Below are 144179 nucleotides of genomic sequence, written 5' to 3' on the forward strand. Positions count from 1 at the left end.
TTTACTTATTGTTTGTCCAGAATGTTGAAAAGTATTCTGAGTTGCACGATTGCGTTCATTATGTCCAATGGTCAATAAAAATATAGCTACTTGTTCTTCTAGACTAATCTCACGAGCATCCTCCAATAAATTCCTAGTTCTGAGAGTGGTACACAATGTCATATATGTGTGCCGATCCATGCGAAGTAAGTCCATACAATTTCTAGGATGACCTTCAAGCATGAGTTGAACAAAAGAAGAACCAGCTTCTCGAAAGGGATGAACAATCCTCCTAGTACGAGGTAGTTGTCTTAACCAAAAAAAGATGAAGACGAACACTATCCGAATCAAATAACACTCTAGTTCTTCGTCATCATAGAACATGTCGATGTCAGCCATTTCAACTAAACTGCATGAATCATAATAACAAAAAATATTGAAGAACATGTCATGAAAAAAAGTGTACAAACAACCATTGCAAACATCATCCAAAAACAATGCATTTGCTAATACAGTCAACATGAATACTTAAAGAACATGAATACATAAAAAACAACCATTGCAAACTTCATCCAATAACACATAAGACACAAAATAATAGATGGAACATATAAAATGAGCAATGTGCAACTAATGTACCGTTGAACATATAATTAACAATGAGTTCTTACCTACGACCCATTCAGTTTACGTGTCAACCATGGCACCCGTTGTGAAGGTGGAATATTGACGAAGATCATGGGGTTCGTGCCCTTAGCCAACAAATCAAAACTCTTCACATGTGTTTCAGAATCAATTTGTCCTGTCTCAACCAATTCTTGAAGTATTTCGCAACATTGGACAAATTGAACCCCTTTACTTCCATTTGTCAAGGTATGCACATCGTCAGCAATACGGTGCAACAAATTATAATATTCTTCATCATAGTCTGACCTGTTCCTTTTAGACCTATTTGTAGTCCTGTTGGTTGTCATGGTGGGATGTTGAGGTGTAGGAGTTGCAGATGTTGGCGATTGTATTGGAGGACTATCTTCATGAAGCATCTATGTGAATGATTGTGTATTTTTAGGTTCCATGTGAAATGGAGTCGATTGGGAAGCAGGTGTTGTTGGGAATGGTTCAATAATATCCTCTAATAACATGCTGTTGCACGTGTCTGCTGTGTTCCCAGTTGCGTGAGAATCACCAAATATCTCAAGAAACTCATCATAGTACCTCCAAAACTTTGGTCCTTTGTACTTTTTTCTATTTGGGTATTTCTGAAAAAATTTTAATAGGTTCAACATTTACAGAAAAAAATACACGTAAGACAAAACCTAAAATTACGATTTCTATAACATACCTCAATGTACTCACTCCAAACCTGGGGGTCAACTTCAATGCATTTGTTAGTAGGGTCATATCCAAACCCGCTTGTGTTCATCATTTCCTTCAACACTGTCAAGTTTGGTTTTGCATATTTCAGTTTATTTTTTATTTTGTCCTTAGTGAAGTCCCTTCCGAAGCGGTCTATCATGCTTCTTTCTATTGATGTGTATGCTTTTGCCTTCAAACCTCCACCCGACTTCATACCAGGAATGCGTGATTGCTCCAAAAGAAGCTGGACTAAGTAGTCCATTTGTGCTTCAGTCCATGTAAGATTCTCCCTTGATGTACCACTATCCTCCATGTTAATGATTTGCACAATATTCCTTCACAACTACAACATTGAATATGAAAACGAATGTGTAAACAAAATTGACAATACTAACTTGCATTTCAATTGTAAGAATAATGACTGGCCAATAATAAACAGTTTTTTTATCACACATGCACGTGCATTAATAAACCAATACATGAAAATGTGAATTTTCATCAAAAATATTTAAAATATACCAGTTCTGCTCAAATGAATTTTCATCAAAATTTTTAATATCAAACAACTATACTACTATGGGTACACATGTTGGTGGTAAGAAGAATATGTAAAATGTATTGCTCCAAGGAAAGCCAGTTTTCAATAGCTAGAAAGTTCAGATATTTTAAAGAAGAAAGCACTGGCTCAGACATTATTCTGCTTTGATAAAATGTATTGCTCCAAGGAAAGCCAGTTTTCAATATACTTCCAACATAAGCAGATTTAGGTGAATGTTCAAAGTCTGCGTGCAACATAAGATTCTAGGAATTCATTACCAGGTTGGAGAAAGGGAGGTCGCAGTGATTGGTAACGGGCGTCAACTTCATGAATGTATAAAAGTTATTCAATCTCCTGTTGCACTGCTATGGGCAATACCCCAATCATCTCTGCCTGGCTTCTTCTCCCTCCTCCCTCTCTCAACCAGTTTATAGGACAAGATGAACGTCTAATGGGTCCCCTTCCATGTCAATGAAAACAGGACAAGGTGGGACTGCAGGTCCCATTCCACTAACTCTCAAAGAGATGTCCCAAGGTTGAAGTTAATAGGTTTGGTAATGAGGTCCTATGGGGCCTAGAAGAATGTGAATGAGACAATCAGATCTAAATCTACCAGCTGTTCTGAAGCATTGAGATCTTAAGAAATCAGATAGAAAACCAAATCCAGGAGAGCTGACTTTTATATATGATTCAATTCCTAAATTATGTTGAAAAGTCTTCTTAAAACAAGAACAGATATCAGCAGAAAAACATTCTCGAGTACCCTGCAACAACATCTTACAGCCTATAATGAAACTGAACTGTGGGAGTTAGCAGGATTAGAATTCTAACAAGGTACTTCTCTCTTCATAAAAGCAGTGAGCATTAAATGGGTCTCCAAACCGCTGAATGAGACATATTTTTTTATTGTTATCAGAAGAAAAATGGATACTAGTGGGGACAGTTTCGTGCATTTAAGAAGAGGGTCACACTTGGGGACCAATGCTACCGGGGGAAATTAGATAAAGTCTGTCACAGCGTTATGTAATATTTGCACACAAGATTCTTACATCTGCCAAAAGCCCAAAACACGGTGACAGACTTTATAAATGTGGTGAAGCTATGTGCTAAGCATGTGTTAGGCTTACCAACATTAAGACAGATGAAAAAGAAAAACAGAAACCAACGAAAGAAGTATACAAAAAGCCCATGCCAAAAGGCAGAAAGAGTTATTATCTTCATGTAGGGAAACCCAACCCAACTCAATGAAGAATCGAAAAAGAAAGAAATAAGTGAACAACAAAAGCCCATGACAAAGAAGAGCAGTTAACAAACGAACCATGAGGTTTGAACGGTGAAAATATAAAATATATCAAAAAGAAGCAAAAGAGGGGATGACAACTTCTCATACTTTTATCTGAAACAATCCATGCTCAAAATTTCCGAGAGGAAAAGAGGGAAACAGTAGAGGGGGATGTGGAAGACATGGAGGGAGTGAACGAGGGGAATGGATACATATAAAGAGGAAAGAATAGAGAGAGCAAGAGATAGCGAGGGTTATCTGCAAAGACAATCATGGAAAGAAAGCAGGAAAAAAATTGTTTTGGGCAGTTGCATGATGATGATGATCATGAAGGGGATGCCGAGCATGGCGTCAGACTCATCACCATCATCACATGCCTCCCTGTCCTCTTAACATAAAATCTTCGTCATCATAGAATAGGGAGAACACAGAATAGGGAGAGAGACAACAGCGTACCTCAACTTCTTCGGAAGACCACGATGACGGCTCAACTTGTTAGAAACACCATGATGACGGCTGGAGGCAGAGCAGCGGCGATGGTGGAGAGCACAGCGAGCGGTCGGACGAGTGATCAAACAGGATCAAGAGTGAGGAGGAAGCCCTAACGGGCAAAAACTTTATCTGCGCAAAAAAGTCGGACCCTCCAGGGTCCGACTTTTTTCCAGGGAAAAATTACCCTGGATCAACCTTTTTACCCGGGAAAAGTTACCGGTGTTTGATAACACCGGTTGAAATCGTACATTTTTTTCATGTTTTTCCTGTTCAACAGTGTTTCCCCCAGCCATCAAACGTGGCCTTATGGAACAAAAAATATGCACCAATATGAATGGCCATCATATTGTCGCATAACATCTTCATGGGCTTCCCAATATTAATGTCCATGTATTTTAAGAGATTCTTTATCCATACAAGCTCATAAGTGCAAGCAGCCATAGCTCTATACTCAGGTTCAATATATGACGAAGCTACCATTAGCTGTTTTTTGCTTCAACACGTGACAAGATTATAACTTGATGTGGGTATTCTATCATTTGGTTCACCAGCCCAATCTATGCCTGTATGTCTTAGAATATCAATTTCTTCATCTCACTTCATTAGAATTCTCTTTCTAAGAGTTCCTTTAGGACATTGCAAAATTCCATGGGCAGCTTCAACATGAACAGTTATTGTGCTTGTGCATAAATTGACTATGACATTGACTGCATATGTGATGTCGGGTTTAGTAATAATTAAATAAATCAGCTTTCCAACCCATTTTTGTAGCTTTGAATGTTTTCAATAGGTTCACCTTCTTCTTGCCTCTAATTGAAATTTTGTTTCATTGGAGTGTCGATAGCTTTAGCACCAAAATAGTTGGCTCCTTCAAAAGTCCAAGGATATACTTTCATTGGCATAGGAAGACTCGTTTATCTGATCAAACTATCTCGATGCCTGGAAAATATCTTAGTGTTCCTAAATCCTTTATCTCAAACATATTATGGAGATATTGTTTTACTCGATTCATGTTGTCTCTATCATCTCTAAGCATGATAATGCCATCAACATATATGAGGAAGATGGTGACTTAGAGTTCCACTTGAGGTCAAGCAATGTATAATCTGACGAGCTTCCTTGGAATCCAAATTTTGTAATGGCTTCACTGAGATGAGAGAACCACATATATGGGGATTTCTTCATGCTGTACAATGCTTTTCTTGATCTGCAAACATAGCCATTTTCACACTTCCATATAGACTTTCTCATTGAGTTCTCCATGTAGGAAAACGTTCTTGACATCAAGCTGCATAATTTCTCATTTCTTGTGTGATGATACAAATAACAAGGCTCTAACAGAATTCATTTGGCATAAGAGCAAACATTTCATTATAATCAATTCCTCCAGCTTTTGTGAATCCCTTTGCGACAAGCTTGTCCTTGAATCACTTGATCAATCAATTATTGTTATATTTATGTGGTAGACCCACTTACAACCAACCATTTTTTCCCCCTCTTGGCAGCAATATGAGGTCCCAATTGTGATTTTTCTAAGAGCCGAGAGTTCCTCACTCATTACTTTCCTCCAGTTTTTGTCTCTGTTTGGCTCACCAAAGATTTTTGGCTCTTGGTGTTTGTAATGTTTAAAACGTAGGACTAGTAGGATTCAGATGGATCTTCACACCTAAGTTTTTGGTCTACAGAGTACAAGTGTTTGTGTTGAAAGGTAGGAGCAGAAATCACTTAGTGTAGATGGGATTCTAGTGGGATGAGAGGACCTCCTGTGAGTTAGTTCAACAGTTTTCCTTGGTTCAGGTTTTTTCATTTGGCTGGTCAGCAAATCTAGGATTTGGTACCACTGTCATTCTGATCTTGAGTGCCAGTTGAATGTTGTCCTTCAATTCAATTAACAGTGCTTTCTTCATGAGCCCTTATAAGCAATAAGATGGGGTTGCACTCATGAGTTTCATCTTTGTGTGAGGACAATTCTTGGTCCCTCTATCTTGGTGAATTGAAATAAGGTTCCTGGTAAAAAATTCTCTCATCACAACTGACAAACATCTTTCGTGAATGTAATTCATAACAATTATACTCCTTTTTTTACTTGAGTAAATAAGGTTCCTGTTAAAAAAAAAAATCTCTTATCACAAATAACAAACATCTTTTCAGAATATGGTTCATAACATTTATACACCTTTTTCTAACTTCAGTAACCAAGAAATATACATTTCATGGCTTTTTCTCAAGTTTATTTAGAAATTGAGATTGAATGTGAGCATGACACTTATGCTAAAAACCTTGAAATGTTGTATGGACACCTGTTTTTTAAGAAGAAATAGAAGAGGAACATGATCTTCGACACTAGTAGGTGGTACACAATTGGCAATATAGCACATAGTTCCAATGGCCTCCAATGAGAATCGTTGAGGAACGTTTATGTCGATCATAAGTGCCCTGGCAGTTTAAAAGTTATTGATTTCAGCTAGTCCATTTTGCTGTGAAATGCCGGCACAAGTCTGGTGATGCTTTATTCCTTTTTTTTTCATAAAGCTTTGAAAAATATTATTAATATATTCATCTCCATTGTAAAATCAGAGTTTTTAAACTTTGGGCCCATACTATGTAAAATCATGTTATAAAATTCTTCCAAATTTGTTGAAACTTCACTTTTATTTTTAATGAAATAAACCAAGGTTACACAAGCATCATCCTCATTGAATGACACATAATATCTATACCCTAAATATGAAATTTACTGAGCTGGAACCTAAACATCGAACAAACTAACTAAAAAAAAACGGTTGAGTTGTGACCACTATTTTGAATAAGCCTGGGCATCGGGCCGGGCTGCCGCCGGGCTGGGAAAAACCTGGCCCGGCCCGGCCCGACTCCCGCCCTCCGCTCTCCCTCTCCGCAGTCCGCTCCCACTCTCCCTCTCCCTTCCCGTCTCCCTCTCTGCTCATGCTCTCCCTCTCACCCTCTGCTCCCGCTCCCCCTCTCCCTCTCTGCTTCCCCTCTCCCTCTCTGCTCCCGCTTCCCCTCTCCCTCTCCCTCTCCGCTTCCCGTCTCCCTCTCCCTCTCCCTCTCTGCTCCCGCTCCCCCTCTCCCTCTCCCTCCTCCTCCGTCTCCCTCGCCGCTCCCCCTCCTCCTCCGTCTCCGTCTCCCTCTTCCTTTGTCTCCGTCTCCCCCCCCCCCTCCTCCTCCGTCTCCCTCCCCCTCCCTCCTCCGTCTCCATCGGAGGGCGACGGGAGGGGGGGGGGAGGGGGAGGGCGGGCCTGGCCGGGTCTCGGGCTATCAGGCCGGGCCCGGGCCGGGTTGAGCGGCCCGATGCTTTGAAACAGCATCCTAGTGGATTTGGAAAGTTAGGGTTCAGCTGGGCACATGACTGGGACTTGAGTGCCACACCCAATACCTCGAACGCTTCTTATTCTCTTTAAAATTTGAGTCACTTTGATCAACGATGTACAATCTATCCTGTTCAAGAATTCTAACAATCTCCCTCTCTGTAGCTAGGTCCCTAAAAATTACTCTTTACAGAAAAAACAGTCAAACTATCGTAAGTCATTATAAATTTGCTCATGGATACTAATTTTGTGGACAACGTGAGAATATATAGCATGTTGGACATTTTTTTGTCACCCATAAAGGAGTTTTTTCCAACGCCCTCCACATCTATTTTGGATACATCAGCAACGTAAACAGGTTCTTTTTGGGTTTTATCCATATCAATCAATAATTTTGAGTTGTAAGTCATACGTTAGAAGGCTCTTGTTAACTACCCAAACAGGATTTTTATGAAAATATGGAAAGCCATGATGCTCATCTTCACTTTGATTCTTCATTGGCTGGAGGACACAAAGTTAGTCTTTTTGAGCTGAAAGAATTTCTCAAAGTCCTCTTTCTTCACAAAGTTCACAACACCTGATTGCTTTGTAGTAGTTGACTTTTCCTTGGAGGGTCGTCCAGCTAAATCTCAACATTTTTTTTCAAGTATGACCCAATTTTTTGCAATTCTCCTATGATCGGAGGGAGGCCTACTATAAAAAGGTCCATCCACTTCTTGTATTTGAGATGGAGTTGAAAGTAGGAACTGGATGGAGTCTTGGTTGAAAAACCTTCACTGGTATAACTCTATGTTAGTTGCTTATGATCCTTCATTCGAGGAAATCTTTTCAGCTAGTACGAGCGTGACCACCGCACTTCATCAATCAAAAGCAAAAGAAGAGCTCCCTCGGTGGATTAGAGCCATCACCCCATTACATACCTCTGGAATTTGAGCTTGAAGGACGAAGAGGTTCCCAGATTCATCCAGACTTCTTTCAATGACATCGAAAGCAAAAAAGAGAAAAGCTCCTAGAGTCATTGGGTCGGGGTTTTCCTGCCTATAAGCGAGGACCTAAGGATCCCTATCATTCATTAGGAGATCGATGAACCATACAACAAATTGTATGCCATTAGTGTTTCATTGACGAGTTCCCTTAAGAAAGCAGCCACTGGTGGCGAGATTGATTATGAGAGAAGTCGAAGAATGTTTCCGGTATCGAATAGAGCAAGCTCAAGTACATGAGCGAGGCAAAGGAACGTGAATTGGAACAGTTCCCTGCTACCTGAGAGCTACAACCTGTTGCCTGAGCTACTGTTCCTGAGATGGTACAGCAATGACATTGGAGCTCCTGCTTCTTGCTCCTTCGACCGGAGGAAAGCAACCAGCCATTAGTTGTTGCCTTTTTGAAAACCAATATCTGTTGGAATTGCCCACGAGGGTCATTTATGATGCACTTGATATGCCATTTTCTCTTCTTCACCAGATTCACCCCTTTGAGAGGCGTTCATGACCTTGCGATGCAAGTGCTCTCTCTGGCTTGGCAGTGGGGTCATCATGAAGATTTGCTTCATAGACTTTCCACCGTGGCATAGTCTAGCAAGAACGTTTAAGGCATTGTCTTCTTCTACACACTCATGCATTTTCGGATCCGAAGTTGCAAGACAATATTGCATGAGCTCAACCCAAAGACTACAAACTTGGCTCAAGTAAAGACACAAAGGTTTGTCTCTGTATGATACTTTGGAAATCTTTGGTTGGAGTTGATACACCTTTGTGAGGCTGTTTTGATCAGCGAATATCTCCTTCAAGGAGTTCGGAATCCCTTTGAAGTTGATATAGGAAATTGCTAGTAATGTGAGGCTCCATAGAACTTAATAGCCATGTCCTAACACCCCAAAATTTCCCACTTTTTCAAATTCTCATTTTACCCCTCATTGGGACAATGTATGTCACGGCTTTCAAATGGACCTTGAAAACACGTGGTTTTTCACGTAAGGCACTGAACCTGCCCCACATGGGTGCCAAACACCTAGGACCAGAGCCTTAGAATTTAGTCACTGTAAAAATACCTTTTTGTCCTCAAACCTTTGCAATCTTCTAGAACCATGATAATTATCATGTGCATGACTAATCAGGAGATACCTCGCTCCACGAGCCCCTTGCGAGCAATTAAGGTCAGCTCATTCCGGTTTACGCTAGCTTGTTTGAACTCAAGTTAGCTCAACTTAGTTCACCAAACTTCATGACCTGCCAAATTTAGAACTTTGATCTCTAGAGCCCATAAATTCTCTCAAAGCTGGTCGTTCTTAGTGAACCCATCTTGGATATAGATCATCTTAAATTGTGGATGTCAAAACACCAGTTCTAGCTTAGTGCATGCATGCATCATGTCACTCTCCCTCCTGCCTAAGATCGAACTGAACTACACCCCATCCCAACTAGATCATGTTGAGCTAGGAACAAGTGCATTACTATGAGATCTACCTTCTGTTAAGTTCAGATTCAGTTCAAATCAATTAGAATCAGTCCAATTCAGTTTAGTTCAATTCCAATGGACTTCCAGTACAAATCCCTACTGTGAACTGAAAATGAACTCCACCAAACAAGAGTGAACTCAGTTCGAACTCACAAAATGGATCTAGCATGATCAACTCCACTTTCCTTTGGAAGCACATCAGTTCACTCATTATAGATCTAGCTCATTTCAATTAGAAAGCATCTCTGAACTACTTTTAACTAGAGTTCAATTTCACTTCCTCATGAACAGGTTTGAACTCAAGCCCTTGGAATATAAATGTGATTTTTTTATGCAAATGTGTTCATATTGAACTTGAGCATATGTTCCTAAGTTCATATCACCTAAATCATATATGGACAAACTTTCTATTTTTAGCCCTCACGCTGGACCGTTCAATAGGGGAAAAGTTATCCTTTTACTTACTAGTTACCATTTTGCTCTCAAACTTAGTTCATAAGATTAATAAACCTAAGTTTGTCATTCTAGATCTAGAAAGCTCGATAATATGCTTTTTAGATCTTGAATTTTGAAACCATGATCCATATTTTGTCTTGGTCTAAACCTTTGATCTAGTATGCAAATCTTTTGTCAAATCCAAGATCCATTCTTTAGATCCTTTCTTGGATGGTTCACATTCATTGAACCAGGACACATCTCATTTTGGCACCATATATAAAGTGCATATTTGATATATATTTCTCATGTACCTAAATTTCTGTGCCACATATATGCTTCAATTTCTGGTTTACTCCAAGAAGCGTGAGTTTGCCCCTGGAGACCTTTAACACTCTTCAAATAATAGTATCTTTCTGTTATTTCTTTGTTTCATCAGGAATCAAGCTCGAAATTTCAGAAGTATTGTTGAAATATGCTTTCATATCTGACATCTTCCTAAATTTCAAGTTTTAACTTATGGTTTTGAATTTAGGGATGGTTTCGATCTCTCTCTCTCTCTCTACATGCTGCTGAAAGCTCAAGTTGGCACCTTCAGAGAGTAGAAGTTCCACTCAGGTGCCTATAATTCTTGACTTTGAGAAATTAAAAGCTTAAGGCCGTAGGTCTAAGTCAGGTGCTTAATTCAAGTCATGATAGTGATAAACAAATCTAGCTAAAAGTCTGTTTGTGAGGGTCATCCAAGTCCACATAATCTTCTTCTTCTTTTTCTTTCTTCCTTTTCTTTCTCATTTTCTTAGTAGCGTACCATAGATAATTTCTTATTTTCCCAACATGTTTAAGTTAAATTTTTGCTTTTGCACTAGGCTAGTTTGCTTCAATTAATTAATGCACCTAGATAATTTGCTTCATGCCCATTAGATAGACTTAAGTTAAATGTCTCTAGGATGGGCATGGAGGTCAGGTATGTCTCCCTATTCCTTTTTTGTTTATTCCATTTCAGTACTCAGTTTTTAAAATTGTGTTGTTTCTGGCTTTGTACATTTTAAATCGTTTCCCTCTACTATTATTCATCTTGCTCTAGGCATGCATATGCACTATGGTTTGAACTACCATCATGGTCATACGAATGTTGCACACGACACAATTTGACTATAAATTCTATCAAACAGGACTAGTATCATGCCCTCAACAGTAGTCTAGGCATATGAAAACGCTGGTTTGGTCTAATTCCTAGAACAACACACTTTAGAACACATACTTCCTTAATGGTTTTTAAAACAAACTCTTCATTTTTCTAAAACCCTGGCTTTGAAAATCTTAGGTCCATCCATGATCAAGATGAAACCGTAGATCAATTCTCCTATTAGACTTTATTCTAAGGCTAAACCAAGGCTGGTGTTAGAACCCACAATTATGAAAACCCTAGACTGGACCTAGGTTGACTAGCCTAGTGAACTAGAATTCACCTATTTTTTTAGGCTAGTCTACTATAAAGATCAAAAACATTGGATTTAGATCTTACAAGTCAGAATAAAAGATTTTGGATTAGATCTCATATGTGGGCCATGTAGGCCAAAATCCTAATTTTGGATCTTGAACTTAGAACTTTGATCTAGATCTCCCAATACTAGGAACCTATTTGAACTCTAAATCTATGATATGGAACTTTATTTTAGATCAATTTCAACCATTGTGTCATTTGAACTTCAGAACATGGATATGAGACATAAAATTTGGATATGAATTTTAGATTTTGTTCTTAACTATGGATCTGGATTATATGATATCAAAAGCCTAAAATTGTTGTACATATATTATTACTAGACTGTACTCTAAGTGAATCTTTATTCAAACTATGATATTGAATAATGATCCTTAATATCAAATTTGGATCTGTGTACTATATGTGGAGCTTAATTTTTGGATCTCAACCCAGATATCAAACCTAGGTTGGGTCATTGAATCTCATGAAATCCAAAACCTTAGAGAATTGTTTTAAACTAAATCTGTATTTGAATTCATTTTGTATTAGATATGATATTGAATTTTGGATTATAAACATGATCTGGATGGGGCCACATCCAAAACCTTGGTTCCTAAAGGCCTCAGCTTGATCATGTTTGTTCCCAATGGCATGCATCATTTAGATTAGAACCACATTTGCATGTACCTGTGATGAACAAAAGAGTGCAACTACTTACTCTTTAAGACCTCTTTTGTTTGAAACCCTGGGTTTATAAGATCCACATATATTTTATTTTTATTTTTCAAACCCTACACATCTGCTTTAGTGTATATAAGATCTAAATGACATTCATTCACTTAAAGAATTTAGAGACTAATATGGTTTTAGTCTTATCACCCCTAATAAAAGCAGTAGAAAATTGTTAGACCTCATACCAACAAGACAAGTCTCATTTTTCTAGATCCCCCAATGATCTAAGGTGGAGCCTAGTAGAGGTGAGTTTCCTCATCTATAGTCTATATGCAAAGTTAGCAAATTTGCATGTAAATGAAATGGTGACAATTATGTGCGCTGTCCATATGTTTGACTAGATTTCATCCTCTAGATTATCTGTGTTCTTGAATGCTATTTGAGTGTTAGAGCTTATCAAGTATCACCTTACATATCTAAGTATGTTTATTCTGTTAATTGCATTAGGGCAGTATTGGAATCGATCCAAACCATGTTCACATAGATCTAGATCTAGGATCAAATACAACCCCTCTTAATCTAGATGTCAGTAGAAAATAATATTTGCTTTCTCTCTATTCTTGTAACTCCCATTGCATTAGAGCCAACAGTTTGTGCATAATTGATCATATTATAGAGAACTCCTCAACTTGTAGCATTATTGGGGGGGAGGGTAGGGGGGGGGGGGGGGGGGGGGGGGCGGGAGAGGGGGGGAGGGGGTTTGTAACTCTCGCTTGCCAACTCTTTGATGATAGTCTGATATATAGATAAATGCCTAAGGAGAATCAAGCTAATCAACCTTATTACCTAAAGGAGAAGTATACGACACATACACTAGGCTTTTCCCAGGTATATAGGCATATCTTGATTGGAGTTGCAAATGATCCAAAAATCTAAGTCTCTCCTTATTTTGGGGTTCAAACTATTTCCAACAATGTATATTAGAGCCTAATTGAACAGAAAGTGTCGTTTGAGCATATGGTGTGTGTTATACTTGACTTGTGTGTGAAATTTCTGTTTAAAATAAAACCTAGACAAGGTTTGAAATTTCTCTCTTCAAAAAAGAAAAAACATCCATAATTTTATATCCTGCTCTACCCTGAGAATTTATCATTTGTCATATCCTGAATTCCTATTGGGTTGACCCATACAAGCTAGTATTTTCAATGAGTCTAGTTGCTAGGCAATTTAGTTCCCTCTCGATTGTGGCTTTTGTTAATCTCTCACTTGACAGTGAATCTGATCTGAGTCAGATACCATCACAAAAGTCATGTCATCCACAACACCCTTAGGAGAGATCTAGGAATTCATTTTCCAGTCCTAGAGTGGTTTATTTCTTCGTTAGATGAGTTCCAATTCGTATGCCTCTACTACCTTGATGACCATAGGCTCAAAACTATTGTAGTGTCAACATCCTGAACAGTCAATGACAACCTCATTCATGTGCTACCAGAGGCATTGGAATCCTAACACATCTACATTTTGGTTTCCCTAGGAAGAAATAAGACTTTTATTGGATTAGTTCTTAGATGTCCTTGGATTACCAGAGCCTCTTGACCAATTCTTTTTCAATATAGTCCATTACATTCTGAAGGAGTTGTTTAGATTGACATGAATAAGAACTTGGAATCTTAAGAAGAAGATAGTGGCCTACCACATGCAATTTGTGACCTTTACAAAGTGTTTGGGGGCAAGGCTCAAGGGATGTTAGCGTGATTCAAGACAACACAGAAGAGGGTGAAGCAGATTATGCTCACTTGTATGGCTGGATTGATTCTTTTTTGCCAACAGGGATGGCAACATAGGCATGAGGACCCTTCAATTGGTTATGATTTGGGGACACTTCAAAACTAGACAGCTCTCATTGGCATTAGCCGCACTTGCCTTCCTATTTTGAGGTATCACATAGTTTGCCATGTAGGATTCTCCTTCGGTGGAGGGATGTATGTGGGCATTACAAGAGCGGATTAGGAACATATGTTTATAGTTACCAAGGGTAACGTGTTCACCCTACATGACTATAGATAGATGGTTGAAGACATGACTACCTATTTGAGGAGAAGCAACTACATTAAAATAAGCTCACTGTTTTCTTTCACACACCATCAAGAGAGATGCACTCAATAGTTCTCTCAGAGACAAGGTGAACACTTGACTACTAAGTGCAACTAATGTGTACAAGGAGAAACGTGAGTCAGGTCAGAGTTATTGGATAAACATAGGATCTGACCTTTTCATTTATGGTTATCTCCATGTATCTAGAGAGTTTTGGGGGGTGGTGGGAGGTCACTTGTATACACTTCTATCTAAGCTGAACTTATTTTCCTTTGACATGTTATATAAACTCTATTCAGATATATATTTCGATAAAGTTATCTTCTTCTCCTATAGATATTCTTTTGTCACTCCCTCTTTACTCATCGTCTGCTAAATTATTTTATTTTGTTGTTAGTTCTAAGCATTGAATACATAGATAATTGTTTTAAGCCAAGATGCACTCCCAACAGGAAGGAGACTCTTCCTTTTGATGTTGAATACAAAATACAATCACTTTGAAGATCAAGCTGAGTACGAGGAAGCCAATTCATAAGCTTGTCTACAATCCCAAGGACTCTCATACCCTAGTTAAATCAATGTCAACAAAAAGAGTCCCCCAATGGAAGAAAAAGGAAGATAAAAAGATAGAGAAAGAACCACAATGCTCTATGTTAGCAAATCAAAGGAATCACCAATTGAACTTGCCATCAAATGTTTCAGTTCCTGAACTTATGAATGTACCTATATCACATTGAGAACCCATAGAGAAATGTGCTAAGAGATATCAAGGTGAAGTCAACAACTCCCAAAATAATAGCGAAAAAGGTTAACTCAGTTGTGGCCGATGAGCCAATAACCTTCTTTGATGATAATCTGCCTAGACCATAATAGCGAAAAAGGTTAACTCAGTTATGGCCGATGAGCCAAAAAGGTCCCACATGTATTGATCGATTGTGGTAGTAACTTCAACATCTACCCGGAAGTGATAGCTAAGGCCTTATGGATCCGTAAATAAGAACACATATTTGACAATTTGACAATATATATTGGATTCTACATTCATAGCCTGACCATCAAAGGTAGAATACATCTAGATGGCTACCATCAACTACACCATGCATTTTGTCCTATTTTATGTGGTGAAACTCATGTAATTTATTACTTGAAAGGCCTTGGATTCATAAAGAAAACATTGTGTCATCAACATTACGTCAATGCATAAAGTGAAGTAAAGAATGAATGATTAGTACAAATATAGAAGAGAGGCTCCCATAACTAATGGTTCCCCTACCAGCATGCTCTGTGCAAATCCTCGACATGCATCAATCTGAAGAAGTTAACCTAGGAGGCTAGGAGATAACCTATCTTGGTTGCAAATGGAGGAAAATGTCAAGCAAATAAATGCAATGGTGGAATGGAAGGGTTTTGCCTTTTACAAAATAAGAAGGGCAATTAACAGATAAGGATGAAATGATCATCCACTTTATGAATAGTTCTGAGAGGTATTGAAAGGATTTCACCTAATTCTAAAACTGGGGTATTAGCCATATGATGGATTAGGTATCAATGGGAGGATGTGAGTCGACCCAGTCATCACAGAGAGGAACAGAGGGATATGAATACAAGAGGAATGCCTTTGATACATGTTGCAAAACCTGACCAAGTGGAGAAGGATTATTTTTTTGTAAAGCCAAGGGAGACATGATGCTATTCATGCTTTAGCTTTTTGTCTTTCTCTCCACAACTTGTAGGGATAGTGGGGGCTCAAAAATGTTTGTCTATAAAGTTATCATTTCTTCTCAAGTGTTCTAGGTCATTAGTGCCGTTAATGTTGACATGTGTTAGCTAGATATATTTTTGTCTCTCAAATCATGTTAAAATTCCAGTTCTAATTATTGTTCCAAAAAAGCATGACAATGTCAAAGGCACAATGTAGGATCATCACTTTAATCAAAGAAAAAGGAGGCCATAACGACATGTTTAGTAAAACAATATGATGAAAGTGAAGAGGACCAGATTGCTCGTGAAGTTTTTCAGAAATGATTGATCAAACTCATGAGCAGAGACCAAATGACATGGGAAGGAATGATTAAGGAATAGACTTGTTCACACAAATATAATGGAGCGTGAGTAGAAGAAATTCCCTCCCAAAGATGTTGAGTATGGATGAGGAGAAAAACTAGAACTAAAGAAAAGAGTGTTGTTTTGGAAGAGAAGCAAAGCAAGAAAGGTAAGCCCTAAGTGTCTCAAGAGTCTTAAGTTCACACCCCTAACCAGACGCTTGGAGGATATATGAATTACATGTTACCTTAAAAAAAAAAAAAGAAACTCTCAAGGCCTTTGAATCCACCACCAATCAAAGGGAAAAGATTGGGTCGGTTTTGTAAATTCCACAAAATCTTGGGGCATGACATTGAGGGGTGCATTTTGCTGAAGAATATAATTCATGATTACATTAAAGATGTGACTTTGACTGAAAGAGAACAAGACTTGTGAGCAACAGTAATACATTTCAATGGGGTTGATAATATTTGTCAAGCCGGGAAAGGATCATGAATATGAGATTTGATGTCCTCTTTGGATGAACTTTTCTTGATCAATAAATGATTAGTTTTAGTGGCCAAACACACACACACACACTCTCTCTCTCTCTATTGCTGCATTGCATTGCACTGCGTAGCATGGCATGGCATGAATTTGTGCTTGTTGTCCTCTATTGGGGCATCAAGTTCAAACGTTCTAAGATGAAAGACCATGAAAATTTCAAAACTATTTTCAAAATGCTCCCTTTGAAAAAAAAAAAGAAGGAACTTTCATTTAATAGCCTTTCTAGTAAGGAACTTTTGATTTCGGGGTGACTTGGACCTATAACATAACCTAATGCATTTGATAAAACTATGAAATTTCAAAACTTAAAACTTTGGGATCTTTTGGAACTCTAAAACTCTCTTAATCTATAACTTGGAACAATTAAGGAACTTTCAAGATTTGGAATTTTGGGAACTTTAACTTTAAAGATATCAGAAAATGACAAAATAGCCAGAACTTTGGAACTTCTAAAATCACAAGATTTTGAAGCTTATGAACTTTTGGAACTCCTACCATAGTGCCCCCTATACCTCGATGCAATGAGGTTGTGCCTCTAGTAATCCCCCTCCTCCACACACACACACACACACATTTTGTCCATGAGGTTCATGTTACATTACACTAAATCCATGGTATGGAACTTGCAACATGTGCCCTTTGCACTTAGTACAATGAACTCACATTTTTGTGCACATACCTTTGCTATGGTGCTTGGAGCTCATGCATGTGTGCCTTGAACTTTTGTTGTAGTACAACGAACTTCTATTGCAAGTCTCTCTCACTACATTATGTGTAATGAACTCACATCTTTGACACAACCTATAGTCTTAGCAAAGAGCTCGTCTAGCCTAAACTTCCACGGTTAGAACTTGTGCTTTGGCACACTAGAATTTTTGCCTTGGCAGACCAAACTTTTAGCTTTTGAAAATATGAGTCAGTCAGTCAACAGAAAACTATTGCATGCATTACAAATTTTGAATCCTGATAAGGGACTTGTTTCTATAACTTTAATACTTTTTCAAGAAAATGAAAAAATTCCTAATCACGGCTTATGGCAATCAAAGGAGAAATTCTCAAAGGAACTTTGGTACAAGCTATAGAAGAAAGTTTAATGAAGTTGAGGGGTTTGAAGACTAGAAGATGCCATTTATTTTGATGACTAAATAAATGTAAAGATCTAGTATAACAATGTTTGAGAATAGTGATCCAGGTAAATCAAAGAAAAATGGGTTGAATACTGCAAAATGAGTATACAAAGATGGGTTCAAAGCAAGTGTAGTAGCTTCTTTGAGTTGATAATCTAGAGTACTGGGCGGGCATAATGTTCATGTACGTTCAGTACACTCCATGAGCCCCAATGAGCAGTTAAGGTTAGCTCATTCTAGTTCACACTAGCTCATTTCAGCTTATGTTAGCTTGTCTTAGCTCACTAAACTCTATCACTTTGCAAATTTAGAACCTTCCGTATCCAGAACTCGGAAGTTGCCTTGAGCAGGTCCTTCTCAATGAACCCACGTTGGATTTAGCTCACCTTGAACTACACAAGCCATAACAGCACTTCTAGCTTAGTGCATAAATGCATCATTTCACTCTCCCTCCATACTAAGATAGAACTCAGCTATACCTTCTCCCAACTAAATTGAGTTAGAACAGGTGCAGTACTATCAAGTCTACCTTCTATCAAATTTACATTAAGTTCCAATCACATATAATCAATCCAATTTAGTTTAGTTCAGTTCCAACTGATTTTCAGTGCAAACCACTAAGCTGAAATGAAAATTAACTCCACAAACTATATTGAAATCAATTCAAACTCATGAATGCATCTAGCATGATCAAGTCCTCTTTCCTTCTAAAGCTCATCAGTTCATTCATTACTAGTCCAATTCTTTTCAGTTCTAAAGCAGCCTAGAGTTCAATTTCATATTGAACTCCATTATATGTTCTTAAGATCATGCCGTATAACTTATATATGAACAAACTTTCCATTTTTATCCCTCACGCAGGATCTTTCAACAAGGGCAAAATCCTCCATTCACTTCCTAAATCTCATTTTGCTCTCAGACTTAGATTATGGACTAATAACCTAAGTCTGTCATTATAGTTTTCAAGAGCACAATTCTATGCTTTCAAGATATCAAATTGTGAATCCATAATCTATATTTTGTCCAGGTTCAAACCTTCATTTTGATGTCCTGATGCAAATCTTTTGTCAGATCCGAGAACCATGCTTTAGAACCTTCCTTGGACCAAGTCTCTCATTTTGGCTCCCTATATGAAGTGCATATTTGAGATATATTTTTCATGTTCCCAAATTTCTGCACCACACATATGCTTTAATTTCTTCTTGTCTCCTCCAAGAAGCATGATTTTATCCTCTGGAGACCTTCAACACTCTTCACATAACAGTTCCATCGGTTATTTCTTGATTTCATCAACAATCAAGTCGAAATCTCAAAAATATTGTTGAAATATGCCTTTCATGTCCGCCATTTTCCTATGTTTCAAGTTTTAACATATGATTATCAAATATGGGGCGATTTCTAAGCTCTCAAAATTTTGCATCGTATATAACTAAGCTAGCCAAAGCTCAGTCCTTGTGAGGCCAGGTCCTGCTTAGTAGGAGAGTGTGGCCTGAGTCAGGGGTGTTTAGGTCCAGGTATTCTTCTCCTTCTTTCTTTAAACTTTTAGAAGCATGCTTTAAGTAATTTCTTATTTTCCCAGCTTAATTTTCTCTTTCTACTCTACGATAGTTTGCTTCGATTAATTTTTGCACCCAGGCTAGGTTGTTTCATGCTTATTAGATAGGTTCAATTTAAATGTCTCTATGTAAAGGTCAGGTATGCCCCCTATCCCTTTTCTATTTATTACATTTCAGTACTTGGTTTTTGGAATTTTGTGTTCGTTCTAGCTTTCTTCATTGCATATGGTTACCTTCTATTGATATAGATGTAGACATACAAAATGCATTATGATTTGATCTAGTGTTGTAGTCTCACGAATGTTGCACACAACAGTTTGACTTAGAATTCCATAAAATAGGACTTGTATTATGACCTTGTTGGTGGTCTAGGCACATGAAAACCCTAGTTTGGCTGAATTCCTAGATGAGTACACTTTAGAAAGCATACTTTCTCAATTATTTTAAAGGAAAAGCTTCCTTTTTCTAAAACCATGATCTCTAAAACCTTAGGTCCCTGCATTATCAAGATGAAACCCTTGATCAACTCTACCATTAGGCTTTATTGTAAGGCTAAACAAAGGCTGCCCTTAAAAACCACAATTATGAAAGCCCTAGACTGGACCTTAGGATGACCTAGCCTAATTAACTTGTGCTAGAATTCACCTAATGTCTGAGGTTAGTCTATTATGAAGAGAAAAAATATTGGATTTAGATCTTATAGGTCTCAATATTTTTTTTGGGTCAGATCTCATATGTTGACCATGTAGGCCTAAATGATTTTGGATCTTGAACTTATAATTTGGATTTGGACCTCCCAAGGTTGGGAACTTATTTGACCTCTAAACCTGTGATATGGAACTTTGGATCTTAGATCAATTTCAACCGCCACATCATTTGATAAACATGGATCTGAGTTTTAAAATTTGGATTGGATTTTGGATTTGGATCGTAACAATGACTCTGGATTATGTGATCTCAAAACTCTAAAATTGAACCTTAGACTTCATTATTAGGCCAAAGTCTAAGTAAATCTTTATTCGGACTATGACATTGAATATAAATCTTAATATAAATTTTGAACATTAGTACTGGCCATGGATCTTCATTTTGGATCTCAACCTACATATTGAACCTAGGTTGGGTCATTGAATCTCATGGAATCTAAAGCCTTGGAGGATTAGTTGGAATTGCATATGTATTTGAACTCATATTGCATGGATCTGGTATTTAAATTCGGATTATGAATGGGATCTAAACAAGGTCGCATCCAAAACACCGATTCCTAGGGACCTCATCTTGATCATGTTTGTCCCTAGTTGCATGCAGTATTTGGATTAGATCCACATTTGCATGGATCTATGATGAACAAAGGAGTGCAAACATCTACTGCGAAGAGTTCTTTTGTTTGCAAACCCTAAATTTATAAGATCTAGATAGATTTTCAGTTAAAACTTTTTCAAATCTAGGGCATGCCTGCTTTAATGTATTTAGGATCTAGATGGCATTAAATCACTTATATAATTTAGAGATTACTTTTATCCTTGGCTTGAGTACCCTGGTAAAGACATAGAAAGAATCATATTTCATATCAGTAGGGTAGGTCCTATCTCTCTGGATCCCGCACTTATCTAAGATGGAGGTGAGTATGGGTGAGTTGTCTCCATTTGCAGTAATATATATATATATATATATATATATATATATATATATATATATATATAGCAAATGTTGCATGTGAACACCTGACATTACCATATCATGCTCATTTTCCCACTCATGATATTTTGGATAAGTTTTTGGTGGTTGAGTGATCGAACCATCTATGTAGCCCACCTTGGATCGGCTGCTCAAAAACAAGTATGCTGTCTTGGCCCAGCTGAGACAGTTGGAGTCATATGGAAGGTGTGTTGGATAGCCAGCCTAGGGCTTGGTACATCACAAGCCAGGTACTTGATTGCCTATCAATTTCTAGCTAGGCCCGAAGCGCACCTTTACATACAAGTGTTTGCATCCCAATTTTTTTTTTTTTTTGAGTGCTCCAGAAAAATGATGTTTTGTTTTGAAATGAGAGAAAGAGACTTGCCCATTGGTACGAAGATTGACTGTCCCTGGTGCCTTTACCGAGGATAATCAATCTAAGGGTTATGTTTATTTGGCTTAAACATCTTTTTCATTTTAAATGGTGTTGTGTTTGAGAAAATGTTGAAGATTTGAGGCTTCAAGATTTTGAAAAAGTTTTGAAGAGTCACTTGAGAGTTGAGAGTGTGAACCATTTTGATTTGATGAATCTTTGCAAATATCATTTGGAAACCTTTGGGAATAACTTTTAAAGTGGATTTAGTGTTCTCTATAGGTTTGAGATTTTGCTCTAATTTGGTTGTTATGTAGCTAGAGCTACATCTCATCTTTCTTAAGTTCTTTTAGAAGGGTGCTTGCGATCATTTGTGATTTTGCAATTGAATGTAAATGTATGGATGCATTGGTTCTACATTATTAGAAGAAAATCATTCGGTCCTACTATGACATTCATTTAAACGCATTCCTACCATCACATACATTTAAGTTCCTCATTTCTATAAAATTGTCATAAATATGTTTATGAAGAGATAAAAGTTTTTGAAAATGAAATGGGGTGGTAGACCATCATGATTTCATATTGGGTCATTACTTGAGCTTTGATCTTGGTGAAGTCGGCAAATGAAAAGATCTTGGGAGAAAAATATTCAAAAAAATGGAAAAGAGAAAATACTTTAATCCGAAAGGAATAGAAAAAGAGAGAAAGAGATTTTGAAAATCACAAAAGCAAAAGATTTAAAAATGAGAGAGATATGTATACATATACATACTTATATATAAATATATATGTAGATATATACATATGTATACGTATATGAAAGCTTTATGAAAAGAAGTACCAAATAGAATGGATAGGGAAAAAAAGATTTTATAAAAAGAGAGAAAGAGAGAGATTTTAGAGAAAAAGAGATTTTAGAGAGAGATATACACATATATATATTCATATGTACATGTATGAATATTTCTAAAAGAATATGTTAAATCATAAAGAGAGAAAGAGAAAGAAAGATAATCATGTGTACGTACAAGTATATAACATGTATATACATATATGCTTTCGTAAGGGTTGAAATCAATAAATAACTTGAAAATATCTGACTTCACTTTTTTATGTAGGTCAGAGAGGAAATTGAGGCCTCCAAGGCCTCATTAGAGAGGATATTTGCTTTTGAAAATCTTTTGAAAAACATGTTTTTAAGTATGAACATAAAATTATATTGTTTGTTACAAGAGAATATATTTTTTCCACCATCGAGTATGGAAGAAGATCAAACATTCATGAAATGAAGAGCAACGTAAGAAAGCACACATTGGGGTCCCTAATCAGGTGATTAAGAAAGAAACTAAGCGTGAAAATACATGAATATGCACTTTAACATTGACATATTCATGAAGGGCTTCCCAAGTTGGACAAATCCCAGCCTGAAAAATCAGCATAAGAATGAAAAAATCTCAACCCAAACACTCATTCTCACCGTGCATTTGCTCATCAATTAAAGAAAATTAATAGATCAAGTAGGAGCATCATTTCAAGCAATATAACTAGCATATTTTTTGAGATAAATAAAGAAATGAAATTTATTTCGCATTGCTCATATTCCCGGTGCACTCAAGATATAACCTTCGATTCTGGATAGAAAAACTCAAATCATTTGAGCTTTATTGCATAGCCATGGGGAGGTGGCAAGAGGAAATGAAAGGAATGAAAACAAGAGGATGATATTAAAAATAAACCTTTTAGATGATGATCCTAAGGTCGCCTTGAGTGAAGCTTTAAGATTATGAAAGTATTCTTCCAAGAGATTTTCTTGTGCTTCCTTGAGGAGTTTGAACTTGGAGAGACTTGCTCCCAAGGTTGGGAAGAAGAAGAAGAAAAGAATAGAAATAGAGGGCTAAGGAAAACTATAAAGCATCAAGTGAAAAAGCATTATAAATTCTCCAATGGTCAGCCCATGCCTAAGAGAGAGGATTGTGGAGGTATTTATAAGGAGATTTGGAACCAAAACTAAAAATTTGAATTTTTTGAATTTGACAAGATTTTCATGTTAATTTCAAATATTTTTGAATAATTTTTTTTTTTAAATAGACATTGACTAAGTGGGATCGGCCACTAGCCCTGCAAATAACCCTTTGGGGTCTGGGTAGGCCTGCCCACCTAGCCAGGCCAAATCTGCCTCTTAAGGGGTGGTTTTAGCTAAGAAAGGGGGGCCTACGTGACGCGCATTTGCGTGCATGCTTGTGTAACCTCGTGGTGCTCATTTGCAAGACCGCATGATGCGCTCACGCACATTGGCACGAGATTATTTTAAAAAATCAACAAAACAAAAGTAATAATAATAAAAATCTGTTTATAAGTGTAAAACTATTCTTTTTTATTTAAAATGTCAAAAAAAAGATTATTTTTGTTAAAAGTGGGTGGCCGACTCTGTTTTGAGTGACTCCGGACTCATTTTAAATCTGGATTGGGTTCAATGGGTCACTGATACGTTCTAGTGAGTGGTTTAAACATATTTTTGGTGCGAGGACGAGACATAAAACAAAAGGGAAGGTTTGCGCGCACACATGCGACACTTGATAACATCAAATTTTGTCGTTTTGATCTCAATTTTGGAGTTTGAGTTTGAAATGCACGATTTGGATTTAAACTTGGGTTTTGGATCTAATTTGGATCCGGGAGATGGATTTTGGATTTGAATCTCATGTGTAAAGTTGGGTTTGAATTTGAATTTTGTGTTTGGGATCGGACAAGAGTTTAGAGATTCATTTTGGATCAACTTGTCGCGAATTTATTTTGGGTCTAGGTGCTGCTTAAAGCCCAACAATTAAATCTAGATGAAATAATTGAGACTTGAGTGAAAAAGAAACACACCCTTTTTTGGAAAAAATTGGGGTGATAACAACAAGGCACTCAAGCAAACTTGGAACAAATATTTCCTAGTTAGTATGGGAGTCAAATTCAACAATGGAACTTAAGATAACACATCCATACATGTGTATGTCTTTTCTTTTTTTTTTAGTGGGGAGTGTGGGGTGGGATTGCAACATTCCATTATAAATTATTTTAAAAATCATATATTAATTGAAATCTTTAGAGATAAACTCTATAACCTACTTCAAGTTCTCCAAGTAAGCAGCCTCTTTAGACAGGGTGGGTGGGGATTTGGCAGGTACATTGGTCAATTTTGGGCAGAAGTGTGTTGAGGTAATACTGGAGAAGATAGTAAGGGATGCCATTTAGAAGATAGTAAGGGATGCCATTTAGTTTGTCATTGTTCTATAGGAGATGTATTATCAAGCTATTGTTAATTACATTAAACACCCAAACATAAAACTTAGGTTAGCAGTTACATGGAAGGTAGACACTTTATATTTTGGATGGATATTCAAAGTATTTGTGGCAATCTTTACCAAATTTCACCAAACCTCTTAGGTGCTTCATTTCAACTGTCACTGTCCTTGATCAATTAGTTGAAAAAACTTTTCTTGGTCATGAGAAATTTTGGACACTAATGATTTTTTTACTTGGCCCTAAAAATCCACACTTGATATTCTCATTTTATTTTTTGCAATGACAAGAAGATCAGATTTAAGACCAGAGAGGGGAGGACGGAAAGTCTGAACTTAAATCCATGGGTCTCAAATTCTGAGAATAACATCCTCTTAAAGTTGATCGTAGTTCTAAGAAAGGCCATTTAATAACAGGTTTTGTAATTCAAAAGCATAAAGTAGATAAGGAGGCAAAGTTGAGACATTAATGTAGCTCAAAAAGGGCACCGTTATCCGTTTACTTGCCCGGTAACGGGTGATATTGTCATGATTCATCTGACTTCTGGAGAATGATAATATTTATCAATAATATTTTCAAAATATTGCCATGATTGGTGGCTACTGTATTTCTCCTTTTCCTTTTTCAATCGTACAATAGTTAGAGAAAATGCATCGTCTTTATCAAATCCAAGAACGGCCTTACAACATTTTTCAGATGTATCGCTGCATTAGGAACAACTATATATATATATATATATATATATATATATATATGAATTCAATGTTGCAATGTGCTGGATAGTTAAAATTTAAAAATTTATCCTTAAAACATAATAATTAAATTTGCATTAGCCACAAAATTCAGTGCTACCATGTGTTGGATGTTGTTGGATGGTTAAAATTTAAATTTTTATCGTTAAAAAATCATTAAATTAGCATTAGTTATGGCATGGCATGTAGTTTATGATGACTTTAGTGATAGAATTGTGGCAGTTATAGCAACAATTTTTAAATTTTAATTGTCGGACAACTATATGTCCAGCACACAGCAATATTAACTTTTCAACACACATACACATGCACACACATAGATAAAAAGCTAACCATTAATTTGACATTAGCCGTGGTGTAGGATTTATGATGACTTTAGCAATGATTTGTAAATTTTAACTATCTCAAAACAATAGGTCCAACACGCAGCAGTATAGACTTTTCAACACACACACACATGCATCTCTCTTCTCTTCTCTTTGCTGTCCTGGAAAAGGATCTTATTCATTACTAATTTTTATCTAGCACGGTGTAAACTGCACTCGGACCATCGCCCCGACGGATATGGACATTGCTCTCAGGTACCTGGTACTGGTCGCTTATTCAACCTTTTCAATATGCTCTCCTTAAGGAACTTCCTCATAATCTTTCCTGACGCCGACTTTGGAATCGTTTCTACAAAGTGTACCACTCTCACTCTTTTATAAGATGCAACGTTGGAAGCGACAAACTTCATTATGTCTTCCTCATTCTCCTTGGATTTTGGTGCCATCACAACACATGCTGCTGGTACTTCTCCTGCCTCTTCATCAGGAAGCCTAATGATCAAGAAGAGAGTTATGAACATTAATTTGATGCCATCTTAGTAGCCACAAGAGTAATCTGGAAGTGGCTTCACCTCAAGATAAAAAAAAAGATCTTTTAAGTTTACAGGTTTAGGAAAATAAGCTACTCACGGGATAACTGCAACGTCTTCCACTGAAGGATGAGAAAGAAGGATTGCTTCTAATTCCGCTGGCGCTACCTAAATACAAAAGCATGATCATTAATAGCGGTCTAGCAGCTCTTGTAAGCGGAGGATTCATTTTAGTTATGCAAGAGGGTTCATGGTTGACTTCATCTGCTGTGCCATTTCATGCTCGTGCAATAGAGATTATCGAACTGGCCTTTTGATCTTAAATGTTCATGAACTTTTCTTTCTTCACCTCTAAGTGTGACTTGACAGATGAAAAATCATGAAAAAATGTGATATTAGCACCTTAGAAAATATTCTTTTGTATTCATCTACGTTTAAACAGCTATACTGCAAGAGAAAAAGTTCTATTTTCTCACTTTTTTTTCAGCCATTTTTTCTGCAAATCTCTTGCCCGTAAATGCACAAGGCGACGAAACATTTCTATTTTTAATTGCCACTCTTATATTCTGACTATAGTATATTAAACAATTATCAAACATTTCAAGTCTCAATGTGAGGCATTGATAATGCAGCTCTGCCATGTACAAAGGAGATGGTGGATTTCTTCTCAAAATGATGAGGAATTTGTCGCGGTGAAGTGGGAGGATTGCTTTTGAAATAGTATAATTATTCTTTTCATAATTAATATTTGTTAACGTTTGTGGGAAAGAATAAAAGAATATAACTGTGGTACCTGGAAACCTTTGTATTTGATCATTTCCTTGACCCGATCAACAATGAAAATGTCTCCATCGTCATCTATATATCCGATATCACCAGTATGGAGCCATCCCTGCGAGTCAATAGTCTGCTCCGTTGCTTCCTTGTTCTTAAAGTAACCTTACATGTATATGGGAAGACGAAATAAGATCAGTAGCTTGTAGGTTCAAACTGAAGTGGTTGTAGTGGAAATGGTGATGATATAAACCTTTCATGACACATTTGCTTCTAACACATATCTCTCCCACTGTACTTTTGGGGAGAGACCTTCCTGTATCAGAATCTACAAATTTGACTTCCAAGTTGGGCAGTATGAACCCTACGGAGTTTCTCTTCGCATTTCCCCTTGCATGTGATGGACCGCAGTGGGTTAGAGTGATGCAGCTATGCTCTGTCAGCCCGTATGCCTGCACAGTTCAAAAGGCTTTGGGTAAATTTGGCTGGATCTGGACTAGGTCCAACGAAACCTAGCTACAGCTAGACCACATCCAGGAGTGGAACAATTAGATCCAAACCCAATAATATTTACTTGTTTCTGTTTCCAAATGGCACCAATATCTTCTTCCAAATGCAATCAAATATTTTCTCATGAAAATACAATTAAACCTCCGAGTTGGAAACGGTTTCAGAAGGAATTTTTATATTTCATGCATGCCACTAGAGAATGTGTGTTTGTTTCAAACTGCCCTTAACGAGAAGAAGACCTTAGGAGTTCTTTGGCAGTTGAAACACTTTATTAGTGTTGCAAAAATCTACCTCAAAATTTAAACAACTTTATGAAATACTAGAATTAAGCATTCATGAATTTGATTCATTGGACATTCACAAAGTGTTACATGAATACATTCCAAATGTTAGTCCCATATTCATAAACAAAATATAGTTTCATGAATTTGTTATAATATTTAAGATAGATTCATCATATACCCACAGAGCTGTCAAACAACCTCTTAGAAACCTTTGGCAATAAGAACACTGACACACTTCCAAGCTGTATTTTATTGTTACATAAAGTTATCAATAGAGTAGTATCAAATATTGTATTAGTGTTTCATGAATGTGTCCCATGTATTAGTGTTTATTTTACCAGATGACCCCCAAGAATGGTGAAACCTTTTTATCAGGAGAAACATTTGTTGTCGTTTTAACACCCAACCCTTGAACAAAGGTCGGGCGTCCAACATTAAATCTGCCTCGCTTGACGCCATTCCATTTTCATAAGAAAAAGAGAAATTCACCATTGAAGAAATTAGCTTGTTTCTCATGAAAGCGGAGCCAAGTCAAGAACGCGACCGAAACGTTAACAAAACAAACACTCTCCGAGAGGATGACGTTAGATCGGCCGCTCCAGTGAGCAAAACCCAAAAAGTCTTTGTTTCTTACCTCTTGCACCTCGACTCCAGGAAACTTCTCCTCGAACGATCTGAGCAGCTCCGGAGCGAGTGGTGCCGCGGCGGTCATAATGGCCTTGAGCTTCAGCCGCTTCAGGTCAAACCCTTCGACCACCGGATTCTTCACCAACATGAGAATGACCGGCGGCACTATCGGCGCGAAGTTCACTTCGTACTCTATCAATGCGTTCAAGAAGGCCCTGAGATCAAATCTAGACATGGCCACCACCTTCCCTTTGTTTCGAATCGTCGCACAGCATATCCCCATTATCCCGTAGATATGGAAGAAGGGCATCAGGCCTAGCGTCGTATACTTCCCTATCAACTCCGCCGGCACGTCGAAAAGCGTCGAACACAGATTGGCCACGATATTCCGGTGGGTCAGCATCACGCCCTTTGAAGTGCCGGTGGTTCCAGAGGAGTAGGGCAACGCACATAGATCGTCCGGCGTTACCATTTCTCCGTCATCAACGTCTAACATTTTACCGATAAGGCTTCCTTGCGTCTTACTAGCATCGTGGATTTCATCACCACCACGGTTAAGAATGTCTTCATAGGAAAATGCACCAGCTGTGTCCTTGGCAGATTCGCCAATTATTACTTTCGGGATCTCCAGATGGGCAACTTTCTCGTAGTACGCATTGTTCGCGACGACAAGGCGCGCTTCAGAATCAGTTGCCTGCTTGAGGATTTCTGATGGATGGGCTGCGGGGTTTACCCCGGAGAAGACTCCGCCGGTGGACATGATGGCCAGGGCGATGGCGGGGTATTCCACTATGTTAGGGAGCGCCACTAGGACCACATCCCCCTTCTTGATGCTAAACGCCGACTTGAGAGCGCGTCGAAACGAGTTGATGTGGTGAACAAGCTGCGAGTATGTGTGTTGTTTCCCTGTCTGAGCCTCAACAATAGCGACATTATCTGCATAAAGGTGCCAATCTTGGAGGACAAATTCCGTCACGGTGAGGTTCTCCGGCACCGGGACTGCAGGAAATTGGCTCCTAAATATGTGCTCCTCCCCTTCTTTTTCCATTTGATTCTCCATTTGGATAGTCTAGGCCTGAACGGAAGTTTCTCCGGGAAGGGAGATATAAAGCTTTTGTTGGGTTTTTCTTTGCTGTTTTTTTCCTTAATATGGATTGGTCATGAACCTTGCGTGAACTTGGATGTAGGTGAGTTCAGAGCGAGAGTTGGTGTCCAAATTTGCCATTTTTTTTTAGTTTGGAAAGTGTTGGATCACGCTTTTTCAATTGGATCATCCATGCGAGATGAAAATGAACATGCCAATTTTTGTTTCGTGCCAAGTGAAATGTAATATGAATCGTGAGATGCATAGCCACATCATATTGTTTTCAGAAAAAAACTTGTACCGATGCTTTGGTAGTATTACTTACAGGAAATCGTATGACATTAGCAAAAAAAATTTTAAATTTTCACAAATTCTAAAATCTTCCTTGCCAGCTTATTTGGCGTAATGTATATCATTAATATTCGAGCATATATTTGTGATCATACATTTGTACGTAGACTTGCACGTTGGACCAGGGATTAAGCCAAAACAGACATTGGGCACTACATGGTTGTTTAATTTTCATCCCTTGTTTTTTTGCCAGTTCTCATACCACAGTGGATAGCTGCAAATCTTCATATTCGTCATGATGGAAGACATGCTTCACTTAGCAGCAGGTCTACATCTTTTTGTATGGCAGAGCCAGCATGTTGAGCTGGTGTTTGCCAGAAAATGCATGCCAGTGCTGTCGGCCCCCTAGTTGTATCATACTTCCTATCGTTTGTTTTTTATAGATGCATGAACCTTTTATAATTGCTTAATGGCTATTGTATTGCATGTTGTAGTTGGACATTGCATTTACATATAAGTGTCTGCTTAAGGATCTTGATGTATATAACAAATCAAAATATATTCTACTTGACGTTTTTTGCCTTAGATCTTTGTACCTTAGCCACTTAATGCAGAAAATTTCCCTAATGTGGATCCATGTGCACTCTATAGATGGTATGGAGGGGTTTTTTTTGCGCTGTTTTCCGGATCCAAACTGCATAGCTAGTTACCTTTTTTGTACTCGTGTAGAACTTGTCGAACTACTACTTTTTGCATTGTTACCTTCTCTTCTGCGACAATGAAGCCCCATAATCATTAATAAATTGCGTAAGTATATAAGTTGGTCTTGGAAAGCCAGGATTGTACTAGCTACATGTTATTGAATTCTGATTGACTGATTATTAGCTTCACTATCTTCAATTCATAGCAATTTTTTTCATAGTTTAGTCAAGGTTTTCTAGATGTGTCTTTTCTTGACACTGGTCATATTGAAAGTTCTTGTGCTTGAAGATAATAGATACAAACTTGTAGAACATCTTGCATAAGAGACCTTCTCTTGTGATTCGCTATGAGATGCTTGTCTTATTGTTAAATTTGTATCCCCTACTTCATATCTTTATGATATAAAGCCATAGGTGATCCTAACATTTCTTACATTTGTTCCTCATACTACCAAGCTCTACAACTCGTACTTGGGATTATAGAATGTACCATGGACATGGACATATGGTCTGCAAAGTGTGTTTTAGCTTAATTACTTCTGGTTAGGTTGGTTGGAGCTTGGAATCTTTTACTTCATTAATGAAAATCAATACATTTATACCCTTAACAAATTTGATATATGATATTTCAATCATGGTAGCAATATTTTCTTTTTTGACATGGACATATGGTCTGCAAGGTGTGTTTTTGCTTAATTACTTCTGGTTAGGTTTGTTTGAGCTTGGAAGCTTTTTATTAATGGAAATCAATACATTTATACCCTTAACAAATTTGATATATGATATTTCAATCATTGTCACCATTGTTTGATGGTAGCTATATTTTCTTTTTTGATGTTTTGGGTTTAATGTTGTGGCTATTGTATCTCAATACAATTGAATGCATGTTTAGGTGCCTGGCACGCAAAGTCTTGAGAAAATATTCTATTGCATGACACCTAATTGTAGAGACCTTTGATTTCCATCGATCAAAGGACTCAATGGCAGAAGGCGTACTTTTCAATACTTTTTGATTTTTGTATATCCATTAAAACTTTTAGAGGTCAATGTAGGACAAAAAGGACAGGATGTTTTGTCCACCACACTATTGTTCTATCCTTATGTTCAATATGTTCTTTGTCCACTATTTTGATAGCTTTAGGAACGGAATGCTATGTCCCTTTTGTCTTTGTTTCCCATCTATCTGTTTTGCCCATTTTCTTCTTTTTGTCTTGCATACATTTTTTGTTATGTCGATCCTATTTATTCTATCTAGTGTTTATGTTTTTTATAGAGAGTTTTGTCCATTGTGTCTATTGTTTGATAACAAGGACACTTTGGTTTTTTGAGTTTGCTTGTTGTACCCATTGTTTTTAGAAATATCATACAAATCAAGCAAACATGCAAAACCTATTTCTGTATGTACTAGGGGTGGGCATCGGGCTGGGCAAGGCCGGTCCAGGTTGGCCCGTCGGGCCTGAAACCCAGGCCTGCGCCCAGCCCCATATCCCGGCTCGGGTCTGCCCGTCGGGCCCGAAACCCAGGCACGGCCCGGCCCGGCCCGATGGGGGGAAGGGGGAAGAAGGAGAGGCGGAGGAGGTGGAGGGGGAAGGGGAAAGAAGGAGAGGTGGAGGTGGAGGCGGAGGGGGGGGGTGGTGGGGTGGAGGGGGAAGAAGGAGAGGAGGAGGAGGAGGATGGGAGACGCGAGGAGTAACGCGAGGAGGAGGATGGGGGACGGGAGGAGGAAGATGGGGGATGAGAGGAGGAGGATGGGGGACGGGAGAAGAAGGAGGAGGAGGATGGGGGACGGGAGGAGGAGGAGGAGGAGGAGGGAGGAGGATGGCGGACGGGCCGGACCGAGCCGCCACCGGGCTGCACCATTGGGCTCGGGCCGGGCCCGGGACCTGATTTTCCTGGCCCGGATCTGGGCCCGACTGGGAAGTTATACCATTATCATGAACATTATACCATTATCATGAGCATGTTATATCAACACCACTATAAAATTTATAGTAAGCCCCCATTATTTCCAAATTAATACATTTGATAACAAGATCCTATTAAAACAACACAATACATGAAACACCCATATAATAAAATCAACTCTTTTTGATAGATTCATATAACAAGAACATCATTAATATTGAATGTTTAAACATTTATATAGTCAGCAGTATCAAATGAAACCACAAAATGTCAAAATCCAAATGGTTTAAAATGTTCAACATTGTGGCCCATTTGTTGAAGTACATTGACATATATACAAAAGTTTAGCAAGACTAGTCCTACTATAAGCACACAAATAAATGTGAAACTCGCTAGCAACCAGACTTTTACCCCATGTATTTTATGGGCATATAGACTTGCCCTCAAAAACCAAGTACCACTTGGCATGAGGCATCACGTTTTTGCTCCAGCATTTTTGGAAATTAAAATGACATATAAATAATTAGATTACCAACATGAAGTATTAAAATAGTCAAACAAAACTAAAAAATGATGTATAATTCAATAATGAAGTAAACTACAACAAACAACAAAAGATTCAATACCTTGGATTGAAGTAATTGATTGAGATCCTACTTGTAAAACAAAGTTCAGGAGATCAACATTAGAACAAAATTAACATAAGAAAACTCTGTTATAATAGCAGTTGACTAGGACAAATGTATAAAAACACTAACTGATGATTGAACTATTTTTCACCATGACTAGATCTACCATACAATAGGCTTCTATGGAACAAATGGAAAAATAATTCAGTTCTACATTTATGTCATGGCCCCTAATAAGGTTGGACTTCTACTGGTAGTACCTACATACAAGCTAAGCAGATGGAGCTACTATGCTGTGGTAAGTAAGGGCCATCACCAAAATTAAGCAGCAAAGGGAAGGGAAGATTTTTGAAGGAATCAGGCGATAGGTCAGACCATGAATCTCTGGACAAATTTTTCTTGTAATTTTCAAATAGAAACTGACATATATGAAGACTTGAAATGACCTTGGCAGGTTTATCCCAACCAGCTTCTCTCTCTCTCTCTCTCTCTCTTTCTCTCTCTCTCTCGCTCTCTCTCTCTCTCTCTCTCTCTCTCTCTCTCTCTCTCTCTTGTATTGCTTGACTCGCAAAAATTGTGACTAGGTCACTCATAGGCCAACTCAAGTAATTCAAGAACTCAAGTAATTCAAGAATTAGTGACTAGTTGCTATAACATTAATTTATAACTTTTCAAGTGTCCACGATGCCAATCCTTACTCATGGGAGGCTGATCATGCCATTTTTTTGCAATAACTAATCTAGTTGATGGTATAAAATGTAAAATAAAGACTAATATTTTTTAAAGACCATTATAACCATGCATAGTATATATTAAATATCATATTTTGGTATTCAAACGTCCATGCATGTTAGAAACTTATGGAGGTAGGCAAAGAATTAAGAAGGGTTGTGGGTGAGTCTTTTTAGTCGCCTTCTTCGCTACTGTCCTGCTACTTCAAGACACATGAAACCCTATGGCAGGATTGATGTACGGAGCTCCATTTTCTTCTGTAAATTACATTGATTCAGAGGAAGGAGGTTTGATTTGATCAAAACAGAAAGTAAGCAAACACCATGTGAGGCAATAATTACATAGTAGAATATGACCTACTACCAGAATGCACCATATCCTTGACTTGGTGGGTCTGAACTCTCATTTGAGAATTTTCTACAGAGTAATAACTTAATGTATTGGTTGTCTTTCTATTCATCTCCGTTAGTTTATTGGTTATCTTTCTACTCATTCATGTTTTGATGTTACTTGCTTATAGCGAAACTTATATATGTATACACTAATACATGAGCGGTTTAAACTGAGAATGTAAAAGAGTCACTAAATTTATTTCAGAACCACTTTTTTACATGAGATAATTGTGAATCATTTACACAGACCAAGTTATCTCTTGTTCTCAGATTTCAGTATCAAGAATGGTCACCTTTGTCTCTTGCTCCTGCAACAGAAAGGTGATTTTGTTGTTCTGTACTGAAGTTGTTCTCTTTTTTTTTGTGTTAGTGTGAGGGAGATGGAGTTTGTGTTTTGGTGGTAATGGAATCCTTGTTTTTCTAGTTTTTGGGACATCCTGATTGCATGGACTTAGCATGTTGATGCTGCCGGTGGCTTTAATAAGGTCAGATTAGTGTATAATTCTTATATTAGGATATCCACAAAAGAGGGAAAGCAATTGATTTGGCCCCTTGCATGCTCTTCAGTATTCGCCCCATCTACGATGGACTGCTCTGAGCTTGACTATTAGTTTACTTTGATGAGGGTGATCCGCTACTACAACAAAAATATGAAACAACGATGCTCTCTTTATGTCTGAGCTCACTAGCTTTGACACCAAGAAGGCGTGCAAAGGCATTAGTGAAAACTGCATTGCTAATTCACTTTTTGAAGTGCACAGAGAGTTTGGATTTAAGAAAACTACCCTTACCAATGTAACAGTGGAATAAAAAAGATGGAACTGAGGCCCACACGACCACTACTACGGGGACAGCTAGACCAACCAAACCTATAAAGGGCATTTGATTATTCTAGATTTGAAATCCATGATCTGATGTGGATCTGACTTGGCATGTTTTCAATCATATGGCAAAAGATCCATGGAAAATCCATGGTTTAACAACTAAAGACCCTAGATCAGACCTAAGATCCACATTTAAGATCATGATCGTAACTTCCTTACAAAAAAAGTGGGATTCAAGATCGGAGGGGGTAGGGTTTGATATTAAATCTATGGTTCTCAAATGCTTTTTAAATCCAAGGCTATCAAATGCCCCCCAAGGTCCTAAAACCTTAATCATGGCGGCCAATGAAACAAAAAAAGGATGGTTAGTAGGAGGAATTCATTTTGGGAGGAACAAGTTCACCTGAGCTATGTGAAGAGAAGGAAGTTTGTGGGCAGAGCTAGAAGTCACTTTTCCCGATCCATCCAGAGGTTCCCACTCTCGCCCATCATTGTTCCCAGCCCTGCTGTCTGCTCAGCACTATACATTTCTCTATTTTTTCCAAAAGGATATATATCTGGTTATAAACTCTTTTTCATTTCATCGTTTTTGAATAGTTTGATTAACGAACTATTTTGTCTATTTCTTCTCAAATCCATCTAAGCTTTCTGTTTCTCAATAGCAAGAAGTTGGAAAGTAATCAATAGTAGTAAATAGTAATGCTTTCAGATAGCTTGATATAGCAGTGCACTATAGTGCTGGAAAAAAAAAAAAGAAATCTTCTCTTTCTATCTAAAAGTTTTCCTAATAGTTGGGTTAAAGGACATAACCAATGTAGAGTTCTCCCCTCTGACAATGTTCTGCGATGATGTCCCCTGGACAAAACGGAAGGGGCCACCATTCTCTTTCTCGCCGAAAGCATCTCCATCATTTCGATTAGGATAGACACTTTTCGTGAAGAGCTTGATGAAGCGAACAAGTTTTTGGGTGGAGAAGAAAGCGACTAGACTAATAAAGAAACTTACTCGAAGTGTCTTTGCTCTTACTGCTTGGCTCACTCAGTGCTTTGCTTTGCTTATTCGTTTCACTTCACTTCACTTCCTCCTTTTGGCTTCTGGCGATTGGTTCCTACCAAGGAGGCGATGGGTTAGGTGTGCATAAGCTTCGAGCTTTTTTATATATGCAATGTAGCTTCTGAGCAGGATCCACTAAGTGGGTAAGCCTGTTTGTTGCCAAAGCTCATGGAGTACCACACAGTGTTGTACAGCGTCAGCACCTTGTTCATTCTTTAGGTCTCGATTTTCGGCATATTCATCGATTGCAAAATGAGTTGACTATGGTCATGTTTGGCTGCCTTTTTTTGTTCCCCAACATCATTTTTTATGAGTCAAATCCAAAAACCACCAGCAACGTTCGATAACACAACAATTTTTTATGTATGGAAACTTTACAAACACAACAATGGGATAAAGTGGTGTCACTACTTCAACTTGAACAAATATTGCTGCTTTCTTCGCATTGAAGCTTGACAGCATATATATATATATATATATATATATATATATATATATATATATATATATATATATATATATATATATATATATATATATATATAGAGAGAGAGAGAGAGAGAGAGAGAGAGAGAGATACTTAATTTATATTGTAAAAGAATATCATTTATACAAAAATTATTATAATTTCCGTTACGTCACAACCAAAAAAAAATCACTAAGTATCACTTACTCCAAAAACAATATTGATAGATCCGACAATTAAAACCATAAAATCAGCTCCAATGGGACATGACTAATCTAGATCTGGACTTTCTTCCCAATATTGGGGTTTTATTGCTTTATCTCAAGTGTATCTGCTGTAGTACTGTTTGGCAGCTCGAACGCATTTTTAACATGTTGGTCAAGACAAATTTCTATGCTGGTCCTTTCTCTGCATGTGCATAACGGTCTAAAAGAACCGTTGTATACATTTATTTGGTACGTTGAACAAATTACCAATACTACATAATGATCTAAAATGACTGCTCAGTTGCTCTACCAATTATGCAATTCATAAGTTGGAGTTCTTTGGAGCATCATAATTTGAAAATTTCAATGAACTGTAGCTAGTTTTGAATTCCTATACGCTTATAGGAGTCTATTTGTTTCATAATCACTTCTAGTCATTTTGAGCATTTGTTGCAGCAATTTAAAGTGTCATAAAAGTTCATTTGCGTCATTTGCACTCACTGAATTACATGCCACAAAATCTTCTAGTGATATCAAGGTCAGATTTGAAATACATCACTTTTAAGTTCATGTCAAGATATGCATATCCCTTCCAAAGAGTGTGAAATTTTCTCTCTGAAAAAAATCTCCCTTCCAATGCGGACCTTGGAAAAGTTCCGCTCTTCTTTTATCTTGCTTTTTTTCACTTTGCTACCCTTACTCTTTCATTGACAGGGCAATTCCTTATGGTGTCCAAACATTCAGAAAGACGTAAAATAAGCGAAAATCCTCCAATCACCTTGCTTTCATGTTCTATTCTTATGCTCGACATCCTTATTCATTAAGGCCAACAAACCTAAACACTACAATTCCCCTGAATCTCGTCACTTGAAATGGAAGCAATGAAAACAATAGGTGTGATCAACACACATTGGCATGTTGGTGTCATTTCTATTTCGTTTTTTAAAAATACGTTTAAGTATTAAATAAAATGAAAAAACATTTTTTTTTTTACAGTATGCGCTGATCAATAGGACTACTACACTTGGCTAGTTTTGATAATACTGCTTTACCCAAATTTCCAATTGGGTGTTGCCGTTCTTGTAGAAAGAAACAATAGAATAGACCAGCTTATAAGCCAGTTTAGTTGGACGCAGTAATATAAATTCCTATGAATGGGAAGAACAAACTTCAAAGGATTGCATGATAGTTTGATAACAATCTACGCACGATCTAAGTGGACCAGAGGACTTCAACTCCGAACCCTTGATCCGCATTATCACATCACGAATGGAGTTAAAACATTGGATCTGACCCAAATTTGGCTCCAACCCAAAGGTCAAAAACCCTAAACCCTTCAACTCCACGTCCTCCGATTTGGGGAATTCCCATTTTCCGAGCTGTCTTTCCTACATCTTCTGAAAGGCACCCCGAAGAAAGAGGGGGGAGATACATCTTCTGAAAGGCACCCTGAAGAAAGACGGGGGAGATGAAGCCGGTGGTGGGTGTGGTGGTGTCGAACAAGATGCAGAAGTCGGTGGTGGTGGCGGTGGATCACCTCTTCCATCACAAGTTGTATAACCGATACATTAGGAGGACCAGTAAGTTCATGGCCCATGACGAGAACAATGACTGCAACATTGGCGATCGGGTTCGTTACTAGTTCTTTCTCGCTCTTTCTCCCTATCGCGATGTCGGCATGCAATTAGATGATTAGCAGGACATCTTGGTCTTGCTTTCTGTGTGTGATTTCCATCACCAGCTTGAAAATGAGCCGTTTCTCATTATACCATGTCGAGGATCTGATTCACTTCAAATTTTGCTCATACACGAACATATCCTTATGGTTTAGCGAGGAAAATATGAGATTGAATCCACTTCTATGGGAGTCTACGGATTAACGAGGAAAGTCTGGGATTCTATTCTCTTCAAATTCTCACTATCCTTCGACCCCTTTTTCCCTTTATATCAAGACTGAGGGAATATGGTTTCTTTTCCCTTCTACCAGGATTGGAGGAAATTTTTATTTTGATTTTCTTGGATTTTTGCTTACATGAAGGGAATTGGTTCCGTAATGCATTTTCTCGTTGGTCTGGTATTACCATTACAGTTCAAGACTGATAACCTCCTTTTCAGTCAGGACAAATGAAAGCCTGTTTTGGTCTCTTTTATATTTCTTCGTCTTCTTCTTGTGATTTTAGTTGGTGAATTTTCCTTTTAATTAGGAGTGGGTTTTTTTTTGTTCTCATTGTGCTTCTTCAGGTGAAGCTTGATCCTTCAAGACCCCTGAGCAAGAGAAAACGCTGGGTTGTTGCTGAGATATTGAAGAAGGCCATGATTTATGTCCCCCTGCGGCAGAAAAACCACTAGGAGATTCTAAGTCCAAATAAGGTTTAATTTTGGTAGCTGATCTGGTCATTCTCTTGTCATCGAGTGCTAAACCCGTTCTTGTATGGTAATTGTACTACTATGCTTCTTTGGAGATAATTTATTTGGTAGTTATTATCCGGAATTTCCAACTGGTCCATCGTACATAGTTGCTTCACAATACTAATGTGGACACTCTTTCATTGTGGATAATGAAGAATTTTATGTTGTCCTTTTTAGATGGAGTCCGTTATTTGAACATCGTTGGTGAAAGATGACGATGTTGGTGGCACTGGAAAGAATGACCTTGAAGCATTCTTTCTCACTTTTCCTGCTTTGCCCAATTCGAACCCATGCATTGTTTATGCTGTCTCGAACTCATGTTCATTGTCAATTTTGTTTCATTTCCATCCGTCTTCAGTTGTCAGTCATCAAAAGGTTGTTCGAACTTTTGGGATTTAATGTCACCACATTTTCTTCTATGTCCAGTTTCTAGGCACCCAAACATCTTCCAGGTAAGACATAGCCGATGCCACCACGATAAAATTCTCAAAACGTCTGTAGCCACTGCATCTCGTTGATCAATGTAATGCTTTGAGCTCCTTATGCCGGACTAATTTTTTTTTCAGCTGTGCCAGTTTCAGCCATTTCTGAGCAAGAGATTTTCTTGGGGAGACCTTAAAACTGGTTTTCTGAGGAATGATGTCTGTTTATAAGGTACTCATTTGTTTCATCAGGTGCGAAGCAAAACCCACTTTATCTGCATGGGTCGTACAGTCCCATATCAACAGAAAGTTGACTCCTGCCTGGGGAAGATTGGTTCTAGGTTGCCTTCATAATAAGCTGGAGGTGATGAATTTAATTGCATTTTTTATGATATTGGTGACTGATTTGGACATACAATTTATATACAGTGGTGAATTTGACGCACTTTGTGGTCTTGTACATTATCCTGTTTGGCAAACACTTTTTGTTGCATGATGTTCATGTGAAACAAAGCACTGGATGTTCTGGTTAGAACAATTTGGTGCTAATTACCAAATATATCTTTTATATTGGGAGTTTGGAATTGGAAAAACCCAGTTATCCATGATAAAGGAACAACCTTTGGTTTTGGAGTAGAAGGCAATGTCAATGGCTCCAACTTTTTCTGGACAAGTGATGGCACATTAAAATGCATAATGAGCAATGTACCCGAAATAAAGAAAAACCAGACAACAGGGAAAGAACATCTTTGGCTTCACATACCCCAATACAGTGAATATGAAACCTGAAAGCCCTAAAAGTACTTGTGAGGAATTTCCTTTATCATCGCATGGGGAGAAGTTACAAGGAGGGACTTCAAAACTTGGTGTTTGCACCTAAGACTATTGTGAGTGCAGTTCCTAGCCTACAATATTTGGATTAGAGGGCATACACTTCACATTCAAACATTTTCATCCTGGCCCAGTTTTATCATCAGCTTGTGAATCTGACCACATTGATTAAATGTCGCAAGTAGGTTCATCCCTTGCTATATTGTCAAGTTTGGGTATGCCTGCCATTGAAAGGGAGGAAACCGAACGGTTTTCCAACCTAGGCCTTTCATTATATGGCATTTAATGGGATCTTTTTCCCTCAGCCTGGTTTCAGGGGTTTAACTGAAAGAGAAAAAGGACGCCTTACTAATGTTTGGAACGTCACTTTCGAATAGTGAATGCGATGATCTGTGAAAACATTCTCCTTACTAATTTTTGAAATGCCTCTTTTGGTCTATAAACACTTTCTTTATGTTGCAATAATTTAACTACATAACAATATATCTAGTGCATGTGGTGAGTTTGGATTTTAGTAGGAAAAATTTTCTTATTTCTTGATACATAATCGCAGTTATATTGAGTGGATGCTGAACATGGAATTTGATTCTTCAAACAAACATGGTATTTTGGTCCGTATGAATGTTTTTGGCAGTTTCATTTAGTCACCTTGTTCACTAAGCTCAGAAATTTTGGAACTTTCTACTGCTCAATTATTTCAACAGTTCGTGCACTGTTCAATTATGTTTAAGGGTGGGCTACCACGATGAAGGAATTTGGTGGTAACACTATGTCAACGTTGATTAAACCTGGTAGTCTTTGCCAACATATTTGCTAGATAAAAGTTATCTTTTGGTGTTAAATAGATCTGTATAAAGGAGAAAAAACAGTCTGAGAATGAGGAAGTTTGTGAAACCTTCTAAAAATGTGGAACGATCTTAATTGGTTAATCTCTCATTTTGGGACAAACTGTTAGAGGTTGAGGATGTTTTTGGCTCCTGAATCAGCTGAAGATAGTAAAGCTCCTATGTGCATCTATAAAACTGGCCAATGCCGAGTTTAGAAACCCTTGCTCGAGTCAGAGGGTGTTTTTCCCTTCTGCACCTTTCTGCCATTGGGGAATTTCTACGGTGGGTTCCGAAATTTGAGAACAACATTCATGCTCTACTTCTGCTGTAAGTGTAAAATGGTGATACATTGTCTAGCATGGCATATATATCAGCATGAACCTTTACTTGTTTCATTGGATGCCAGGATTCAAGTGGACGGTCATTTGAATCTCAAAGCTTAATGTATTTGTCTCATAGCGCATGATCTGATATCGACCAGCCTCTTTCTGTCTGTCCCATGAAACAAGGAACATGTTTTCGTGTATGGGCCTAAAATCGCATAATGGTTTATGCCAAGCAATTCGCGGCTGCGTATTGAACCTTTGAACTCCAACTCCAAGTTCTCAAATTTAATCTTCAAGGAGTTGGAAAAAAGGATTTTCTCGGTTTGATCGCACATTATTTCTTTTTCCGTTTTAGATTGCTTAGCGTGCACACGTGCTGATTTAATCAATTGCAACCACGAACAGAGGCATCCTCAAGTACCCTTCACCACGGCGACACCAAAAGGAAAGGTCGCAGAGCTCTGCAGCTCTCTCAACGGCTTAGAATAAAGCTATGACCACAGCTGCCTATGGTGAGGATCTTTTCTCAGCCGTTCCATCCCTTGAGTTCCTTTTGCATTCTTAGGCGCAGATTTGTGTACAAGGTTTTGTATTGATAACTGGATCCTGTTTACTCCATCAGACCTGATATTGATAACATTGGCTTTGATGAATTCCAACTAAGGGACGAGAACTTCAAAGCCCCTTCAGAAACAAGGGAACCCGTGGAAAACAAAATCCAACAACAATGTCACTGGTTCAAATGGTTCTGATATCTTCAGAGATTCAGTTAGAACCCAATTTGCGATTTGGACTTGGAAGGAAAAAAAAAATTCCAAATAAATTCAGATTGGATCTGAATACATCAATCAAAATGAAGTAGTTCGAACCGTATCTTTATGTCGGATATTGGCTAATTCCTAATCAAAGTCAAATGCAAGCGCAACTGTTGTATGCATATATATGTAATGTTTTAGGCTTTCATTATTGGATTGGAGCGTCTCATATCACAGGTTTCAACTCTACCTGGTCGGATCTTACTTAGACTCATATTCAATTGAATCTAACACTGTAGGTTTGATTCATAGTACTAAAACCTAATTTCATACAGAACCGATTTGCACACTACCTTGAGATTCCGGATGTCAGTCTCACTCGTCCGGCGGACGACGTCCGCTCCAGCTATCTGGAAAGATCCGCATAAGAATTTCTAGAGAATCTTTGAAATTATAAATTTCAAGCTGGACATTTTAAATTAAATAATTTCACGGTTGAATTGATGATGATTTGTGGCTCCCCTAAATTGTTCTTAAAGTTCGAAACAGGTGTTCGCTTTTGTGGAAAAAAAAAAAAAAAAACTTGACTGGTGATTTGACTAGAAGATCGGTTAGCATGAATCAACAAATTTTGAAATTTGAACTTCGTATTTATTTAAGATTGTAAGAGATTGAGTGCAGCGGACTGAAAATTGAAAATTCCATTGCCTTGATCGTTTTTGGACCGAGAAATTTCATTTTCCCTCCGCTCTTTCGCCTCCGACTTGGCTCCCTCTGCCTTCTGTTATATTGTCCATTTGCTAAGTGGGAAGACCAGAGATATCGTCCCTAGGGAGCGCGGTGAACACAGCTCGCTCCTCGGATCGTGTGGACGCGGGCTATCGGGCAGTTATTCAAAGGTGCGATCGTGATTGTTTTTTTTTTTTTTTATTTGAAATAGAGCCGAATTGAACTTCAAGCTGTTCCGATGCAAGCCTACGGGGAGATTAGGTCACTCAACCTTTTTATCAGAACAAAATCAGCTGTACAAAATCTGCACAAAATCAACTGAGCCACAAGCACTATGGAGACAAAACAGCAGTGCTCAGCAGTAGATGATCATCAAGTAACAAAAAGAAAGGACTTAGTTGAGGAAAAGCTTATCAGCCAGCCCCTAGCGTCAGAGTACTCAGTTTTTGAACAACATCCACTATCATGTCACTACCATCAACCACAGTCTGAGTTATTGCTTCAAGGATTGCCGGGAAGTTCCTTAGGAATTGGGATCGTCCTTCCAGTCCTCTGGTCAACAAACGTTTCCATTTGAAGCTGTTAGCGAAATTCCCAATCTGACCACCTAGGAGGTCAATGTTTCCTAGAAGTTTCTCCATTACATGCATTTTAGGGCATACCAAATCTGCTGAATCTAAAATAACAGCTGCCTAAAGGGCTACCATAGAGTGTCTACAATAGATAGCACCAACCCAGGACTGATTAGGATAATGGAAAGACAGAACGTGGGCATGATAATGGCACCTGTTACTCGGTTGGTGATGAACTGTAATAAGCCATATTCCAGCCGTAGCTGGAGCTGCTGGACTTCTTTGGCATCCACCGCCTTATGGCCTGAGGGATGGTGAAGGTGGCCCATTATGGTAGGCCTCAATCCTTAATGACCATAACTTTCCAACATATGGTAGGGAAGATCATTTCCCAGCATCTTCCAATCCAGCCCCTTGTAAATGATGTAAAATGCCACTTCGTATAACACCGACATGTGGGGGAATCTTTTAATTGGAAATTTCCTAATGATGGCTGCCCAAACATTGGGAGAAATCTTGTACCCAATGAAGAGATGCCTCTGGTCCTCCTCTTGACATTTGCATAATGGACATCTATTAAGCAATTGAAAACCAAGTTTTTTTAACATATCCTGGGTTGGCAATCGATCTTCACAAGCAAAAAAATCTGTCTACAAAAATCTGGGGTGACAGCGAGCAGACCAAACCCAGCTTCTCCACTGATGCGAAGGGGCAGTCTTGCGAATAGAATCCCAAACATCTGATTTCTTCCAAGTAGATATATCATTTCCTTCCCAAGTGAGACGATCAGACACGCGACCCTCATCTAAATGGCACCCTTGTAGCTTACCTGAAATGAGGAGTTTAAGCTCATCATCCCAATGCATCTCGTTAAAGGATTCAAACACTTGAGACTGTCAATTTTGGCCTATGCAAAATTTGTCCAATCATACCATATGGGACCTCCTTAATGGGCACCGACGAATTCCATTTGTCTACCAAAAAATAAGCTTCATTTCCATCAAAGATCTGCCAGTGAACCTGTTCTTAATGTCGTTCCAATGCTTTAACATCATCTTTTAGAGCCATGAATGGTGTGATATAGCCTTGCATGTCTATAAACCTTCCTCACTAAGATATTTCTTTTGCATAATTGGGGTCTAGAGTTTATCTATGGTAGGAATACTGACAGTTAGATGGTGCAGTGCAGCTTGGTTCAGTTCCACGAGATGTTTAATGCCAATCCCACCCTCACTAAATGGTTTGGACAGCTGTTTCCAACAATATAATGAGATTTCCTATTTTCTGGCCATTCGTTCCATAAAAACATTGTCATAATCTTCTCAATGTACTTAAGAGTCTTCGGAGGGGTTGGGGGCACTGATATCCAATAATCCAGTCTGCGAAATCACTTTTTTAAGAAAGCAAACAAACTCTCCTTGAGTACGACGAGAGTTTGCTTTTCCATTCAGCTAATTGACTTGATATTTTCCGTATAAGGCCTTTGCATAACGCAATTGACATGTTACCTGCAAAAAGAGGAATACCCAAGTAGTTCAAAGGAAGAGTAGAACGGTTCCATCCAAGGGTATTTTGCAATCAAGTTTCTCCGTCATTATCCATATGAAAAAACAACATATTAGACTTAGCCGCATTAACAATGAGGCCTGAACGCTTCTAAAATAGATCTAATGGAGGATGGAGCTGCAGTGAAAAAACAAAGAATATCATCAGCATAGAAGATACTCGGCACTGCTTTTACCCGATAAGCAATAGAAGAGGGACTGACCTTGTCCTGATCTTGAGGTCGTTGAAAATGGCGCTGAAAAATCTCCATAGCCGTCATGAACAAATAAGGCGAAATAGGATCTCCCTGGTGGATTCCTGTCGATGGATTTATGAATTCTCCCCTAGCACCATTAATTGACACTGAGAAAGACATAGTAGAAACACATGTCATAATGTGTTGTATCCATCTCCCATGAAATCCAAGGCGCATTCAAGCCATTGCAAGAAAGTTCCAATTAAGACGATTATATGCTTTAGAGAGTTCTGCTTTAAAGGCCACCGAAAGGAATTGCATGCTATTGAGACCTTGGATTGTCTCATGAGCAATGACTATGTTGTCCTTGATGTGTCTACCTTTGAGAAAGGCACATTGTTCAGGGAAGATAATTCGAGCTAAAATTGCCTTCATCCTCTCGGCTAATACGAGAAAAGATTTTAGATAGGTTAATCTTCCTAACCAATCTCTCAGTTTGAAAAGAATTTATTAACTGCAAGGAAGACATCTTTGCCCACTATGCTCCAGAACTGCTGATAGCAACATGCCGAAAATCCATCCGGGCTAGGAGAGTTATATTTGTCCATAGAGAAAACATCTTTCTTTACTTCCTGAAACAAAAGCCAGAAGAGTAGCATTTCTTCCTCACTGAGCAACTTATTTTCAGCTAAATCCTTCATAAGAACCCCTGAAGAATTATCCTCAGATAGTAAGGAGCAAAAACAAGATTCACATATACCTCTGATAGCTAAAGGGTCCCGAGACAAACCTGAAGGGCCTTCCATCTCAGTGATATGGTTAATGTGGTCTCTGCCTTTGACGATTTCATGGAAGAATTTAGTATTACAGTCTCCTTCCTTGTTCCATTTGGCTCTAGACTTTTGCTTGCACAGGAGCTCCTCATCATTCAAGGAGTCAATCAGTTCCTTCATGATATTTAATTCTTGTGTAGATAATGCCTCATCATTTTGAGAGCTCGATGCTTGGATACTCTCTAATTCGTTGTGGAGATTCTTGATCTTGTCTAATACGTTTCCACAATGTAATTTGTTCCATTCAACATGCCAACTGTCACTGCCTCTAATTTGGTAATCACCTTAATCATGGAGCAGCTTTGACTGGTATACTCCACTTCTCTCAAACAATTTGGTGACATCTTTGCTTCTTCCCCCAAAAGAGCAAATATTTAAATAATTTCTTACGAAAGAGTCATTTCATGGGGTCCATTACTAACATAGAAAAAAGGTAATGATCAAGCATAGAGCACGGGTGGATATGAAGCTTGAACCTGCCTTTAAAACAATTCCACCAATGATTGTTAACCAAACACCAATCAAATCTGTAGAGAACCTTTCCTTGTCCAAGTCTATTATTAGACCAGGTATAATGAGTGTTCCTATCTTCTAAGACTACTAAGCTACAATTTGACAATAAGAAGGAGAAGGGAATACAAGAACTAAGGTTGGGAGCATGCCCTGTCTTGTCCCATGCATTCTTTAAAGCATTAAAGTCTTCCCGTGTCCACGTAAACACAATTTTACATGAATGATACAACAGCATTAATGCACGATTTTTTGTATTTATCACGTCCTTATAAACACCATTTTATTTGAGTGTATCGTAAAATGAATCCTACGGTCGCATTATCACAATCTATTTAATTTGACTACTTTTCATCTCAGAGAAAACTCTTTTTTATCGTAAAACTAGTCCATACCGTGTTGTTTTCGTTGTCACATTTTTTTTTGAAGTGCTTATCTAGTCATTGCAAACATGATTTGGTTTGAGTATATCGTAAAACGAAACATGTACTTACATTATTGCAATCTATTTTATCCAATTGCTAATCATCTCTTAATGAACACCTTTTTATTATAAAGCCAGTCCATATAGTGGTGTGGTCACTTTTAATTTTTTCGAGTGCTTATCGCGTCCTTGTCAACACAATATAACTTGAGTGTATTGTAAAACGAATCCTGTAGCTACACTATCACACAATTGTTTGTGTTTATCGTGTCCTTGTAAACACAAATTAAGTTGTGTTTATTGTAAAATGAATCCTACAACTACTTTATCGCATGATTTTTTTGTCTGACTGCTTATCGCCTCTTACTAAAAACCTTTTTATCGTAAAAGCAATCCATATGGTGTCGTCGCATTTAATTTTACCAAGTGTTTATGGCATCCTATAGTTGTATTATTGCAATATATTTTGCACGACTACTTTTCGTGTCTTAGTAAATGTCTTTTTATCGTAAAACTAGTCTATACAGTGTTGTTATTTCATTTAATTTTTTTTAGTGCTTATCGCATCCTTGTAAACACAGTTTTATTTGAGTGTATCATAAAACACATTCTGCAGTTGCTTATCGCAATCTGTTTTGTTTGACTGCTTATCACCTCCTTGTAGATGTGTTTTTATCGTAAAACCAGTTCATATAGTGTTATTGTCACATTTAGTTTTTCCAAGTGTTGATCACATCCTTATAATCACGATTTTATTTGTTCTAGTAGTTGTATTATCGTAATCTATTTTGTCTGTTTGCTTATCGCCTCTTATTAAACACATTTTTATCATAAAACCATTTCGTACAATGTCGGTCTCGTATTTATTTTTTCTGCGTGCTTATCGTATCATTGTAAACATGATTTTATTTTACAGTATCGTAAAACAAATCCAGTAGTTGTGTTATCAAAACCTGTTTTGCTCGGCTGCTTATCTCCTCCTAATAAACACTTTTTTATCGTAAAACCAGTCCAACCAATCATTGTTGCATTTCATTTTTCCAAGTGCTCCTCATGTCCTTATAAACATGATTTTATTTGAGTGTATCATAAAACGAATTATATAGTTGCATTATCGCAATTTGTTTTGTCCGATCAGCTAATATTGTGTTATTGTCGTATTAATGCTTATCCTATTCATGTAAACACGATTTTACACGAATGCTACAATAGGATTATCGCATGATTTTTTGTGTTTATCGAGTCTTTATAAACATGATTTTATTTGAGTGTATCGTAAAACGAATCCTGCGGTCCTGCTACCGTAATCTATTCCGTCTCACTACTTTTTGCCTCATAGAAAACTCCCTTTTGTCTTAAAACAAGTATATATAGTGTCGTTGTCATTGTCACATTTTTTTCTAAGCACTTATTTAGTCCATGTAAACACGATTTTATTTGAGTGTATCATGTAAAATGAATCATGTAGCTGCATTATCACATTCTATTTTGTCTAACTGCTAATAGTCTCTTAGTAAACAACCTTTTATCATAAAACCAGTCTATCTAGTGTCAAGGTCACTTTTAATTTTTTTTAGTGCTTATCGCGTCCTTGTAAGCACGACTTAACTTGAGTGTATCATAAAACAAATCCTGTAACTGCATTATCATATGATTTTTTGTGTTTATCGCGCCCTTGTAAACACGATTTAATTTGAGTGTATCATTAAAGAAATCATGTAGTTGCACACTACTGCAATCTGTTTTGTTCGACCAACCAATATTGTGTTATTGTCATATTTAATTTTTTCAAGTGCTTGTCGCGTCCACGCAAACATGATTTTACACAAATGCTACAACAACATTATCGCACGATTTTCTATGTTTATTGAGTCCATATAAACATGATTTTATTTGAGTGTATCGTAAAACAAATCCCACGGTCGTGTTATCGCAATCTATTATGTCTGACTACTTTTCACCTCATAGAAAACTCTTTTTTATCATAAAACAAGTCTACACAGTGTCATTGTCATTGTCGCATATTTTTTAAGCACTTATCTAGTCCATGTAAACACAATTTTATTTGAATGTATCGTAAAATGAATCATGTTTATCGCATTCTATTCTGTCCAACTACTAATTGCCGCTTAGTAAACACTTTTCTATTGTAAAACTAGTCCATATTGTGTCATGGTCACATTTTAATTTTTTTGAGTGCTTACCGTGTCCTTGTAAGCATGACATAAATTGAGTGTATCGTAAAGCAAATCATGTAGTTGTATTATCATACAATTTTTTGTGTTTATCACATCCTTGTAAACACAATTTAAATTGTGTGTATTGTAAAACAAGTCCTGCAGTTGCATTATTGCATCATTTTTTGCCTGACTGCTGTTCACCTCTTACTAAAAATCTTTCTATCATAAAAGTAGTCCATATAGTGGCGTTGTTATATTTAATTTTTTCGAGTACTTATTGCATCCTTATGAACACAATTTTATTTCAGTATATCGTAAAATGAATCATGAAATTTCATTATCGCAATCTATTTTGTCAAACTGTACATCGGCTCTTAGTAAACACATTTTTATTTTCTAACCAGTTGATACAATGTCGTTGTCGCATTTTAATTTTTTCGAGTGTTTTTCGCATCCTTATAAACACCATCTTATTTGAGTGTATAGTCAAACGAATCCTACAGTTATGTTATTGTAATCTATTTTGTCCAACTGTTTATTGCCTCTTAGTAAATGCCTTTTTTTAGTTAAACCAGTTCATATAGTGTTGTTGTCGCATTTAACTTTTTTTTTAGGGCTTATCATGTCCTTGTAAACACAAATTTACTTGAGTGTCATAAAATCAATCCTACAATTGTGTTATCGCAATTTGTTTTGTCTGTCTACTTATCACCTCTTTGTGAACACCTTTCTAATATAAAACTAGTCCATACAGTGTCATTCTTGCATTTAATTTTTCTAAGTGCTTAATACATCCTTATAAAAATGATTTTATTTGAGTGTATTGTAAAATGAATCCACTAGTTGTGTTATCACATCCTCTTTTGTCCCACTACTAGTCACGTTTTAGTAAATACCTTTTTATCATAAAACCAGTCAAACCAATCATTGTCGCATTTAATTTTCATAATTTGCGGGGGCTGGTTGCTGTCCCTCCCACAAGAATACCTGAAGAAGGACGAGTGATGATAAAAGTTGAGGCAAAGTCACCAAGTACACCACCAATCTCCTACGAGAATGTAAGGGAGTTGCACTCAAGATGATTCCACATGAGAGTTCAACCACGATAGATAAACCAAAGGCCATCTTTCAAGAACTAAGTCAGCTTTCCACTCAACTAAAAGAAGGGAAAAAATGGAAGGTTGGGACGGTGAAGATTAACGCTTGATCAACTGGGACCTCCCTATCAAGGACAATGACCCTACTTCCAGAGGGGCAGGGGCATAAAAGAGAGGTGGCAGAAGAAATAAAGACAATGGGAGAAAAATGGACTTCCTGCAATATTGAAAGAACTGGACAGAGAGCCTTGAGCTTGCATTCTGGAGATCTGGCAATGGAGAGACCCTAGAAGGAATCGCAATGTCAAGAAGAGAGAGAGAGAGAGAGAGAGAGAGAGAGAGAGAGCCTTTCGAGGATTACCATCATACTCTAATTGTCAAACTTCAAAAGTACAATTTAAAGGACTTTGGATCTCTCTTACCCATAGTCGCATAGTTTTACTTGACTTCCTTATATCTTACACCATTCTAGGCTGGCTAGTGAAACTTAAACATGGAGTACAAAGAGAACAGGAAAATCAGGAATTCTTAAGTGAACAAGATTGGACTAGAATATGATAAACAGAAAGCATCAGGTGAAATATTCAGAACTTTCATCATTTGAAATGGTTCGTGAACCTAAAGGCCATTACATTTTTATGCATCTTCCTCATGAGAGAGCTTCATCTAATTTGAATTGTTGAGAAAGCTGGAGAAAGAGAGGGAACCAAAGAGAACGAGAAAAGAGAGAGAGAGAGAGAATAAACTTTCTTATTCATTGCTAACCCTAATCTCTTATTTAAAGAGAGAATAAGGGTCGGCTAGAGTCTTTACACAAGAGAGACAAATAAAGATATAAATGACTGAAGAAGACTCTAACTTTTAAATAATCAGAAAACTACCACACTTAAGTATAAACTTTTTAATTTCAACACTCCCCCTCAAGCTGGAGCATAGATATCAATCATGCTCAGCTTGTTACAACATCTAGAGAAATCACCAATAGGAAGAGCCTTAGTAAACATATCTGCCGCCTAATCTTCAGAAGCTACATGAACTGTAGACACAACACCTCCTTGTATAAGATCCTGAACATAATGACAATCAACCTCTATGTGCTTTGTTCTCTCATGAAATACTGGATTATTTGCAACGTAAGTGGCAACCTTGTTATCACAGTACATTTTCATAGGAAGAGGAACCTGAATACTCATATTTGTCAGCATAGACTTAACCCAAGTCATCTCAGTAGCCGTTTGAGCCATTGCTCTATATTCAGATTCTGCACTTGATCTCGACACTACACTTTGTTTCTTGCTTCTCTATGATATGAGGTTCCTCCCAACAAAGATACAGAAGCCTGTGGTGGATCTTCTGTCATCAACAAACCCTGCATAGTCAGCATCACTGTAAGCAACAATAGAGATTCACATTTCTTGAAAAAGAGGCTCCTACCCGAGGATGACTTTAGATATTTCAAAACCATCAATGCACATCCCAATAGACTTTTCTAGGTTTTTCCATAAACTGACTTAGTTTTCCAACAACAAAGTTAATGTCTGGTCTAGTCACAGTGACATACAGAAGCTTGCCAATAAGAGACCTGTAAGATCGTGAATCCACTAGTTTCGATTGATCATCATGAAGATGAAGATGTGGATTCATCGAAAGATTAGCCGGCTTGGCTCCTAACATCCTTGTATCCTGCAGTAGGTCAAGTACATATTTCCTCTGAGACAACACTACACCTTTTTTGTTATGAGCAACCTCAATCCCAAGAAAATATCGCAAGTGACCAAGATCTTTCATGACAAAGTGCTTCTAAAGGAAAGTCTTTGTGACCAAAATTTCTTGATCACAATCACCTGTCAGGATAATGTCATCAACATAAACTACCATAACAACTATACATTTGGAGGTCTTCTTGATGAATAGAGAATGGTCCAAATGAGATCTTTCAAATCCACACTGTGAAACGACCTCAGATAATTTGTGAAACCATGCCCTAGGACTTTGTTTAAGTCCATAATTGCCTTATTCAGACGACACACTTTTCTACACTCCCCCTGTCGCTCGAACCCTGGGGGCTGCTGCATATATACAGTCTCTTCAAGATCACCATAGAGAAAGACATTCTTTACATTCAGCTGATACATAGGCCAATTGTACCGCAACAGAGATAATGAGCCGAATTGTACCCAACCTGGCCACAGGAGAGAAAGTCTCAAAGAAGTCAACTCCATATGTCTGGGTATAACCTTTAGCCACCAATTGAGCCTTATATCTCTCTACAGACCCATCTGAATGGTACTTGACTGTGAAGACCCATTTAGAGCCAACAATATCACAATTTGAAGGAGGATCAACCAATTCTCAGGTACCACGCTGTAAGAGAGCATTCATCTCATCTTGCATGGCTTTTCGCCATTTACAGTCTAGTAATGCCTGTTGATGACTAGCTGATATAGTATGAATTGTCATAGCATGAAGAAACTGTTGTAAGTTGTCATCAAGGTGGTCAGTGAAAACAAATTGTGAGATAGGATGCATAGTACATTGTCTCTTGCCTTTACACAAAGCTATAGGCAAGTCCTGAGAATGATCAATTTCAGGTATACTTACTTCAATGGAGCTCACATCCTGAAAAGATTCTGATGGTCGACCATGAGAAGGATCCTGCCAACGAGTATATACTAATAGAGGGTCTTGGAACCTATTCATAGTCAGAGTAGGAGAGGGAAAAGACTGCAACGGGACTGGAGGGATAGGTAGAGGAATAGGGCATGGCATCTCAGATGATACAGAAGCAGGATTAAAGTAGGATTGAGACTCGAAGAAAGTGACATCCGCACTGATATACTCTTTGTGAGTTACTGGATCAAAGCACTTGTACCCTTTTCGGTTTCGAGGATAGCCAATAAACACACACTTAATGGCTTGAGCAGCAAGTTTATCACGTTTAGGCCCAAGGATGTGAACAAAACAGGTACAACCAAATACTTTTGGTGCAACGGGAAATAAGCTTCGATTGGGATAAACAAGTTTAATCGGTACTTTGTTGTCAATGGAGGATGACGACAAACGGTTTGTCAGGTAACAAGGCATGAGTATGGCATCACCCCATAAGTATGTAGGTACATGATTATGAAGCAGGGCAGGAGCAACAGTTAGAAGTTGCCTATGTTTTCGTTCGGCAACTCCATTCTGTTGTGAGGTATGAGGACAAGTAAATTAGGGAGAGATACCATTTTCAACATAAAAGGTCATTAAGATAGATGATTTGAACTCAAGAGCATTATCAGTGCGAATACACTTGACCAGAGAACCAAACTGAGTTTTTATTTCAATAATCAAGTTTTTGAGAATAGGGATTACTTCAGACCTTTCTTTCAAAAGAAATACCCAACTAACTCGAGAGTAATCATCAACAACAACCAGAAAATACCTAAACTTAGATCGGCTAGCGACCCTGCTAGGACCCCACACATCAACATGAAGAAGATCAAACAACTCTTGACTTGATGGACTAAGACTCGAAGGAAAACTACTACGAGTATGCTTGCCAAGTTGACAGGCTTCACACTGAAATGACTTTGGGACTGAAAGGTGAGGTAGGATGGAACGGAGTTTGGACCCTGAAGGATGACCGAGCCTGAGATGCCACTGAAAGGGTGTAGAATCTGATGTAGAAGACGTAGCAGCAAGATCCATAAGGGTCGACAGGATGTAAACACCCCCTTTTTCATAGCCACCACCAATAGTCTTCCCAGTTTGTAAGTCCTGAAATGAGCATGCACCAGGGTAAAAAATAATGCGACAGTGTAAATCAATAGTGAACTGTTTAACAGAGAGCAAATGGGATCGAAATTCAGGAGCGTATAAGACATGTGGAATGGTCATAGACTGAGAAAGCTTCACATCTCCATAACCCAATATAGGTGACATTCTACCATCTGCAATTTTGACATGACGTGGCTGAGAGAATCTATGAAACATAGTGAACAAACCAGGTCTACTGCAAAAATGTCTCGATGCTCCTGAGTCAATAATCCAAGAGATACCTAAATCAAGCGTGGATGTACCCGTAGAGAGAGCTCGATCAATCAAAGCAGTGGAAGCTGAAGCCTGTGAGGCTTTGTGTGTCAAAAACTGTTCATACTCAGATCTATCAATGTTAACTATGACGGTAGATCCAAAGGAGGAGAGATTTCCAATTCCTTTATAATCATTGTCATCATCTGGTTTGCTAATCTCAGCCATAATGAACACAACAGGGGCACCAAAACAATGTTGCAGTAGTTTGAAAACACAAAAGGATGTCCAACTTATAAATAATCAGTCAGGCAAGGGGCTGATCAATGGCACAAAACTCAACGATATCACTTGCAGTCGCAGCACCACTGTCACATGTCAAGGGGCTGATCAGCAAAGTGGAAATCAACAATATATCACACGCAGCACCACTGCCACATGCCACTAATGTCACAGCGATGATTTCAACACAAAACTCAACAATATCACTCGCAGTCACAGCACCACTGTCACAGGTCAAGGGGCTGATCAACAAAGTGGAAATCAACAATATATCACACACAACACCACTGCCACATGCCACTAATGTCACAGTGATGATTATGCCACCATCTTCGAACTAAGTATATGTCACACTCCAACCTTTTGACCCTCAAACAAAATTTTTTTTTCTAAACATAAAGCATTGAGGTGCGACTACACAACAATTCAAAAAAAGAGGGAGCTATGTCATTTGAAACCATGGGGCAAACTTTCAGTTATATAACAATTTCAATTCATACAAAATCACATCTATGTGTATGACAAAAATGCCCCAAACCACAACTTTGATGTCTAGCAAAAACAAGACATCAAAAAGACCAAACCATGACGCGCCGGCACTACCAAAGACCCAAAACCTCCCCAGTAGGACGTGAGTAAAGCCATCTGATCAACTTGCTGCCCCGGGTCCGCCAAAACCTGAAAAAGAAACAACTGAAGGCTTAGCCTTCGCAGTATGGCAACAAGCCAAGAAAATCCCAAACCCTCTTAAGTAGGGCTCAAATCTAAGAACAATCATAAAAACAATCTATCGTCATGTCGTGTCAAGGCATAGGCACATCATTCGTCATGTCATGTCAGGGCATAGACACATCATTTGCCAAGAAAACCCCTAACATAGACCACGACATGAAAAGACCACTCAAGGGCCACAGAAATACAATCTCAATCACATGCAAGGCATGCTTAAACATTTCATTTCAGTCATAGCATTCACATGCCCATCAATCACATACATTTGTTCACACACATTCCATTCACATACATTCATTTTTCATTGGCTTTAGTGAATTGACAGTTCTTGTGGGTGCAAACATAGGCACGTGCACACCGCGGGCGGCCCATAGCCGAGAGACAACCCCCGTGGTGGCCCAGAACAGTATGGATCCATTCATCCGCTGCAGCGGTAGAGCACTCATCCATAGATGTGTGAATTCCAAGGAGAGATACTCAGCCTTCCCTAGGACACCCAGGTTGGGAAGGAGGGAGCCCAACGCTCCAAGCACATCACACAACAGTACCCTGGGGCCTTGCACCGCCTGCGCTCCGAACAGGCGAGACCAGTGGCAAAAGCGGGACGTCTCCCAAACAGATAGCCACATCCCACTGGCCTCTCATCTCTTATTCTTTCATTATTATCATTATAATAGCACATTCACAAAATGACTGGCTAGCTCATGAGGTTGGTACACTTCACGACTGCACCCACACCTCCAATTGCCTCCACACGAAGTCTACACATAACATTAACAGTCATAGCTAGCCATCGTACAATACGGGTACAACTACCCTCCAATTTCAATCAATTGCATTATTGCCCACGGCAATACATATGCAACAAAACACAACATTCACATCTTATCAAACACATTAATCAGGTCTTTCAAAACTTGGCCAAATCCCAGAGAATAGTCTCGATCCGTGATGGCTCGTAGCTGTCCTATGCAATTATCATTCTATGATGCCCTCTAATACACAATCGGGGTCGAGAAGACACTCGACTCGATACCCCACCTCATCTGTTCTAAGTAGTTATCAATTCTAGCATGCACATGCAAATGCGTAACAATTTTCCAAACAAGCTTCTAATAGCTTTCCAAAACAGAACTTGTCACATGACAAATCATTCACAATCACACACATCAATCACACCTTTCAAAACTTAGCCAAACCACGGAGAGTAGTCTCGATCCGTGATTGGCTCGTATCTGTCCTAGACAATTATCATTCTAGGATGCTTTCTAATGCATAATTGGGGTCGAGGAGACACTCGATTTGATACCCCACCTCATCTGTCCTAAGCAATTATCAATTCTAGCATGTACATGCAAATGCGTCACAGTTTTCAAAATAAGTTTCTAATAGCTTTCCAAAACAGAACTTATCACATGACAAATAATTCATAATCACACACATCAATCACACCTTTCAAAACTTATCCAAACCACGGAGAGTAGTCTCGATCCGTGATTGGCTCGTATCTGTCCTAGACAATTATCATTCTAGGATGCTTTCTAATGCATAATTGGGGTCGAAGAGATACTCGGCTCGATACCCACCTCATCTGTCCTAAGCAGTTATCAATTCTAGCATGACATGCAAATGCGTAAAAGTTTTCAAAACAAGTTTCTAATAGCTTTCCAAAACAGAACTTGTCACATGACAAATCATTCACAATCGCACACATCAATCACACCTTTCAAAACTTAGGCAAACCACGGAGAGTAGTCTCGATCTGTAATTGGTTCGTATCTGTCCTAGACAATTATCATTCTAGGATGCTTTCTAATGCATAATTGGGGTCGAGGAGATACTCGACTCGATACCCCACCAGATCTGTCCTAAACAATTATCAATTCTAGCATGCACATGCAAATGCGTAACATTTTCAAAACATGCTTCTCATAGCCTTTCAAAACAAATCATATCATATATCAAACAATTTGCCTATCAAACAATTTGCATGCATACACACATTCATTCACAAAACAATCCATCAATCACATCACAATCCTAGGATCCCACGATCCTAGGAACACACATTCACACAATTGCCCAGGCAGGGATTTGCCTGGAATGCCGCCATACCTGTCGCGCGTCCACTAAACACCTTGAACTACGATCCACGTTGCTCAAGGCCTACTTGACGTGCCCGGTGTACCTGCAAACATAACAAAATGGTAAGTTCTCTACTCGTTTCACTTACAATCGATACAAATTTGAAAATACCGTCATCGAGGCATGTCTTCGCCTCAAATGGGTGTCGACCCATGAAACCCTCCAAAAAGGGTCTCTACCCAACTCACGAGGTTGCCGCCAACGATTAGAACTCAAAACTTGTATTCGACTTATCACATGTACGATTCTCACTTGTTTTCCTTAGTTGAGGTGTCTTCCCCACCATAAGATTCTCAACATACAACGTATATGCACCTCAATAGAAGCATATTTCCCCAAGCTCACCAAAACGATTCTAACGTTCTCCACAACAATACAATCTCTACCATGCTTCCTAATTGCTTTGAAAATCAACCCACCATGCTTAAAAGATCATTGTAGATATAGATCATCGTCCCTCCACATGAGTCCTAGACCTTCCCCAAAATAGCGACATCTCTAGCATGCCTTCTAAATCATCAATTCTTAATTCTAGCATGCTCAAACAATAATTATACGTACTCCAACAAAAAATTTACAACAATCTAGGCTCGGTTACGTCTCGCTCACCCCAATCAAAGAGTCTGAACTGCTGCGATGCTTCCGGCAGCCACCTCAAGCGTTCAACGATCCCCAAATGGCAAAAACCATGCAATGCCGCCACCACCAATGCCTTCTAGTCGCTGTTATGAGGGAAGAACGCATCCCCAACTGCAATCCAATCCAACAGCCACATGAGAATCAAAATCGACGAAAAAAGGAGGTTTAAAAGAGGGGTTTGTCGTTAGAAGTGGCCCACAATAGCTGTGTGGGAGGCTGAAGACGAGTGAGAGAGGGGGAACCAAGGGTTCTGGTAAGAGAGAAGGGTCTGGCGCAAGAGAGAAGGAAAGACGTAAGGGACTGTTCGGTTGAGGGAGAGGGCTCGAGCAGAGGGCGTGGGCAAAGAGAGAGTGAGAGAGAATGTAGAGGAAGGCGTGACCAAAGAGACGCGAGAGTGTGCAGGGAGAGAGAACGATGACACATAGGGAAGAGACGGACGGAGAGATTAAGAGAGACCGCAGAGAGAGAGAGATGCGAGTAAGGAGCACAAGAGAAAGAGGGGCATTCAACGAAGAACAATCGGGCCTACCTTTGATGGGTCTGAATCCTATCGCCTACTGGACTGAGGGAGAGGCGTCAGAAGAGGAAAACAGTAAAAGAGGGAGGAGGAGAAAAAAGAAGAGAGGGGAACCGGTGGCTTACCTACGCGCCACCACCGCCGTCGCCCTTCACCTTCTCCGCTGCTGCCATCTCTTCCGCCTCCTTCTTCTCTGTGTTGTGTGCAACCCAGCGGGATGAGGGAGAAGGGGTAAGGTCGAGGGAGAAGACGCGAGAGAAGAGCCCCTCGTGCGACGGGCTCCTCATGCAAGCGGGTTCGGGTTCGGGCCTGCACCCGACCCGGCCCACCCAAAAGTCGAATATTACAGTATATGTATATTTTTCCAAGGGCAGACTTGAGCAATAATATCATAAGTTGTGCACAGACTTAACGGCAGCCAACAAAAACTTATTTTCAGACAACTTTAAGAACTTTCAACATGACCTGAGACTTCAGCGATATAAGAAAACAATGTTGTGCGTCATTCCACGACTAGATAGTATCAAATATTTAAGCCAGAAAATAGTTTCTAACTTCCAAACATTGTTAACTTGCAGTCATATCAGACAACAGCCACACCCTCTTCACGACTCTGAACAAGAAGAACAGACGAAACGATGAAGGCTGTCGCTGCTTTTGCTGATGCCAACCTCAACTTCTCAAACAGCAAGTCCACATCTTGTTGTTCCACAGTCAGCAGCATCAACAGGCTATCTCCACAATCAGCAGCAACAACCAGCCATCTCTAATAAAAAAAGAAAAACTACAGGCTTTCTCCACGATCACAGCAGGAACAGGCCATCTCTAATCAGAAACAGCAACAGGCTATACACGTTCCACTAGTGGATCTGATCACGTGTTCTACATAGGCGTGATCAGATTCCACCAACCAGCGAGCGGTAGAGGAGAGGAAGAAGATGAGAAAAGAGAGGAAGAAGAAGAAGAAGAGAAAGGAGAGAAAGAAGTCTGACAGTCACCAAAGAGAATGTCGCCGGAAGTCTGCCAGTCACCGGCAGCCTGAAGGGATCACGCCGCTGGCTCTGATACCATGTTGAGAAAGCTGGAGAGAGGGAACCAAAGAGAACGAGAAAAGAGAGAGAGAGAATAAGCTTTCTTATTCATTGCTAACCCTAATCTCTTATTTAAAGAGAGAATAAGGGTCGGCTAGAGTCTTTACACAAGAGAGACAAATAAAGATATAAATGACTGAAGAAGAGTCTAACTTTTAAATAATCAGAAAACTACCACACTTAAGTATAAACTTTCTAATTTCAACATGAATAATGAAGCCATGCTTTTAAGAGAAAATCAGGATTCATGTACTTGTTATGTGCATTTTCTCTTTCTAAAGAGGATGTTTATGCAAAACAGATCAATCCCTTGAACTGACTGCCTGGTTAGACAGCTCATGAGTAAAAGATATTTGAACAGGAATCATCATGTGAAATATTCAGAACTTTCATCATTTGAAATGGTTCATGAACCTAAAGGCCGTTACATTTTTATGCATCTTTCTCATGAAAGAGCTTCATCTAATTTGAATAATGAAGCCATGCTTTTAAGAGAAAATCACAATGCATGTACTTGTTATGTGCAGTTTCTCTTTCTAAAAGGATGGTTATGCAAAACAGATCATTCCCTTGAATTGACTGCCTGGTTAGACACCTCATGAGTAAAAGATATTTGAATGTAAGCAAGGGTATGAGCAAAGGAATACAGGGTAGCTGAGAATTTCTAAAATGGATGACAACAAAGTTCGGTTTGTATGATTGCATGAATCTGCATTTATGAAAATTTCCATGTTTTTCCAAGGGTCAAGATATGTTTATCAAGACCCTTGCCAGATTGTGCCAAGAGGCACACCAAAGGTATCAATCTCTTGACTTGAATGCTTGAACTTCTCTCCCTAGACAGGTGGACAGAGCTGCTAGAGGTATTTGTATACAAGCAAGCCATATTTGTGGGCACATAGATGCACACACATACATTCAGCTTATAGTAAATATCTCCCCCATTTAAAAAATAGATGAAAATTATCCCATGTAATGGAAAATGTATCAGGTTATAAGCAATGTGTTGTCAAACAGAGGCCAACATAAGAATGGCACCCTCCCAAAAGTATCCATGATACACAGATGATATGCTTTGAAAGAAAACTACAAAACCTGCATGATGCAGGTGCATCTCAGCGGGAGTTAGTTTAGAATAGATTGCATTAGGATAAGTGGAAAAAGCTACCTACTAATCGGAGTCAAACTTGCATCTGCATTCCTGTCCTCTTTGAAATAAATTTTCTTGATTTTATATCAGCCTGCATTTGAGATGAGATAGACACAAGGTCTAAAATCAGCATATACTATCAGTTAGCATCAACCAAGCTGGTAGAGACAAAATTGAAACAAGAATAACTAGGTATTCAATTTCTGTTAGAATGAGACCGAGCTATGATAAAACAAAGTTTAAAGAAGAAATCCAGATCCTTCGTGAGCTATACACCTCAGGCTGCCACAACTGCATTTTCTTACTGTAGAAATACGAACAAGACGAAGAAGAAGAGAAACAATGATCACGATGTAACGTGGAAAAAACCTCAACACGAGGGAGAAAAAACCACGAATGAGGAGGAGTTGGTGCCCACTAGCAGCCAGACTCTCTCTCTCTAAAGATTATCATTAACTCATAAGGATTAGGGTTACATGACTTAAGTAGAGCCCAAAACGGGCTACAAGGCGGGTCGGGTATGGATCCGGACCCGAAACCCACAATCTATCAACACTCCCCCTCAAGTTGGGCGTACATATCAAACATGCCCAACTTGGATACATTCCTCTCAAATGAAGCTGAAGGAAGAGCTTTCGTCAGAACATCAGCAGTTTGGTCTTCAGACTTCATGTAAGGTAAGATCAACTCTTTCGCATCAATCCTTTCCCGAATGAAGTGACGATCAATTTCAACATGTTTTGTTCTGTCGTGAAGTACAGGATTGTTGGCTAAGTTGATTGCAGACTTGTTATCACAATACATCTTCATAGGTCCTTCAATCTCTATTCCAATGTCAGTCAACAATATCTTCAACCATAATAACTCTGACACTCCCATAGCAACTGCCCTATATTCTGCCTCTGCACTGGATCTAGAGCAAACATCCTGTCTCTTGCTCCTCCATACAACAAGGTTTCCTCCCAAGTAGACACAGTACCCTGTAGTGGATCGTCTGGTATCACCACAACCTGCCCAATCCGCATCAGAATAGCCCTCGATTTCCACAGTCTCTTGTTTCACATACAGGAGTCCCTTACCAGGATTTTTCTTCAGGTAGCATAGCACTCTGTCCACAGCCTTCAGATGTGCATCGGTTGGCGCATGCATGAATTGGCTCAAAACATTCACCACAAAGGTGATATCAGGTCTCGTGAGGGTAAGATAAATTAGCTTCCCAACCAAACGTTGATATCTTCCCTTGTCTTCTTCACAGAGAGGCTCTCCATCTCTGAGACTCAACTTGTGCCCAGTGTCAAAAGGGGTAGGAGTAGGTCTACATCCCAATTTACCAGTTTCTTCCAGCAGGTCTAATGTATATTTCCTTTGGTTTAGTACAAGACCAGTACTAGACCTAGCAACCTCCATACCAAGAAAATACCTTAGTTTTCCAAGATCTTTGAGGTCGAATTCTGTAGCCAGTAACCCTTTTAGCTTGATAATCTCTTCCTCATCATCTCCAGTAACAATCATGTCATCTACGTAGACGAGCAGGAGAGTAACCTTGCTCTCCTTCTTCTTCACAAACAGAGTGTGATCTCCATTTCCTTGTTTGTATCCATGACGTATCATCACTCTTCTCAGTCGTTCAAACCACGCTCTGGGCGATTGCTTAAGGCCATACAATGCCTTTTTCAGCTTACAACACATTTCTGGTTCTTCATATCCTGGAGGCATATGCATATATACTTCTTCTTCGAGGTCACCATTGAGGAATGCATTCTTAACATCCAGTTGATACATCTTCCACTCCTTCATCACAGCTAGGGATATAACCACCCTCACAGTCTTCATTTTCGCAACAGGAGCAAAGGTTTCCAAGTAATCAATTCCATATTTCTGGCTAAATCCCTTGGCCACAAGTCGAGCTTTATATCTTTCAACACTCCCATCTGGTTTGTACTTGATGGTATACACCCATTTGGATCCAACTAGGTGAGCGGCTTCAGGAATCTTCACCACTTCCCATGTCAAGTTTCTTCTTAGGGCATCTATTTCTTCTTTCATTGCATCGGCCCACTTGGAGTCACTTTGAGCTTCAGCGACAGTCCTGGGAATCACAGCCAAAGAAAGAGTAGAAACAAAACACTTGTAATCTTTCCCAAGTCTGGAATAAGAAACAAAATTACCAATAGGGTGTTGAGTACATGACCTGACACCCTTTCTCAGGGCAATGGGAAGATCGTCATTCTTCTTTTCAACCTCATCATGGGTCTCCACGGTCTCCTCGGTAGGACTTGGTTCATCCAGGGAAGGAGTGGCATTGGGATTGGAAGTAGATCTAGCATCACAAGTCATCACCTCTGTCCGAGTACCTCGTCTAGAGTAGAACTGTCCAAACAACTGAGGGCCTTCCTTCTCAATGCTATTGTCACCCCTTTCCTCATTCTCAGGCACATCAACAGTATTAAGTGATTCTGTTTTCTTGTAGTCCAAAAAATCTATAAACTGAAGTTCCTGTCTCTGAGAATACTCTTCCCTGCCCACAGACTGCTCCCCCTGAAGAGGATTCACACCAAAGTAAGAGGCATGTTCCAAGAAGGTAACATCCCTCGTAACATAAGCTCGACCAGTAATAGGATCAATACATTTGTATCCTTTTTGCGTAGGGGAGTATCCAACAAAGACACCTTTGATAGACCTAGGATCAAGTTTCTTGACATTTGGACTGTGATCATGGATAAAACATACACAACCAAAAACACGAGGAGGAAGAGGAAATGGTGGACGACTGCCAGGAAGCAACGAGTGGGGAGTCCTACCATTCAAAACACGACTGGGCATGCGGTTAATAAGATAGGCACTAGTAAGAACTGCATCACCCCAATAGTGTTTAGGAAGATTTCTCTGAAACAAAAGAGCCCTGGTGACATTAAGAAGTTGACGATTTTTCCTTTCAGCTACCCCATTTTGAGGGGGGGTGTAACTACAGGATGTCTCGTGAACAATCCCCCGTTGTCTAAGAAACTCCTCAACAGGCCGACACATGTACTCACGGGCATTATCGGACCTGAAAGTTTTAACATTCGCACCATACTGGGTATGCACAAGAAGAATAAATGTCTCGATGATTCGAGGAACCTCGCTGCGGTCTTTTAACAAGTATATAAATGTAGCACGAGAGAAATCATCAATGAAAGTGATAAAATACTGGAAACCTTGACGGGTATGAATGCCCGAAGGTCCCCATACATCAGAGTGAATCAGAGAAAAAGCTTCATTAGCACAACTAGAAGAAAGAGGGTACGAAGCCCTCACATGTTTGGCAAACTGACAAACATCACAAGAAATGGAAGACACATCAAAGGAGGAACACAAGTCTGGAAACAAATGTTTCAAAATCCCAAAAGGTAAATGCCCAAAACGTTCATGCCAGTACATAAAAGACTGAAGACAATCTTCTCTTCTCTTATCTGTCTTGCGGATCGCTGTCAACAGAGCAGTAGCCACACGTATGGGAAGACGATATAATCCATCAGAAGCTAAACCAATCCCAATCCTCTTCCCTGTCACCAAGTCCTGCAAAACACAACGATCGGCAGAGAATATAAGTTCACAATTCAATTCTTTAGTAAGTCTACTGACTGATAAGAGATTTAAAGGAAACTGGGGAACATGTAAAGCGCCCTGCACATGAAATTTGTCCAACAAGGACAGAGTGCCTTCGCCTGCCACACAGGTAGAGGAACCATCTGCAAGAGAAACACGTTCCCTTCCCGAGGACAACTTATACTCATGAAACAATTTTGGGTTACCTGTCATGTGATGAGTAGCACCACTATCGACAATCCATTCCCCCACAGAAGAGTTACCTTGATTGCCAATAGCTGCAAGAGCATGATTAGCTGTAGTTCCCTCTGAGGTCTCAGTCTTGTTGACATCGAGCCTGCCCAAATAAGCCCTTAGTTCACGAAGCTGGTCAGCAGAAATGGAGACTTTTTCTCCACTAGAGGCTTGCACCTCAGACACGGGCGTTCTCCCAGTCAAAGATCTCCCTCTGTTCCCCTTCTTTTCTGGATGAAGATCCCAGCAATAATCCACAGTGTGACCTGTCTTCTTGCAGTGAGTGCACCGGCGAAGAGACCTAGATGGGCCGCCAGGACCACGACTCACGAGAGCAGATCTCTCGTTATAGGGCACAAGTTCCCTCTTCCCTTCTTTTGTAACAAGCCTTCGCTGTTCTTCCGCTTCAACACAGGAGTACACATCTTCAATACTGGACACCTCCCCTGAATTCAAAATCTGACTTCGAACACCTTCAAACTCATCATTTAAACCTGCTAAAAATAGGAACACCCTGTTTTCCCATTCATGAGCAACATAGAGCGCCTGATCATGGGGACAATGCCAAGGAATATCAGAATGATAGTCAAGCTCTTCCCACTTGGCTTTCAAAGCCCCATAGTACTCTGCAACAGACGAGGTCCCTTGTCGAATGCCATAGACTGTCTTCATTACTTGGTAAGTACGAATTGCGGTCTTCTTTTGGCCATACATTTGCTCGAGGACCACCCACATGTCTCTAGCAGTCTTCTTCCGAAGGATAAGGGGCTGAATATCGGCGGAAACGGAATTGACAATCCAAGTTTTCACTTGATTATCCTCAAGAAACCAAGTATGCCACACATCACTTGTTCTTGCTGGTTCGGGGTTGCTCCCATCAATATAGGCCATGCGACCACGGCCAGCAATCCCCATGGTCATAGCAGGCGACCACGAGAAATAATTATCCTTGGTGAGGCGAAGAGTGATGACCTGCATGGGAACATTCTCCGTTCTAAAAGCCCCTATTTCAGTGGGATTGGTGTTGACGGTTGACGAGGAAGAGGCTGCCATAATCACAGACCAGTAGGCAGCAAGGGCAGCAAGAAGCAATCACACGATACAACACCAAAAAACGGACAGAGAGCAGGAAACAGAACCAGGCAAAGCGGCGCGGCGCTGGGCGGGAACAGACCAGGCAGTCGGCGCGGCGCTGGGCGGAAACAGACCAGGCAGAGCGGCACGGCGCCGGAAAAGGACACGGCGTTGGGCGGAAAAAGACCGCCGCTGGACAGGTCGTCGTTTGGGCAGGCCGACGCTGGGCGGAAGCGGCTGCGCTAACCAGGGCGTCGCTGGGCCGGTTGTCGCTAGGCGGAGACGGCGGAATCCTGATCGGCGTTGATCAGGGCGGCGCTGGGCGGAGACGGCGGCGGGGTGACAGACGACGCTCGGGCACGAGCGTCGGGCACGGGCGAGACGATGAACAGTGTCGGGCGATTCTCCTCTAACACGGGCAAAAGACAACCAAAAACGCCGGAACTTCACGGCTCTGATACCATGTAGAAATACGAACAAGACGAAGAAGAAGAGAAACAATGATCACGATGTAACGTGGAAAAAACCTCAACACGAGGGAGAAAAAACCACGAATGAGGAGGAGTTGGTGCCCACTAGCAGCCAGACTCTCTCTCTCTAAAGATTATCATTAACTCATAAGGATTAGGGTTACATGACTTAAGTAGAGCCCAAAACGGGCTACAAGGCGGGTCGGGTATGGATCCGGACCCGAAACCCACAATCTATCAACACTTACTAACATATCCATAACCATAGAATGAAAGCTTGGGCGACCATAACACGATTAAATATGAGAAACTTCAAATGAATCATGGCACCAAATAAAAAGTACCTGCCTAGTGGGTTCGGGAACACGGTATATGCAGCAATTTTTAACAATTCTCACTGCTGTTTCAAGTGAAATGCGATGCCCAATGGATACATAAATTGGCTTCAAAGAAGATGATGTTGCACGAATAGCCTGTAAGTGAAGTTTCACGGATAATTAAGCTGCCAAGGCACATCTTACAGAAAAGGTAAGCAGTACTAATGACACAAATCTATGCAAAGATGCATGACAACATACTGAAACAGTAAGGTACTGGAAAATACCCTTAAATACTACAAAAACTATCACTTAATTCATGAAGCAAAATCTAAACAGAAACTATGAAACAGTAGACAGCAATATTATGCTGAACAGCATATTCATCCAAAAGATGAATGTCAGGCAAGTGGAAGTGCTGAGAGAAGACAAAATCACTACCAGTTATTAGCTAGTTAACCAATTTCATAACAAGCTTAGCAATGTCTATGAAAATATCAACAAAACTCCAATGTTCCCCAGTAAGTAAACCAAAACTAAAATGGATAAAGGGGAAAAGATCTAGGCACCATAAATATGCAAAGTGTTTACCAAGTGCAAAAGGTCAAAAGTGATGTATCCCAAAAATGATTAGTGTCACCATATCTCAAATGAAAGGGTAACATATGCAGCAACTACCAGATAGGTTATACAAACATGTCAGATTGAACCAACGTTGACCACAGAACATGCCTGATAATCATAGTTAATTTTTTTCTTTTTGATGTATAGGACAGTGTTTTGAATAATGCAGTTAACATATCATACATTTGCCAAAATACCCAAGCAGTTGCTCTGACAACAACAAAATCAATAAATTTCTTCTACAAATGCCTCCTACACATTTCTTCTTTGAGACCTGATATATGATGAGACAGATGGAATTTGTCCACAGCTCCACATACAGTTGACGTCCTCAACAACTCCATTACCATTGGCTACTTTGGCAACAGTTTGATTCAGTAAACAAGCAAGTTAAGAGGACACACCAATTTTCTGGACTGATATTAGCTGAGTTTCACATGGATGGCACCTAAGAAAATACAATTCAGAAGAGATAGCCAACATGATGGTTATTGTCATCATTGACCACTTTAGTCCCTATGCATGATAAGTATCTAACATAATTGCAATTTTGATACATAGATAAATGTTGCTCTTAATTCTGCATAATAAGCGTATCAATACCCCACAAAAAAGTGTTAATTACTATCATATTTTCTGAACTAAACATAACATACTTGAGTTCAGATAGGAATATGACAGAAATAAAAGTTGCCTCAGCATCAGAACCTTACGGCACCCCATATTTTCCCGGAGTTCCCAGTCAACATTATCACTTCATCACTGGACCGGTTTTGTGATCTCAAAACTTGTCTTACTCCAGATTCTGTTAGACCATCTACATGATGTAACTGATGTAATGTAACAAGAAGTTAGTACATAATGATGGTATAGTAGTAAAAACATTACATAAGGATGAGGCAGGGGCTATATAACACAACAAATTACCCACAAGATCACTAAAATAAGCCAACACATTTTATTTCTGTGGGTTTTTGTGTACTTAAGAATGGTAATATTACCTTACTGGTACTACCATCCATTATGATTTGGCAATAGCAGTTATATGAACAAATTGCAAAATCATAGAGTACACTCAAACAGATCTTACAAGGACCATGTGAAGAACAAGATGCACAAAGACCTTCCAACACTGCACTATCACTTACATATCCATGTTTCTGACCAATATTTAGACACTCACTTTCCAACATATAAGATCAAGGTTGGACAAAATTAACAGACACTAGTCCAGTAGCTGTTTCCTGGGCCTATGCATGATAAGTCGTAGAAAATAAGTTGATCGAATAGACAAGCTAATCAAACAAAATCCACCTGAAAATGCAAAAATGAACAAGTTAGACTTCACATCTTTTTCCAACTCAAATAGTTGTATCATTTAGCCTATGAATGCCATTCTTACAACAAAAGTTTGTTAAATTGTACGTAAATGATTATTTTATTTGAATATCTTTTGTATTTTGTACTTGTATTTTTTCTTTTCCTTTTTTGTATTTTTTATTTTTCTGTTCAGCTGATTATTATAGCTACTGGACTCTTCAACAGCTAGACTTTTAGCCGATGGCTGTTGGAGACTCCAACGGCTCCCTCTTTCATTGCATATATTGTAATCTGTTGCTCAGTTTTGCTGTAGCTCTTTGAAAGCAAGATTGTTAATGAAATATTGTATGTTCAAATGTGTGAGAGATTCAACTGTTTGAAAGGTATTCTGTCTGCTTACATGGTACCAGAGCTTGGCTCTGTGTGGGTTGTTTCAGCTTGACTAAGTTGAAGTTTTCTTTGCTGAAGAAGATCTGGGTCAATGTGCTGCTGATTATTTGTCTGGCCTTCAGTAGACTGGTTGCTGATTGTCCTAAAGATCTACGTTAATACCAGTGTTGTTAGTGGAAAACCTGCTGTGTATGTTACAGTCATTTGTATTGCTGCAGAAGTTGGAGAGCTTGCTGTGCAGAGTGCAGTCTTTCACAGTAAGTGGTTTTGAATCTTTCCACTATTGATTAGATTAAGGTGTCTTGACCTGTGGAGATTATTGGTCAATCTGGCAAGATTTACTTCTTCCAAAATCTGAGACTATTTACCTATTTGGAAGAAAAAGAGTACCTCTCTCTCCAACCATTGCACAAGTGTACTTATGCAGTTATATAGCATGGTCTTCACGACTTCAACTAGGAAGCACCATATATGTAACACTCGTTTTTGTAGGTGGACCGGATCGGGTCCAGACCCAGACCCGAATCCACCAGTGTGGGAGCCCGACGTCGCCCTCCTCTCCCTCGTCTTTCCCTCGTCTCCCTCGTTTCCCCTCTTCGTCTCTCCCTGTGCTACGACCACAGCGCCGAGAAGAAGAAGACGGAGGTGGTGCAGAGTGGCGACGAGGACGGCGGCGGTGGCACTGGTAAGCCTCTGATCTCTCTCCGCCTCTTCCTCCTTCCTTGTCCTTCTTCTCCTCCTCCCTCCTACCCAGACTCTCCCATCACCGTCAGCACCCTCTCTCTGGCCGTCTCCCTCTTTTCTCTTGTGCTCCTCACTCACAACTCTCTCCCATCCTTTTTCTCTCTCTCTCCCGTGCTATTCCCCTTCCTCCGCCACTCCCACACTCTCCCTTTTTCCCCGCCAGTTTTCCTGCAGTTTTTGACTGTTTTGGGGATGTTGGTTTGGATTGCAGTTGGGGACGCATCTTTCCCCTCATAGCAATGAAGTGAATGCGTAGGCGGTGGCAGCATTGAAGGATTTCAGCCGCTTGAGGATCTCTTGAACTCGTGAGGTGGCTGCCGGGAGGACTGCAATAGTTCGGACTCTTTAATTGGGGTGAGCAAGGCCTAATCGAGCCTATAGTGTTGTATATTTTCTGTTGGAGCACGTATAAATATTGTTTGAGCATGATAGAATTAAGTATTGGTGATTTTAGGATATATGTTAGCGACTTTGCTTTTGGGGATAGTCTAGGATGGTTTTAAAGGGACGGTGATCCACGTCTACAATGATCTTATAAGCATGATGGGCTGTTTTTCGAAGCTATTAGGGAGCATGTTAGAGACTTGACATTGTAGGGAAGGTGTAGGACCGTCTTTGTGAACGCGTGGAGCACGCCATTGTCGATGTGCGTAGTACGTGTTGGTTGGAAGAGAGTGTGTATGTTGGGAAGACACCTTAACTAAGGAAGCAAGGGAGAAGTGGATTAGTGATCGATTCAAAACGAAAGCGCGAAGCTTAAGCCTTTTGGTGGTAACCTCTAGGGCTGAGAAGAGGCCTATTGGAGGGCTTTGTAGGTCGACACTAGCCATCGACACCCTCTTGAGGTGATGACATGTGCCTCAATGATTTTATTTTATATTTGTTTGGATCGTGAAACTAACTAGTAGAAATCTTATCTTTTGTTTATGTTTGCAGGTACACCGGGCACGTCCCGTAGACCTTGAGCGACCAGATTAGAAGCTCGAGGTATTTTGAAGAGTTTTGTGGGTGTGCGACAGGTATGGCGGCATTCCAGGCAAATCCCTGCCTGGGGCCAACGTGTGAATGTGTGTTCCTAGGATTGTGGGATCCTAAGATTGTGATGTGATTGAATGATTGTTTGTGAGTGAATGTATGTATGTATGCAAATGATTTGATACATGATAAGCTTTGTTTTGAAAAACTATTAGAAGCTCGTTTGGAAAACTGTTACACATTTGCATGTGCATGCTAGAATTGATAACTATTTAGGACAGATGAGGTAGGCGTATCGAGTCGAGTGTCTCCTCGACCCCAATTGCGCATTAGAAAGCATCCTAGAATGATAACTACCTAAGACAGCTACGAGCCAATCACCGATCGAGACTACTCTCTGGGATTTGGCTAAGTTTTGAAAGATGTGTTTGATAAGATGTGAGTTCTTATGAATGTGAATGTTGTGATTTGTTTCATATTCATTGCCGCGGGCAATGATGCAAATGAATAAATTGGGGGGTAGTTATACTCGTACAGTATGACAGCTAGTTAAGAATGTAATGATATGTGTGGCCCTCGTGTGGAGGCAATTGGAGGTGTGGGTGCACTCGTGAAGTGCACCAACCTCATGAGCTAGGCAGTCATTTTGTGAATGTGCAATTATAATGATAATAATGAAAGAGTAAGAGATGAGAGGCCAGTGGGATGTGGCTATGTATTTGGGAGTTGTCCCACCTTCGCCACTGGTCTCGCCTGTTCGGAGCGCAGGTGGTGCAAGGCTCCAGGGTACTGTTGTGTGATGTGCTTGGAGCATTAGGCTCCCGCCTTCCCAACTTGGGTGTCCTAGGGAAGACTGAGTATCTCTTCTTGGAATTCACACACTCATGGATGAGTGCTCTACCGCTGCAGCGGGTGAATGGATCCATACTGTTCTGAGCCACCACGGGGGTTGTCTCTCGGCTGTAGGCTGCCCACGGTGTGCACGTGCCCGTGTTTGCACCCACAGGAACTGTCAATTCATTGAAGTTTGTAGAAACACGAACCACGGAGAGAGCAGAGAAAGAACACACAATATACGTGGAAAACCTGAACACACAATATACGTGGAAAACCTCAGAAAGAGGTGAAAAACCACGGGGAAGCTCTGACCTAGGGGCAAACCGCAACCCTAGGAGAGAGAAGATAATATTCACTTAACTCAACGATTACATGTAAGTGAAGAATATATAGGAGGGAGAGAAAGAGTGCCGCCTAGGGTACCGAGCCCGCCTCGGTATCCGTGCCCCATAGGACCGGGTCCAGATATGGAACCGGTTCCCAATACAATATATTCTAACACTCCCCCTCAAGCTTGGCATACATGTCAAACATGCCAAGCTTGCTAACATTTTTCTCAAATTGAGATGTACATAAAGACTTAGTTAAGACATCCGCAACTTGATCTTCAGACTTCATATAGGGCAGAATCAACTCCTTTGAATCTATGCGTTCCCGTATGAAGTGACGATCGATCTCCACATGTTTGGTCCTGTCGTGCATGACCGGATTGTTTGCCAAGTTAATCGCAGACTTGTTGTCACAGTACATCCTCATCTTCTCTTCCATTTTAACCCCATTTTAACCCCAATATCTGCTAAAAGAATTTTGAGCCATAACATCTCTGTAACCCCCATAGCAACTTCTTGACGTTTACTTCTCCATACCACAAGGTTACCTCCAAGAAATATGCAGTATCCTGTGGTAGACCTCCTAGTATCTGTGCATCCTGCCCAGTCGGCGTCAGAGTATCCTTCAATGCTTAGTTGATCTTGTCGAGTGTAGAGTAGTCCTTTCCCTGGGTCATTCTTTAAGTATCCCAATACTCTTTCAGCACTTTTCCAATGACAATCAGTAGGGGCATGCATAAACTGACTTAACACACCCACAACATACGTAATATCTGGGCGAGTAAGAATGAGATAAATAAGTTTACCAACCAGACGCTGATACCTCCCTTTTCCTTCCTCATCCAAGATAGTCCCAGATTTGATACTTATCCTTGTGCCCGACTCCATTGGGGTAAGAAAGGGCCTGCATCCCAGTTTACCTGTCTCTTTTAGAAGATCCAACGTGTATTTTCTTTGGCTCATAACAAGCCCAGTCTCAGATCGCGCGATCTCAATCCCCAAGAAATACCTTAGTTTACCCAGATCTTTGAGATCGAATTCTGCAGCTAACATTTCTTTCATCTTCTTTTTCTCCCCCTCGTCGTCACCTGTGACAATCATACCATCAACATATACAAGTAAAAGGCTCACCAGACCATTTCTCTGCTTGATGAAGAGAGTGTGATCACCATTTCCCTGTTTATACCCATTAGTCTTCATTACAACCCTTAGTCTTTCAAACCAAGCTCTAGGGGATTGCTTGAGACCATACAAAGCTTTCTTGAGATAGCAACACTTCCCGTTCCGAGCATACCCAGGCGGCATGCTCATATAGACTTCTTCCTCAAGGTGACCATTCAAGAAGGCGTTCTTTACATCAAGTTGGTCCATACTCCAATTTTTTTGCACTGCAAGAGCTAAGATGACCCTTACGGTCTTCAGTTTCGCCACGGGAGCAAACGTCTCAAGATAGTCAACCCCATATTTCTGGCTAAACCCTTTAGCAACAAGACGAGCTTTATAGCGTTCTACAGTGCCATCAGGTTTGTACTTCACATTGAACACCCACTTGGAGCCAACTAAGTGAGTTCCCTTGGGGATATCAACAACCTCCCACGTATTGTTCTTTTCCAGGGCGTCCATCTGTCATGGCCTGTAGCCATTTAGGATCCTTCCTTGCATCTTCCACTGACCTGGGAATAACAGCCATAGATAAAGAGGTAACAAAGCACTTGTAGTCTTTACTGAGTTTTGCATATGAAACAAATCTCTGAATAGGATGAGAAGTACATGACCTGGTGCCCTTGCGCAGAGCTATGGGAAGTTCTTCATTCATTGGACTTGGATCATCCGGGGAGGTCACAAGATTGGGAAGATTGGGATTGGTAACATCAACATCTTTCTTCTTCCTGCTGTAAACCTGACCAAATAGGTGATCTCGGGACTCTTCTTCCACAGGGCCGCCCTCCATCTGACTGTCTCTGTCTTCACTGACAACGTCTTCCACACTTGGAGAACTTACCGTATAATCCAAGAAGTCCATGAAATGAATCAACTGATGCGAAGAATACTCTTCCCTTCTGTCACCTAGACACTCCCCCTGAAGAGGATTCGCAGGAAAGTATGCCTCATGTTCATGAAAGGTCACATCCCTGGAGACATATACTCTGGAAGTGCTAGGGTCAACACACCTGTATCCCTTCTGGGTGGAGGAATATCCCAAGAAGACTACTTTGATGGACCGAGGATCAAGTTTCTTGAGAGTGGGACTATGATCATGGACAAAACAAACACACCCAAACACTCGAGGGGTTAAAGGCCAGGGATTCTGAGTGGGCCACAACACAGAATAAGGGGAATGACCATCCAACACACGAGTAGGCATACGGTTGATAAGGTGAGCACTAGTGAGAAGTGCGTCCCCCCAGTACCTCTTAGGGACATGACGTTGAAACATAATTGCCCGGGTAACATTTAACAAATGACGGTTTTTTCTTTCAGCCACGCCATTCTGAGGAGGGGTGTAGCTACAGGATGTTTCATGAATAATACCCTTGCTTCGCAAGAAGTCATCAAGGGATTGGGAGACATACTCTCGGGCATTGTCAGTACGGAAGGCCTGAACAGTGGTTTGGAATTGAGTTTCGACAAATGCCACAAAGTTTTTGACAATGTCGGGAACTTCACTACGTTCTTTCAACAGATACACGAACGTACAACGGGAGTAGTCATCAATAAGAGTCATAAAATAGTGAAAGCCACGACAAGTGGGTACTCCCGAAGGACCCCAAACATCAGAGTGAACCAAAGCAAAAGGACGGTTGGCTTTATTGAACGAAATAGGGTACGAGGCCCTAACATGCTTAGACAACTGACACACTTCACAGGCGAAGGTGTCCAAAGAAACAGAATGAAACATCCTAGGAAACAACTTTCTAAGCAACTGGAATGGAAGATGACCAAGTCTCTCATGCCAACGCATAATGACGGATCTGGGCTCCACGCCAGGCAACTGTCCACTGGTGGCTGAAATCAAAGCACAAGCAACTCGAACGGGCAGTCTGTAGAGCCCATCAATAGCCGAACCAATCCCAATCTTCTGCCCCGTCCCCAAGTCCTGCAGGAAACAACGATCAGCAGAGAAAATTAGATTACAGTTTAGCTCTTTAGTAATACTGCTGACAGATAACAAATTTACGGGAATATTGGGAACATGCAGGGCATTATGAAGACAATATTTGTTCAGTAGTGATAAACTCCCTTTTCCAGCCACAGAGATAGAAGAACCATCAGCCATAGACACACGCTGCTGCCCAGAGGTCAACTTGTACTCTTGAAACATCGTAGGGTCCCCTGTCATATGATGAGTAGCCCCACTGTCAACAATCCAATCACCGAGAGGAGAATTACCTTGATCACTAGTAGCAACCAGAGCCTGGGCTAACTTAGCCTCCTCAGAAGTAGAAGCATCATCCTGGGTAGACAACCGACTAATGTAGGCTTGCAACTCTCTGAGTTGATCTGAGGAGAGCTTGGATTTGGCAACATTGGACGACCTCGGGCTAGGCTCTGGCACAGAAGAAGCACGGCGATGAGGAGGAGGACGACCTCGGACGAGACGCTTCTCAGGATGAAGATCCCAACAAAAATCAATAGAATGACCCACTTTGTTGCAATGGCTGCATCGTCGAGTAGGACGCTGCCCCGTCCCTGAAGTATGGCTCACAAAGGCTGCTGGAGAACTCCCCTGATGGGAGTCAATATGCATAATCTGGCGCCGTTGCTCCTCAGACTCAATACGGGCATACACCTCTTCGATTCCAGGAATCTCATCACAGTTAAGAATCTGGCTTCGAATGGTTTCAAACTCATCACGCAGGCCTCCAAGGAAGATAAAGGTGCGGTCCATCCATTCCTTTTCCCAATACAGGGCATGATCTACACCACATTTCCAGTCATCATTCACATGATAGTCAAGCTCCTCCCATTTGGTCTTCAGGGCAGCATAGAAGGAGGCAACAGATAAATCACCCTGTTTAAGAGCATATATGCTACGTTTGATTTGATAGGCACGTAAAACACGCTTCTTTCGACCATACATACGTGCAAGAACAGTCCACATATCATACGCCGTCGATTTACGCAAGATCAAAGGCTGAATATCTGCGGAAACCGAACTAATAATCCATACTTTAACCTGACTATCCTCCAACGCCCAGGTCGGCCATTGCGAATCAGTTTTAGAAGGAGCAGGCTTCTCCCCAGTGATATAGTGCAGGCGACCACGACTAGTAATCCCGATTTCTAGGGCAGCAGACCACGAGAGATAGTTATCCTTGTTCAGCCGAATGGAGGTGACATGAATAGGCAAGTTCTCACCCTTGGTATTGCTGCCCGTGTCGAGGGCATCATCAAGCTTGGGCATCGCTGCGTCAGCCATCGCAATCCCCGAAGAAGGTCACAACCGGCGGCAGAGAGGACACAACCCACGGCGGCGGCGCAGATAACCCAGGCGACTGCAGTAGGGCGGGGCAGCGCTGGGAACAGCGACGGCGGCAGGGCAGCGCTGGGAGCAGCGGAGATAACCCAGGCGACGGCGGCGCTGGGAGCAATGACGGCGGCAGGGCAGGGCAGCGCTGGGAACGACGGCGGCGGCGTTCCTGGGCAGCGGAAAAACGACTGCGGCGCTGGGAACAATGGACGGCAACGGCGTTCCTGGACGGCATCAGCACTGAAAACAGCAACAGCAGCGGCGCTGGAAACGGCAACGGAGGCGGCACGTGAACGGCGGAAAAAACACTACTTGCACACCAACGATCTCACACGCGGTGGCTCTGATACCATGTAGAAACACGAACCATAAGGAGAGAGCAGAGAAAGAACACACAATATACGTGGAAAACCTCAGAAAGAGGTGAAAAACCACGGGGAAGCTCTGACCTAGGGGCAAACCGCAACCCTAGGAGAGAGAAGATAATATTCACTTAACTCAACGATTACATGTAAGTGAAGAATATATAGGAGGGAGAGAAAGAGTGCCGCCTAGGGTACCGAGCCCGCCTCGGTATCCGTGCCCCATAGAACCGGGTCTAGATATGGACCCGGTTCCCAATACAATATATTCTAACAAAGTTAATGAAAATGAAAAGTATATGAATGAAATGTATGTGAATGAAATGGATGAGAATGCTATGTTTATGTATGTCTTGCATGTGAATTGAGATTGTGATATCGTGACCATTGAATGGCCTTTACATGTCGTGGTATATGTGTAATGCTCGTTCTTTTAATTCAGGTCTGGATTGGAGCGAGTCCGAACCCGGACCCGAAGTCCAGGCGTGAAGGGGAGCCCGACGCTGGCTCTCTCTTCCTCTCCGTCTCTTCTCCCTTACCTTCCGCAGAACCTCCCTCCCCTTCGTTCTCTCATCTCTCACCGTTTCTTGCGACAGAGAAGCAGGCAGCGACGACAGAGGTGGAGGGCGACGCTCGGGTAAGACCTCTCGAATCCTCTTTGCTTTCATCTTTCTTCTTTCCTCTTCTTTCTCCTTCTCCCTCCTTCGCTACATTCTCGACCCTCTGCCCACACCCTTTCCCTCTCGCACGGCCTCCCCCTTGCTCAGCCTTCACTCTCTCGTGCTATCTCCCTCTTCCGCTTCTCTCACGCCTTCTCACCCTCCCCGTCTGTCTCTCCTCTCTATTTGAACCCTCTCTGCCCACGTTCTCTCTCTCCTGCCACGTTTCCCCTCTCCTGCTCATGCGGTCTCTCTCTCCCTCACCCGAACATTGGGTTTCTCCTCTCTCACCGTCTCCTTCACGTGTGCAGCCCCACTCCCATCCTCTCGTGCCCTCTTTCTCTCATTTGACTTTAGCCTCCTCCCTCGCAGCTACGGGAGGTCCTACTCAAACGACAAACCCTTCTTTTGACCTCTTTTTCACTAAATCTCACCCTATTTACGATTGTTTGATCGGATTTCAGCTTGGGGGACTGGTCTTCCCTCTCATAACAGCGACTTGAAGGCCTTGGTGGTGGCGGCATTGAAGGATTTTAGCCGCTTGGAGACCACTCGGACTCGTGAGGTGGCTGCCGGAAGCATCGCAGCAGTTTGGGCTCTTGAATTGGGGTGAGCAAGACCTAATCGAGCTTAGATTGTTGAGTAATATTTATTAGAGCATGTATAATTATTGTTTAAGCATGCTAGACTCATGATTTGATGTTTTGGGTAGCTTTTTAGCGATGTTGCTATTTTGGAGGAAGTTTATGACTATTTGTGAGAAGAACAAGAATCCATGTATATATCTATCTCTTTAGCATGAGTTGTTGATTTTTGAAGCTATTGGAAAACATGGTAGAGGTTGGACGTGGTTGAGAAGATATAGGACTGTTACTACAACTTGCGGTTCATAATATTGCGATGGGCGTATTTCTTTGTTAGTTGGAGAAGAGCATGCAAGTTGGGTGTATTTTTGGGTAGGCACCTCAACTAAAGAAAGTTATTGAGAAGTGTGTTAGTGATGGATTGATCGAAGCTTTGAGTTTAGATGGTTGGTCACAACCTCAAAGGATTGGAAAGAGGCCTATTGGAGGGTTTTGTGAGTCGATACTACTCATCGACACCCTTTTGAGGCAATGACATGGCCTCAATGATTATATTTTACACTTGTATGAATTATAAAGCGAAGCGAGTGTAGAACTTACCTTTTCATGGTGTTTGCAGGTACAGTGGGCACGTCCAGTAGACCTTGAGTGACTAGGTTGTAGCTTGAGGCATTTTGGATATCTTGGCAACGTGCGACAGATATGGTGGCATTCCAGGCAAATCCCAGCCTGGGACCAACTAGACTATGTGTTTTGAGGAACGTTGGATCCTATGACCATGATGTGATTGAATGATTGTATACATGAGAATTGAATGTTTATGTGATAAGTTTTGTTTTGAAAATTACTACGTAATTGCATGTGTATGCTGGAATTGATAACTGCTTAGGACAGATGAGGTTGGGTATCGTGTCGAGAGTCTCCTCGACCCCAACTGTGCATTAGAAAGCATCCTAGAATGATAACTGCATAGGACAGCTACGAGCCAATCACGGATTGAGACTACTTTCTGTGGTTTGGCTAAGTTTTCAAAGATATGATTGATGTGATAAGTGATGTGAATGTTGTAACGTTTTCATATGCTTTGCCTTGAGCATGATACAAATGAATGGAATTGAAGGGTAGTTGTACCCGTATTGCTTTGACGGCTAGCTAAGAATGTTAATTATATATGTAGCCTCGTGTGGAGGTATTTGGAGGTATGGGTGCACTCGTGGAGTGAACCAACCTCATGAGCTAGCTGGTCATCTTGTGATTGTGTTTTTATAATGTTAAATAAGAAATAATAAGAGATGAAAGGCTAGTGGGTTGTGGCAATGTGTTAGGGAGACGTCCGGCTTTTGACACTGGTCTCGCCTGTTCGGAGCGCAGGTGGTGCAAGGCCCCAGGATACTGTTATGTGTTGTGCTTGGAGCGTTGGGCTCCCGCCTTCCCAACCTGGATGTCCTAGGGAAGGCTGAGTATCTCTCCTTGAAATTCACACATCCATGGATGAGTGCTCTACCGCTGCAGCGTGAATGGATCCATATCGATTCGGGCCACCACGGGGGTTGTCTCCCGGCTGTAGGCCGCCCGCGGTGTGCACGTGCCTATGTATTGCACCCACAAGAACTGTCAATTCACTAAAGTTAATGTAAATGATTAGAATGAGAATGATATGTGTTGGAATATCTTGTAATAGGGAACCGGGTCCGGATATGGACCAGGTCCCATGTGCACGGATATCGAGGCTGGCTCGGTACCCTAGGCGGGCTCTCTACCTCTCTCTCTTATAATCTCCACTTATTGTAAATTTATTAAGCGGAAATAATCTTCTCTCTCCTAGGGTTGCGGTTTTGCCCCTAGGTTAGAGCTTCTCCGTGGTTTTTCACCTCTTCCTGAGGTTTTCCACGTATATCTTGTGTTTTGTCTTCGTTTTCTTCTTCCATTGCATGTTTCTACATGGCATCAGAGCCAGCACGTGTGGGATTTGTTCTGTGATCGTGTGATTCCGCCGCTGCTGGTGTTTCCGCCGCTGCCGCTATCGTTTCCGCCGCCGCCGCCGCTGGTCTCCCGCCGCCACCGTCGCTGCGCTGTGCTTTCTCGCCGCTAGTTATCCTTGCGCCGCCATCGCCGTCGCCTGTTATTGCGCTTCCATCGCCGTCGTCTTCTTGGCGTTGTTGCCTCCTACGCCATCGTCGTGGTTCTTGGGCCACAATCCTGGTCGTGTTTCCTGGTGCTAGTTTTTTGTCTCTCTTTGGTGATCCTGATGGCAGAAGAAATGACCCCAAGATCAATGTTGCCTTTGACACAAACAGCAATACCAAGAGCGAGCACTTGCCGGTTCAAGTCACCTCCATTCGGCTGAATAAAGACAACTATCTCTCTTGGTCTGCTGCACTCGAAATAGGGATAACTAGTCGCGATCGTCTTTCCTATATCACGAGAGAGAAACCTGCGCTCAGTAAAACAGATCCTCGATGGGCGACTTGGGCATTGGAAGACAGTCAAGTTAAGGTGTGGATTATTAGCTCTGTTTCTATTGATATTCAGCCACTTATTTTGCGAAAGTCGACCGCCTATGATATGTGGACTGTGCTTGCGAGGATGTATGGCCGTAAGAAGAGAGTCATGCGTACGTACCAGATTAAACGTAGCATCTACTCCCTTAAACAGGGTGACTTGTCTGTGGCATCCTTCTATGCAGCCCTGAAAACTAAATGGGAGGAACTGGACTATCATGTGAATGATGACTGGAATTGTGGTTCTGATCATGCCTTGTACTGGAAAAAAGAATGGATGGACCGGACCTTTATTTTTCTTGGAGGTCTGCGTGATGAATTTGAATCCATTAGGAGTCAAATTCTCAACTGTGATGAGATCCCTGGGATTGAGGAAGTGTATGCTCGGGTGGAATCTGAGGAACAACGACGTCAGGTGATGCATATTGACTCCAGTCATGGGAGTTCCCCCTCAGCCTTTGTTAGCCGTACTTCAGGGACTGGACAGCGTCCTGTTCGACGTTGTAGTCATTGTAACAAGTTGGGGCATTCTGTTGATTAATGTTGGGATATTCACCCTGAAAAGCGGCTTACCCGTGGTCGTCCTCCTTCTAGTCGGCGGGGTCCTCCTGTGCCTGCTTCTAGTCAGGGTAGCTCCTCGAGTGTTGAAAAATCAAAGCTCTCCTCTGATCAAATCAAGGAATTGCAAGCTTACATCAGCCGGCTATCTATGGCCTCTACTACTCCGGAGGAGGCATCCACGTCTGAGGGAGCTAAGTTAGCCCAAGCTCTTGTTGCCACAAGCGATCAAGGTAATTCTTCTCTTGGTGATTGGATTGTTGACAGCGGAGCTACGCATCATATGACAGGGGACCCTAAGATGTTTCAAGAATACAAATTGTCTTCCGGGCAGCAACGCGTGTCTATGGCTGATGGGTCTTCTATTTCTGTGGCTGGAAAAAGGAGTTTGTCCTTGTTGAATAAATACCGTCTTCATAATGCTCTACATGTTCCCAATATCCCTGTGAATCTGTTATCTGTCAACAGTATTACCAAAGAACTCAATTGCAATCTAATCTTCTCTGCTGATCGTTGTTTCCTGCAGGACTTGGTGACGGGGAAGAAGATTGGGATTGGTTCGGTTATTGATGGACTCTACAGACTGCCCGTGCAGGTTGCTTCTGCTCTAATTTCAGCCACTAGTGGACAGTTGTCAGGCATGGAGGACAGATCTACTATCATGCGATGGCACGAGCGGCTTGGACATCTCCCATTCCAGTTGATCAAGAAGTTGTTTCCTAGGTTTTTTACTTCTGTTTCCATGGACTCCTTCACCTGTGAAGTGTGTCAGTTGGCTAAACATGTTAGGGCTTCGTACCCTATTTCTTTCAATAAAACCACCCGTCTGTTTGCTTTGGTTCACTCTGATGTTTGGGGTCCTTCGGGAGTACCCACTTGTCGTGGTTTTCATTACTTTATGACTCTTATTGATGACTACTCCCGTTGTATGTTCGTGTACCTGTTGAAAGAACGTAGTGAAGTTCCTGTCATTGTCAAAAATTTTGTTGCATTTGTTGAGACCCAATTTTAGACATCTGTTCAGGCTTTTCGCATTGATAATGCTCGAGAGTATGTCTACCAATCCCTAGATGACTTCTTGAGGAGCAAGGGTATTGTTCATGAGACGTCCTGTAGTTACACACCTCCCCAAAATGGCGTGGCTGAACGGAAAAATCGCCATTTATTAGATGTCACCCGGGCTATTATGTTTCATAGACACGTTCCTAAGCGCTACTGGGGTGATGCTCTTCTCACTAGTGCCCACCTTATTAATCGTATGCCTACTCGTGTGTTGAATGGCCGTTCCCCTTATTCTGTGCTCATGCCCACTCATAACCCTTGGCCTCTTACTCCTCGGGTGTTTGGGTGTATTTGTTTTGTCCATGACCACAGTCCTACCCTCAAGAAGCTTGACCCTCGGTCCATCAAAGTTGTCTTCTTGGGTATTCCTCAACTCAGAAGGGATACAAATGTATTGATCCTATCACTTCCAAAATTTATGTCTCCCGGGATGTTACCTTTCATGAACATGAGGCGTACTTTCCTGTGAATCTTCTTCAGGGGGAGTGTATAGGTAACAGTGTGGAAGAGTATTCTTCAAACCAGCTGATTCAGTTTATGGATTTCTTGGACTACAAGGTTAGTCACAGTGTGGCAGACACAGTCAGAGATGATAGAGACAGTCATGTGGAAGGGGGCTCTGGGGATGAACAGCCCACTGCCCGTGATCATTTGTTTGGCCAGGTATACACCAGGAAGAAGAAAGATGTACTTGAAGATGTTGATGTAACCAATCTCAATCCTATGAGTTCCCCGAATGAACCAAGTCCACTAAATGAAGATCTTCCCATAGCCTTGCGAAAGGGAACCAGGTCATGTACTTCTCACCCCATTCAGAGATTTGTTTCATATGCAAAACTCTGCAAGGATTACAAATGCTTTATTACTTCCTTGTCTATGTCTGTGATTCCCAGGTGTGTGGAAGATGCTAAAGAGGATCCTAAATGGCTACAGGCCATGACAGATGAGATGGATGCCTTGACAAAGAACAACACTTGGGAAGTGGTTGATATTCCTAAGGGGACTCACTTAGTTGGTTCCAAGTAGGTGTTTAATGTGAAGTACAAACCTGATGGTACTGTGGAACGGTATAAGGCTCGCCTAGTGGCAAAGGGGTTCAGCCAAAAATATGGAATTGATTATCTTGAAACCTTTGCTCCTGTTGCGAAACTAAAGACAGTGAGGGTTATCTTAGCACTAGCAGTGCAAAAGAAGTGGAGCATGGACCAGCTTGATGTCAAGAATGCATTCCTGAACGGCCATCTAGATGAGTGTAATGAGTGTAGCACAGTAAACATAAAAGGTCTACTACAAAAGTGTCTCGATGCTCCTGAATCAATAATCCAAGTAGTACTTGTATCATGTGAAGCAGTATCAACGGACATAGCATTGTCTATCATAACTGTAGAGGCCAACAGTTGAGTAGATTTGTGTGCTAAGAACTCCTCATACTCTGACTTGTTGATATTCACAGTCACAGTCTCAGGATTGGAAGAAGATAAAACCCCTCTACTATTGATGAAGTTGCCTGATCCAATAGGAGACTGTAATGAATTTCCTAGGGGTATAGCGGAAGGACGACCATGCTTATCTCAACATCTGTTTTCCAAATGCCCTATTTTCCCATAGTAGGTGCACTGAAATCTTCCACAACCTCCTCTTGTCCCTCGACCTATGCCCCTTCCCCTGCAGAAATTACAACTACGGCCTCCTGAAGCTACCAAAGCAGAGGTAGTAGCATCGGTGGAAGGCGGAGAAAGAGTAACAGCAAGATGGTTGAGTCTGTTGTAAGCCTCAGCTAGGTCAGGAATTTCTGCCCCAGTCAACATATGTGTCTTTGCTACTGCATACTCGGCAGAGAGACCCTATAGAAACTTTGCCACCATGAACTGTTCACCATGAGTCTTGTGGCATGTAGAACATGAAGGACGCAATGCTTTAAGTCTTTCATAGATTGACTTGATGGAAGCGAAGTACTGAGCAAGACTTTGGTCACCCTATCGCAAATTAAGTAATTCCTCCTCCACCTGCAAGATCTTGCTAACATTCTTTTCATTTGAGTACGTTTGCTTCAAAAAATCCCACATTTGTTTGGCAGAGATATAATATGCAATAATCGAGGTAATCTGTAGTTGCACACTATTCATGATCCATGACATGACAATATTATTATCTTCCTTCCATGAACTATATTTTTCACTATTCACCACAAGCTCATTTTCTTCTATAACATGTTCCTTCTGATGTCCAATCACAGACATCATAAATACACGAGATCAAATCTCATAGTTAGATCCATCTAACTTTACAGTAGGGCCATAAAAAAAGAAATTGTCTGTGTTCTTATGCTTATACTACATCTCTGTCTTGCCTTCAGCAAACATAGTGCACGACTTGACAATGTGATCTTAATCTGGTTGCACTATGATACAATCAAGAGTATAGCACGCAGCAATCAACTTGAGAAAACTTAGGCAGCAGATATATATATGTATGTATGTATATATTTTTCGCACCAAAAGCAGTCCTTAAGAAAATATCTATGAACTTGCTGCTCAGTAAATCAGTCCACCAATCACAGCAATCAATAAACGAATAAGAATATATGAACTTGCTGTTCAAAACAATCCACTAGGCTTCTACGTAGTAGGTTTCATATCAATATCATTGCTTTCTAGGATCCACGTATGCATAAAAAAACTTTGTTGTTCAAATCAGTCCACCAGATTATAAAATAGACATTCAATCTGATAAAAAGTATACCCAACATGCAGCTACTTTTCCACAATCAGCAAAAAAAAATCTCATAAGAGTCTGGTCCACGTGCAGATACTCCACTTGCAGCCACTTTTCCACAGTCAGCAAAAAAAATGATAAGAATATAGTCCACGTGCAACTAATCTTCCATGAGCCCAGATCTGAACAAGAATCCACGTGCAGCTACTTTTCCACAAGCCTAGATCTGAATAATAATGTAGTCCACGTGTTGCTATTCATCCACGCGGCTAGATCTGACTTACAACTTTCCACTGCAACTCCCACACAGTTGCTCACGCTCCACTACATCCACGTTGGGGACCTAATCACACATACCTCTCACATGTGATTAGGTTCCCTTCCACGCTGCTTCACTATCTTTCGATCAGCAGAGAGAAAGGAAGGATAGAAGAAGAGAAGAAGAGAGAAGAGATGAGAGAGGAAGAGGAGAAGGGGTCGCCGGAAAGTCACGATAGGCGCCGGTGGGAAAGGGTGGAGATCGCCGGCTCTGATACCATGTTACAGCTGGCAGCCTTAGAAAGAGAATCCTTCATCCATTCACTAACCCTAATCTCCATAATAAAGGGATTAGGGTGGAAGAGATATTTACAAATTACATCAACCAAAAATAGAGGAATGTTTAAAGAGACCTCCTAACTATTAAATATTGCAAAGAACCACCTAGAAACATAAACTCTTCTAATTCAACATATTTCTAGGCAATTAATCAATCTCATGGAGGTGAGAAACAACAAAAAATATCTCTATCGTCTGCAGAAACAACAAAAAATATCTCTATCATCCACAAAGGAGAATATCATACTACTACAGCTACTGCAAAAATTATCTGGTTGAAGAGTCTTATCAGAAATATGGAGATGGAGGCTTGAGGAACCTGCTAAATTGTGTCATGATAATAAAAGTGCTATTTGTATAGCAAGTAATCACATGTTTCATGAGAGAACCAAACGTATTAAAATGGATTGGCACTTGTTGCGAAAAGAGTTTCTCAAGAAGAATATTGAGCTTCCTTATGTCTCTAAAATTTCAACCAGCAGTAGCAGGCTTCTTTAATAATGGACTTGGAGCTCCTTATCCTCTTAGCAAGAAGCTTAGGTATTAAATTGTAATTCAATGATTCTATTTGTATATCTTTTGTATTTTGTATTTTTCATTATCCTTTTTGTACTTTTTATTTTTCTGGTCAACCAAGTATCTCTGCTGAGTGTTATGGCCACGGGTGTCTCAAAGTCTCCCTCTTTCATTGTATATATTGTAATATGTTCTTCAATTTTTCTATAGCTCTTTGAGAACTGCTTTGTGAGATTGTTAATGAAATATTTTCCGTTCACCTGTGATAGATTTAACTGCCTGAGAGGTATTCTGTTTCTTACAAAGTTAAGCAAGTAGACATGACAATCAAACAAATTCCATCTGAAAACGCAAAACCATGAGTCAAATCTTACATTTTTTCCAATCCCAATAGTTGGAATATCAGCCAGAACACCAAGATGACAAGCTAACCCAAAACCTACATAAAGACAATTCATCAGCATTTTTACAAATAAAAACAACATAAGTTAACCCATGAAATACATGAAACCACTTCAACAGAAACTAAATATGTGCAAAAGTAGCCACCAATTTTTACCACATTATGTGCAAAAGTAGTCACCAATTTTTACCACATTATGTGCAAAAGTAGTCACCAATTTTTACCACATTATGTGCAAAAGTCTCTCCATTTACTTCATCTGTATAAAGGGTTGAATATGAATTATAAGAGTTGATCTGACATCAGATCAGATGCTCCAAAAATATGTTAGTTCTTGTCATCACTAACTTGTAACCCTCCCTACTAACCCACCCATCTCACCCTTGTTCTTTTTCTATCTAGTGCTCAAGAAACAAGTCAAATATATAGGTTTTTCCATCAAATGGATGAAATAGGTCAAAATGAGATCCCGTTTCTGAATTGTATTTTCTTTCCGTCTCCACACCAGAACCAACTGAATGGCAGGGGTGGACATAGACACCCATCAGCTTTCAGGTTCTTAACCCAGCCTGGGTTGGTTTGTGCCTAAAATTTTGGAAACCAACATAATAAGCAGGGCTTGCACAACACCATTGAAAACCAGGCCTAGCCCACATGCAATGTCTACCGGATCTGGCTCAGCACAAACTGATAAAAGCAGAGTGTTGGTAGCGCAGCTCAAACACTAACCCAAGTTCAGAACAAGCCTAACACAGAAATGTCCTACCATGCCCAGCCTTTTTCATTTCAGGCCTTCTCTTGGAATACCTACATCCTATCTCACATAGGTACCTCTATTTGGGTGATGTACCCCTGTCAACACGGATATGACACAGGTATGGGTATGGGTACGGCCCTGGACATAGCTCGGACATGGTGAAACCCATGTCGGGTATAGCCGATGACACATTTGTCCTCTTTCGGACTCAGACAAAGTTGACTGAGTCCCGTTTTGTTCACTGATTAGGTTTTTTCTTTAAACTATTGTATATATAATATGAAAATGAAGAGCCCACAACAGAAACTGAAGGGCTGTTCAGATGTTATTTGCAATCTGACTGTACTTGTTCAGCAAGATTTTCCGGCAATATTTTCCAGCAATCAACAATTTTTTCAGTAATTTTCCAGCAACTTAGTTTTCTTTAATAGAACATTTTATATTGTTTTGTTTGTTTAAAATATTCATTTTTGTTATATGTATGTGTGTGTTTAAACAGCCGTCTCGTCGTACCCAAATTTTTTTAAAGTGCTCCACACCTGTACTCGTACGGACACCCATACTCGTACCTATGTGCCCTAGCCACTTCCCCATTAAAGCAAAGAATCAAATCCTCAACTTCACATGTGCACTGCAAGCAACAGACTTTCATCCATTTTCCAAAATATACATTGGCTCTTGTAACTTTTAACATGTGTAGTCCCTTCCATCAGATCTAGATATGCCAATTTTAGTATAAGAGAAAGGAGGACGAGCAAATGGTGGAAAGCTGTTACATATGCACAAATTTGTAAGCGGTATTTGCCATGTTAAATATGCACCTCATATATTTAAGATTAGTTGCATGCTCCTTTTTACCTCTAAAGCTATGAATAAGACTACTACCAGTTGTGGAGTTTCTAAAGTTCAACCACTATGTAGCAGAAGCAGAATATCTTCAATAATCAGCAAAAAAACTAGCTTTATGGTTAATCCTTAGTATGCTATATCAAACTCTACTTATGAAATTATACAATGAATTCAAATGATTGTTTCTGACATGCCAAACAGTAAATTTTGTACTGCAGAAAAAAGGGTAAACGGCTTCCACAATCATAAACATCATCATTGAAGTGCATTTGGAATCTACATAGTCAGCCATATTTGCACTTGAGCATCAGTACACAAGCTGCAGAGATCATACCTGCATAAACACATGGAAAACCCAGTTTCATTTCTGAAAAACACTATCCTGTTTTAGCACATAAGATATAAAAAGGAAACTGCCTAAGTCAACAAAAGGAAATGGCAGCACTCCACAGTTACACCTTCAAAAGAATATGAAGCAAATGCAGGAAGGATAGCCAGCCAGTGCTTTGGGAATGTAAACTTATTGCCATATTGAAAGAATACAGCAAAAAAAAAAAGGTCATCATCCCTATAGCAGTATACCTCTAGGGTGAAGTAGCCCATTGCCGTCGACCATCAAGAGCTGTAGGTGTCACCAAGAGATCCACAAGTAGAAATGCAGCCCATGAATCAATGAAATTGAAAATTATCAACCATGAAAATCATGTTTGCATGATTAACTTAGATCTGCTTATGAAAGTAGTGTAAAATCATTTTGAAGACCAGAATAATCGATGCATAAATTAAGTTAATTTCCTAATTACTTAACTATTTCCTGATTGAGAATAAAGCTTTATTCTGCTCATTTTCTTACAGATTACTGGATCTGGCAGCATAATCATAAGTTCCAACAAACTGAACATGTGAAATTTGCAGAACAGAAGGTAAAAGAACCTGGGGATAGAAAGGATTTTTCTCATTCCTCATTTTCTCAAGCAAGTCTACAATAATTGGACCCTGATAAAAACAGCCAAAAAAAAAATCAAGAACACAGTGTTCATTGCTCACAAACATGCATCTGAAAGCATAAAAAAAATGATATGCAGTAAAGATTTAATATAGGAAAGAATGGAGTTACATATCACATAGTGCAGTGACAATTACGCTGCAAATGTGCACACAAAAAGAAAAAGAATTTTACTGAAGTTATAAAGAAAAGAATGTTTCTTTTATCATTAATTATGCAGGATGATAACACATTGCAACCAGAAGATCTTAACATGGCCTGCTCAAAGTTAGTTTATAATTAGGTGCATAAGTATTCACAGAAAGGTTGAGCTATGAAACAAATACATCATAATGAAAGAAGGATTAAATCGTGCATTCAGGTTACACAGTATCTGTGGTCAGATTCAAAGTCGCAGTCGTGCAAATAAAATTTAATAATTGTTAGAATGTATTGTAATAGGGAACCGGGTCCAGGTATGGACCCGGTCCCATGGGCACGGGTACCGAGGCTGGCTCGGTACCCTAGGCGGGTCTTTCTATCTCTCCCTCTTATATTCTCCATTAAGTGTAATTGTTGATTAAGTTGATATTACATTTTCTCTCTCCTAGGGTTTCGGTTGTGCCCCTAGGTTAGAGCTTCCCCGTGGTTTTTCACCTCTCTTTGAGGTTTTCCACGTATATCGTGTGTTTCCTCTCGTTCTCTCTTTCTTGTTCGTGTTTCTACAATAATTAAAACTAATGCCCAAGGAACAGGATACAAAGAGAAATGTCAACAAGGGAATTCGGTTTATTGAAGGAAAAATTCACACAATAAAGAACAACAACTTGGCCTTACTCTCAGGTTTTTCAGAGAAATAGAAGAACAGGGAGAAACTGTATGAAATTTGGCTTGGGATGCAGGAACATAACTCCATTGACCACATGTATAAGCAACGACAATGAAATGTTAATGATAGTGGCAAAAATGCAGTGCAACAAGAAAAAAAAAATGCTTATAGAGGAAAGAGCATATAATGAAGAGAAAAAAGATGTAGATTCATGTTCTCTTTTTCCCATAAGCTGCTGCAAAGGTAAGGTACAAATGAAAGAAGAGGTGAATGATATAATGATATTCGGGACCATAATTTCAAGAAAAATATGTACATCATGGAAAAAAAGGCTAAGCCAGGATAGTATAATAATTTCAGAACCAGAACTTGAAGGAAAGTACAATCAATCAGGAAAACAAAAAGCTAAAGGTAGAAAGAGTGTTCCATAATCTTGTGAGTTGTGACGTTTTTGCCTTGTTACTGTTGCATTCTTTTGGTATTAGTTTTCTTGCCTTGTTACAGCCTTTATATTGTTTATTGAATGAGTATTACTCTTCTTCACTTGGCCTTAGTGCCTTTTTGGTATTATATGTATTCTTTGTGACTGTTATAGTCACTTTTCACAGTTCTTCCTCTCAGCCACCCCGTTATATGGGGGAGTATAACTACGGGACGTCTCATGAACAATCCCCCTTTTTCGAAGAAAATCCTCAACTGACTGACACATATACTCACAGGCATTATCCGATCGAAATGTTTTAACAGTTCCACCATATTGAGATTGCACAAGTAGAATGAAGGTCTCTATGATATGAGACACGTCACTACGATCTTTTAACAAGTACACAAAGGTGGTCCTAGAGAAGTCATCAATAAAAGTTATAAAATATTGAAAACCTTGACGGGTATGAATTCCCGAAGGCCTCCACACATCCCGATGAACCAAGGAAAAACCAAATGGAAGTGTTGAAAGATACAAAGCTCATCTTGTGGCCAAGGGGTTTAGTAAAAAAGATGAGATTGATTACCTAGAGACTTTTGCTCCAGTTGCAAAAATGAAAACAGTTAGAGTTGTTATGTCCCTAGCTGTGATGAAGGAGTGGAGGATATACCAACTCGATGTTAGGAATGTTTTCCTCAATGGTTATCTCGAAGAAGAAGTGTACATGCACATGCCCCCAGGATATGAAGAACCAGAGAAATGTTGTAAGCTGAAAAAGGCCCTATATGGCCTCAAGCAGTCACCCAGAGCATGGTTCGAACGACTCAGACAAGTGATGCAACGCCATGGGTATAATCGAGGGAATGGAGACCACACTCTATTCTAAAGAAAAAAAGGGCAGGGTCACTCTTTTACTTGTCTATGTGGATGACATGATTGTCACAGGAGATGATGAGGTGGAGATCATCAAGTTAAAAGTGTTACTGGCTACTAAATTTGATCGTAAGGATTGGAGGAGACTAGTAAGTTGGGGTGCAGACCTGCTTCTACCCCACTTGATGTTGGACACAAGTTGAGCCTCAAAGATGGAGAGCTGCTCTGTGAAGAAGCTAAGGGAAGATATCAACGTCTGGTTGAAAAGTTGATTTATCTTACCCTTACAAGACCAGATATCACTTTTGCAGTGAATGTACTGAGTCAATTCATGCATGCACCTACTGATGCACACCTGAAGGCTGTGGACAGAATACTGTGCTATTTGAAGAGAAATCCTGGCAAGGGACTCTTGTATGTGAAACAAGAGACTTTAGAGATCGAGGGCTATTCCTATGCAGACTGGGCAGGTTGTGCTGATACTAGACGGTCTACCACAGGGTATTGTGTCTACTTGAGAGGAAACATTGTTGTTTGGAGGAGTAAGAGACAGGATGTGTGTTCTCGATCTAGTACAGAGGCAGAGTATAGACCCATTGCTATGGGAGTGTCAGAGTTACTATGGCTGAAAATATTACTGACTGATATCGGAATAGAGATTGAAGGACCTATGAAGATGTATTGCGACAAGTCTGCAATCAACTCAGCCAACAACCCTATACTACACGATAGAACGAAACATGTTGAGATTTACCGTCACTTCATCCGTGAAAGGATTGATGCTAAAGAGTTAATCCTACCTTACATGAAGTCTGAAGACCAAACTGTTGATGTTCTGACGAAAGCTCTGTCTTCAACTTCGTTCGAGAGAAATGTATCCAAGTTGGGCATGTTTGATATGTATGCCCAACTTGAGGGGGAGTGTTGAAGCATGTTAAATGGGTTTCAGGTCCAGGTCTGGATCCATACCCGATCCATCGCGTAGCCCTTGTTGGGGCTTACTTAGGGGTTGTAACCCTAATTTTGAGTTGTTAATGAAATCTTAAGAGAGAGAGAGTCTGGTTGCTAGTGGGCGCCAGTTCCTCCGAGTCCGTCGTTTTTTTCCTCTTGCTGAGGGTTTTTCCACGTTACATCGTGTTCATCGTATTCCTTTGTTCTTGATCCTCGTGTTTCTACAGTGGTCTTCTGTAGCTCTTGTCTCTTTTGTCCCTGTGTAGATTTGTTTCACACCTCAGTGATGTAGGTTCTCTTTTATGCTTATTTGGAAGAAAATGGAGCTTTATCCTTTTAAGGGGTCTTAGTGATCTCCTTTGAAATGAATTTTGTCTTGTGTTAATGGCTCATCATAATTTGTTTTACATCCAGTTGTTTGTGTGCTTACTCTTTGACAAGAGAAAGATTTGTTTTGTTGTAGTGGAATATCACACCGATGTGTGGGTGTGCCCCTCTATGGTTCTCAGTAATCGTTTAAGTGACAAACACATCACGAGGGAACCTCACTCTGCTATGTGAGTGTGCCCCTGTATGTTTGTCAGTATTGATGTTGGTCCGTAACTCTAGTCATTCCATTGAGGTGGTGGCTTTGGTATCTACTCTTCTTGTGGTATCCATCCTAGATCTTTTTTCTTTTTTGGCATCTCAGATTTGGTCTTTTTGGATCGGGAGAGTGAGTTTTTGTGTCACTTGTTTGTTCAAGAGCTAAAGGTATTTTGTTGTACAATATCATATGAGGTGTGTGATCACTCGGTTGTCGTGCAATGTGACATGGGTACGTGAGATTTGCCCAGGTACTTGTGTCAGTATGTGGGGTACCGCAACATGGGTGCATGGGTATGGCTGGGTTTGGCTGTATTTTAAAACATTTAAAATTGTCCAAACTTAATTTTTTCTTTAATTTTGATTTTTCCCTTCTTTTGTATTTCCCTTCCACTATGGTTCTATATTTTCCTCTCATCTTTTGAATTTTGAGAATTTTTTTATTACTACATATATATATATATATATATATGTGTGTGTGTGTGTGTGTGTGTGTGTGTGTGTGTGTGTGTGTGCACTCTGCCGTACCCCCGTACCCAAATTTTCTAAAATTATCGTACTTGTACACGCATATCCATACCCGTACCCATAGTGTTGTGTTTTTTTTTTTTCTTTATACTGGTGATATATGGAGAATGCTACTCCAGTTGTTGCCAATTAAGGGTTCATTTCTTCTGGCCTCTTGGTGAAATAGTTTTGGGTTGTGGTCAGCTGCATGTTCAAACTAATTTAGTTTTAGTCTAGGATGAGCACCATTTTGTTGCGAATACTACTTCAAAAGTCTTTATCTTTCTCTTTATGAAATTGTTCTTTCAAAAACTGTCTTCATCATTTGAGTTTTATTCTCATTTATCAAGACATTCTATCTTTTCCTAAAGGTTATGGATTTTTTCTGTACGTTTTTCTCCGGAAATCTGGTTTACATGACATCTCTATTTTAGTAGATTTAAGCCTGCATTGGAAGTTTCAAACACAATTCCAGACAGAGGAATTTCTGGACTTCTATGCAAAATATTTGCATCAGATTTTATCTAAATTTTTTCGATAGTTGTGAGCCGTGAGGCTTATTTCCCTGTGTTTTTCTTCTGCTCTCTTCTCAAGACTGCACTTTGCGTACACTGAAGTTTTGAATGCCGATTCACATGGGTGTTCTTTTAGAAGTTTGAGAGCCCTGTTTTGACTTATTTGCCATTGGTTGAGAGCAACTTTACCATGAACAAAGTTCAGAATATTCTCTATGGTATCTATTGTTTTGCTCCTGTGACTGATTGGATTGAACTCCTTTTACATGGATTCAGCTTTTGAAGAGTTTCTGTAGAAGGATGACCGATGTATGATCATGGACACAATTCCATGTCACTATCTCCTTTGAAGCACAATTTTTTGCTCAAGAGCACACGTGATGGAGGACAATTTTTAAGCCTCTTGCTGAGATTTTCCCCAGGACCTGGTCTTTTTTTTTTTATTATTGGATGATTGAGCTATGAATAAATGTGGAATAAGACACTGCTGCAGGACCTATTGGTGGTTATGAATTAGCATACGTTGTTTTCCTTCCAAGCTTCACCATCACAAGTTTGATTTTAGAAGATCTCATGGGTTATCATATGATCAGCTTGGTTTCTACAAGGGAAGACCAAAAGACCTCAGTTCTCCTCTTTGGAAATGTCCAGTGATGGAATCATAAGTTTGAGGGGAGCTGTTAGAAAATACTTGTAACTTGTAAGTACTTGTATATATTTCAGCTCTGTGTGTGTGTGTGTGTGTGTGTGTATAAACTGTATTCACATGTGTGATTTGCATGCATATCTATGAGTTTATATATGTATACATGTATATAAACTGACATTTTATATATGTATACATGTATATAAACTGACATGTACATAGGCCATATTGGTATTCTTTATTTCTATTCATTTTTCAGTATTTATTTTCTGTATTCTCTATTCTGTAATTCTCATTTTTATTTTTTATTTTCTGTAGGAGATGTAGTTCCCAATGGCTATATTTCTAGCTGTTGGGCCCTCCAACGGCTTCCTATTCTGTTATATAAGGACCACTTGTAACATATTTTTTAGGCTGTTCTCACAGCCTTTTGTGTTCTCTTTAATAAAGCTCACTTCATATTCAATTGTGTTATTTTCTATTATGCTTTAGTGCCTTTTCTGTGAGCTGTTTATTGCCATATTAACAGCAAATGTTAGTGTCTTGGTGCAATGTTTTTCTCATTGTTAAGAGGTTTTTCTTCATGAAGTATAGATTTTATATGTATACTTGCTGCTTTTGAAGGTTGAGTTCTGCACTATATGAAGGAGTTTCCAAGACTTCGAATTCCTTAGCCAAAGAATCAATAAGATGCAAAAGAAATGTCACAATAGAAATATTAGCTAAGAAGCAATGCAATTCATGATCAAATGCAACTACCCATGAAAAACTATATAGAAATAGTTCCAGCACAATGATGAGTGCCTCAAAATCTTCTGTGAAATGATATCATATAACATTGTTTAGTACAAAAGATACATACACCTTTAAAGGAATAATAATAATTTTAGATCATTATCTAAGACCTACCACTTCTCTAAGACTTTTCATATACAAGGCACCCAAATTCTTGAAGCCAGAACAACATAGGGGGTGTTTGGAGGACATCCTTTCTAACCCAGTTTTCTAAAAGCTAGTTTTATGAAAACCAAGTTTTTTAATGAGTTTTAGAAACTTTGTTTGTTTTTGTTTTCTTTTTTTTTTTTTTGGTTTGGGTCACACATCCAAACCCTGTTTTTTGAATAACCTAAAGGGGACCAGGTTTTTCACTCCCCTTTACGAAACCAGGTTTTGTCAAAACTGGTTTTAAGAAAACCCAGTTTTGATGGCACCCAAACTCTCCAAAAGCCTGGTTTTAGCGGTTTTGCTCCAAAACCTGGTTTTGAAATGTCACCCAAACACCCCCATAATATTTTCTTGATTTAATTCATACTATAAAGATCCAGCAGTCATGGGAAAAAATTTAACGGTAAGGTTGGAGTCAGAAACCTCTCTGAATGCAAGGAACCCTGGAACATATGGGTTCTGGAGTCTTGAAACATTGTAATCTTCATAAACAACATTCATAGTATTAAAATCCAAAACAACAAGTGCACCACATGCAACAGAAGGATCATCTTTGGAGAAACTCAGATCAACTCCTCCAATGTAGTGCAGTTGATTTTTGCCAAAGCAGGTGCTTTTTTTGCCTTCTCTTTCAGCTACAATCCATGCAAAATCATCCTCCACGATTACTTCTTTCTTGAGAGATTCTTGTATTCTGAAAACCAGGATTTTTAAAGGATCAATTGATATAGTCCTAATCCTATGTTACCACAAAATTTACAAGTTCAGCTGGCACAGCAAATACATATCCATGTGCCGCTCAAGTGCATGCAGGCTACTAAACCTACTCATGTCCATGCACCTGCACCCACACCCACACCAATAAACACATGCACATTCTTGTGGACATAAATATATGATAACTTTGTGAAGGTACCAATTATAAATGGAAATAAGCATAATATTACATAATTATAACACCATCAGCTAAAACTAATTCAGACATGCCTTCCCAGTTATCCAATCATTTTGCCGCTAAACCAGTTTAGCCTTCATGAGTATGGCATCACCCCACAAGTATGCAGGTACATGATTGTGAAGAATTACAGTATGAGCAACAGTTAGAAGTTGCCTATGTTTTTGTTCGGCAACTCTATTATGTTGTGAGGTATGAGGGCATGCAAATTGAGGAGAGATACCATTTTCAGCATAAAAGGTCATTAAGACAGATGATTTGAACTCGAAAGTATTATCAATGCAAATACACTTAACCACAGAACCAAACTGAGTTTTTATTTCAATAATCAAGTTTTTGAGAATACAAATTACTTCAGAGCTTTCCTTAAAAGGAATACCCAACTGACTCGAGAGTAATCATCAACAACGACCAGAAAATACCTAAACTTAGCTTGGCTAGCAACCCTGCTAGGCCCCCACACATCAACATGGAGAAGATCAAACAACCATTGACTTGAAGGACTAAGACTCGAAGGAAAACTACTACGAGTATGTTTGCCAAGTTGACAAGCCTCACACTGAAAAGACTCTGGGATTGAGAGATTAGGTAGGACAGAACGGAACTTGGGCGTTGAAGCATGACCATGCGTGAGATGCCACTGAAGAAGGTAGACTCTGATGTAGAGGAGGTAGCAGCAAGATCCATAGGAGCCAACAGGATGTAGATGCCCCCTTTCTCATAGCTGCCACCAATCGTCTTCTCAGTTTGCAAGTCTTGAAATGAGCATGAACCAGGGTCAAAAATAATGCGACAGTGTAAATCAGTAGTTAACTGTTTGATAGAGAGCAAATGAGATGGAAATTCAGGAGCATATAAAACATGGGGAATAGTCATAGACTGAGAAAGCTTCATATCTCCATAACCCAATATGGGTGACATTCTACCATCTGTAATTTTGACATGACGTGGCTGAGAGAATCTATGTAAAGTAGTGAAAAAACCAGGTCTACTGCAGAAATGTCTCGATGCTCCTGAATCAATAACCCAAAAGATACCTGAATCAAGCGTGGACTATACTCGTTGAGAAGGCTCGGTCAGTCAAAGCAGTGGAAGCCGAAGCCTGTGAGGCTTTGTGTGCCAAAAACTGCTCATACTCAACTCTATCAATGCTAACTGTAACTGTCTCTAGTACTGTGCTAGACAAAGAACCCTCCACCGTAGGAGCAGCAACCTGTGCAGAGCCCATAGGAGGATGAGTAAGGCTCTTGGCCTGTTTGGTGACCATACCTCTCCCCTGTGACATAGAGGATGGACGACCATGTTTATCCCAACAACGATCCTCCAAGTGTCTCATCTTTCCACAATAGGTGCATTGGAACCTCCCACAACCACCAGTTCCACGACCTATACCTCTTCCTCTAACACTATAGGTGGTGCCCTGACCACGACCACCACCCACAGCAAGAGCAGAATCTAGCGTCACACTAGCTGGTTGGGACAAGCTAATGGCCAAATGACTAAGTCTGTTGTATGCATCAGAGAGATAAGGAATTTCACTCCCAGTGAGCATCTGATCTTGGCAGCGACATACTCAAGAGAGATCAGCAAGAAACTTTGCAACCATGGTAGGTTCAAAGTGTGACTTATAACAAGATTTGCATGGAGGGTGCAAGAATTTCAATCGCTCATAGGTAGTGTAGAAACACGAGTACAGAGAAAGAGAATACGAGGAACACGATGTAACGTGGAAAAACCCTCTAGCCTCCAGACTCTCTCTCTCTTAAAATTTCATTAACCATAAGGATTAGGGTTACACGACTTAAGTAATGCCCAACAAGGGCTACAAGATGGATCGGGTATGGATTCAGACCCGTCCCCGAGACCCGTCTAACATACTTCAACACTCCCCCTCAAGTTGGGCATACATATCAAACATGCCCAACTTGGATACATTTCTCTCGAATGAAGTTGAAGATAGAGCTGTCGTCAGAACATCAGTTGTTTGGTCTTCAGATCTCATGTAAGGAAGTACAAGTTCTTTAGCATCAATTCTCTCTCGAATGAAATGTCGGTCAATCTCAACATGCTTTGTTCTGTCATGAAGCACAGGGTTGTTGGCCAAGTTGATTACAGACTTGTTATCGCAATACATCTTCATTGGTTCTTCAACCTTTATACCAATATTCATCAACAATACTTTTAGCCACAAAAGCTCTGAAACTCCCATAGCCACTGCTCTGTATATAGCTTCAGCACTAGAACGAGAGCACACATCTTGCCTTTTACTTCTCCACACTATGAGATTCCCTCCCAAATAGATACAATAGCTAGAGGTGGACCTCCTAGTGTCAATACAGCCTGCCCAGTCTGCCCAGTCTGCATCTGAATAACCTTCAATCCCAAGAGTGTCTTGCTTGACATACAAAAGACCTTTGCCAGGATTTCTCTTCAAGTAGCACAAGATCCTGTCAACAGCCTTCAAGTGGGCATCCGTGGGAGCATGCATGAACTGACTCATCACATTCATAGCAAAGGTAATATCAGGTCTAGTGAGAGTAAGATAAATCAACTTCCCTACAAGACATTGATATCTTCTTTTGGCCTCTTCACAGAGACGCTCCTCATCTCTAAGACTTAGCTTATGGCCAGCATCTAGAGGAGTAGAAGCTGGTCTACACCCTAATTTCCCGGTCTCCTTTAACAAATCTAAGGTGTACTTCCGTTGATTTAGCACGAGGCTAGTCCCAGACCTAGCAATTTCAATGCCAAGGAAATATTTCAACTTACCAAGGTCCTTGAGATCAAACTCGATCGCCAACAGTTTCTTTAACTTAATTATTTCATCTTCATCATCACCTGTGACAATCATATCATCAACATATACCAACAAAATAGTAACCTTTTGTTCATTTCTCTTCACAAAGAGTGTATGATCTCCATTCCCTTGATGGTATTCACATCGTCTCATGACAAGTCTAAGTCGTTCAAACCATGCTCGAAGAGATTGCTTGAGCCCATATAAAGCTTTCCTTAACTTGCAACATTTTTCAGGTTCCTCATATCCTTGAGGCATACACATATATACTTCCTCTTCAAGGTCTCCATTGAGAAATGCATTCTTGACATCAATTTGGTACATCTTCCACTCCTTCATCACAGCTAAGGAGATAATGACTCTGACAGTCTTCATCTTCGCAACAGGAGCCAAGGTCTCCAAATAATCAATCCCATATTTCTGACTAAACCCCTTGGCCACAAGACGAGCTTTGTATCTTTCAACACTTCCATCTGGTTTGTACTTGATGGTGTAGACCCACTTAGATCCAACCAAGTGAGCCGCCTCAAGAATCTTTATAACTTCCCATGTCATGTTTCTTCTCAGGGCTTCCATCTCTTCTTGCATTGCATAAGTCCACTTGGGATCACTTTGAGCCTCAGCAACATTCCTGGGAATCATAGCTAAAGAAAGAGAAGATACAAAACATTTGTAGTTTTTGCTCAGTCTAGAATATGAAACAAAATTACCAATAGGATGTTGAGTACATGACCTGACACCCTTTCACAGGGCGATGAGAAGCTCTTCACTTGCAATAACAGTCTGAATCTTTTCTTCAACAGGTTGCTTCTGAGCACGACTTGGGTCATCCAGGGAAGGACTAACTGGATTGGGAGCAGAATTCTCACCACCTGTCATCTCCTCAGTACAGACTCTGCGCCTAGAGTAAACTTGCCCAAACAGACGATTGCATTCCTCTCCTGCCCCAGTAGAACACTCTCCATTTTTCTCTTGTTCAAGCACCTCAATAGAAGGACCAATGGATTCACGCCTGTAGTCTAAAAAATCTGTAAACAGAATTTCCTGATTCGAAGAATACTCTTCCTTTGACATAGAATTCTCCCCCTGAAGAGGATTCTCACCAAAATAGGAAGCATGTTCAAGGAAAGTGACATCTTTGGTAGCATAGGCACGACCAGTGGAAGGGTCCCGACATTTATACCCTTTTGAGTGGGAGAATAACCTAGAAATACGCCCTTAATAGACCTTGGATCAAGCTTTTTAATGTGAGGACTATGATTGTGAATAAAGCAAACACAGCCAAAGACTCTTGGTGGAAGAGAGAAAGGTTCATGACTCCCCGGCAACATAGAGTGAGGCGTCTGCCCATTCAACACACGACTAGGCAAACGGTTTATAAGATATGCACTGGTCAACACAGCATCCCCCCAATACCTTTTTGGAACATGCCGTTGAAAAAGAAGAGCTCGAGTCATATTCAATAACTGACGATTCTTTCATTCAGCAACTCCATTCTGAGGAGGAGCATAACTACAGGAAGTCTTATGAACAATTCCTTTTTTTCGAAAGAAGTTATCAACAGACTGACACATATACTCACGAGCATTGTCAGATCGAAAGGTTTTAACAGATGCTCCATATTGAGTTTCCACATAAGCAATGAAAGTCTCTATGGCAGTAGGAACTTCACTACGGTCTTTCAACAAGTAGACAATAGTGTTACGAGAACAATCATCTATAAAGGTGATAAAATACTGAAAACCATAATAAGAAGGAATCCCTGAAGGCCCCCACACATCAGAATGAATCATGGCAAATACCTCATTAGACCGATGGTTAGACAAAGGATATGAAGGCCTAACAAGTTTGGCCAGGTGAAAGACATCACAGGACACCATAGTCATATCTAACCTGGAACATAAATCAGGAAACAGCTGTCTAAGAATTCCAAAAGGCAGGTGTCCCAGGCGCTCATGCCACCGTAGAAGCAATTGAAGGGACTCCTCTCTGTTCTTCGTTGCTTGACTGACTGACGTCATGAGAGCCTGAGCAGTACGCATAGGTAAGCGATATAGCCCGTCAGAAGTCAGACCAATCCCAATCCTCTTCCCTGCCACCAAGTCCTGCATAACACAGCGATCAGCAGAAAAAATTAGTTCGCAATTCAACTCTTTCGTAATCTTGCTAACCGACAAGAGGTTCAAGGGAAGATAGGGAACATGTAGAGCATTGTGAACAAAGAACTTGTTCAAAAGTGGGAGACTCCCTTTCCCAGCCACAGAGATAGAGGAACCATCAGCAAGAGAAACACGTTCCTTTCCTGACGAAAGCTTATACTCATGAAAGACTTTAGGATCGCCGGTCATGTGGTGAGTAGCGCCACTGTCGATGATCCACTCTCCCATAGGGGAATCCGCCATCACGTCAATCGAACACCCAAATTTCTCCGGCATTGACAAAGGGCAACCGCGGCAATGGGGAGCACGCAACAACTGGCGTGAGCAGAGGTGCTGAAACTCTGCAGCAGATCCCGCAGGAGAACAATGATGCAGGGAGTAGAGGCAGCGCTAGACGAAAAGGCAACACCAGGAAGCAGGTCGTGCACCGATATCAACGGCGCAGAGGGTGACGGCAGGGAGGAAGGGGGGCGACAACGAACGGCGGCAGCAATGGAGGGCACCACTGGAGTAGGGCCGACCCAGAAGGCGACGGCGCAAAGGACGACGGCAGGGAGCAGGGTGCAACGTCAGGGAGCAGGTCGACGGCGCGGCAGCAAGGGCGACGACGCGGCAGTAAGGGCGGTGACGCCGGTGGCGGAGCCAGCGGCGGTGTCAGCAGCGTCGTCGGACAACGCAGCAGAACGGTAACGGCGTCGGACACGGCGGCTGCGGCGGTGACGACAGCGGTGATGGCGGCGGCGACGGAAACGACGACGGTGACAGCAGCAGCGGCGAGTGAAGAAAACTCCACGATCACCAAAAAAGTCCCACTCTCGTGGGCTCTGATACCATGTAGAAACACGAGTACAGAGAAAGAGAATACGAGGAACACGATGTAACGTGGAAAAACCCTCAACAAGAGGAAAAAAACCACAGATGAGGAGGAGCTGGTTGCCCACTAGCCTCCAGACTCTCTCTCTTAAGATTTCATTAACCATAAGGATTAGGGTTACACGACTTAAGTAATGCCCAACAAGGGCTACAAGATGGATCGGGTATGGATTCGGACCCGGTCCCGAGACCCGTCTAACATACTTCAACAGGTAGCTTTAACTGTTGCAAAGTATTGTGATAGATCTTGATTTTCCTGTCGGAGGTTATGCAATTCTTCTTCAACTTGAAGGATTTTACTTACATTTTTATCTTGTGAATATGTCTACCTAAGGAATTCCCACATCTCCTTAGCAGTATATAATAAGTAATAGTAAAAGTAATTTGTGGTTGGACGTTGTTCATAATCCAAGACATAACCATGTTGTCGTCCTCTTCCCACGTCATGTACTTCCCTAACTTGTTAATAGGTTCATCATCTTCAATTATGTGCCTCTTTCGATGTCCTTTGACTAACAACATAAAGGACCTGAACCAAATTTATAGTTGTGTCCATCTAATTTAACAGTAGATCCATAAGTGGATGCCCATTTGGGAAAGAGACACTTTTGTGAGCTTTCACAGTGAGATGTAAATGATATTTTTCAGTGCCTAAGTGCACAGTTTATTCTTTCCCCATGAAGATGTCATGTGTGCATTTAATATAAACTGTGTTTTGTCGGTATTCAGTCATTTTCTGTTGGAAACCTGTGAGATTTATGAAGGACTATGTGCAGGAGGAGGAATAGACTGAGGACGCCTGTGAGGAAGAGCAGGCCTGCAATGAAGAGGAGCTGGCCACACATTTGGTGCAGGTGACATACCAAACCCTTGTAGGCACCACCAGGTCCAATGCCATGTGCATGGCTGGCCACATCAGGCGAACTTGTGTTTGTCATTGTTACGACCAGAGAGAGAGAAGCCAAAAGATTATTATTAACATAACCTTAATCTCAGATTTAAAGATATTAGGGCTGGCGGTGCAATATTTACAATATGTGTCCAAGCAACATTAGATAATATTAAAGACCTACACTCTAACATTTTAATATTGTAGAAACCCTCACTTAACACTCCCCCTCAAGCTGGAGCATATATGTCAATCATGATCAACTTGTTACAAGTTACAACCTCTTAGGAAATCGCCTATGAGGAGAGCCTTAGTAAAAATATCAGCAGCCTGATCTTCTGAGGAGACATGAACAGTGCTAATAACACCTTCTTCAACTAAGTTCCTAACGTAGTGACAATCCACTTCAATGTGTTTCATCCGCTCATGGAAGACAGGGTTGTTTGCGATATAGGTTGCCACCCTGTTATCACAATACATCTTCATTAGGAGATTCACTGAAATGCTTCTAAAGTCTGTCGGCCTTCCCTTGTTTTTTCAAAGTGCATCTTCATTCCTAGGAAGTCGCACACGACTTCACCAAGGCTGCGTAGCCACTGTACCCCAAAGACCAAGTCTGCTCCTGCCATTGCTACGGTGAAAAGCTCAACCTGAAACTTATGGCCCTGAATTTCTAGGACTTCTTGTGCACATCTTCCCTTACATTTTAACGTGCTGTCGTCCCCTACAGCAACATCAAAAGCAAGCTGATTCTCAATCTATTGTGGGTAGAGCTTGTGTCCACCAGAATGCTCACCCTTGTGCCTCTCAACTGACCCTCCACTCACTAACCGAGGAACTTCATCTCCTGCTAATGCATGCAGAGAGATCTCGGGAGAAGCCCCACTGTCTGCTCCTTCAGCCTCTTCTAATACTGCTATAGGCCTATAAGGTCAGGTTCCAGCGCTACTTCGTCCAGTGGATCCTCTTTTTCTTCCACCAAATACATATGAAGCTTTCAGCAGACATGGCCTGGTGTCTATGGTTGATCGCAGTGAAAGCAAATCCCTCGCCAGCGCTTTTCTTTAATCTGTTCAGGGATAAAACGATGGACAACTTGGTGCACAATTTGGTTTCCCTTCAAAAAGGGCATAGGCGCTACTGGAGCCTTGGGTCTCACAGGCACTGAGCACCGAGCTCTATCTGAAAATGGCAGCCGACTACTATAACTCCTCCTTTGTTGCTTTTCTTCTACCAATCGGGCCATCTCAAAACATTCTGGTAGGCTCCTGGGCTTCACCGCCTGCACTTCGATGCGTATTTCATCATTTAATCCTCCCACGAATGCCCCAATCAGTGCCTCTAGCAGCCATCCTCTGACCATGTTGCTGAGATCCTCAAGGCGTTCATGGTACTCTAAGATTGTCCCCTTCTGTCTGATCTTCGTTAGCTTGTCATTGTAGTCGATGTATGGATATGGCGCAAAACAAGCCTTCATAGCATCCATCAACCCTTTCCAATTCATTCTTCCTTGCTGCGTCACAAGCCATCTATACCATCGGATGGTTGTTCCTTCGAAATGCACCACAGCATGGTTGACACGCTACTCCCTAATTATGCCATGGCAGTCACAAGGGGTCTTCTCTAGAAAATCGAAGAAAATCCATCATCAGCTATTTCTGGGGCACTAAACCCATTCCCCTATCGTTGGCAGCTAGAGGTACCTCCAGCGTTTCCGCTGCTGACAGCGAAGGAGGTGGGTGTAGAGGAGGGGATGAGGGTCGAGAGGAAATGGACGAGGAAGGGGATTTCCAATTGGCGACCGTAACTCACCTGATTCTGTGTAGTCTGTGCTAGTCGGCCTCATTGCCCTTCTGTGTTGAAGCATCTCCCTCATCATCGCTGTGAGGGAAGAATGGTCTGCCATGAAAGCCTGCATTCTCGCTTCGTTGTGGCGTTCAACGGCCTGCAGTCGATGGTTCATTAACTCCATTGTCTCCTCCATGCTCTCTCATTGTGCTTCTACTACTGCGAAGACTTCCTTTCGAGGTAACCTTGCTGGGTACCGCCATCAATCCTCGCTTTGATACCAATATGTTAGCTTCCCAAACTAACACATAAACTCATGCACACAGCCTTAATGAAAGCCCAGCCTTCACTAAACAGGGTAAATTTTGTGTTGTCTTTAGGGTTTAATCCCTGCTCAATTTATACAAAGTGTATGCTGGGGTGGGTTAACCTACCAGTTACCATGACCCAACCTGCAGACAGGGTCCATCTAAATAACCTACTATACTGACTTCAGATCAAGACTCAAACATAACTCCAAAGACTCTACCGTGACTCCAGCTTAACACTACTGAAGACCTACTGACTTCAGCACGTCTAACATCCAGTTACAGGTCCAATAGTTGATGTGCTTCCTTCAAAATAAGGCTGAAGTGCTCAACTACCTGAGCAAGTGAGATTCCTCCAGCTGATTTTTGTTCTTCTTTTATATGCTGATTCTCAACAAAATCAGCCTTTCTTTCTAATTTTCTCAAGTTAAGGCATCTAGGTTTAATGTGACCAGGCTCATGGCAATGGGAACAAATAATTTTCTTGCTTGGTTCTTCATGATTTTTTCCAAAATGAGGTGGTCTATATGCCTTTACAAGACTTCCTGGTCCGGAAACTGCTAAAGCGCTTTCATTTGCATCTTTGTAGTGCATTAGCCTGTTTTCTTCCATAATTAGCTCAGCTAGAGCCTCATCCATTGTAGAATATATTGGTCTATGCAAAAGTGATGTTCTTACGATGTCGAATTCAGGTCTTATCCCATAAGAAAACATTTAATTTATCTTCATAAACTTGTTTTTCTCTCAGCAGAATATCGTGATGACCTTTCCATTTTGGCTTAAAAATAGAGAGTTCATTCCATAATTGGTAGAATGCACCATAAGCCTCTTTTATAGACTTGTCTCCTTGCTCCGATTTTAGAGATTTTGACCTGAACTTTCCATTTATGAGCCACGTCCTTCATGATACAAGTCTCTTTTAGAAACTCCCAGGCTTCATGGGTTAAATCAAAGTTAGCCAATTGAGCATTAACAGTTGTTTTAACACTATTTACCAGCCTGGACATCACTTTATGGTTATTTGACTTCCATTCCTTCCATTTTTTTTTCCCATATCCCCTTGATTTCTGTAGCAGCATGAACAACTGCAGCAACTAAAGCAGGTCACTAATTCTGACAGCAACAGATATCAATGCTGATCAGCAACCAGTTCAACAGAGATCAGTCCCATAATCATCAACACACTGATCTCAGACTTCGTCACCAGTGAGACCTTCAATTCAGCTAAACAGAAACACCCACACAGAACCAAGCTCTGATACCATGTAATAAAACAGATGTCTCACAAACAACTCAATCTCACACACATGTGAACAGAAAAAAGTACTTCATTAACATAGTTCAAAACAGATCTCTAAAGCGCTTACAAAAGAAGGAAACAGTTCACAATATATAGGGAGATGCCATTCGAGAGTCCAACGGCAACTTCAGCTGTGCTTATACAGCTGAACAAAAAAGAATAGAAATACAAGAAAAAGGAAGAATAAAAAAATACATAAAAAGAGGAAAGAAAAATCGCAAATACATACAAGCAGGAACAATACACATACTACTCAACAAAGTACAAGAAAATTATAATAACTTCTAACAGTATGCATAATCCCTCTTGCCCTTCCTCATCTTGTTGAAATACTTTGTGGTGGTAAAACAACTTCAGAAGATTTTGTAAGACCATTCCTTTCCTTTTTTCAAAAATTTATGGCTGAAAGTTGAATGCAAACCTTTTAATATGGAAAACAGAACAATGAATTGACAAGTATGATTCTCTACATGTCCGTTCATAAGCATAAACAACAACACCCAATGCAAGAAATTAATACAAGAAACCAAGAGTACCTTGTCCACTCATAAGGATCTGATGAAATGCATATCTTATCACTCCTAATGACGGAATCACCCATAGACTTCTTATGGAAATCCTTTAGAAGTAGGGGAAAGGAAACAATCAGAGCTGTGATTTTAAGAAGCAATTAAAATAAAAAGCAAGTTAGCATTTCATCAATGACATAGAAACTAACCAAACATTTCCTTTTCAAATAAAAAATCAAAAGTGGAATGCCACATAATGCATGTAAAGGTTGATAGGACCAACATTCAACAAATCCTACTAGTCTATTCTATTACATATAGACAGAACCAAAGACCTTGGCTTGGAACCAAAGCAAAGTGCTGATACATGGCAGATCTTAATTGGTTCCAAATTTTTATGTAAGCCAAAATATTCAGACATGAACATAAAAAAATAGACAGTCTCTTGTTCATGATTTGACTTTGTTGTGTTAAATTTTAATCAAATCTTTAAAAATTATACCCTTCTTTCAGTCCTATAATCACCCACAAAATCTCTCTCTCTCTCTCTCTCACACACACTCACACATTTCTAATTTCATGCACACAAATTGAATTACCTGCAGGAAACATCTAATTAATGAATTAATCATAACCTAAATAGGTATTGCATATAAATTTTTGTTATCTCCTTTTTCAAGAAACTACACATCTTTTGGACTTAGAACTTTTATATGGCACAACTTTTACATCAATTCTCTGCCCCTTGACCCAGGGCTCTTAGACACTGGAGTTGTACATGATGAAGGTCTTACCATTTTGATGAGAAAATATCCATTTGAGGATACAACATGAGAGGTAGATTTTGCACTGAAAGAGGGTTTTATTTGTTTTGTGCTTAGGAGTCCATTTTCGCCATGAAGGATAATGGATTTTTCATTTTTTACAATAGATTTTCATTATTTTTTTAAGATATGGCTTCAAGTGACCCCACACTCAAATGGAAACTCATGATCAGTTAAACCTTGTGTATAATTTTTGTGAAAGGCAGATTTCCACAAGGATCACAGATGACCAGTTTGCCACCAGGTTCTCTATGTTCAAGCGTTAGCAACAAAAATGCATTAAGAACAAACGAGCTTCAAGGAGTTCAATGTCCTGGACTATGGGTTGAAGAATTTCTTGTATACCTGAAGATGTAGAATGCATCAAGATTGAAGGAGCATCAAAAGTTGATGAGGAGGAGGAGCATGAAAGGATGACGTAGAATTTGAAGGATAACATGAAGAAGATGTTGATGATGATTAATGATAATTTGACCTTCATATTTTCTAATGAACAAGTTCTTTACTGATGTTCAAAATTCTAAATTAAATTGATGGATCATGGATGTAGAACTGATGATTGTCAGTTTGTTACTTTTATGAATGGCATGTTTATTCTTGATTTTTTAGAGAAATGACATTTTTATTAATTCTCTGATGCTGTATTTATTTCTGATGTTTCCTAATTGTTTGTATATGTAAAATTTAATAAGACTTACTATTTTTTACATTACATACCAGTACATATTATGCTACGCACCTCACAACATTGATCTATGTATTAAGTATATATAAGGAAAAGGAGCATTTTAACATAGCATGAATATTAGCTAACTGTAACTAAGTTAATTATTATGTCAAGGCTGTCTCTGTGTGTGTGTGTGTGTGGCGTGAGAGAGAGAGAGAGGCTATTTGCTACCAAAAAGAAAAACTGTTAAGCTGTTGATTCCCAGAGAGACTAAATATGTAATTAATTTTCTCTAATAATGTTATAACATAAATGTAAGTGAAAAAGGTGTTAAGTTATTGATTCCCAGAGTGACAACAAATATAATTAATTTTCTCTAACATTGATATTAAGATATCCATATAATTTTTTAGATTTTATATATAAAGCATGGTTCACATATTTAATAAACCAAATGGCCTTATAAAATCACCAGAGCAGTAAAAAATTGGTAAAATATTACCATCATTTCTTAGTTGTTATAATGCATTTTAACGAATTAACAGAATATCTATTGTGAGGCCTTGATAAATAGCAGCACAGATATAATGTATTTTTTCAGTTACTACTCTCTTTTTCTATTTTTATTCATAAACCATATATGCACGTCTCTCTCTCTCTCTCTGTGCAAGGAACACAACTTCATGATAAATCTATGAATTTAATTTAATAATGATAATAAAATATAATAATTAATAATTATAAAAGTATATAATAGTAGCAATAGTAACAGTACAAGCAGTAGTAGAAACAGCAGCAACACTTATAATATCAACTGTGGATTTTACTTTTTTTTTTTATCTTTAACGTAGTTTCATTTCGTTAAAGGTTTTGATAGTTTTATTTCTTTTTATCATTTTTTTCTTTTATTGTTACTGTTCCATAAAAATTATTGTTTTAACACCAAGTGTTTTACTTTCAAGTTTCAACCATTATAAAGAAAAGAAACCCAGTTTCTTAACCCTAAGCAACTGATTTTCTTTCTTTAGATATCACCCTTACTCTATATGTAGATTTAAATATGTTCTGATGCAAATTCATGCTGATAACCACATAGCACTCTGTGAACAATTGTATAGTCGAACATGATTATCAAGGTAACTGATAAAAGACTACACCTACCAAAAGAGCTCCTCTGTGAACACAAATTTGCTGCTGATTTTATACTCAATCTTAGTCAACTTTTACCTCCAAAAGAAAAATAGTTTAAGATACGCTTTGCAACTAATTCACCTTATGCTTGATATCGAATTGACTCAAGTTCCAGAATCAGAACCAAAAGGACGGAGTTCCGACAAACTACCAGAATTTGACCTTCCACCAAAGAACTGCAAATAAAACAAACTAGAAAATACAGAAATTTCTACTCTTCTAAGAGAAGTAGAAGCCCACCAACACACAAACCTATTTAAAACCTTCTACATTTCCTAAACAGGTTCCTGTCTTCCAAATCTAATTCCCTGATCATCAAATTCATGCAAATAGCTAAGAAATGCCCCCAACAACCCTGCAGGAGGTTGGCCTCCACAAACAGACAAACCAAAAGTTCAACTTAAATAGCGAACAAGGGTATAATTTTCTAAATATCTGAAACCTGATTACTTCGTGACATCAAAAAACGATCTCACCAGCTCCAGGGGGTTCGGAGTAGTAGAGTTGCCCTTCGGCTATGCACAGTCGCCGTTCAAGTTCCATGGACATCAACTCTCTCTCCACACGCCAAAGAATGTATATGCCACTGGGACGGGCAATAATTACATGCTTTTATGATACCCTGAATTAGGGACTACGTCTGTCGACCTAGGCGTGGTTTCTTCGTGCACTAGAACTCCACACCCTCCCGCTCCTTCCCATTGACATCTTCAAAAAGATGATAACAGATTATCACTGGCTTCAATCCAAGTTGAATTTCCTCATGAACCTACTAATCGTTAAACCGCAGCACACAAATCCCAGTTTATCCATCAACTCAACCATATCTAAAACTTTCTTCCATGAAACCACAATGAAAAGCGTTCAATTAAACGACGAAACTCTAACAGGAACCAGAAAAATGGAGCATGACTCTTCGGGAAGACGGGCAAAGTACCGTAGAATCAATAACAGAAAAGCTAGAAGTTCAATTCGAACTCCATTTTGAATAAAAAACATGGACAGATCACGATTAAAACTTTGTATAACTACCTGATAGTTCCAGGACTACACGACCCTAGGAGCGAGCTGTAAGCTCATTGCGTTCCCTAGAGGGAATATCTCTGATCTTCCCACTTAACTCTTCGATAATACAACAGAGACGGAGGAAGTCAAATCGAAGGCAGAAGAGCGGATGGAAATGGAAGGTACTCGGTCGAAGGAACGATCAAGGACAATGGAAATTTCAATCCGTTTTATCGAATGTCTCATAAAATTTCCAGTACTTTTTGCTTGCTGACGGAGTGACGGATGTATTAGCATACTTTACCTTTTGCTCATCTCTTTTATTATGTATTGATTGAAGATTTATTATCATTTTATGTTACCAGACCTTCTGCTATTGATTAATGTGAAGAGCTATGGTTTGCTTGGATGATCAAGAGTGGAAATATTGTTGTAATATTGTATGTGACAAGAATGTTGGTATATGAAAGCCCATGATTTGCAACAGGTTTGTAATATGCTTGAGCATACTTGTAAAATCTCATGAGCAAGCATACTTGCTAGATGGCAATTTGAACAATCAAATATGCGTGTATGGAGGTGCATGTCTATATTTTTGATGCTTGGGGAGATCCATTTGTATTGGATGTAGCAGTTTAGATATTTTTAATATTTTTTAGTGTGTAACGAATTTACGGAATCGTTGTGACTATCAATTCTTTTCCTACCTGTACAATCTCAATGGTTGCATTCAGACAGGTGGAACTTTAGTTCTATGCATAATCCAACATAGAACTAAAAAATTTGAAACAAAGGTGTTAAGAAATCAACAAATGAAGATATATGAAAGGCGGAACAAAAATTCTACTAAAAAAATACCCCTTAAAAGACTCCCAGCATTATGATACTCGGGTAGTTAGGTCTAGGTAGTCAAATGCTAACAGCAGGTAAGAGGTTAAGTTCTTCTTACCTCACTACCTCAGGGTTCTAGGTCATGTTGAGACCAGTGATGTTAACAGTGCACCCTCATTACTTAATGTTCACAAGAATCAAACTAAAAATGTGTCGTTCTTATGCTGATAACCTGACCAATCATGCTATACTCTTTGAAACCACTTTCCAATTTAAAAGAAGAATTTGGAAAATGCAAATTTTCATCAATTCTACCATGAAATTATTTAATTTAAAAATTCTCATCTAAAATTTAAAATTTTTAAATATATAGTATACATAAGAGTGAGGCCAATCAGATGGTTGGAAGTGAATACTTTCTTTGAGATTCAAATGATAGTTTACTGGGAGCCTTGCCAACCAATGAAACAAATAAATATTCATGCTGACATGCTATGATAGCCATGTTTCATATTGAGAGTTTAGTCTCGGTAAAACTGAATCGAGACAATTGCATGTTGTGGGGAAGCCAACTTCAGTTGGTCATGATTTCTCAGGATCTTTTTAAGTTTGATGATGGTTCATAAGAAGAACCTAGGCTATTTCGTCAAATGCAAAGGAAGAAACAAATCCTGACTATTCAGCGCGGAGAAAATCTGACCAGCTAGCATTCAGCTGGATAAAAGTCACCATTTTGGAGGCTGCTTGCAGTCAAACATACGATTGCTTACTACTGGAGAGGCTTGGTCCACTCTTGAGAAAGCATATGGCTCTCACTCACCACTCAGTATCATAATTCTGAAGAAAGAGTTTATGTTCGTGAAGAAAGGGAACATAAGTATGGTGGAAAACAAAATAAAGTTGCTTATTAATACCCTTGCAGCTGCCAAATGTCAAATTCCTAATGGCAACTTAGTTCAAATTGTGTTGAATGGTTTTCCTTCACATTATGAAAGCCTTGTTACCTCTTTGGTTGTTAAGGCAGGTCTGAATGTCAAGCAAAAAACGCTATGTGTTAATGCCTCAAATTTGTTCACATCAGAATTGAAGCAATATTGAAATTTTACAAAAAAAATTGTGCAAAATGCAATTGCAAAGCCAATTTTGAATCTAAACAACAATTTAGATTCAAATCATGAATTTATCTCATGACACGAATTCCAATGCAGAATTACGAGTCCAAACTATGTCCAAATTAGGATTTGATATCCAAATTAAATTACAAATGTCATTTGAAATCTAAATTCAATTACAAATGTCATTTGATATCCAAATTCAATTACAAATGTCATTTGATATCCAAATTCAATTACAAATGTCATTTGAAATCCAAATACAATTGTAAAATTCAAATTTTGACTTAAATCCGAGAATTTGTCTAATTCAGTCTAAAATGTTACGTGGAACCCACATGTGGGCCCCACCTAGCCCGTGTGGTCAAGAGCCCCCTAGGGGTCATGCACCTCCATTTAAAAAAAAAAATTCTCTCAATTAAATGAAAAAATCATTTTCAAGGAGAAATGAATGAGATCAAAACTAGAAACCTAGGAAAAGAGAAACATTGATGTCTCTCTCTCTCTTTAACTAGGTTCACATTAAAGAGGGGTCAATCTTCGAAAAGCAATAACTAGGCTGGTCAAACGCACTTAATTCAAGTAGGTTCGACCCTAATGCACCCAAATATGGCACCAATCTTAGCAGTCAACATGAGCTCAGCTTGACCAAAAGGATAAGTCTGTCTCACGATCTAATTCGTGGACATAAATAGACATTGACCAAATCAAGTCCACTTTGACTAAACACAATCGAAGCACAATTCAGCTCAATTAAGAGTTTTCTTAGCTCAAATTCATTGAATTACCTCAAACAAAGTCAAACTATTCACAAATGAGCTTTGACTTTGGTCGATTGGTCAAATTTGACCAATCTAGACAATTTTTTCATTCTATGATCAAATTGAGATTGTAAAACCTAAATTGAGATTTTATGAAAGACAAATATACATTTGGATTTGTCAAATACATAAATCAAATATCAAATTAAAATTCAATATTTCAAACCAAAGATTGATTTAATTGAAATCCATCTTCAATCAAGTTTTAAACAAAAATACTCTTTTTGAACCAAATTTGATAAAATTTTCAAATTTTATTCAAATTTTAATTGAATTGTCATAATTCAACAACATTTAGAGCTTAATAACTAGGTTTTAACCTAACAAGCTGAATTTCAAACAAAGAAAAAAATAAGTAGAACAAAATAAGGCAAAACCCTACGCAAGGGCATTTTCGTTTAAAATTTTGGTCAAAATTGGTCAGCTAGGTCTGAACCAAGGTTAACCACACCTAGCCCAACCCACCTAGCTCGTGTAAATGTGATAAGAATGATTAGTTAGAGCAATTAAAAACTCATTTAATCTATTTTCCAACTCCCTAAGCTTTGATTAATCTTCCAAGACAAATTAAAGAAGATGGTTGAACCATTCTTCTCCTCTATATAAACCCTCCATTGGCCACCAAGGGGAAGGACGAATTTTGAGTATTGCATCAAGTTGCTGCAGCTAAGAGGGAGAAGCCAAGGAGAAGATCAATAATTTGTCCAAACCCCCTTTCCCTTTTCTCCTATTTTCTTCTTTATTTCTTTCTATTCTCTCCATTGATTTTGCTAAGTTGGGGTGCTTAAGTGAACTCTTAGGATTTTCGTGGTGAAGAGCTCTCTTTCCCACTGCCAATTCCAGTAAGCAAGTTATTATTCTTCTAGCTTTGTTAAGCTCGAATCCAAGCTTCAATTCTTGCTTAGGATTGCTCGATTTAAAAAACAAGTGAAGAAGAAGATCAAGCATCAAGACCGACCACAAGGTATGTGATTTTAACTCACTTCTCATCTACTTTAGCTTCTTGTTAGTTCCTTTTAATTTCAGCAATTCATGGGATGGATTTATTTTCATTTATTTTATAGCTGGGAATGATGTCCAGCGAGGAAAAACCTACAATTAATTGTATATGTTAATACATAATGCATGCATGAGTCATTTTTTCTAAAAGGATGAACCCATGAATCAAATTTTGAAAAAGGCCCCAATGCCACATTCCTTTCAAAATAACCAGCTTAAAAACCATTTTGAACACCCTACCATGAGATAATCCCACAGTGAAAGAGTGATTTTGTTGCAATATATATATGACGAAAAAGCCTATTAAGGAAGGATGCATTTTCATAGATGTAATCCACCTTTGGATGGCGAAACTAAATGGACTAGCTTGAGCATTCATTCATCTCTTTCTATTTAAAATTATTTAGTTTCATGTTTTTTCAATTGATCAAGGGTAGTAGGGGAGATTTGAAACAAGTTTTCAATCTTCCAACATAAATCAACCAAGCCATAAATCATCATGATTCGTGAGTTATGTGGTCCCTTGATAAAATTTCATTTTGAAGAGTAAGGTACGTGTGTATATATATATATATATATATATATATACATGTGTGATATCTTGTTAAAAATTATTTTTCTCTCTTAAAATCAGGTTGGAACATGTTTCCAAACTGGTTTTTAAGAAAATAGATCATTTTTATTGATTTTTATTGTATAAAGCTATGAGATCACTTTCATTTCATCTTAAAATTTGTTTAATTTTAGCAATCCATATATAAGGTGTGTGTAAGTTGTTGAAATCAGACCATGTTTTATAGGAATAAGCTTAAAAATGTCAAATTTTATATATTTGATATGTCAATTTTCAGCCACAAAGTAGCTATATTTTGAAGAACAATAAAAAGGTTCTAGCTCTACCTAATCGGCTTTCTAAAAGCCTTTTAGAAATTTCTAATTTCATTCACCAATTTTCAGACTTACATTTGATTGATTGAGTCTCACGAACGATGTAAGATCATACTTCAAAAACTCTAATCTTTGTATCCCTTAAAGAACAATATCAAAAGTGTTTTAATAGTCCAAAAAATGAATGGATTTTTTAGGACAAGAATCTGAAATTTTGTTTGATTTTGCGGAGAAAGAAAGGTTCTTAGAACTCCATGACATGAATGAGAACATATGGGACATGATTTTTGCCAACTTGAATGTTTAGTTCATATGGAGTAAAACCGAATTTGATCATTTTTCAAGAGTCAAACACTCTTAGAATCAATATTTTAATTTTAATCCATTTAAATTAGAATAAAATCTAATTTTTATGATAATTTTGAGGAAAAATGATGATATCCACGTTTCTTCTATATTTTAAAGTTTGATTTCATCCTCATTTGCCTAATTCTTAATTGTTTTGAGTTTCTCGTTCATGACTCAAGCTTGTGGACTGTATCTCTAATTCATGTGCTTAATAATATGATGAACACATTTAGAGAAAGTTTTACATTTAATCAAAATCAATCTTCATACATAGATTGCATGACATGTGATTGTAATAAATGGACTTGAGGGATTATGAGAAAGTGAAGAATGTATGTTTCATATAGTTTCCCTTCTCATTTCATGCACTCACTTTCACCTAAAGTCAAGAGCACCACATGCACATTCTCAAAAAATTAAGTGATTCAAATTTGAGTTGCAAACAGTGGCCAAGTCATATTGCAACAAGAATTTATAAACTTCACTTATCCAAAAAAAAACATAAATGATCATCATTTCAACTCATGAAATATCTTGAGTTCACAACAAAGAACTCAAATTCAATCTTCAAAATTTTTGAGAATTGTGGATTTCAAATCCAATGACACCAAAACAAAGGTTTTAAAATCAATTTGAAAATCCTCCAATGTTCAAATCGAAGGATTTCATTTTCAAAACAAGTTTAAAATCACTTATTGAAAATGAACTTTAGTTCTTGAATCCAAAAACCTCAATGCATAAACATATAGGATTTGCATCAATAACCGGTACATGATCCAAATTATCCTTCGTCCTTGGTCCAATTACCCTTATTAAAGGCGGTAGGAAATGTTAGACCTTGTACCGACGGGCGGATCCCTTTCTCTTAATAAATTTTCCTTAAAACATCAATTTTGAAAGAATTTTGCTGATTTGCATTTCGACGACCTTTGAGAAAGAGGGTAGGGTGCATGCAATATGTCAATTAAAGATAAATTAGGAAATACTATCAACTCATTGTAACGGCTCGGTGTATCTTGCTGTTGATTGTGTGAATCAGTTTTGATATTTTTACTCTTTGTAAATCATTTCCTTACCTATCTATTATAACCTCCCAATGTTAAAATATCATTTTTATGTCTCATACTAGTAGAGATGACGTAAGACTTGCACAACCCATCTCGTTTCCTTTTTATGATATCAAAGCCATTTCCTGTCCCTACCAGAATGGTGTCTACTTCTTCAACTAGTGGAACGTGATCACAAGTTCGGTGTCCATAAAACTGACTAGAGATAACTATCTATTGTGGAGAAGTCAGCTTGAGTCGGTATGATTTCTCATGATCCTTTGCAATTCGTTGACGAAACTTCATTGCAATTGAATCAATATGTTAAAAAGAATGGAAAGGATGAACTCATGCCTAAGTTCCTTGCATGGTGTAAATTAGACTAGCAGGGGTTAAGCTGGATCAAGACAACATCATTAAAGTCTGTCATTGGACAAATAATTAGAAGTCGATTGGCTTGTGCTGCATGGGCGTCACTAAAAAAAGAATATGGATCTTAGTCTCCTTTCTCATGTTCATCAATAAGTAGAATCTTAATACGGTGGCATACTTGGAGAAAATAAAATTGCTTGCAGATGCATTGGAAGATGTTGGATCTCATATTACTGAAGATGATCTTGTACAGATCACCCTAAATGGCTATCGGCTGATTATGAGAGCTTTGTCACCTCTGTAGTTGCCTCCTCAAAATCGTCACTATCATTTGTAGAATTACATGACCTTCTCCTAAACCAGGAGAAACATCTACAGATCTTGAAACCAGTTGTATCTGAAGGAGCAGACAAGGCAAATGTCACGACAGCCTTTAGTGTGTTTAGGAGCCATGGACGAGGCTAAGGATCAAGCTGAGGCCATGGTGGACAAGGAAGCAGCCAGCAAGCTCAAACCAATAATCAGTCGGCTGCAAATCAAAACTCAGGGACCAGCCAGCGAGGCCCCATTACTTGTCAATATTGTGGCCGGAAAGCCACTCGGCAAGGTCATGTTATGACATTCCAAGTGCTTTCTCTGCTATGTCCTTTCAGGAATCAGGAAATGAATTTTGGTACCCCGACACCCAAGCAACCAACAACATAGTATGTAGTGATGAACATCTTGAGAACAAACAAGAATATACCGGATCAGAGTCAGTGATAGTCGGCAATGGTAAGTCACTATCTATTGCTCATATTAGAGATTTACCCATTCAGATTCAAGGAAAGAATTTTCTCTTGAAAAATAGCTTGCGATGCCTAAGATAGCAATTTGATCTCAATTGGAAGATTTAATTTTTGGATTCACCCCATCTGAATTTTTTTATTAAGGATAGACAGTCGGGAAAGGTGCTTCTCAAGGGAAGGGACCGAAACTATGTGATGGACTCTATCCGGTTCATGTTATGCCTGCAATACATGATGACATTAAGAGATCCTACTTAGCACGTCAGAGTGGTAGAATCTGAGGATCATATGAACAGTGGCATAGAAAACTTGGGCACGCGAATAAGAAAATTATTTGGAAATTAAACTCTCTTAATCTCATTTCAATAAGTTCTTCAGCAACTAACGCTATGTGTGAACATTGTTTGATTGGGAAGGCATATAAGTTGCCTTTTTTAATCTAAGTTTCATGCCTCTAAAGTTTTAGAGTTGATTAATGTGGATGGCTGGGGACCATTCCCATCTTGTCATGAGAAGGATATAAATATTTTCTTTTGATTGTTGACATTTTCTCAAGATTCTCAAGGATATTCTCATTGAAAATAAAATTTGATGCGTATGACTGGTCCACCAAGTTCAGGATTTTTGTTGAAAGACAGTTGAAAAACCAAAATTAAAATTATTCAATCAGATATTGGTGAGGAGTTTTGTAGCAAAGAATTTGAAAAGGAATTGAAAATGCAAGTTATTGTTCATCATTTTTAGTGCCCATACACATAGAAACAAAATGGTATTGTTGAAAGTAAAAACTGGCATTTGATAGGAACTAGTCTAAGCATGCTTTATGATGCTTGGTTGGATCATAAATATTGGGTTGAAGCATTCCGAGTAGCCGTGTATATTATTAATAGATTTCTTACCCTCAAGCTTAATAGAAAGTCTCCGTTTCAGTTCATGTTCAACAAAATCCAGACCATTCAATGTTGGGGGTTTTCGGATCTACCTGTCTTCTCATTTATTTTACTAATACTTCCAAATTCCAGCCAAAATAAGCCAAATGCATTTTTCTTGGCTATGGAAGGTGACACAAAGAGTATTTGTTTCTTGAGATAAAGATGAAGAAATTAATTATTTCCCGCCATGTAATATTTGATGAGCAAGAGGACTGGATTAAGCATCTTCTTCAAATGTGGATCCAGATCTATGGTTTAAACCATTTCATCCAAGCACATGTCGACCAATTGAAGACAACCATGTGCAAGGTGGAAAGACAGGTATCGGGTCATCTTTGTTGCCATCTAACAACATTATATTGCTTCCTTCTCTTGCAGATCACACTTGTTCACCGGTCCTAGGCTACACATCTCCATCTATCGGTCCAACCTAAATGCATGACACATCACGTGACCATCATGACTCACTCATTTTCTCATTCCAACCAAGCCTTAAACACTAGCAAATTCACACCATGAAGACAACAGTTCGTCACCTTATAGGCATCCTTCTCATTCTACTGGGCAGCTGTCCTCAAGCCCCACCATAGAGCAGCCATTATCAAGCTCCCTACAAACTGAATCTAGTGACCTCCATCAACTGCCAACCCATTCTCATCCTATCGCACGACAACAAACAAGTCTTTGAACGGTCGGAAACCGTTCATAAAAAGTATGGGCGACAGTTTCTAAAAGTAATTAGGAACGGCAAGGTAACCGTTCCTAAAAGTGGTGTTCCTAATGAATTTTAGGAACGGTGGTGACTGTTCTTAATGAGGAACTGTTTTCTATATGTGTTCCTAAAAATTAAATTTTTCAATTGCATTTTAATATGCATATAGGAACGATCAACTTGACCCTTCCTAATTCTTCATGGAATCACTTTTACGAATGGTAATGTGTGTGTGTATATATATATATATATATATATAGATAGATATATATATATAGAGAGAGAGAGAACAAATGCTAAAGCTGTCTTATATATATCTATACACATAGATAGAGAGATTTTCATATTACTATTGAAGTAAAAACAACTCTATGTCCTACATGCCACCTCGAGGAAGCTGTCTCACATCCATGTACTAAAATAGAAAGCAAGAAATGTATCTTGATCAAACAATGACTGATGGTTGGATCCCTGTCATCCAAACACATCACATTGCCAATGTGGTTGCCTTATGCTTACGCAGCGTCCTCTGTCTGTACCAATCTTGAAAGGATCACATAAGATGCAAATAGTAGCACACCTCTACATCGCCAACACTACCATGAGATTCCATCCACTTAAACAGCTCCGGGTATATAAACATTATTATCTGCTTCACGCACATCAATGATGGTTCTAAGAATTTATGCCCTTCAGATGCTGAAATAAAGGATGGTTTGTAGTCACAATCATCTATAAAAAACGGAGTTGAATATGCTACATATGAAACTTCAATAATTCGATTGCAAAAGCATGTATGTGAATATGCAAGTTGGATAACTAACGTTATTATTACCTTTAACAAACCTTTAATTTCTTTGATGAAATCTTCAACCCTTGCAGAGAATGGTTTCAGCCCACAAGTCTGAGAGACATGAAATTTAAGATATAATGCCTTCTCTATTATCTGTAGCAGCAAAAACATGTAGTCTAAACATCTGGGGAAACAAACAGTTGCTCTCTTGCTTTCAAGCAACTCTGTAGCAATGGAAACTGCCTTATCCTGTTAGCTGACTTAGCTGCAGCTATAACCTGCATGCACAAAAATCACAAGTTTTGAGCTGAAATCCTATATATTTGAATGGCAGTAAGTTAAGAAAAATATGTAACGAAAATGCTGATTCAATATCTCCACCAGCTTTTCCCTGTTGAGAATCGCGAAGAGGATAAGGTATTACCTGCGTGGGTCAATGGGGATGAATTTGGGAAAGCAGCTCCTGAATGTTATGAAGAAGAGGGCTACTGATGAGACCCAAACGACGAGGAAGGGAGGAAGAGCTGGAATCTGCAAATGATTGAATCTGCAGGTGTCTGTGAAAGATTTATGGTTATTGGATTAGCCAAAGAATAAGTGGACTTGGGAGGTGCTATGGTGAGTGTGGGTTCTTGAATAACGCTTACCTCATAGCTGTCCAAGGAAGCCCACAGAAAGAATTACTCAACGGCTGCCTCTTCACCTTGCTTCTGCTGACCGCGTGAAGGACAAGATCTTTATCTGAGGATTGTAGTCAATCATCGATACTCCTTAAACTTGGCTGGGACATCATCAGATAAAAGATCCTTAATAGGGCCAAACTTCTTCATCCCTGGTTCATGGTTCAAGTCCTGCCTTTAAGAAGCAAGCCACCAACACTCTTGGGCCCATTTGACTTGCCAGCATTCTGTGCTCAACACTTAGGAATTTGTCATTTGCGACAAGCTGCATTAAGGAACAAACAAGAATTAATTAACAAATTTGGAAATATATATTAATGAATTAGCCTGTATCCTATAGTTGCAACAGGGCTCGAGATAATCATAACTTCTTAAAATATCTTCTAACTTCTCTCATAGATTATGTAAATTCAATTGTCATGCATGACACATGACATGCATGTTAGCATTGCTTTTATATATATATATACATATACATACATATATATATATATATATATATATATATATATATATATATGTGTGTGTGTGTGTGTGTGTGTGTGTGTGTGTGTGCATTTCATAAGAACAAATGTTTGGTAAGCCTCATCCTTGAAGAGTAGTTTAATTTTGCACAATCCTTCACATAATTAACATCAACAAATGCATGAGCTGAGGCAAAAAGATTGGAAGTTTTTCAGACATTAGCTTCAGATATAAAAAAAAATGAAGTTTTCAATCTAGAAATTCCATAGGAAAGTCATACATTTCTATGAGCACGCACATAGAAACATGTATAAAAAATTTACCAAAAAAGCTGTTTCCAATTTCTGTTTCCAATTTCTTGTTGAAAGAACAGAAAAAGTTTACATTCGTGAAATGACATCAAATGAGATGTATAATACATTTTTAAGTGACGAAATTATTAGACAAAAAAAATGTGAGATTAGAAGTTAATGGGGATAAATATATAAAACATGCCTTCAATTCAGACAACTCAATTACACAAGCACATTCAACCACTTCAGCAACAGCTTGCCCTGCAGCAGAAAAAGTTCATATAAATAAATAATTGATGTGAAGATTCCATACAATTAACATATACAAATGCTAGAGATTGAAAGTACACAAAGCATAATCAAATGATCAGCAAGAAACCATGGCTAAAACTGCTCAATAGGTAGAATAGTTTTAGTAACTAAAGTACTCACCCAACCTTCTTGCTTATACTAAAGCAGTTTCCGTGCTCATACCTCGAGTGGGCCCTCGCTTCTTCCCTTTTTATGTCATTCAATTGGGATACATTAGGTAAAAGAAATGCAACTATTGAATGGTAGATATTAATTTTATTAATACTTGATGAAGAAGCCTCTGTTGTGAAGATGTGGTCGAATCACTCAAGCTGTACAATATCTGCAAAAAAAAAAAAAACTAATTTAAGAAGTTTAATGTATGAAAAATGTATTAACAAATGTTTAACTATTTAACAAAGAAAAATAACTAGAAATTGAAATTAATATGACACAAACCATCACATTCTAGTTCATTTGCACTTTCTTGGATTTGTGTCTGATGCATGTCGAGTATTGCTCCAATCATATCCAATGTATCCCAACTTGCATTATCACTATGGTAATCTAAGATATTAGTTTTGTTTATAACAATATCCCAACATTTGTCAATATCATCAACATAAGTAGATTCAACATTATCATTTGTTGATCTCCAATGTCATACAAGTCCCTCAGCCTTGTTTTTATAACAATTCTCCAGTCTTTTTCAACTGGATCTGTTACATAAAACACTTGTTGTGCTTCATTAGCTAATATGAAAGGTTCATCTTTCATATATGTACGACTGAAAAATTGACCAGTGTAAATCCAAATTCATCTACTTTCATGCATCTTTCATGTGGACTAATAACGTCAAACCAAACCCATTTGAATAATACAAACTTAAGATCGTCATAGTATATCACTTCAATTATGTCTGTTAAAGCACCATAATATGTCATATTTATTTCAACTGGATTTCTATCTTTTCCCCTTGAGAAATTTGATGTTATAGCATTTATTGTAACATCACTATTTTGGGTTTTCATACTTTCCTCTTTGTCTTTTGTATGAAATCGAAATCCATTGACAATGAATCCTTTAAATTTTCTTGCTAAAGGTTGAGGACCGTGAGAAAGCTATTTAACTTCTTCTATAACTTCTTGGCCTCCTTGATGTAATGATTAAACCTACAATATAAAAATTTTATGAAAAATTCAATTAATATATGTTACACAACACTTGATCAAATGTATTAAAGAAGGTGTTTCACTTACATGCTCCCTAAACCAATATTGAAACTTTTTTTTATGAAGACGTTTCAATTTCAAGAGGAGATTTTTGATGTTGCATAGTTAATATTTGAATTTAATGAATATATGTGAACCAAATGTATAAATACAATAACAACAAAATAGACTTAAAAATTAAATCAGTAGAAGATATTGTGAAACGGATGGCCTATTTAACAACACATATTGATGTACTTGTTGTAAGGTATTGTCGTCCAATGAAAATACTTCAATCATCTCAAAAATCACAAACTTCTTTTCCAATTAAACCTTTCCAATATAACATACAATTACTAAGGCGTACGTCAATCTTGTCATAGCTGAGACTAAGTTGTGCAATAGTTTTCTTCGTCTCCTAATAAGACTTTGGCAATGTTTCACCTTCATGTAATGCTTCCTTAAGCAATGCCTGTAACAGTTTGAATGATTTGTTGCTCCACCTATTAAGACACTTTATGTGATACAACCGTATAAGAAATGACAATTTGCTAAATTTTGTGCAACCTAGATACAGTACTTGTGCAGCATCATGCAATAACTTGGAATGACTCAAAGTTCTCATTATGTCCTTTCGAAGGTTCATGTTCTTCATCATTATATCATTAGACATTTGATATATGTCATGCAACAATCCATGCATGTCATCCTGATTTGATTCTACAGTTGAAGTTTCCTGACAAATGCAGATGATGTGGCCTCTCCATGTTGATATAAATGAGTGAAATTTGGAAAAATTCCAATACAAATCAAATGATCCAAAACAACATCGAAAGTTTGTTATAGAATGTTGTTATATGACAAACATGGACACTTGATCTTCCCATCAATGACAATATTATTGGCAACGACAAACTCAATGAATTCGTTTACTCCATCCACATACTCATCACTTGTCCTATTAAATGTACATAAAGTTATTCATCATTTATGTGCCAAGGCATTTAATGTTCAACTTTTCATATGTTACTGTTGCATAACCCAACTTCTGTCTGCCATAGACGTAACAAATGTTAATACAAGAATCCCTTTTCAAAACAATAAAAACATAAACAATATTAGTTTAAATATAAGCGTTTACATAACAAGTCTAAAGCCATGACAAGTGATTGAAGATAGGCATGTTCTATAAGAGAATGATACAACGTTTTCTTCGTAATGCAATGATCTAGCATTACAAATGAAACCCTCAAAAAGGAAAAAAATTAATCCTGAAAAATTACAATCACAATCTATGATAAGACTTCACCTGAATAGAATCAAATTTACACCTACTTCTTGCATCTAACAATCAAACGTCAAGGTTGGGGCTGCATATGTTGCAAAGGGGCACGAGGAATGGCAAATAGCATTCTAGGTTAATCATTCATTATATATTTGTTCTCATTCATTCAAGTAATACATGCTTTCATTCTTTTAAGTTATACACATACAAACAAAGACATGGGTGCAGCAAAGCAAAACAAAGACAAGTATGAAAATCAATGTCTAAACTATTAATGTTTTACCAAGTAACAGGTAAGTAGTAAAAGATGAAACAAATTCTTCTTTAACCACAAAAGTAACATGTAAGCACTAAAAGAATCCATTTGTAGATGTTAAAAATAAATATCTTATTTAGATCGAAATTGAGAAGATGGGAATGAAAGGTGAAAGCGGGACCTACTATGTGGCTTAAGCCATGTCATAAATAACAGAACACATGCAGTTATCAATCAAAGATTCTCCAAGGCACAAAATTGGCTCTGGTCCCCTTATCAGCTTCACACAGAACATGTAATATTATCACTATCAAAGTCTTAATGTGACACATACATTATCCTATGGTGATGAAGAGACCATTTCGCACGTCCAAGAAATCCAATACAGGATCATGGACTTTATGTTCCCAGCCAACAACTCAACACATGCCAAGGCAAATAATAATAGAAAGTAATTCAGTATTAAACTAATGAAATGCTTAAAAAAGCATTAGAAACAAAGGGGAGTAATCTATACATACAACAAGTAGGGAACAGAGCTAGCCAAGGCTAGCTTACTCCTGGTCAAACTCAAATTTTGACCAGAATTGAATTAAAGAAAAATACAAAAAATAAAAAAATGTAAATAATAACAACGATACTAAATACATACATACATATACCATACATACACATACATATGTATATAGACACACACAATGCATACATATCTTAACACCTTCGTCAAACTTATGGTGCAATTACAAAAAATTTGCCAAGAAAAAAAATTAAATATAGGTAAATAGATAGACTTGTTGAAGAAATCTGGTGAAAGATAAAGCAGATATTTAATTTTCAAGCACTCTTATTTGATGCAGTGTCAGCACATTTCTATGTGCTCCATCACTAGTGAAATGTGTGCATGCAAAATATCTCCCAATAACCCGAATGCTACCACACTAATACATGATATATATCTAAGGGAGAATAATTTATATGAGATGAATCTGTTATCTCTCTTCATAATATTTCTTGCTGACGTCTTTTAAGTGCCTTCATTCTTTCTTCATCCTCGTCCTCATAATTTTTCTTTTTTTGAATGGTTTTCTTCACCAACAATGTCGATTTTGTTGTTTCTAGGTAGTTTACTACATTTTTTCTAACAAGTGTTTTTATAGTAGTGCTAAAATAAATACCTTTTTTCAGCACATATATATCAGAAAAAGCAACTAGAAGATTTGTCAGCGAAGAGAATTTTCTATGGAAAGACAGTGTTGAGGAGGGCATGTACTGTCACTGGAATTTGCAACTTGTGCAAATTGACTTTGGAATCAACTTTGGAAATGAGACTTGCTGATTTAATGAGGAGTCTCTTTAGAGTAGACTAGGGAAGAAACACTAGCTCCTTCTCTTGAGCATCATGCGTTGGCAAAAGGGCAATTGGTTACCTTCAGATCTAAGATAATTTCTTATAGAGAACCAAACTCTAGAAGTTGTTGTAAAGAAAATTGTTTTGCATATTATGCTAACTAGAGCAAAACAAATACGTGCATATGATCAACGGATAGCATGTAAGGACTGTGTGGAATTTGTGCTACATGGAACAATAATTTTTGCATGTCTAGAAAGTAGATCAAATCAGTCAAAAGTTGAAAGTTTACATGATGTGATAGAAGGTGAAAGATTACACACGAACAATGGATCTAAAAAATCTAGGTCCAAAGAAGTTAGGAGATCAAAGAACCTGGTTTCAGATTCTGAGAACATGTTGCTTGATACAGCAAAACAGAAGCTACCCAAAGGAAAGTGCTTAGGAACAGCAAGGGGTTGTGGAAGATACCCCAGCTCTACGACTATCAACCATCAAGTAGAAGAAGAAGATACAAGTCAGTTACACACATCTGAGAAGCAAATTTTGTCTCATCCTTCCATGCCTAAGAGAATGTCATCATGTTGGGAAGAAAATACTGATTTCAGCCTCAAGTTTGGCGGTGATGCGTTGAACTTTTTACACTTGAGAAAAAAGTGAGTCTTTTCCCACCATAGATGAGATGAAAGGATAGAAGCCACAAGTAGTCTTTTCATGAAAAAGGGAAGCTTAAAAAACAGCAATGCTTCTTGAGGTGCCTAAACAATCTTTGCCAGCTTTATCTATCTCCTCGTAGATCAAAGCCTTGATAGTAAATTCTCAGCCAATAACTCAATATAAGCCACAAAATAAGGCTTATTTGAAGCACAATATGATATGGTGACACTGTAAGATTTTGATGTATATCACCAAACTACCATATGAAGTTTTAAGGAGGTGCAGGAAGATGAGAAGAGGAACAGGCTGCTTGAGAAAAGAGAAAGAGAAGAAAGAGGACCGTTGGCTTGGTACCTACCCCTTGTCATTACTATATACTAATTTTTGTTACAAGGAAATACACAAAATAACAATAAAAATTAAATGCCACCACCTATTAAGTGTGGCATGTGGTGGAGATGGGTTGGGTCTGACTTGACCCGAACCATATCTTAACAACCCCCCTCAAGTTATGCATGAGATTTGATTACATATAACTTGTTCTTCAATTCCCAGAAATGATGCCCTGTGAGACCCTTGGTAAATAGATCAACCACTTGTTGAGACGTGGATATATAAGTATGAACAATTTCGTTCTCCTCAACCTTCTGGCAAATGAAGTATTGATCAATCTCTATATGCTTAGTACGATTATGTAAAATAGAATTGAAAGCAATCTTTATTGCACTTTGGTTACCGCAAAATGGAGATGATTGAGCAATGGGAAGAGAAAGTTCCCAAAGATGATGACGCAACCATGAAGGTTCAGCTATGCCAGTAGTCATTGCCCTATATTCTGCCTTAGTGCTCGATCTGGCAATCGCACGTTGTTTCCTGCTACTCCGGCAAATAAGATTGGAATTAAAAAAAATACAATAACTTGAAACTAATCGTCTATCATATGGATCACCAGCCCAATTTGTATCAGTATAGGTTGAAATTGTATGTCCATTCAAATAAATAGACTATCTTGTGTAGACGAGTCCATCCTCAAGAGTAGCCTTAGGATAACACAAAATATGTTTAGTAGCATCCATATGTCCTTCTATGGGTATGTGCATAAATTGAGAAACTTGATTCACTGCATATACTATGTCTGGGCATATAAAAGTGAGCTATTGCAACATGCCAACTATACTCCAATAAAAAGTAGGATTTGAGTATGTATCACTCCCATCAAAGGCATTCAATTTTGTGTTGAGAATACTAAGAGTATTTATGGGCTTGCAATTTGTTATACCTGCTCTATCTAAAATATCAAGAGTATATTTGTGCTACGTAAGAGTTAACGTGTCACCCTTTCTATCAAGCTCAACACCCAAAAAGTACCATAGTTCACCAAGATCCTTCATCTTGAATTGTTGTTTCAATACTTTCTTAACATGAGATGTATGACATGAAGAATTTTCAATAACAACTATGTTATCTACATATATGAGTAGCCAAGTTGTAATTTCACTTGAATGATATATGAGTAAGGAATAGTCAAGTGAACTTCTGAGAAAACCAGCCTACTGTATATGAAGAGAAAATCCATTGAACTCTGAGCGAGATGCTTGCTTAAGACCATATAGCGATTTTTGTAATTTACACACCCATTGAGTTGGATCATTGGTAGCATAATCTAGAGGTTGTTTCATATACATTTCTTCTTTTAGAAAACCATGAAGAAAAACATTTTTAACATATAAAGTCTATCCATGTGAGACTGCAAGAGAAATGATAACCCGAATTGTTCTCATCTTGATAACTGGATTGGAAGTCTCATCATAATTTTTTCTGCATTGTTGAGTGAAGCCTCTAGCCACAAGATGAGCCTTATATCTATCAGTACTTCCATTAGGTTTATATTTGAGTTGTAAACCCATTTTGAACCCAGTACATTCTTATTATCTGGACGAGGGACAATCTCCTAAGTTTGACATTCATTTAAAGCAGTCATTTCTTCATTCATAGCCTCGACCCAATATTTGCTTCTGCATGTGTGCTCATCACATATTGGCTCCATTTTTTTGCTCAATTATGTCATAAAAAGTTAAAAATCTAAAGATAAGTTATCATAACTTACCCATCTATCAATGGTGTGTCACACATGTTCTGATCTACGTGGGCAAGTGAAAGTAATTTCTAGAGAGGTTGCTGGAGCTAATCATCGAGTATATACTATCCTGAAAAACGATTAGGTGAAGACATGTTGTTCATATGAGTAGATGGAGGCATGTTGTCCATCTGAACATCTGAGGCTGCCTCGAATACATTCATAATTGTGTCACTATGTGTTATGGTATGCATCAGCTCCTTGACCTAATATCTCGGCGTTCAGCCATGAAACATGTGTATTATCTCTTGTATTGAACGTAACATGTGGCTCCTTTAAATCCTTCAACCTGAGGTCATAAAAAACAACATATCGTGAAATATGCACGCAACCAGTCTTTGGATTGTAACATCTATAGCCCTTATAATTTTTTGCATAAATCACAAATCTTCATATAATAGCTCGATCTTGAAACTTATTTCTCAAGGAAACATCAACAGGAACACAACAAACACATCCAAAAACATGTAATTCATCATAATTTTATTGTTCTTGATGTAAAATAAAGAATAGAGTTTTCCCTTCAAGTATAGATAGTGGCAGTCGATTAATGACATGAACAATAGTATGGAAGGCTTCAGTCCATAAATTCATGGGCACATCTGTGTCATGCAGCATACTTAGTGCACTTTCAACTATGTGTCTATGCTTTTTTTTTAGCAAGACCATTTTGTTGTGGTGTGTGTAGACAGAAAATTTATTTAGTGATCCCATGATTTAGTAAATATTCAGTAAATTCATTTGAGATGAACTCACCCCCACCATCACATTATAAATGTACAATATTACTAGAGTATTTGTTTTGGACCAAGGCATGAAATTGAATGAACAAGCGAAAAACCTCTGATTTGCTTTTCATAAAATAGATTCATGTGTAATGTGAATAAAAGTTAATAAAAGCAACATAATACTTGCTCCTAGAAAAAGAAGAAATAGGAGCAGGCCCCCAAACATCAGAATATATAGTATCAAATAGCTTCAAAGCTCGCTTATTTATTGAATGAAAATGGAGAGCATGGCTCTTACAAATATGACAAGCACATGCTAGACTCGTTGACTAGACTTATGTAATAGTCCATCTGCAACAAGACTTTGAATGGAAGACCGACTATAATGTGCTAAATGACCATGCCAAATGGATGGCTTATCATACTCTGTTATATTAAATTCACTCTGATTGGAAAAAGATGAATCTGAAAAACATGACTTGGACTTTTGGAGTTTCTTCAATGACGTACATGTCTCCTTTGCAAACACCCTCAACAAATGTCATCTTGGTTCGAGCATCCTTAACATAAACAGAAGAATGTGTAAACTCAACAGAGGAATGAGTATCATCAATAGGCTTTGACATAGAAATAATATTTTTCTGGACATCTAGAACAATAAGGACATTTTTTAAAGGTAGGAAAGAATGGGACATGGATATTTGTGCATTTTCAATATGAGATATTTTGTGATGGGAACCATCTCATGTGACAACTAAGCCTTTATCTAAATAAGGGAGAGCACTAGAAAGCTTACCTGCATGATCAGTAACATGAGCTGCAACACCAGAATCCACATACCATAGTCCTTCCTCGTTTTGCTTAAGATTAACTTTGGACAAAGCTGCCATTAAGATCTGTTGCACATTAGGAGGAATATTTGGTGCAGCTATCATGTTCGATATAGTTGGCCATGCTGCCTTATTGTCATGCTTAACCTGCTTTCCATTATTATGAGGATTATGCCAACATTTTGACTTTACATAACCTCTCCTATTGCAATAAAAACAAGTAGGTATCCTTTGTGGTACATTTGCCTATCCATTTGTGTTTGGTATGGAAAGAATACCTCTTCCCGTCCCTGCCTATGAGTTCCAAACTCTAGGACAACTTCCTTGCAAAGTGTAAGTGACAGTGACTAACATATTATGACTGACAGAAAAAATAATTCTTGTTATTGTATATGACTTGCTTCATGCTAAATCAATTTCGCTTTCAAGTCTTCAAAAGAAGGAAAAATAGGTAATACCTCTAAAGTCGTGCAGAAAACATCAAAATTTGACCTCAATCCACTCAGAGCTCACTGTACTTTGTCCTTGTCACTGACTGGATGTCCTATGATTAATCGCTGTCATTTTTAATCTCATGTATATACTCCAAAACTAAGTGTGTTCCTCACTTGATATCTTGAAACTGCCTCTTGAGTTGCATGAATCCTGCTTCTGATACTTGACAATATGTAGTAGCAAGTACACTTCATAACTCAAGTGCTGAAAGATCGTTATCAACGCCCCCCAAAACTTCCTTTGATAGTGTGGAGGTAATATATGCAACAAGGGACTGATCATGAGTCATCCATGTCTTATATTCAGGATTGGATTAGGCAATGGTTTCTTGAATATGCCCTATAACATTCTTAACTTCCTGCATGATCCATTCTAATGGCACAGGTGTGGTGTCATTGAGATGTCCATAGAGATGGTGATTCTTGATAAGGGGGATTATTTGACGTTTCCATGCCAAATAATTGGTATGGTTCAACTTTTGTGAGATGAGTTGAGAGAGGAAACTAGACAACAATATAGTAGAATTGCGGTTGTGATCCATATTTAAACTTAGAGGATGGACGTGTAAGGGTAGGAACTTAGGGCAGACAACTTTGGAAATTAGGGCATGATAGATCTAGGAATTAGTGCAGACAACAACAGTTTTGGGATTAGGGCAGGAAAATAGAAAGTAGGGCAAAAATCAGAGATATTGGGCTTAGGCTGAAAAATAGAGATTAGGGCAGAAAAATAGAGATTAGGGGAGAAATCAGAGATTCTTACCAGACTAATCTCATTGGCAAAACCTTTCTCTGATACCACATAAGATTTTGATGTATATATAGGAATTAGTGCAGACGACAACAGTTTTGGGATTAGGGCAGGAAAATAGAAAGTAGGGCAAAAATCAGAGATATTGGGCTGAGGCTGAAAAATAGAGGTTAGGGCAGAAAAATAGAGATTAGGGGAGAAATCAGAGATTCTTACCAGACTAATCTCATTGGCAAAACCTTCCTCTCATACCACATAAGATTTTGATCTATATCACCAAACCACTAGATGAAGTCTTAAGGAGGTGCGAGAAGATGAGAAGAGGAACAAGCTGCTCGAGAAAAGAGAGAGAACAAAGAGGCAAAGAGGGGACCGAGATAGCTGATGGAGATCAATCACTAGTTAATGGTTAGAGAACTAGCTAATTGCTAGCTAAGTGTTGGTTAATGTCTAAGTTTGACCACAACTGAACTAAAATAAAAAACACACAAATAAAATATAATACACAAATTCCACAAATGATACTCATACACTCAAACAACAAGTATATACATATATTAATAGACATCAGAACTAAGTTTGGGATCATTTTGCTTGATTCAAGGTGTGGATATCTAGAATAGAGAGTCAAAATGGTAGGAAGTTGGGTTGGATAGTAACCAACTTGGCCAAGGCAAGTCGACTATAAACCTTATATTTTGACATGAGATAAGTTCATGAAAATTGAATACCAGAACTCACAAATATCAGATGACAAATAAAAACATTAATTTCATAAAAAATACCTTTAAGAAATTCCAATAGTAAAATGACACCTATAAAAGCTGAAAAGCACCCCAAGTAAAAGAAACTGACTCTGAAGGTGATGCTACAAATAAGAGGGTGAAATACATACCAAAAATCACATTTCTGGTAATAAGTGTTTCAATTAGTTTGTCTAAAAAGAAAAGAGTTTGTGACATCTATCAATTGGATAAATGCAGGTTTTAAATTATTTTTTATAAGACAACTCTTACACTTTGTCAAAGTTCATCTACTATCAACTACTGACAGGAGTTAATGAAGCATAAAACATTGCAATAAATAGAATGCTTGCATTACCCCACTATGTTGGAAAAATATGAAATAGCATGCATGCACTTGAAACCATGAATTTTGATACATATTATATTAAGAGGTAATCACGAAAGAATTATCCACAGTCTAATATCAATAGGAAAAGGCCTCCTAGAAGTACCAAAGTTTTTAGTAGATCCAAAGTTTATACCCCCAATTTTCACTTCATCAATTTGCTTTTTCTAATAAAGAAACATCTTCTAAAAAACTTCATGTGATTCTGAAGATAGAGGCAAAGTGAGAAATGGTAGAGGGCAATAACATTACTGACCTTCCAACAAGTAGCTAGGAAGGAAAAAAGATGCATGTGACATGACATGATCCATTGTAAGATATCAAGCACAAAGTCACTTGTACAGCCAGTGAATCCCTTTCACAAGAGAAGCTACACGCAAAAAATGTACGTACATGGCAATTCATTTTTTTTTTTTTAGAAAATTGCTGATTTGAGAATCATAGATTTAAATATGTTAGATAAGTTAATCTCATCCACAAAAAGGATATCCCAATCATGGAAGCACATAGGGGCAAAGCTAGGATTTCCTTTTGAGGGTGGGCCAAACGGCCCATCGAACTTATCCGGGTAGGGTCAAACTAAATCCGAATCTAAAAAATACATTACCCAACAAAAAATTTTAAATTTGTGTAATGTAATTTTTTTTTCAATTAGTTGGGGTGGGGGCCACAGCCTAGGCGGCCCTCCCTCCCTCCTCCCCTAGAAGCACATCCTTATGTGCACAAACAACATGGAAATATTTCACTAAGCAGTACTCTTTGTCTGAAATTTTGATATGTTCTTCAAAGAATGAAAGGAAAAAAAATCAATGAACTATGACGTTGTCTTTTTTCTCTGCTGATTGCAGTCAGTTGCAGAAAAATGCAAGGCATCTGAGTTAAAAATGTGAAACTAGGCACTAATGTGGCACACAGTGGATGCAAAAGCATGTATGACCAGTAAATCATAAAAGTGATAAGAAGTGACATATGAAACCGAAGCAAGGAAGAGCACTTTTTAGAAGTAATTTGTTTGGAATGGAAATAGATTTAGCAACAAAAATATAAGTATCAAAAGAAGCACATCAACTTTCATATGAATCGATGCACAACTTTAGATTGTCACAAACAAAATCGATCGCTTGAGAGAAGGCTTTCACAAGCTATAGACAAAAAGATGTCTCGCCTACTGTGCCATCGGCTCTTCACTAACAAAATTGGTGGTTGTTTGCATCCCAAAATTTTCATTGGTTTTGGAGTGTTTCAGAAAAATAAGGTTTTCTTTTGAAAGAGGAAAGAAATGGACTCGCCCGTCGGTACGAGGATCGACCGTTCTCGGCACCTTTACCGGAGGTAATCAACCAAAGGGCTATGTTTATCATTGATGCATTTCGTTTTGACTTAAACATCTTTTTTATTCTATATGCGATGTAGAAAATATTGAAAGTTTGATGTTTCAAACTTTTGAAAAGATTCTTGAAGAGTTGCTTGAAAATGTGAAATGTTTTGAGGAAAAAGTGGAACTAGTAAATATCATTTGAAAAACTTGTGAAATCATTTTAAAATCACTTTAGTGTTCTCTTAAGACTTTAAGTAGGTTTGAGATTTTGCTTTAATTCGGTTACCACCTAGTTAGAGCTCCATCTCATATTGCTTAAGTTCTTTTGAAGAAGTGCTTGTGATCATAAGTGAAATAAAGTGGGTGAGAATGCATAGATGCATTTATCCTATATGATTAGAAGAATGTAAAACATTTCTACCACAACATTCATCTAAAGTCATTCCTACCACAACATACATCTAAGATTTTGTTGTTATAATTATTGTATATAAGAAAGAAAAGTTTTTGAAAAGGGATAGAGATTGTAGACCATCAAGCATGACTCCAATATTAGGTCATCACTTGGTTTGTGGTCTTAATGAAGTTGATAAATAGAAAGCTTGTGAGAGGAGAATGCTAAAAAAATACAAGAGATAAAACACTCTTATGAAAGGAAAGAGAGAGAGATAGAGAAAGACATGCATATATGTGTACATACCATCACATATACACATATACGAAAGCTTAAGAGAAAAAGATGTATTTTTGAAGAGAAAAAGAGAAGTTTTAGAGGAAAAGAAAAATATACATACCTATATATAGGTATGTATAAGAAATTTCGTAAGTGGAGATATTTGTCTTGAAAAGAGGAATGAAATATTCGAAAGAGAGGAAATAGAGCACATATGTATACGCATTCATGCATATATGAAAATTTGTAAAATGGAAAGTAAAAGCATAGAGAGAGAAAGATAAGGGGATCATCATGTGTGCATGGATGTATATAATATGTACACACATATGTGCCTTCACAAGATTAGAAATCAAGGAATAACTTAAGATTACCAACTTCAAGTTTAATATGGGCCGGAGGGGAGCTTGCACTCATGCAAGAGTCTAAGCTAAGTCCCTAAGGCCATATTAGGAGGTTAGTTTTGAAAATGTTTTGGAAACTATGATTTATAGAATGTTATTACTTAGTTATTACAAGGGATATATTTCTTCCACTGTTGGGTATGGAAGAAAACAAGCAATATAATGAGACACTTATTATGGTTCCTAATGGGGTGATTAGGAAGGAAACCTATACGCAAGGACATGAGAATGCATTTTTAACATGTACATATTCGTGAAGGTTTCTCCGGGTTGGACAAGTCCCAACCTCAAAAATTAATAATAAGATAAAAATGAAGAACCCCAAGCCACACTCTCATTCTCATCATACATTCACATATAAACAGAAAACCAAACAACTATGCATGGGTGATACATAGACAATATTCAAGGAAGGAAAAAGAGAGAGAGAGAGAAGATGATAGGAAGAGAAAGATTCAACTAGGAGGGCATAATATAACTATGAAATAAAGGATCTTTTCATTTTTACATGCTCCCGGTTCACTTGAGCATAGCCTCTCGTCTCTAAGAAGAGATTGAGTGTTATCTCCTTTGGCCATGGGGAGATGAAGATGAGAAGAAAATACAAACAATATCATATTTAATAGAAAATATGATTTAAACATGAAATGAAAGATCATCTCATCTTTCCATGCTCCCGGTGCACTCGAGCATAGCCTCTTGTCTCTGAAATAGAGATTGAGTGCTATCTCCTTTGGCCATGAGAATATGAAGATGAGAAGAACATGAAAAATGAAAGATAATATCATATTTAATAAAATAAAAAGCATGATTTAAGCTTGAAATGAAAGATCATCTCATCTTTCCATGCTCCTGATGCACTCGAGCATAGCATCTTGTCTCTAAAATAGAGATTGAGTGCTATCTCCTTTGGTCATGGGGAGATGAAGATGAGAAGAACATGGAAAATGAAGACAATATCATATTTAATAAAATAGAAAGCATGATTTAAGCTTGAAATGAAAGATCATCTCATCTTTCCATACTCCCGGTGCACTCGAGCGTAGCCTCTTGTCTCTAAAATAGAGATTGAGTGCTATCTCCTTTGGCCATCGGGAGATGAAGATGATAACAAAATAAAAAGAACAACAGACAAACTATATTCAAGAAAGGGAAATAACAATAATAACAAGAACATATTAATGAAGAGAAAGAACAACAACAACAACAACACTATAATCAAGAAAAGAAAGAATATGATTTAATCATGAAATGGAAGATCATCTCATCTTCTTATGCTCCCAGTGCACTCGAGCATAGCCTCTTGACTCTAAAATAGAGAGAGAGAGAACTATCTCCTTTGGCCATGGGAAGATGAAAATGAGAGGGAAGAAAATAAAGAATGAAGTGAGGTTTGAATTACATACCTCTAAATGAAGCTCTAAGATAATGCCTCCAAGAGGGTTGTAGCTTGCTCCAAGTTGGAGAGGAAAATGAAGAGAGGAAGAGGGAGAGAGAGAGAGCTCAAGTGAAACTCTAAGTCTTCAAGTGAGAATATACTAGAGTTTCTCCCAATGGTCAATCTTGCCCACGAGGGGGGAAGTGGGGGGTATTTATAGAGAATTTTGGAGCCAAAACTCAAAATTTGAATTTTTTTTTTACAAAAGACCAAAATCACCCTCTAAAAAGAGGTTCTTTGTCAAAAAGAAGGGGCAAATGAGTCTTGTTTACCAAAAAGACTAAAATCGTCCTCTAAAAGGAGGTTCTTTGAAAAAAAGGATGGGCAACTGGGTCTTGTTTACCAAAAAAACCAAATCGCCCTATAAAAGGAGATTCTTTGTCAAAAAGGAGGGGCAAATGGGTCTTGTCCACCAAAAAGACCAAAATCACCCTTTAAAAGGAGACTTTTTTGTCAAAATGAAGGGCAAATGGGTCTCAAATGCTTGATTTGGATTTGAACTTGGGTTTTTGGATCTAATTTGGATTTGGACTGTGGCTTTGGACCAATTTAGATCCAAAAATTGGATTTTGTGTTTTTAATAAAAGAGCGCATTCTTTTTGAAAAAATTTGGGGTGATTACAATGGTTCGAGGGAGGGCTTGCATGAGCTATGGACAAAGAGAAGCTTTTGCTAAATCAGATGGTGACCTGAAGATGTTTGTGCTTCTTTGATTCGATATGAAGATGTCTTGTTTTAATTAAGCAACACAAGCCATTGAGGGAGACGCACCGGTGTTGTCCATCGATCAGCGACCAAGATATTATGGGAGAGCAGAGATGGAAAGACATCGATCAAAGAGGGAGAGATAGGAATGGGCTAAGGGAGAGAGAAAGCACCAGATCAACCAAGAGATCGAGGACGAATGAGGGTTTCATAGGTTAGAGGGTGATTTATTGAAGAGGAAGATGGGGACGACTTAACTAGACAAAGAAGAGTGACATATTTTTGAAAAAGGGAGAATACTTGTAGTAAATTCTAGGAATGGTCCCAAAAGGGTACAAGGGTCATGTTCCTTTATCGTGTAATTGTTATAGTGTGATAACCCGTTCAATGATAGGCTCACTTAAACCAAAATCATTCTTGACCAATATCTCTAACCATGTCAACCAAAGTCAAGAACATCAATCCTACAAGGAAGCATATGAAGCACTGCAATGGCAATTAACAATGCAACAAGAGATTAATGCTCTCCACTCAAATCAGACATGGAGGCTAGCCTCGAGGAAACCTAAATATAATGTTATTGACACTAAGTGGATGTAGAAGGTGGAAAGGAGTGCTGATGGAACAATCGCTTGCACAAAGCATGGGTAGTAGCCTGTGGATTTTTACTAGAAGATGGAATGAATTATAGAAACCTTTCATCCCATCATTAAACCAATCACTATATTTTTGCCTTTCTGTAATTGCTTTAATTATATGTAACAATCTGTATGACATTTTTTGCCTCAATTTCTTCTAGAGCTGAAGAAAAAAAAGTCAACTATAAATTTTTGCAATTTTAGGACTTTTTCAACATGATTTGCCTTCCACAATATGGTGCCAGTTGGAGAGCTCGCCAACAAGTTTACATAAGATCTGCTCTTAATCGTATCTTTCCAAATATCAGACATAATTGTGCATCCACATTGGGTCCATGTTTTCTTCATTTCATCAACATATAATGAAACATCTTTTTCTACTTCATCTAGTAGTTTTTCCTTGTTGTTCCATTGCTTTGGAGAACATATTATGGGTTTCTTTGTAGTATCAACAACAAAATTCTTAAAATCCACTAATTGAATCAAGTTGAAAGGGAAGTAAATTAATTATAAAAGCTTTAAAGATAAGCTTATCAACAAAATCCTTTTCGATTTTCTTAATCATGCTTGCAATTGTTTGTTTTTGTCCTTATCATGTTCCTTCTTCAGATGAAGTTCCACAGAAAAAATTGCTAACAAAACATGATGGACCTTCACTTAAATGTGATCCACTTCCATTTTTCATTTTTCCTTTCTACAAGGGTTTTTTCTCAATAACTTTATGTTTTGATTGTCCTTTGCTTGATATTTTCAGGCACATTAAGACACAAAAAAACATCCTTGCCATGAATTCAGGCCAAACAATACTTAAGTCGAGTAATTTCTCCTATATTTGCAAAACAGCTTCCCTTGATCACTATAAATTGCATGTTACTAAAATGGATCATTTGATTTAGGCACTTTGTCCTCCCTCTAAGTGTCTAGCTATCAAGTATCATGCACCTGAACCATATTAAAATCTAAATCTCATTTCATCATAAAAAAAATCATACATAAATGATATAAGTAATATAGAGACAACTATAAACACACATTAGCTGAATAGCTATGCACAAAGCCACAAAATATAGATTCTACAAATGTATTAAGTACTTAGTTATCAGCAAAACAGATCGTTGAAGGAATCAGAAATAAATAGATGTATTAGGTACTTTAATTATTAAGTATTAACTATTAAGTATTAACAAACTAATTAATAAACTGAAAAAACCCAAGATACACACGTTTGTATATATATATGCACAAAATATTGACCCCTTATGCAGAATCGAACTAAAAAGTCAAGATTAGATAGAAATAAAGTAAAAAATAGGAAATAAACGGAACCTATTAAGTTAGTAAGTACTAAAACAAATAACTACTAACAAATCAAATAATAAACCAGAAGAAAAACCAAAGTAAAACACGTGTACATAAAAAAACTAAAGGCACAAACAGAGTAGGACTGAAAAATTCAATGCAAACCATACCTAAGCAATGTGTAGAGTGTGGTCAGACCGTCAGAAATCTGCTGTAAATGCCACTCATCAGAAGTCAACTGCTTTGTTGCTGCTCACCAGAAGTCGCCTAAGGGAGAGCCATCAATATGCTTTATATGTAACGATGTTGGAGAAGGTTCCATCGAGGAGTTTGGAGGTTGGAAAACTCGCTGGAAGTCAGAAATCTAGTCAGTTTTGAATTCCCTCAATTCCAAAAATTGTAAACCCTAAAAATTTTGTCGACTCATTTTCTTCTGTTGTCAAGCAAGTGTTTTAACTTTTAAGTTTATGTTTTACTAAATTTTTTCCAAATCTACCATTTAAAAACACATCTTTTCACATTTTTTTTGGCATTTCATTTTCGTGCATTTTTTCTTTTCTTTTTTTTTAAATAACACATTTTTTGTGACTATGATGGAGACTCTCTCCTCCTCATCCTATGCACATCTCAGTTTCAAGAGTACATCTGCTTGAAATGAGTGTCCTAGCCCCTACCCTCCATGTCTTTCTTCTTAGTACAACTTAATTGGAGTTCCTCCTTTACCTCAACTCTTACAAATAATGGTGATTAACCAAGAATTTAGGGTTTTGAATAGACGTCCATTATTTCTAAAGGGTTCCAATGACAACACCATCATCTAGCCCTGGACATCTTCCTTGCACATATAGTCCAGCTATATCTGTAAATTGAAAGGGGAAAGCCGTTATATGGAACATTTCATGGTAAATGGAGATGGTAGATCCCTCTTCAATCTTCTCCATCTCCACCATTGTTTCTAGTATGTTCCTTAAATCTATTCCTTTCATTGTCCCCTCAACTTTTCTCGCATGTGGGAGCTCCTTTGTTTGCTAGATTCTAATAATTCTTATTGTTGCATCCATAAAATTGAGATTTTCACCCCCTCCTCAACAATAGTCACACTCCATCTTAGGACAAAGGTCACGTGACTCTCTGAAAAAATAGTGCAACTTGATTGTTGTTGTTGGCACTTAATTGCTTTTGATGGTGACATTGAAAAGATATTTTATGATACAAGCTTGTCAGAAGGAGTCCTCTCATAAATTTTTTATTATCAAATGAAACAAACTTACAAAAAAAGAAGAGACTATACAAAAGAATGGAGAATGAAATCATTAACAAAGTTCACTCTAAAACTAAGCTTTAGAAGCTTAATCCCACTCCCTTGTGGAATTAAAGTGAATCGAATTAGAAAAAACCTTGAGCACAACCTTATCAAGGTTATAACCATGTACCAGTCTCATTTTGTTCATACAAAAACTAGAGAACCTAAGCCAACATAATTGAAGCAATGAACAACATGGTTAATTGATTTCCTCCAATTAGAAGGGTCTATGGTCAAAATGATCTTATAAGAGAGAGAAAACCAAATGAAGCTATAGGTTAACTAATCATCAAGATTATTGTGCCATTTCATAGCTGTCTAGGTTAGCTTTGCAAAAAATATCTTCTTCTCTTTAGGCCTGGTTAACACAACAAGTCATTCAAAATTAATATCATTGCACTAGACAATATATAGATGGCAAAGTAAGTTAGAAAAGGAAGGCCAAGGATTTGGCGCAGCACTACTATGCATTCACAAGTCAATCTCTTCCTTATATTGGTCACCCCAACTATGGCTAGAAAATGACGTCTTTAAGTCCTCCTAAAAGGAGCCCTATAGATCAACAGTGTAGCTTGTGTGTTTGTCATGGTGGATAGCATTTCTATGGCACCAAAGATACCAAACGCCTATTGGAAACACTACCAACCAACACTTATTGATCCATCTTATTATACCAACACATATCCTTAATAGGGCAATTTAAGGTGGACCTTACAGTTAAAACTATAACCAACTTGAAACCATAGAATATTAACAAATTATAACTACCCTTCACACACTGTACACCAGTTAGGAAGAGAAACACCCCAACTATGGAGTCCATCTATAGTAATTAATTTATTCTTGATGGCCACCAACAATGTCCAACAAGCTCTTGAGAAACCAAAAATCTTCCAAACTTATACAGTGTCAACATCTCAATGGTTGTCAACCTTTTATCATAATCTTCATTATCTTCATGGTAGAGACTCAAGCAGTATTTCAAATGAGCAAATCACTATCGTTATTTAACTGGACACTTTTACTACGAAATCCAAGGAGAAGACACCCTATTCAAATGAAACTTTTATGAACATTGAGAACTTGACCAATAGAATAGTCGAAAAGTTTGTAACAAACATTAATATCTCCATCCTTAACAAGGTGTGCAAGGATCCCCCAATTCTGATGTTTTAGTCTAGAACTATATAGTTTGTCCATTACCAATCAACCAATGAAATAAATGACTGACTTTGTCTTCCCCCCATAATAAACCTCTATAAGCCCAAGACATACTAACATTACATTTGGTGAACCACAGGCTTCTCCTCGACATATTTTTCTTCTTTACGAATTTTACCTAAACACTATCTGACAAGTGATGATGGCAAGGAAAATCGTATGGGTCCTATTAAGAGTAGCAAGATCAAGCAGTCCCAATCCACACTCTTCAATTCGTTGACATGTTGCTAACCAAATCATAAGATGACATTTTTTGACATTGTCTTCATCTGCCCAAATAAAGGAACAACATGCATTCAAATGATAGGTGGAATAATTATGAAAGCCATTATGCAATAATTAATGGATTTATTAACAACTTACCTTGCTAAACAGATTATGCTTGAATAAGAAAGCAAGCAACATTTCTAGGTTGATAGTTTCTTATCTACCTTTCTTTCAAGCTCCGCATGATAGTCACTTCTTAAATTTTACAAAAAGGGAGGCAGACCCAAATAAGTTATTGGGAGGTTAGCCTTAGTCCAACCAAGTAATCAACAAATCTGTTAGAAGTAAGCCAATCAACATAAAAAGAAATAACAGCTGACTTCAAAAGATTTGTAAATAGCATTGCTTAATTTGTGTCCAGACTCTTGTAGGGTAGGCTTAATATTTATGATAGAAATTTCTTCAGTTTTGTATACAAGAATCATATTATCAACATAAACAGGGTCGAGATTGAAAAGATTTGTACCAACAAAACTAGGAAATTGACATTCCTTGCACACCTTTCTCCTCTAAGTTTGCTACAAAGTATCTCAATGACCAAAAATAAAAAACACACGAGAGATGAGATCACCTTGCCTCAGTAACCTCTTTTACTCTCAGAGAAAGCCGTTGCCTACCATTAAGTACCCCAACAAAGGGAGAAGTCATACAAGTAATGTTTTTGGGCACCTACACATCACAAAAGCCCAATAGATGTGATGCATAATTAAGAAAAGGCCACCTCATGCTATCATAAGCTTTCGAAATATCAATTTTTAAAGAGAAGGGTCTGACCTTTATATTACTCAAACTATTGAGAAATTCATGAACCAGTAGAATTTGATCTTGAATAAAGCAACCACAAATAAATATGCCTTGATCAATTTTCACAATTCTAGCAACCATATTTCTCATTCTTTCTAGTATAATTTTGGTAATATTTTTGTAAACATAGTTGCAAAGAAAAATGGGGCAAAAATCTTTGATACTTGGTGCCCCTTGAAATTTAGAAAACAAGCACGGCATGATTACAGTTAACTTTCTTTTATTTTGAAAAAGCATGTCACCAGAAGTGAATCATTAGAGCCAACAATAGTTTAATACTTTTGAAAGAAGTTCCCAAAGGACCCATCCAGCCAGGCGCCTTCCCTTTTTCACACTATGCACTGCACATAGGATCTTTTGATCAGTAACTGGTCTCATTAAGGCTTATTATCAGCATCACTTATGAGAGGACCTGTTATGAGATGGGGCATCTCCATTTGCCCTACATAGTCATGTGAGAAAAGATTAAAAAAAAAAAGTCCTTATTACAAACAACATGAATTGAATCCAACCCCTCTACAATTATCCTATTAACTTCCATTATAGTGATCTTTCTCTTAAATTGATCGTTCTTCACATATGATTGAAAGATAAAGGTATTACGGTCCCCATCTGAAAGCCAACTAATCCTGGATTCTTGTTTCCATAAGAGCTCGTCCTTCTTAAACATTAAAACTAAATCCTTCAAAGTTGGGATTCAGCTTTATCATCTCATCAAGTAGCTAGTCCAGACATTCTATGAATAGCTTCCAACTGTTGCACAATAGAGTGAATTCTTGTGTGCATCTTGCGAAGATGTTTAGAATTGCAAAAATCAAGTTATCTTCCAATGAACTAAATCTTCCTAATTAATCTAATCATAGAGCAACCAGTAACAGCAACCCCTCAGCTAGATCCCACAATCTGTTCACATGGGTCCAAGAATAAAACTTAAAAAAGGGCATTATCAAAAGTAGTTTGTGAGCCACTAGCAATAGTGAGAACAGACACATTATGGTTCCATTTAAATCTAGAAAGAACCTTCAGCTGAAAAGAGAAATGTTGTCGCTGCCACCAAACCATGTTCACCAGAACCCAATCAATCCAGCATAAAACTTTAGATTCACCGCAAGACCAAGCCAATTCACATGCTAGATTATTCAATACTTCAATATTGCACATATTGAGAAACACATTAAAATCACAGAAAGAAGCAATATTAAGGGCCTGTTTGGCAAATGAAATAGTTTGTAACTCTTTAATGAATTTACACTAAAAGTTGGAGAAAATTCATAAAACACTTTCTAAGATGTTCCCTGAATCTACCTCAATCCTTGGGCTATTCAGATGGAACAGTTACATATTCTTGCTTTTGCCAAACAGACCCTAAGGGGCCATTTGGAAATAGTAACAATATGTTATTGTCCT

General features: G+C 38.9%; 4 protein-coding genes across 32 annotated transcripts; 1 reads left to right on the forward strand and 3 right to left on the reverse strand.

Annotated features, from left to right (window-relative positions):
* Nucleotides 1-1022: 1022 nt before the first annotated feature.
* LOC116248686 (uncharacterized) lies at nucleotides 1023-1648 on the reverse strand. The gene is made up of 2 exons (XM_031621616.2): nucleotides 1322-1648; nucleotides 1023-1238 (listed from the first exon to the last, which is right to left on the reverse strand). The coding sequence occupies exons 1-2, from the start codon at nucleotides 1646-1648 to the stop codon at nucleotides 1023-1025; spliced, it is 543 nt and encodes a 180-aa protein (XP_031477476.1).
* Nucleotides 1649-25968: 24320 nt separating this feature from the next.
* Nucleotides 25969-29701, reverse strand: LOC116248608 (4-coumarate--CoA ligase-like 1). Its single transcript, XM_031621494.1, has 5 exons — nucleotides 28544-29701; nucleotides 27369-27567; nucleotides 27135-27280; nucleotides 26442-26509; nucleotides 25969-26303 (listed from the first exon to the last, which is right to left on the reverse strand). The coding sequence occupies exons 1-5, from the start codon at nucleotides 29594-29596 to the stop codon at nucleotides 26063-26065; spliced, it is 1707 nt and encodes a 568-aa protein (XP_031477354.1). The 5' UTR covers nucleotides 29597-29701; the 3' UTR covers nucleotides 25969-26062.
* Nucleotides 29702-38159: 8458 nt separating this feature from the next.
* LOC116247170 (uncharacterized) lies at nucleotides 38160-40146 on the forward strand. 3 transcript variants are annotated; one of them, XR_004170822.2, is made up of 3 exons: nucleotides 38160-38449; nucleotides 39061-39253; nucleotides 39795-40146. XR_004170822.2 is itself a non-coding variant. In XM_031619169.2 (2 exons), exons 1-2 carry the CDS (start codon nucleotides 38288-38290, stop codon nucleotides 39166-39168), a joined length of 270 nt encoding a protein of 89 aa, XP_031475029.1. In that variant the 5' UTR covers nucleotides 38160-38287; the 3' UTR covers nucleotides 39169-39404. The 3 variants fall into 3 exon arrangements, 1 of the variants encoding a protein (XP_031475029.1); XR_007572529.1 differs by having other exon boundaries at nucleotides 39903-40146; XM_031619169.2 differs by lacking the exon at nucleotides 39795-40146 and having other exon boundaries at nucleotides 39061-39404.
* Nucleotides 40147-43300: 3154 nt separating this feature from the next.
* Nucleotides 43301-110774, reverse strand: LOC116246662 (uncharacterized). Of its 27 annotated transcripts, none has more exons than XR_007572646.1 (12): nucleotides 110531-110774; nucleotides 106844-106926; nucleotides 100884-101095; nucleotides 95662-95932; nucleotides 88912-88974; nucleotides 88561-88600; nucleotides 86344-86408; nucleotides 68063-68179; nucleotides 66753-66881; nucleotides 45459-45598; nucleotides 44623-45373; nucleotides 43301-44519 (listed from the first exon to the last, which is right to left on the reverse strand). XR_007572646.1 is itself a non-coding variant. In XM_050076330.1 (11 exons), exons 3-10 carry the CDS (start codon nucleotides 101030-101032, stop codon nucleotides 61074-61076), a joined length of 894 nt encoding a protein of 297 aa, XP_049932287.1. In that variant the 5' UTR covers nucleotides 101033-101095; nucleotides 106844-106926; nucleotides 110531-110774; the 3' UTR covers nucleotides 45459-45598; nucleotides 61061-61073. The 27 variants fall into 27 exon arrangements, 13 of the variants coding, with proteins under 13 accessions (XP_049932287.1, XP_049932285.1, XP_049932284.1 ...); XR_007572644.1 differs by lacking the exons at nucleotides 43301-44519; nucleotides 44623-45373; nucleotides 45459-45598 and adding exons at nucleotides 55401-55446; nucleotides 57616-57688; nucleotides 61061-61133; XR_007572645.1 differs by having other exon boundaries at nucleotides 43301-45373.
* Between the last annotated feature and the right edge of the window lie 33405 nt (nucleotides 110775-144179).

This window comes from Nymphaea colorata, chromosome 2 (assembly GCF_008831285.2).
Source record: "Nymphaea colorata isolate Beijing-Zhang1983 chromosome 2, ASM883128v2, whole genome shotgun sequence".
In the NCBI taxonomy this organism is placed as follows: Eukaryota; Viridiplantae; Streptophyta; class Magnoliopsida; order Nymphaeales; family Nymphaeaceae; genus Nymphaea; species Nymphaea colorata.

What these genes read in the sequence shown, in the direction of transcription:
- LOC116248686 (XM_031621616.2), bottom strand. Translation starts at nt 1,648, where the DNA reads ATGGAGGATAGTGGTACATCAAGGGAGAATCTTACATGGACTGAAGCA. An exon ending in TTTGGAGTGAGTACATTGAG is followed by an intron (nt 1,239 to 1,321) that starts GTATGTTATAGA and finishes AAATTTTTTCAG; the next exon opens with AAATACCCAAATAGAAAAAA.
- LOC116248608 (XM_031621494.1), bottom strand. Translation starts at nt 29,596, where the DNA reads ATGGAGAATCAAATGGAAAAAGAAGGGGAGGAGCACATATTTAGGAGC. An exon ending in TCAAATACAAAGGTTTCCAG is followed by an intron (nt 26,510 to 27,134) that starts GTACCACAGTTA and finishes TTTTGTATTTAG; the next exon opens with GTAGCGCCAGCGGAATTAGA. An exon ending in GAAGACGTTGCAGTTATCCC is followed by an intron (nt 26,304 to 26,441) that starts GTGAGTAGCTTA and finishes CTTGATCATTAG; the next exon opens with GCTTCCTGATGAAGAGGCAG.
- LOC116247170 (XM_031619169.2), top strand. Translation starts at nt 38,288, where the DNA reads ATGAAGCCGGTGGTGGGTGTGGTGGTGTCGAACAAGATGCAGAAGTCG. An exon ending in ACTGCAACATTGGCGATCGG is followed by an intron (nt 38,450 to 39,060) that starts GTTCGTTACTAG and finishes GTGCTTCTTCAG; the next exon opens with GTGAAGCTTGATCCTTCAAG.
- LOC116246662 (XM_050076327.1), bottom strand. Translation starts at nt 101,032, where the DNA reads ATGCGTACTGCTCAGGCTCTCATGACGTCAGTCAGTCAAGCAACGAAG. An exon ending in CCGGGAAAATATGGGGTGCC is followed by an intron (nt 66,882 to 68,062) that starts GTAAGGTTCTGA and finishes CTTCACTTACAG; the next exon opens with GCTATTCGTGCAACATCATC. An exon ending in TTCCCGAACCCACTAGGCAG is followed by an intron (nt 55,447 to 66,752) that starts GTACTTTTTATT and finishes TTTCTTTTTCAG; the next exon opens with GTTTTGGCGGACCCGGGGCA.